The 144,179-nt window shown below is 40.5% G+C and overlaps 1 protein-coding gene across 1 annotated transcript; it reads right to left on the reverse strand.

The window, feature by feature from the left end:
• Positions 1-3,216: 3,216 nt before the first annotated feature.
• On the reverse strand, positions 3,217-108,750 carry LOC142741696 (retinal guanylyl cyclase 2-like). The gene is made up of 19 exons (XM_075851040.1): positions 108,006-108,750; positions 73,194-73,495; positions 71,869-72,223; positions 60,978-61,062; positions 58,757-58,853; positions 51,864-51,992; positions 48,515-48,595; positions 46,095-46,271; positions 45,431-45,587; positions 44,129-44,278; positions 43,206-43,354; positions 39,730-39,893; positions 36,861-37,053; positions 35,952-36,126; positions 35,730-35,828; positions 34,964-35,058; positions 34,085-34,170; positions 13,546-13,615; positions 3,217-3,357 (listed from the first exon to the last, which is right to left on the reverse strand). The coding sequence occupies exons 1-19, from the start codon at positions 108,748-108,750 to the stop codon at positions 3,217-3,219; spliced, it is 3,450 nt and encodes a 1,149-aa protein (XP_075707155.1).
• Between the last annotated feature and the right edge of the window lie 35,429 nt (positions 108,751-144,179).

A 144,179-nucleotide genomic window follows, 5' to 3' on the forward strand; every position in this document is an offset into this window, starting at 1 on the left:
TCCTACTTAACATGCTCCACTCTATTGGCCTCCAGGACGCGGCTCTCTCTTGGTTTTCCTCCTATCTCTCTGACCGCTCATTCAGTGTGTCATTTGCTGGTTCCACTTCTTCTCCTCTTCCCCTTGATATCGGGGTTCCTCAGGGATCAGTCCTAGGTCCGCTCCTCTTTTCTCTCTACACAGCTCCTATTGGACAAACCATCAGCAGATTTGGCTTCCAGTACCATCTCTACGCTGATGACACCCAATTATATACCTCTTCCCGTGACGTCACCCCTGCTCTAATACAGAACACCAGTGATTGTCTGTCCGCTGTCTCTACCATCATGTCCTCTCTCTATCTGAAACTGAATCTTTCTAAAACTGAGCACCTCGTGTTCCCACCATCTACTAACCTACCTAAACCTGATGTCTCCATCTCTGTGTGTGGCACTACCATCACTCCTAAGCAGCACGCCCGCTGTCTCTGCCATCACTCCTAAGCAGCACACTCGCTGTCTCTATCATAACTCCTAAGCAGCACGCCCGCTGTCTCTACCATCACTCCTAAGCAGCACGCCCGTAACTCCTAAGCAGTGCGCCCGCTGTCTCTATCATAACTCCTAAGCAGTGCGCCCGCTGTCTCTATCATAACTCCTAAGCAGTGCGCCCGCTGTCTCTACCATAACTCCTAAGCAGCACGCCCGCTGTCTCTGCCATCACTCCTAAGCAGCACGCCCGCTGTCTCGGGGTTATTTTTGACTCAGATCTTTCCTTTACTCCTCACATACAATCACTTTCACGCTCCTGTCATTTTCACCTCAAAAACATCTCCAGAATCCGCTCTTTTCTTACGGAGGAAACTGCCAAAACTCTCATTGTTGCTCTGATTCACTCTCGTCTTGACTACTGTAACTCATTACTAGTCGGTCTTCCCCTCACTAAACTCTCCCCTCTCCAATCTATCCTCAATGCAGCAGCCAGGCTCATCTTTATGACCAACCGCTACACCAACGCCTCTAATCTGTGCCAGTCACTGCACTGGGCCGCTACACCAACGCCTCTACCCTGTGCCAGTCACTGCACTGGTTGCCCATCCCCTTCCGAATAAAATTCAAACTTCTTACTCTCACCCACAAAGCTCTCCACAGTGCTGCACCTCCTTACATCTCCTCCCTCATCTCTGTCTACCACCCTACTCGGGCTCTACGTTCTGCCAACGACCTTAGATTAAAATCCTCCATAATCCGAACCTCCCACTCCCGTCTCCAGGATTTCTCTCGTGCTGCTCCGTCCTCTGGAATGCGCTACCCCAGACAATCAGATTAATTCCCAATATCCACAGTTTTAAACGTGCCCTGAAAACACATCTATTTAGACCGGCCTATAACATTCCCTAATCTGACTCCTTTCCATGGCCCTCCTTTTACATTAGTCATCAGAATAAGATTCCCTCACACTCCTTCTCTTCATGTCCGTCATACACGGATACTGGCTGGTGACCGGCTCATGCAGCTTTATGTTACCACCGCATGTGCATAAAAATGGCCGGACCATTGTACAGAACAAACACTGTTACACTTTGTGTCTCCATTATTTCCTCATAGATTGTAAGCTCTTGCGAGCAGGGTCCTCACTCCTCATAGATTGTAAGCTCTTGCGAGCAGGGTCCTCACTCCCCAGGTTTGAATTGTAAATGAACTTTGTCACTATGTAATGTCTGATATTGTTTGTTTCATGTTCCCTCTAAATTGTAAATTGCTGCGTAATATGTTGGCGCTATATAAATAAAGATTATTATTATTATTATTATTATTAAAGAGGGAAATATAAGAAAAATTGTTCTGTCCTCAAGGCCAAAATTGGCTGTGTCCTTAAGGGGTTAAAAGAGTTTTCCCACCCTAGACATTTATGGCACATCCACATCTTTCATGAAAACGGGAGTCCTCATCTGTTCCTCCTGGTGAGTCGGCCGTAGCGTCCAAACTGAGGATGAGTGGTGAGATGGTGGCACGTGTGCGTGGCTCTCTCTGTTCAAGTCAATGGCAGTTCCCCCGGGTTTATTAGGGGTAAATTATGAATAAACTACCAAATAAATGACATTTTACTCATTTCTATTTTTTTTATTCTTAATTCTGCATGATATATCCTCCAACACTTTATAAAAGACCTGTGGGCACATTCACATTTTTATATCTATTTTATCCATTTATCCATACTAACCCCAGTTCAAGGGAAGAACAACCCTCTATAAAGATATTAAGTGGAAGAAAGGCAAAATAAGTGGATTGTTTATTGCCGTTGGTTCTGAAGATAGATGAAAATGTATGTCCTGACTCCATTAATGATGATCACGTAGCCTTGTCTCTCCACAGATATAACTAACGTGGTCCCAGATAATAATTTAAATAGGGGCTAGGGAGAGAAAAGCACAGGGGAACTATAACCATGAATGCTACAGGGTACAGAGGCTCCACCCATGAACATAACTGGCTTACTGAGGCCCCACCCATGAACAATGCAAGGTACTGAGGCTCCACCCATGAAAACTCCAGGGTAGGGAGGCTCAACCCTTGAAGAGTACATAGTAGGGAAGCTCCACCATTGAAACCAGAAGAAGTTATGGAAGATAGCTACCAGTCCTGGGCTCAGATGGGAAGACGATGTACATAAAGCTGATGGATATGCTAACTGGTACAAGTATCATCCCAAGAATTTTCAGATGGACTCTCTTCATACCCTCTCATAATTCTCTATCCTATTGTTGCATCCGGCTGACAAATCACCACTGTGTGTTGCCACCAAGCCTGATGCCACATACCTTAATAATAATTTTTATCTCTCCTTTCTTCTCCACATTGGACACTTGTCTTTCCAGCTTCTATAATGGCCAGGCACCAGTTAGCTACTTCCTGTTTGTATCATGTGAGGCTCTTTTGTGATAGACAGGATTACTACCGGTGACCACAGCTACTGCGTCTACTACATGTATAGATAGTGTGGACACCAATACAGGACGTCATTGACATCTGAGGAGAAGAAGCCATTCGAACATGTAGAATGCAGGATTGGAGTGAAAATGGGAACGGGCAGCACAGCATTTTAGGGTATTTTACTGTTATTAGATTTCAGAAAGGTATTTTTGAAAGTGAAATTAGTCCTTAAATCCTTGGTCCAGTCACCTCTGTTTGTGAAATTTGCTGTAAGAAAGGCATTCAAAAAATGTGGATATGAAGTTTAGGAATTGACCACCACCACTTCCTTTGGCAAGGAGTTCCAAATGTGTTGTATTTCAACAGAATCAGCCAGAGGTGAAGTCGTAGTTGGGAATTCATATATTATTGAAATGTCCTGATTTATGTCATGTGGTCGGAGATTCTGGAAGAAAATCAAGAAAAAAATTCTTAACAAAAATAAAAGTCATCCCTCTGACTATGAAGAGAATTACCAAAGGGTTTCGGGTCTTTTTGAAGTCTGTGGAATTCTTAGATTATACATTTGTCATTCATCTGTGTGTCCAATATTTTGTCTCAGACAGGAAATGAGCTGGTTTTCCGGTCAATGTATCTCGGGTGCGTCCTCAGGGATAGGAAGAGCCTTGGACAATGTTGACAGATTTACACTCAGCTCATCAAAAATGTATATCTGATTTAGAGATGTATTTGCTTTTATGAGCTACGAAATCACGGTTGTGTTCACCTACGCGGGGCCCAGGCCTAGATCAGATAACTTGGAGAGTAATCTTATTAAGACGAGCGTTGTTAGGGTATGTTCACACTAGGGCGTCCGTAACGGCTGAAATTACGGGGATGTTTCAGCCTGAAAACATCCCCGTAATTTCAGCCGTAACGGCATGTGCAGGCGCTGCTATTCATTGGAGTCAATGAATAACGGCTCCAATTACGGCCAAAGAAGTGACAGGTCACTTCTTTGACGCGGGCGTCTATTTACGCGCCGTCATTTGACAGCGGCGCGTAAATATACGCCTCGTGTGAACAGACAAACGTCTGCCCATTGCTTTCAATGGGCAGATGTTTGTCAGCGCTATTGAGGCGCTATTTTCGGACGTAATTCGGGGCAAAAACGCCCGAATTACGTCCGTAAATAGGCCGTGTGAACATACCCTTAAAACTCAGGAGAAGATGGGTGCGAGGTAAAAATATATATGATACCAAATTGGCGCTGCTAGACAATAAGTAACCTAATAATAACTGTACTGTAACCATATGGCCTGATGAAGACGCATGTCCTTTGTCGAAACGCGTAGCCTTGTCATATTAAGTTCTAGTTATTATTACATCAGACTACTTATTGTCTAGCAGCGCCAATTTGGTGTCATATATATAATTTTACTTCGCACCCATATTCTCCTGTATCCCGTGGCAACAATTGTTCTACCAGTTTTTTGGACCCTGGCTGCAGCTTCACACGTGGATAACCAGCGTTGTGCCTGTGTCTGCACAACTCTCCTATTTCAGCATATTTGCTGTTCTCATCTTTTCCATTATTCCTGCTTGGGTAATCTGCACCATGTGGCACCGTGCTTTGTCTTTTTTTCTCTTTTAGTTGTTAAAACTCGTCCGAGTGCAGTTTGTGAAAAAATGACCATTTTGCATCAGTTTTTCCTTTGATTGCCTTCAGTTTCTCCGTTTTTTCCATCTAGATGGCATCAGTGTGCCATCTGTTTTTCACATCCGTGAAAAAACTGAAGATTGTCCTCAATTATCTCAACTCACATGACCACAGAAACACTATTTTCTATTACTTATGGCACATTGTGAGATTTTTCTCGTGCTTATTTTTGGCTTCTGACCATGTTTTTATTGAGGACCACACTGCTCTGGCTCTTCTTCCTGGTTCCACTTCTCAGATGTCTCCAGCCAACCATCCTTGAAAAACAGAACGAAACCGATGGCATCCGTGTGACGAACATTCTTTATGCAGACCCATCCATTAACTTCTATGAATCATTCATGCGGGAAAAACTGTGATTTTTTTTCTTTACGGACGCATGGTCTGTGAAAAAAAGCTGACGGTCTGTGAAAAAAAGCTGACGGTCTGTGAAAAAAAGCTGACGCCTGAATTGGCCTATTAACTATAATGGGTTAATGTTTAGTCCGGGTGCTATCCGTTCTACTTAAAGAAAGTACCCAGTGAAAATCATCTCTATAAATGAGCTCTAAAGCTTTTACTAAATCCCAATGGTGAACACCAATTGTTACCTAAATAAGAATAAATTTGCCGAAAATTGCAAGTGCCCCGATTGCCCTGTCTGATTCTCTGATATCTTCTAGGACTGTATCCAAGTTGGATAGAGTCTTAGAAGACATCAGAGAGTCAAAAAGGGCAATCGGGGCACTTGCAATTTCACCCCTAAAAGAAAAAAAATACCATACTCCCCTCCCCGTATCAACGCTTTCCTGCCGGCCTCCTGAGATAATGTTGGTGTGTCCCATGTGACTACTGCTGTTACGCGTTCCTGACGGCCTTCTAAGATAACGTAGTTTTGTCCAATGTGAACGCCGCAGCCTGTGATTGGTAGCAAGGGTCACATGGGACAAAACAACGTCATCTCAAGAGGCGGGTAGGGACGTTTCACTACAGGAGGTCAGGTGATTATGGTATTTTTTAATCTCCTCTACTCCCCTTTTCCTTTTTCTAATCTGTAATACGGCCATTTTGCCGATTTGTTTCGCCAAATCTGAAACTTTTGGGAAATTCTGACCCAATTTGATTAGTTTAGAATCGATTCGCTGTGAAAAAGCGACACCATCCAAGCGCAATACTTCTGTCAGTCAAGTAATTTTTTAGAATAAATTTTTTGAATAAATTAATTTATTGTATAAAAGAATAGATCATAATAAAATGCACATAAAAAGAGAGGGTTTCTTGAGATACAACGCGTTTTGGGGAAAGAGAACCCCTTTACCAAGTAAGCATGAGACAATATAGTGTATGGTGTAACTGACCTGTGTGTTAAATAAGTACTTGAAATTGGCGCCAGGGCCTCCCTGGGGGCATGGTTAAATTGTGCAACTTGATAATTTATGCAAGAAATTGGGAGAGATAAGGGGGTGGGGGGATATAATGGGCGCTATCGCGGCTCTTATGTGTGAGTGCTCAGCCGCTTTGTTTCTGTTCGTCTTTTTCTGGAAAGCCGATGTATCGGAGTACAGGCTCATAGACTTCCCATTGAGTCCGTACTCCGATACATTGATTTCCAGAAAAGGCCGAACCGAAACTAATTTGCTGAGCACTCACACGAGCACTTCAGCTGCTTCATTTTAGCGATTGGTGGGGTCTCAGTACTCGGACCCCCACCCATCAAAATTTCTGACATGTCACTATGACAAGTCAAAAGTTTGTCGAACGTTTAGTTACACTTTAATCCGGCTAAAATGGCGAGAAGAAGAGAAGTTGCGGGGAAGTGGACCGTCCGAGTGGCACTTGCAGAGTCATTTGCATAGGGCAATAAAGTTGTTTATCTGGACAAACAAGGTTTATAAAAGCAATTAAAATGTATGTGAGCACAAAGATTTACAAGAACTGCCAAGTGCTGGGACCAGCTTGGAAGGCAAATAGGACATGACCGATTCCCTTTAAGATAGAATATTGTGATATTATATCAGCACTGTGACTGGCACTCTTATATCAGCACTGCGACTGGCACTCATATCAGCACTGCGACTGGCACTCATATCAGCACTGCGGCTGGCACTCTTATATCAGCACTGTGGCTGGCACTCTTATATCAGCACTGCGACTGGCACTCATATCAGCACTGCGGCTGGCACTCTTATATCAGCACTGTGGCTGGCACTCTTATATCAGCACTGTGACTGGCACTCATATCAGCACTGCAGCTGGCACTCTTATATCAGCACTGTGACTGGCACTCTTATATTAGCACTGTGACTGGCACTCTTATATCAGCACTGTGGCTGGTACTCTTATCTCAGCACTGTGACTGGCACTCATATATCAGCACTGTGGCTGGCACTCTTATATCAGCACTGTGGCTGGCACTCTTATATCAGCACTGCGACTGGCACTCTTATGTTAGCACTGTGGCTGGCACTCTTATCTCAGCACTGTGGCTGGCACTCTTATATTAGCACTGTGACTGGCACTCTTATATTAGCACTGTGGCTGGCACTCTTATCTCAGCACTGTGACCGGCACCCATATATCAGCACTGCGGCTGGCACTCTTATATCAGCACTGCGACTGGCACTCATATCAGCACTGCGGCTGGCACTCTTATATCATGTAATGACCGGGGGGTAGGGAAACGGACAAGTGAGCCCTAATCTACCCGCCACTCTGTCCCTGCCTACTTGCAACGACCCGCCCTAGGCGACGGGGTACAACTGGGCGGCGGTCCCTGCACTCAGTAAGTGCACGACAAACACGACAAACATACAAGGGAATACAAGCAAGGGAAAGGGGCAGTTGCCCACGGCAACACCGTGAGCAACCAGAGTGGTGAACGAGCCGAGTCAAGCCAGGAGTGTGCGAGGTACCAAACGAAGAGCAGAAGAGTAGTCAGTAAGCCAGGGTCTGTATGGAGCAGGAACAAAATAGAAGGAGCTGTAGCTGGGCCAGGAACACACACGAAAAAGAATAACAAGCAAGGAGGAACAGGAAATGCAGGTATAAATAGACAGAGGGCGGGAGCTAGCTGAGTCTGGCCAGGCTGCGATAGGCTCTCCCACTCCTAAGCCTGCCAGCCTGAGTGGTGGAAGCTGGAGTCAGTCTCAGGGATGTAGATTCAGGTGCTGACTGATTAATTAAGGGAGTTAACCCCGAAGCTGTGCCTGGCAGATCCTTTACATATCAGCACTGCGACTGGCACTCTTATATCAGCACTGTGACTGACACTCTTATATTAGCACTGTGACTGGCACTCTTATATTAGCACTGTGGCTGGCACTCTTATCTCAGCACTGTGACCGGCACCCATATATCAGCACTGCGGCTGGCACTCTTATATCAGCACTGCGACTGGCACTCATATCAGCACTGCGGCTGGCACTCTTATATCAGCACTGCGACTGGCACTCTTATATTAGAACTGTGGCTGGCACTCTTATCTCAGCACTGTGACCGGCACTCTTATATCAGCACTGTGACCGGCACTCTTATATTAGAACTGTGGCTGGTACTCTTATCTCAGCACTGTGACTGGCACTCATATATCAGCACTGTGGCTGGCACTCTTATATCAGCACTGTGACTGGCACTCTTATCTCAGCACTGTGGCTGGCACTCTTATATCAGCACTGTGACTGGCACTCTTATCTCAGCACTGTGACTGACACTCTTATATCAGCACTGTCACTGGCACTCTTATATCAGCACTGTGACTGGCACTCTTATGTTAGCACTGTGGCTGGCACTCTTATCTCAGCACTGTGACTGGCACTCTTATATCAGCACTGTGACTGGCACTCTTATATCAGCACTGTGACTGCCACTCTTATATCAGCACTGCGACTGGCACTCTTATATCAGCACTGTGATAGATAAAGATATCTATCTATCTATCTATCTATCTATCTATCTATCTATCTATCTATCTATCTATCTATCTATCTATCTATCTATCTATAATCTATCTATCTATCTGTCTGTCTGTCTGTCTGTCTGTGTCTATCTATCTATCTATCTATCTATCTATCTATCTATCTATCTATCTATCTATCTATCTATCTATCTATCTATCTATCTATCTATCTATCTATCTATCTCATAAAAACAGGGGCCAGATGAAGAGGACACTTTCATGTTGCAAATAAATTATCGCTTTCATTTTAGGAACCCCTGTGATCATCTTGCCCAGAACAAATATTTTAGGAATAATATTTAAAATTTTGTTGAACAGACTGTAATGAAAATGTAATGGAACAACTCTGCCCACTGGTGGTGAATAGGTGAATAAGTTATTACAAGTTCAGACCTCAATGGAAGTCTCTGAATTTTCAGGCTCTTGAGCTTCCACGATGTCAAGTCATTAGAATTTCTATATTCAGCATTCTTAGATGTTTTCTGGTACTGGCCACCATGTTTCAGCTCCCCCTTATAGGGTTTGAGATGGACCTTCAGGGGACCTTTTTTCCAAGGTGTTTTAATTAGTCTCCTGCGACCAGTCTTTTTCTACAGATAACTTTTCTCTAGGACTACCAGTATAGTCTGTTCCATTTCTATTCTTTTGCATTTCCTTTCCCTGCATGATTTGCTTTACAATCTTGGACATAACAAACCTCAGTAAGAAAACAAACTATTGGTGGAGTGTAGTGGGCATGCTCTTTGACATGTGCAGAGGTCACTGTGCCAGGAGGGGGAGGAGGGAGAAGGAGCTGAAATGTCCCCATCACCTATTGTCAATGGTGAGATTCTGCATCATCTTCCTTCAACTTTATAATAGAGGTGTTACCTTCCATTGTAATCCCGCTCACTGACGATAATGAGATCATTGCTGCCCCTGCCCCTAATGTTAACAGCACAAGATGAAAAATGACAGTGTCAGCCTATTGTGAGGTCTCAGTGGCCATTGTGAATATTCTTCTTTTTTTTTTTTTTGATAGATAAAACAAAAACAACAGAATTTTTTATTTTTTATTTTTTTTTTTTAGGAAAAATTCCCTTTTAAAAATGTTGATAAAGCTTCATTTAATATGATTAAAAAGGAAAAATAATAGTTTGTTTATTTGTGGTCTAGGGGTCATTTTTCTTAAAATATTTTTATAAAAATATTAGTTTTTTTTTAACATTGGTCAAACAAAACATTTTACCAAACAATATTTATTTACAGAAATATATTTTACAAATCTAAAAATATTGCACTTATAAAAATGTATAGCATTATCTACAATCGATCTACATAACATTCAAATATACATTGTCTAATACTATATACCCCTTTATAACACGTGATAAAAACCCAGTGAGTCAGCAGATGGAGCCAGCTCTTACCCAATCAAATCATTTACACACAATTGTTGTTTTTAGCAAATTTTGGGAATTTCAGCAAAATACTTAGTAGCAAATTTAGTCAAAAACGAAATGACTGATTATTAACTTCCAATATATTTTCTTTACAAAGGCTAAAGATGGTCATAGGGGTAAAAATTTGAAAAGATAAATTATAATTTGGTTCATTTCATTTAAAGGGATTGTCCAGATTAGAAAACCCATTGTCATATACCCTATTAGGGAATTCTGAGTTAATAGAGGGGGGTCCCCTGTTCAGGATCCCCATCCCTTGACCAGAATGGAGAGCGGTTATAAAGAGCGTCTCTCTCTCTCTCTCTCTCTAGAGGACCTGTCCTGTATTACACACGCAACACATTGATATGAATGGACACTGTGTAATACTTCATTTCCCCTGTGGTGGCGCTGCAGAGAAATGAAATACGGTGATTTTTCCACCCAGATTACAGGTGATCACTAGGGGTTTCAGCAGGGAGACACTTTGTGGTCAGATTATAGTCAAGGGTCCGTTCTAACAATTACAGATTATCGAAAGTAGAGAACCCCTTTAACAATAACCAATCATTCCAACTATCAACCAACATGATTTTTAATAACAGAACATACTAAATAATAAATAATTGACTTAGAATCAACAACCAGAAGGGCTAATTTGCCTTAGAATGAAATATCATTAATTCCGGCCAAGACATTTATGAAAATGACTCAAAAAGGTTAAAAATCACCCAAAAATTTGTGCTTCAAAAAACGTTGCTACTAATCACTTCAGATTTTGGTAAATTTTGGTAAAGCCCTTTACTATGCCGTGTGTAGGGGGAAAAAAAACACGGCACGCCATGACCCGCTACGTCTCCCACTGTTGTGCTCTGTTTAGAACGGCAGGTAGTGATGTCATGTCATGACATGCCGGCGGCAAATCAAGGCGTATCCCTGAGCACGCAATCGGTTGCCATGTTCATGTGACGTTACCATGAGCATCACTACATGAAGCAGCAGGATGTGGCAGTGGCAGTGGTCTTTTTCAAGTCTGTAAGTATGTTTCAAAAATTTTATCTTTTTCTACACAGGGTCCAGTAAAGGGGTTTTCTGAAATTTACCCGAATCTCAGAAAAGCTCTTTAAATCTACAAAATTCTACAAACACATCTATTTTTGCATAGTATTAATAATATTTCAAAACATAAATTATTAAAGAGGATTTCTGCCCACAATCTAAAATTGGTAGTATCTTAGTAAATCAGAGGTCGCCAAAGATTGTCAAAAATGGTCACCACATCAAGACAAAACAATGGCAATATAGTAAAGTCACATAATAACCAAACGGCTCCATACAAGTTGTATGGAGCTAATAGACGGTTTCCATGGAAGTTTTTGGGCCCATACTGGACCTCCAGATACTTCCGACTCTATATGGAGCAAAAAAAAAAAATTTTTCTCAGATCCATAGGAGTCCCAGGGAAAAAAATCAAGTAATGTTCCATAGGATGCTGTATTACAGAGATATTCTCCCCTATAGGGGCACCACTGGGTGACAGATGGAGCGCTTACGGCTCCATAGTCCACATGTGCCGCCGTAAAGGCTCCATGTACCTGGTAAGAAAACCTCCAATTTACTAATATATGGGCAATTTTTGGGTGGACATCCTTTGTTTGTTATATCTTTGGCCCTGTTTTTTTTGTTTTTTTTTATTACAACTGAGGTAGCCATCCCATTATGCCCAAGTCCATGACTATCAAAGATTTTTCTGTAAAATTTAAAAAAAAGCTTCAATATATTGTATTTTATTTTCTAGAATTTCGAAACACATGGATATGCAGAAAAATTCGGTATATGGGGCTCCTTTATTTCTCAATGAATGAACTTATGTCCTTGTATACACCAATGAAGATATTAATAAGGCACAACAAGGAATATTAGAGATTTTAATATTGACTACTTCTGAAGTAAATCTCCTTCGATACCCTATTGTAGTACATTTTATTTGCTGATGGTACTTTTATTCATTTATTATAAATTTTTTCCTATATCTCCAATATACTATAGCGGAGCTGCCTATTGTAAAAGGACCCTTCTATCAAGAATCGGAGAAACCCTTTAACAAAACATAAAAACATCATATAACTGGATATATACAGACACTAATTCATTTTGATATGTGATAAAAAAAAAATCCACACAAATTATTCTTAAAGAGATATTTTCATATATAGTTCTAATAATTTAATTAATGTGACACTTTGAGTTCTGGTCCAAATTGGATATTTATGACTCGGATGCATTTTTGTAATATTAGTTTTCTATCTTTTTTTTATTTTTTTTTAAATAAAATGACACAATAGAGATATATATAACATTTACGTTATCCCTATCATCAAATAAACAACAGAACAGATCAATTAACCCATTAACAAACTCATTCATTCATTCATTCATTTATAGATAATAACTATTTGATCCTTTTTTAAATGTTACTATGCTGTTTGTTTTTATTTTTATTCATTTTTGTATTTTAGTTTATCAACTCCTTTAATAAAATAATTCTTTTTTTACCATAGATAAAATATATTTATTATTTTTAAAAAATGTCCAGCTATTTTGTTTTATAGTTATAAGGAATTTGCATATCCAACACAGAACAGATATAAGAATAGGTCATCAATATAAGTCCTGGAAAACCACTTTAAGAAAGTCATTTAAATGTAACATTTTAAATTAGAAAATTTGAAATAATATTTTTTTGAAATCAATTAATATAATAATTTAAAGATGCTTAATATTGATTTACTTTATCATAAGCAGCAGTGTATTTCTTATTCTTCATTTCTTCTTCATTATTCTCCTGTTGTCCGGCTCTCATACAAGTGCCATCATTAACTGAGCAATAAATAGTCAATTAATTCTCATTTTACTTCTCTACATTTTTAGATTATTATTATTTTTTAAACCATTCTTTCATTTCTATATAATATATTTATTATATATTATAATATACATGTTTTTTATTATTATTATTATTATTATTATTATGTTTTTGTATTGCATTTTTGTCTTATGTTGGAGTGTTAATGTTTTTTTTTTGTTAGAGTAAGAATTTTTCAGCCATATTGTCTGCAGTGGAATATGACTAGCCGAAAATTTTGCCGTAGACACATAATACTTACCTTAATTTTGCTGTAGCTAAGAAATTTCTACTCCAAAATGTCCTCCAAAAATATTATCACCTATCTTTTAACAAGACTTTTTTTAAGAGTCCACATTGCCTCCTTTACTGCTTTGAGCTTCGAATATAAATTGCAGCTTCAATATATGTTACTCCAGTCTATCATTATAATAGAACTCTCTACCTTACAACTACATCATCTGCCATGCTACCAAAAACATTCATTGCCCATTATGATCTCCTTCACCTCGGTCGATCACATTATGAAGATCTTCCAGTCTTTCTCTCTTGGGCTGAGAGTGCAATCAGAATAACCATGGAGCAGTGAAGTCCTCCAGACAATTCTAGGACAATCTGCCAAATTCCAGATGGAGGAATGTCGCCAAGTTCCAGTTATTCATCTGTATTCACACCGCCACGCTCCTCCTTTTTTGCCAAAATATTGTTTTAATTTCCTTGTTAATTATCTCCTGCCAGTCTTCCCTGTCAAAAAATTTAAAAAAATTATTTCAATGTCCTACTTGTATTTACCAGAGATGCATATGAACATTGGATAGTATAGAATGGTACAGTATATGATAGTATAGTATATTATTGTATAGCATAGATATGGATAGTATAATATAACTAGTATGGGATGGGGTATAAAAGAAATTCCCAACCGGGGTTTCGTGGATCCTTGGGCTTCTGTGAATACTCGACAGGAGGTCTGCAAGCTATATATTAAAATAGTGAGACACTTTTTTTCCATTTTAAAGAAAAATGCCAGTGCTAAAAGCTAACAGTGATTTATAGGTATTATTACTTGTTTTGAATTTTTTTTGTGTTTTGTAAAAACATATTTGTTAGGGGTTTCCCAGGGCTGGAAAGGTTGAGAAACACTGTGGTATAGTATGGGATAGTATTGTACAGGGTAGGTCTTGTAGTACTGTATAGCATATTATAACATTGTATAGTATAGTTACCTATAGGTGGCACTAGAGGGACAGTTTTCTTCCTTCTGCAGGGGAGCTATTTTTTATAGTATAATATAACATTGTACAATATAGGGTAGTATAGTATTTTATAACATAGCACAATATTGTATAGTATACTATAATCTATATTTTAGGATGGTATAGAATAGTGTAGTATAATATTGTCTAGTGTATTATAGTATAGTATAACATTGTATAGTATAGGATGATATAGGATAAAATACTGTAGTATAGAATAATTTAGTCCAGCATTGGATAGTATAGTAGGGGATAGTATAACATTGTATTTTCAAACATTATATAGGACAGCATAGTATATCATTGTATAGTATAGATTAACATATTATCACATGTATTGCATAATATAGCATAGCATGATAGCATGGTAAGGCACAGTATACTATAGTAAGGGATAGTATAGCAAAGGTTTGTATAATAGAGTATAGAGTACAAATAGTATAGTAAGGGATAGTATAGTACTGTATAGCATAGTAAGGAATAGTATAGTACTGTATAGCATAGTAAGGAATAGTATAGTACTGTATAGAATAGTAAGGAATAGTAGAGTACTGTATAGCATAGTAAGGAATAGTATAGTACTGTATAGAATAGTAAGGAATAGTATAGTACTGTATAGAATAGTAAGGAATAGTATAGTACTGTATAGAATAGTAAGGAATAGTATAGTACTGTATAGCATAGTAAGGAATAGTATAGTACTGTATAGCATAGTAAGGAATAGTATAGTACTGTATAGCATAGTAAGGAATAGTATAGTACTGTATAGAATAGTAGGGAATAGTATAGAACTGTGTAGAATAGTAAGGAATAGTATAGTACTGTAAAGAATAGTAAGGAATAGTATAGTACTGTAAGGAATAGTAAGGAATAGTATAGTACTGTAAGGAATAGTAAGGAATAGTATAGTACTGTATAGAATGGTAAGGAATAGTATAGTACTGTATAGAATGGTAAGGAATAGTATAGTACTGTATAGAATGGTAAGGAATAGTATAGCACTGTATAGAAAAGTAAGGAAAACTATAGTATGGTATAGAATAGTAAGGTAAAGTATAGTTAAGTAAGGAATAGTATAGTACTATATAGTATTGTACAGTATAAAATAGTAAACGGTAGTATAGTCGAGTAAGGGATAGTATTGTAATGTATAGCATAGTAAGGAATTATATAGAATAGTAAGGAATAGCATAGTATAGTACAGAAAAGTAAGGGATAGTATAGTAAAGAATAGTTAAGGATAGTATAGATTAGTAAGGAATAGTATAATATAGAATGATAAGGGATAGTATAGAATAGTAAGGGATTGTATAGTAAAGAATATTAAGGAATAGTATGAAATACAATAGTAAGGGATAGTATAGTATAGAATAGTAAGGGATTTTTATAGTATAGAATATTAAGGGATAGTATAGTATAGAATAGTAAGAAATAGTGCATTATAGAATAGTAAGGGATAGTATAGAATATTAAGGGGTAGTAAGGGATAGTATAGAAAAGGTTTGTATAGTAAAGTATAGAGTACAAATAGTATAGTAAGGGATAGTATAGCACTGCATAGAATAGTAAGGAATAGTATAGTACTGTATAGAATAGTAGGGAATAGTATAGTACTGTATAGCATAGTAAGGAATAGTATAGTACTGTATAGAATTGTAAGGAATAGTATAGTACTGTATAGAATCGTAAGGAATAGTATAGTACTGTATAGAATCGTAAGGAATAGTATAGAATATTAAGGGGATAGTAAGGGATAGTATAGAATATTAAGGGATAGTAAGGGATAGTATAGAATATTAAGGGATAGTTCAGTAAAGAATAGTAAGGGATAATATAGTATAGTAAAAAAAAGTAAGGGATAGTATAGAATTTTAAGGGATAGAATAGAATAGTAAGGGATAGTATAGTATAGTACAAAATAGTATAGTATAGAAAATTAAAGTATAGTATCGAATAGTAATGGATAATATAGTATAGAATAGTAATGGATAATATAGTATAGTATAGAATAGTAATGGATAATATAGTATAGTATAGTATAGTATAGTATAGTATAGAATAGTAATGGATAATATAGTATAGTATAGTAATGGATAATATAGTATAGTATAGAATAGTAATGGATAATATAGTATAGTATAGTATAGTATAGTATAGTATAGTATAGTATAGTATAGTATAGTATAGAATAGTAATGGATAATATAGTATAGTATAGTATAGAATAGTAATGGATAATATAGTATAGTATAGTATAGTATAGTATAGTATAGAATAGTAATGGATAATATAGTATAGTATAGAATAGTAATGGATAATATAGTATAGTATAGTATAGAATAGTAATGGATAATATAGTATAGTATAGTAATGGATAATATAGTATAGTATAGTATAGTATAGAATAGTAATGGATAATATAGTATAGTATAGAATAGTAATGGATAATATAGTATAGTATAGTATAGTATAGTATAGTATAGTATAGTATAGTATAGTATAGAATAGTAATGGATAATATAGTATAGTATAGTATAGAATAGTAATGGATAATATAGTATAGTATAGAATAGTAATGGATAATATAGTATAGTATAGAATAGTAATGGATAATATAGTATAGTATAGTATAGTATAGTATAGTATAGTATAGTATAGTATAGTAATGGATAATATAGTATAGTATAGTATAGTATAGTATAGTATAGTATAGTATAGTATAGAATAGTAATGGATAATATAGTATAGTATAGAATAGTAATGGATAATATAGTATAGTATAGAATAGAACAGAACAATACAGCATAGAATAGAATAGTAAGAGATAGTTCAGTATAGAATAGTAAGGGACAGTATAGTATGGTATAGTAACGGATAGTATTGCATCGTTTTCTGAGTACCTTAAAGCCTGAGACCTGTGACCACAGATAGTGGGATATACTTAGGACAGGTCATCAATGTGTGATTGTTGGGGGTCCCACCAGTGGAACCCCACAAGTGAGAAGTAAGAGGGGGTCCTTTTCATTTGTATCTGTGCACAGCAATTTGCCTATAACGTACATGCAGTGAATGGGGCTGAGCTGCAGTATCGGGCACTACTCATGTACGGACAAGCCACTGTGCATGGGTAATTTATTTTCCATATCCTATGGATAGGCCATCCATGTACTATACTATACAATATACATTGTTTACAGTAGTCCACACTTCCTACGTCCCAGATGCCAGGGGTCACAACCCAAGAAACTGAGTGCCATGACCATGCCTCCTGCAGCTCTACTATATGCAGAACCAAAAATTCCCTCGGAATTTAGTGAATACTTATAGTTATTGTTACTCATATGTCCATATTCAGCACAGTCAAAACGGGGGATTTAAAGGGCCAGTTCACCATTCTACCTTGCACCATTCACCATTCTGCCATTTTTGTATAGCAGCATGGGTGCCTGTTACACTGTCCTATGTTCTTGTTGATAGGGTTTGACTTGTTTAGACCTGGTCTTCGATAGGATTGTCTCGAAATTTAGGGCCCATTACTGTATAAGAGCCTTGACTTCACCAGAGGATCCATTGGTACTCTAGTGGGCCATTTGAATCCTGGTGCGTACTCAAAGGATGGTGACCAAGGGATTCAACTGGGAAAGGCCATACCCCTAAGATCGGTTTATGGTAGAAGAATGGGAGAATTTTTTTAGCTTCCATTCCTAAAAAATCCAGCACTAAATCAATTGGGGTCAAGAGGTCCCATATCATCTGAGTGTATAACAGTTATGCATGGTCCAAGCTGCAGGAGGCATGGTTATGGCACACAACTTGCTACCACAGTTGGAAAATTTGCAAATAGATTACAGAGTTTAACAACCAATCAGATTCTAGCTTGATAGTATTTTTAGGAAAAGGAATTTAAAGGGCCAGTTCACCATTCTGCCTAGTATCTTTTTGTATAGAACTCTATCTGCCTTTTTTTTATGTAGCATTCTGTCTTTGGTGATGAGGTTTGGCCTGTTTTGACCACATCTGTGACAGTGCTGTCTTTGGAGGACATTTGGGGCCTGATACTGTATTAGAACTTGGGCCCACCGAAGGATCCATTGGTACTCTGGTTGGCCATTTGATTACTGGAGGTTACCTTAAGGGTCACCAACTAGGGATTCAAATGGAAAAAGTCATACCTCTGGGATAAGGTTAGGAGGCGTGGTTATGGCACACAGGTGGAAACTATGCAAATATATTGCGGCTTATAAGAACCAATCAAATTCTAGCTGCCGTTTTATTAAGTCCAAAAGCCCCTTACCTCCCAAAAAAATGATAAAAATCTTGGAAATGACAATTTTTTTTCTACTGGTTCCTGTCTGAGATACATAAAAATGATATATATCATGCACACAGAACAACCAGACAACATGAGAGTTTTGCCTCTACCTCATCTCTACTTCTGTTTAGAAAGCAGCTTTTCCGCTTTTCTCCTTTTGAACTCTGCAATTTCATCCGCTGTTAAACCGTGGGCATTACACCTGCAGTAGATATATATATATATATATATATGCCATTAGTTATAGGTATGAAACAATGGTAACTCAAGGGTTAAACGTTTAACTAGAAACTTTATTATCACTTTACAAATCAATATCTGCAAAACTCGTTATTTGGTCGTAGAGAAAATTTGAAGCTCCTGGGCCCCAATGCAAAATCTGTAACGGGGGCCCCCTACCTACTACGTGTCATTAATAATACTGGTGTCTTATGTGTCCGACAGGCCATTGGACCCCCCATGCACCAGGGCCTGGGTGTTGCTGCTACGTTTGCGCCCACTATGATGGCAATGATTCAGGGCCGCTACCTTGAACTACAGGTATAGAAAACATATCCCTCCTCCAAAAAGACCATTTATGTAAGTTGGACTATTCCACTTGTAAGGGCATCATTAATTAAAATACTACTTTAGGGATCATTTCCACAAATGGGGCGTCAACACATCTCATACCCTGGGCACACAGAGATCCCAACTCCCTAGAACTATTGTTTTTCATTGCTTTTGTATTGCAGACCATTGCGGTCATATGTCAAGTGGTAGTGTCAAAAATGGTCTTAAGGGGTTGTCCATATTGAGTCCTCTGTCTATGCGGGTCAAACATCTTATTTTTTTTCTCACTGGTGGTTTAGTTGCTTGCTATCCAGTCTCTAGGGGCATATGATGGGTGCAACCGCTCTTTAACTGGCTATGGTGGCACAAAGACCCTAAGCTTCCCTTAGTGATTGGGCAGAACCCTCATGAAAGAGGGCACTGTGTGACAGCAGTGGAGCTCAGGATACAAGCCATGTCTCTAAGGAGTACCCACATGGTGCTCATATTTAGATAGCATACTGTATGATCACGGCTTTGATTCACCTCGCCCAATTCCAGCGTTGGGTGCTACCGGGCAGGCTCCGCATTCAGCCAACGGCTGCGCCTGGTGGATAGGCAACTGGGTGCTTCTTCGTCTTCTGCCGCAGCCCTGCTGGATCAGGCGCACGGCTCTCCTACTGTGGCTGTACGGCAGCGTCTAGTTGCTAAGTCAACCGGCACTCAAATTTGATATCAGGCCTGGCGGCCTATTAGGGGAATCGTCCTGCCATGCCTTGCCTGCTGATTGAGGTTCATACCCTGACCTGGCTTTGGTTGATTGTGCTACTGCACCTGGTCCTGACTCCTGATTGACCCTGATCCTGATCTCAGCCTTATTCCTGGGTATCACCTCTGCCTCACCCTTGGGATTGTTTGTCTGGTACCTGTTGGTCTACTCCTGGCTCTGACTATTAGTTCTATTTCTGACTACGCTTCCATCTCATCCATTGGCTTGTTGTATTCCTGACTGCTCTCCTGTTGATGACTTTTGGCTTGGTTCCTCTCTACGCAACTACTGCATCAGCGCTACTGCCGCCAATTCATGAAAATTCTGGGGACTGTGACTTGGGGATCCTCCTGCAGCAAAGTCCATATCTCCTTGAGGGGGTAAGTGGAGAAGACCAGGGGTTCCCTTAGACTTTGCACCCCAGTCGAGCTATTGGATTACAGCTCGGAGTATACACATCTCCAGTATGTGACCATAACAACAACAGTGGGTTTACTTTGATGTAACTTGTTTGAGTAGGGGATACGTGGTTTATGAACACTGCTATAGAATACTAGCGGTGCTGGTATTAACCCCTTCACTGCACAGTATGGTGGTAGTATTCAGTCATATGTCAGATTTATTCAGGTACTGTATGGAGGTTTTATTCAGGGACTGTATGGAGGTATTATTCAGTCATTGTATTGTGATATTATTATTATTTAGTGTATGGATGTATTAGTCACTATATGGTGGTATTATTTCATCATTGCCTTGTGGTATTATTTAGCCACTGTATGGCGGTATTATTCATCACTGTATGGTGGTATTATTTATCACTGTATGGTGGTATTATTCAGTCACAGTATGGTGGTATTATTCATCATTGATGGTGGTATTATTCAGTCACAGTATGGTGGTATTATTCCGTCACAGTATGGAGGTATTATTCAGTCACCGTATGGAGGTATTATTCAATCACGGTATGGTGGTGTTATCTAGTCATTGTATGGTGGTATTATTCAGTCACTGTATGGAGGTATTATTTAGTCCCTGTATGGAGGTATTATTCAGTCACAGTATGGTGGTAATATTCAGTCACTGTATGGTGGTATTATTCATCACTGTATGGTGGTATTATTCAGTCACAGTATGGTGGTATTATTCATCATTGATGGTGGTATTATTCAGTCACAGTATGGTGGTATTATTCCGTCACAGTATGGAGGTATTATTCAGTCACCGTATGGAGGTATTATTCAATCACGGTATGGTGGTGTTATCTAGTCATTGTATGGTGGTATTATTCAGTCACTGTATGGAGGTATTATTTAGTCCCTGTATGGAGGTATTATTCAGTCACTGTATGGTGGTATTATTCATCACTGTATGGCGGTATTATTCAGTCACAGTATGATGGTATTATTCATCATGTATGGTGGTATTATTCAGTCACAGTATGGTGGTATTATTTAGTCACCGTATGGAGGTATTATTCAGTCACTGTATGGTGGTGTTATCTAGTCACTGTATAGTGGTATTATTCAGTCACTGTATGGTGGTATTATTCATCACTGTATGGTGGTATTATTCAGTCACTGTATGGAGGTATTATTTAGTCCCTGTATGGAGGTATTATTCAGTCACAGTATGGTGGTATTATTCAGTCACTGTATGGTGGTATTATTCAGTCACTGTATGGCGGTATTGTTCATCACAGTATGGTGATATTATTCAGACACTGTATGGAGGTATTATTCAGTCACTGTATGGTGTCATTATTCAGTCACTGTATGGTGGTATTATTCAGTCACACTATGGTGATATTATTCAGTCACTGTATGGAGGTATTATTCAGTCAGTGTATGGTGGTATTATTCAGTCACTGTATGGAGGTATTATTTAGTCACTGTATGGAGGTATTATTCAGTCACTATATGGAGGTATTATTTAGTCACAGTATGGTGGTATTATTTAGTCACTGTATGGCTAGTATTATTCAGTCACTGTATGGGGTATTAGTTAGTCACTGTATGGTGGTATTATTTAGTCACAGTATGGTGGTATTATTAAGTCACTATGTGGTGGTATTATTCAGTCACAGTATGGTGGTATTATTTAGTCACTGTATGGAGGTATTATTCTGTCACAGTATGGTGGTATTATTCAGTCACTGTATGGTGGTATTATTCAGTCTCAGTATGGTGGTATTATTCAGTCACTGTACGGTGGTATTATTCAGTCTTAGTATGGTGATATTATTCAGTCACTGTATTGTGGTATTATTCAGTCACTGTATGGTGGTATTATTTATCACAGTATGGTGGCATTATTCATCACTGTATGGTGGCATTATTCAGTCACTGTATGGTGGTATTATTCAGTTACTGTATGGCGGTATTATTCATCACTGTATGGTGGTATTATTCAGTCACTGTATGGTGGTATAATTCATCACTGTATGGTGGTATTATTCAGTCACTGTATGGTGGCATTATTCATTACTGTGTGGTGGTATTATTCATCACTGTACGATGGTATTATTCATCACTGTATGGCGGTATTATTCAGTCACTGTATGGTGGTATTATTCAGTCACTGTATGGTGGTATTATTCAGTCACTGTATGGTGGTATTATTTATCACAGTATGGTGGCATTATTCATCACTGTATGGTGGTATTATTCAGTCACTGTACGGTGGTATTATTCAGTCACTGTACGGCGGTATTATTCAGTCACTGTATGGAGGTATTATTCATTACTGTATGGTGGCATTATTCATTACTGTATGGTGGTATTATTCAGTCACTGTATGGTGGTATTATTCAGTCACTGTACGGTGGTATTATTCAGTCACTGTATGGTGCTATTATTCAGTCACTGTATGGAGGTATTATTCAGTCACTATATGGTGGTATTATCAGTCACTGTATGGTGGTATTATTCAGTCACTGTATGGAGGTATTATTCAGTCACTGTATGGTGGTATTATTCAGTCACTGTATGGTGGTATTATTCATCATGTATGGTGGTATTATTTATTACTGTATGGTGGTATTATTTAGTCACTGTATGGTGGTATTATTCATTACTGTATGGTGGTATTATTCAGTCACTGTATTGAGGTATTATTCAGTCACTGTATGGTGGTATTATTCATTACTGTATGGTGGTATTATTCAGTCACTGTATGGTGGTATTATTCAATCACTGTATGGAGGTATTATTTAGTCCCTGTATGGAGGTATTATTCAGTCACAGTATGGTGGTATTATTCAGTCACTGTATGGTGGTATTATTCAGTCACTGTATGGTGGTATTATTCATCACTGTATGGCGGTATTATTCAGTCACAGTATGATGGTATTATTCATCATGTATGGTGGTATTATTCAGTCACAGTATGGTGGTATTATTTAGTCACCGTATGGAGGTATTATTCAATCACGGTATGGTGGTGTTATCTAGTCACTGTATAGTGGTATTATTCAGTCACTGTATGGTGGTATTATTCATCACTGTATGGTGGTATTATTCAGTCACTGTATGGAGGTATTATTTAGTCCCTGTATGGAGGTATTATTCAGTCACAGTATGGTGGTATTATTCAGTCACTGTATGGTGGTATTATTCAGTCACTGTATGGTGGTATTATTCAGTCACTGTATGGCGGTATTGTTCATCACAGTATGGTGATATTATTCAGACACTGTATGGAGGTATTATTCAGTCACTGTATGGTGTCATTATTCAGTCACTGTATGGTGGTATTATTCAGTCACACTATGGTGATATTATTCAGTCACTGAATGGAGGTGTTATTCAGTCACTGTATGGTGGTATTATTCAGTCACGGTATGGTGGTATTATTCAGTCATTGTATGGTGGTATTATTCAGTCACTGTATGGAGGTATTATTTAGTCACTGTATGGAGGTATTATTCAGTCACTATATGGAGGTATTATTTAGTCACAGTATGGTGGTATTATTTAGTCACTGTATGGCTAGTATTATTCAGTCACTGTATGGGGTATTAGTCACTGTATGGTGGTATTATTTAGTCACAGTATGGTGGTATTATTAAGTCACTATGTGGTGGTATTATTCAGTCACAGTATGGTGGTATTATTTAGTCACTGTATGGAGGTATTATTCTGTCACAGTATGGTGGTATTATTCAGTCACTGTATGGTGGTATTATTCAGTCTCAGTATGGTGGTATTATTCAGTCACTGTACGGTGGTATTATTCAGTCTTAGTATGGTGATATTATTCAGTCACTGTATTGTGGTATTATTCAGTCACTGTATGGTGGTATTATTTATCACAGTATGGTGGCATTATTCATCACTGTATGGTGGCATTATTCAGTCACTGTATGGTGGTATTATTCAGTTACGGTATGGCGGTATTATTCATCACTGTATGGTGGTATTATTCAGTCACTGTATGGTGGTATAATTCATCACTGTATGGTGGTATTATTCATCACTGTGTGGTGGTATTATTCAGTCACTGTATGGTGGCATTATTCATTACTGTGTGGTGGTATTATTCATCACTGTACGATGGTATTATTCATCACTGTATGGCGGTATTATTCAGTCACTGTACGGTGGTATTATTCAGTCACTGTATGGTGGTATTATTCAGTCACTGTATGGTGGTATTATTTATCACAGTATGGTGGCATTATTCATCACTGTATGGCGGTATTATTCAGTCACTGTACGGTGGTATTATTCAGTCACTGTACGGTGGTATTATTCAGTCACTGTACGGTGCTATTATTCAGTCACTGTATGGAGGTATTATTCAGTCACTATATGGTGGTATTATCAGTCACTGTATGGTGGTATTATTCAGTCACTGTATGGAGGTATTATTCAGTCACTGTATGGTGGTATTATTCAGTCACTGTATGGTGGTATTATTCATCATGTATGGTGGTATTATTCATTACTGTATGGTGGTATTATTTAGTCACTGTATGGTGGTATTATTCATTACTGTATGGTGGTATTATTCAGTCACTGTATGGAGGTATTATTCAGTCACTGTATGGTGGTATTATTCATTACTGTATGGTGGTATTATTCAGTCACTGTATGGTGGTATTATTCATTACTGTATGGTGGTATTATTCAGTCACTGTATGGAGGTATTATTCAGTCACTGTATGGAGGTATTATTCAGTCACTGTATGGTGGTATTATTCAGTCACTGTATAGTGGCATTATTCATTACTGTATGGTGGCATTATTCATTACTGTACGGTGGTATTATTCAGTCACTGTATGGTGGTATTATTCAGTCACTGTATGGTGGTATTATTCAGTCACAGTATGGTGGTATTATTCAGTCACTGTATGGTGGTATTATTCAGTCACTGTATGGAGGTATTATTGAGTCACTGTATGGGGGTATTATCAGTCACTGTATGGTGGTATTATTCAGTCACTGTATGGTGGTATTATTCAGTCACTGTATGGTGGTATTATTCATCATGTATGGTGGTATTATTCATTACTGTATGTTGGTATTATTCAGTCACTGTATGGTGGTATTATTCATCATGTATGGTGGTATTATTCATTACTGTATGTTGGTATTATTCAGTCACTGTATGGGGGTATTATCAGTCACTGTATGGTGGTATTATCAGTCAGTGTATGGTGGTATTATTCAGTCACTGTATGGTGGTATTATTCCTCATGTATGGTGGTATTATTCAGTCACTGTATGGTGGTATTATTCATCATGTATGGTGGTATTATTCAGTCACAGTATGGTGGTATTATTCAGTCACTGTATGGTGATATTATTCAGTCACTGTATGGTGGTATTATTCAGTCACTGTATGATGGTGTTATTCAGTCTCAGTATGGTGATATTATTCAGTCACTGTATGGTGGTATTATTCAGTCACTGTATGGTGGTATTATTCATCATGTATGGTGGTATTATTCATTACTGTATGTTGGTATTATTCAGTCACTGTATGGTGGTATTATTCATCATGTATGGTGGTATTATTCATTACTGTATGTTGGTATTATTCAGTCACTGTATGGGGGTATTATCAGTCACTGTATGGTGGTATTATCAGTCAGTGTATGGTGGTATTATTCAGTCACTGTATGGTGGTATTATTCCTCATGTATGGTGGTATTATTCAGTCACTGTATGGTGGTATTATTCATCATGTATGGTGGTATTATTCAGTCACTGTATGGTGATATTATTCAGTCACTGTATGGTGGTATTATTCAGTCACTGTATGATGGTGTTATTCAGTCTCAGTATGGTGATATTATTCAGTCACTGTATGGAGGTATTATTCAGTCACTGTATGGCAGTATTATTCAGTTACTGTATGGTGGTATTATTCAGTCACTTTATGGTGGTGTTATCCAGTCACTGTATGGTGGTATTATTCAGTCACTGTATGGAGGTATTATTCAGTCACTGTACGGTGGTATTATTCAGTCACTGTCTGGTGGCATTATTCCGTCACTGTATGGTGGTATTATCAATCACTGTATGGTGGTATTATTCAGTCACTGTATGGAGGTGTTATTCAGTCACTGTATGGAGGTATTATTCAGTCACTGTATGGTGGTATTATTCAGTCACTGTATGGAGGTATTATTCAGTCACTGTATGCTGGTATTATTCAGTCACTGTACGGTGGTATTATACAGTCTCTGTATGGTGGTATTATTCAGTCACTGTATGGTGGTATTATCAGTCACTGTATGGTGGTATTATTCAGTCACGGTATGGTGGTATTATTCAGTCACTGTATGGTGGTATTATTCAGTCACTGTATGGAGGTATTATTCAGTCTCTGTATGGAGGTATTATTCAGTCACTGTATGGTGGTATTATTCATCATGTATGGTGGTATTATTCATTACTGTATGTTGGTATTATTCAGTCACTGTATGGTGGTATTATTCATCATGTATGGTGGTATTATTCATTACTGTATGTTGGTATTATTCAGTCACTGTATGGGGGTATTATCAGTCACTGTATGGTGGTATTATCAGTCAGTGTATGGTGGTATTATTCAGTCACTGTATGGTGGTATTATTCCTCATGTATGGTGGTATTATTCAGTCACTGTATGGTGGTATTATTCATCATGTATGGTGGTATTATTCAGTCACAGTATGGTGGTATTATTCAGTCACTGTATGGTGATATTATTCAGTCACTGTATGGTGGTATTATTCAGTCACTGTATGATGGTATTATTCAGTCTCAGTATGGTGGTATTATTCAGTCACTGTATGGTGGTGTTATTCAGTCTCAGTATGGTGATATTATTCAGTCACTGTATGGAGGTATTATTCAGTCACTGTATGGCAGTATTATTCAGTTACTGTATGGTGGTATTATTCAGTCACTTTATGGTGGTGTTATCCAGTCACTGTATGGTGGTATTATTCAGTCACTGTATGGAGGTATTATTCAGTCACTGTATGGTGGTATTATTCAGTCACTGTCTGGTGGCATTATTCAGTCACTGTATGGTGGTATTATCAATCACTGTATGGTGGTATTATTCAGTCACTGTATGGAGGTGTTATTCAGTCACTGTATGGAGGTATTATTCAGTCACTGTATGGTGGTATTATTCAGTCACTGTATGGAGGTATTATTCAGTCACTGTATGCTGGTATTATTCAGTCACTGTACGGTGGTATTATACAGTCTCTGTATGGTGGTATTATTCAGTCACTGTATGGTGGTATTATCAGTCACTGTATGGTGGTATTATTCAGTCACGGTATGGTGGTATTATTCAGTCACTGTATGGTGGTATTATTCAGTCACTGTATGGAGGTATTATTCAGTCTCTGTATGGAGGTATTATACAGTCTCTGTATGGTGGTATTATTCAGTCACTGTATGGTGGTATTATTAAGTCACTGTATGGTGGTATTATTCAGTCTCTGTATGGTGGTATTATTCAGTCACTGTATGGTGGTATTATTCAGTCACGGTATAGTGGTGTTATTCAGTCACTGTATGGAGTTATTATTCAGTCTCTGTATGGTGGTATTACTCAGTCACTGTATGGTGGTATTATCCAGTCACTGTATGAAGGTATTATTCAGTCACTGTATGGTTGTTTTATTCAGTCTCTGTATGGAGGTATTATTCAGTCACAGTATGGTGGTATTATTCAGTCACTGTATGGCGGTATTATTCAGTCACTGTATGGTGGTATTATTCATCACTGTATGGAGGTATTATTCAGTCACTGTATGGTGGTATTATTCATCACTGTATGGTGGTATTATTAAGTCACTGTATGGTGGTATTATTCATCACTGTATGGTGGTATTATTCAGTCACTGTATGGAGTTATTATTCAGTCTCTGTATGGTGGTATTACTCAGTCACTGTATGGTGGTATTATCCAGTCACTGTATGAAGGTATTATTCAGTCACTGTATGGTTGTTTTATTCAGTCTCTGTATGGTGGTATTATTCAGTCACAGTATGGTGGTATTATTCAGTCACTGTATGGCGGTATTATTCAGTCACTGTATGGTGGTATTATTCATCACTGTATGGAGGTATTATTCAGTCACTGTATGGTGGTATTATTCATCACTGTATGGTGGTATTATTAAGTCACTGTATGGTGGTATTATTCATCACTGTATGGTGGTATTATTCAGTCACTGTATGGCGGTATTATTCATCACTGTATGGGGGTATTATTCAGTCACTGTATGGTGGTATTATTGATCACTGTATGGAGGTATTATTCATCACTGTATGGAGGTATTATTCAGTCACAGTATGGTGGTATTATTCAGTCACTGTATGGAGGTATTATTCATCACTGTATGGAGGTATTATTCAGTCACAGTATGGTGGTATTATTCAGTCACTGTATGGTGGTATTATTCATCACTGTATGGTGGTATTATTCATCACTGTATGGTGGTATTATTCAGTCACTGTATGGTGGTATTATTCATCACTGTATGGAGGTATTATTCAGTCACTGTATGGTGGTATTATTGATCACTGTATGGTTGTATTATTCAGTCACTGTATGGTGGTATTATTCAGTCACTGTATGGAGGTATTATTCAGTCACTGTATGAAGGTATTATCAATCACTGTATGGTGGTATTATTCAGTCACTGTATGGTGGTATTATTCATCACTGTATGGAGGTATTATTCAGTCACTGTATGGTGGTATTATTGATCACTGTATGGTTGTATTATTCAGTCACTGTATGATGATATTGTGTCCTTTATTAGCTAAACACTCTAGAATGTGCTTTATCGTGAAAAGTTAAAAAACAGCCAACACTGCAGAAAATAAACAGCAGGTTAATATTACCCAGGGGATCATTTTAGAAGACCACAGCTACACTGCTCCATTAAGCAACTCACGTTTTCCAAAACAGACTTGCAAAAAGTTTTACCTCAACTTTATCATTAATATTCAGCAGTTGCTCAGCCAGCAGCCCGTATATTATTATGATTCCACATTAACAATGAAATATTTGTCAGTTTATTTACATATCCGGCAGCTCCTTACAATTCCAGCTTTACTGAGCCATTTATTTTATTATGCTGATCGTTGTATTTATTTGCCCCGTAGTTCGTTGTTTTCTTTTTTTTTACATCTTTTCACTTGCAATTATCTGGTTAGAGCGAGGCAAGCAGTTTCCTTTGCTCGGAGATATTACGCTATTAAAGAGAATTTATTGTGTTCCATAAAAGCGATACCTCTGAGAAGCAGCCATGAATCAGAATACACGACATGTTTTTTTTATGACAGCCCGTAAGTGGTTCAGACATTTGCCTAAGAAGGTGTTTGAGATGCAAAACAAACTGCTGAATTCCCGCTTTCTAGAATATTGTAATTATTAACGTGGAAACAGGAATCACAATGGCGCAAATAAATAGGCAGGACAATTATTATTTTTTTTAAATAGTGGAATTTACTGAAATTGGTAGAATTTATTTTTTTAAAGGAGCCATGAAGCGGTTTTTGGTCAATAGATGAACGTAGTTGAAGGTGTCTATTGGGCTAGGGCTACACGGCGACCTTAGAGCACCTGTGAGCTGTAGTAAAATTGTGGCATTACCACGACACATCCTCAATGTTACCCCTATGGGAAACAAGGTCGCGGACAACCATTACTAAAAGTCCAACCAGGTCAGATTTTCTGTGATGCTCAGAAGGTCTAACGTAAGGAAACATTGAGGTTGTGTCGCAGTGATGCCACAATTTTACTGGGACTCGTGGGTAACCAAATTTTGTCATTTTTAGGAAAGAGTGGTTGGATCCAGCGCTGGCAGAGGTAAAAGGAATCTTTTTCCAAGTTTTATTCGTTCTTGATTAAAAGAGGGTATTCAATGGCGTATATAGTATATCTTGCAATGAAAAAAATGTGAAGGTAGGTAGCCTACGCGTTTCGGATGGTGTCTCCGTCCTTATTCATGGCTTAGAATGAATAAGGACTCATTCTCATTCTCATTCTCATTCTAAGCCATGAATAAGGACGGAGACACCATCCGAAACGCGTAGGCTACCTACCTTCACATTTTTTTCATTGCAAGATATACTATATACGCCATTGAATACCCTCTTTTAATCAAGAACGAATAAAACTTGGAAAAAGATTCCTTTTACCTCTGCCAGCGCTGGATCCAACCACTCTTTCCTAAAAATAGCAAGTTTTCCGTGTGCCACCACGAGGATCCGAGCGCCAGGATTACCAATTACAAAACACGCAAATTTCACAAGGTGAGCTGGATAAATACTCCCTATTTTTACAAATTTTGTCATGTAGCCCTAAATACAGAAGTGGCCTTAGGGTTGTGCTACTTCTGCAGTTTGTATTGGTGGTATTAACTCTGGCATTTCTACCTAAAGGGTTTATGGCATCAATATAAATGTCAATATATATTATAGAAAAATGGTAATTATCTGCTTGTAATAGCACCCCCTGGTGTTCAAATGTATGGGACTCTGCACGTCATTCTAGGGAATGTCAGAATGTCAGCTGTGCATGCACAATACAATACAGTTAAAGGAACAAGCACATTATTAAAGGTAATGTCTCGCTACTATTTTTTTTTTAAGGATTGATGTTAATGTAATTATTTCCAAATTGTTTAAAAAGTATTTTTTTACACATGTCAGAAAATATTATAAATTATATTATAATTATAATATTTCCATGTGCTGGCCACTAGAGGGAGAAGTTCCCACAATTGCAACAAGGTCACTCAGGCAAAGCAACCTCATTGACATCTGCTGCAAATTTGTGATGGACACACTCTTCTCCAGTGTCCTCACAAAACCCCCTCCCTTCTTCTGACTAGTGCCGGGCGGGGGAGGGGTTTGAATGTCTTCAAACCACCTACACTGTGCAGCGCTATTTTCTGAGCGACTGCAAAGTGATAGGGGTTTCTGCTCACAGCGGCCAGTGGCTACAGGGACACGGCGAAGAGAGAAGAAAAGCTCTGTATTGTATTGCCGGAAGCCACGGCCGGAAGTCGTCATCTTACTGTCCGGCAGCGGCTTCTGTTCCTCAGGAAAATGGTGCCGGCTTTCCCTTTAGTAACGAGCTTCTATGTTTTAGCAGTGTGAACTGCGCATGACACAGAGCATGCGCAGTTCACATTTAGACGGCACAAGCTTAGGAGATTGGAACGGCTCCCATTTGTATCTCCTTTTGTCTTGTATATGCCGTATAGCATCTGTGGATGTGTCGTGAATGGAATAAAAAATGGCAGCCCCCTAAGAAAAGAAAAAGTATTAATCAAAAATGTTTTGTTAGGGGAAAAAATAAATAAACTTGTTATTATATTTAAATATATAAGAACCAATAAAATAATAAAAAATAAATAAATCAGGACACCTTTCCTTTAAGGCTAGACATATGTCTTACTTCTACATCTCAGAGTACACAGACTTCAAGCAGTAAGGGTTAAAGCCATTAGATAACCTCCTCACCAGTCCGTGCTGCACTCCTCCTTATCAGGGACAGAGATAAGGACTATGGTTCAGCACAAGCAGTAAGCCATTAGATAACCTCCTCACCAGTCCGTGCTGCTCTCCTCCTTATCAGGGACAGAGATAAGGACTATGGTTCAGCACAGGCAGTAAGCCATTAGATTACCTCCTCACCAGTCCGTGCTGCTCTCCTCCTTATCAGGGACAGAGATAAGGACTATGGTTCAGCACAGACAGTAAGCTATTAGATAACCTCCTCACCAGTCCGTGCTGCTCTCCTCCTTATCAGGGACAGAGATAAGGACTATGGTTCAGCACAAGCAGTAAAGTGCTGATCTAATGGCTATTTTCCTCACTGCTTGCAGTCTGTATACCTCTTACTGCCCATGCTGGACTTTTTTTTCTCCCTGTTTCACTGATAAGAGCAGAAGCTGCACGTCTAACAGAGCTTTACGAGAATGACGTGCAGAGACCTATACAGTTGAACACTAGGGGGCGCTATTACAAGCAGATAATTACCATATTTTTGCGAGGAAACATTTATTTATTTTTAATAAAAATACTTTACAAAGTTACTCTAAAATGTGTATTGAGTTTATATACTGTATTGCCATTTCTATTGATGCCACAACCCCTTTAAACCCTTCAGAACAGAACCTATTTTGGGCTTTAGGACCATAGGAATGTTTCGCGTTTCTTCGTTGCTGCATTCAAAGAGCCATAACTTTTTCGTTTTCCGTCGACGTAGCTGTCTGAGTTTTTGTTTTTTGTGGAATACTGTAAATTATATTTTTTCAGTGGCAGCATTTTGGGATTCATACAACTTTTTGATTAACTTTTATTAACTCTTTCTTGCTAAATGGAAAAATACAGCAATTCTGCCATTGTTTGTTTTTTGCATAATAAATTTGGCGACATTGATAAATAACATGTTACTTTTATTCTATGAGTCGGTACAATTCCGGAGATACCAAATATGTATCTTTTTTTTATGTTTCACTACTTTTGCATAATAATAGCATATTTCATGATAAAAATGTTATTTATGTCGCCGCATTTTAATTTTTCCGTCAATGTACCCCTATGAGGGCTGTTTTTTTTTGCAGTCATATTTTGTAATAGAACCATTTTGATACATATAAAGTATTCATTAGCTTTTATTATTATACTTTTGGGCTAAGAAATACAAAAAAAAACAATATCCAGGTTGTTTTTTGTGTTGTTTTTTTTTATGCTGTTCCCAGTGCGGTTAAAATTATGTGATAAATTTATTGCATTTCCGATTGTGTATTTTTTCTTTTTGATTTACTATTATTTTTATTTTTTTAATGTGAAGACATTTTTTACTCCCACTAGGGGACATCACAATGGGATTCTTTGATCACTGATATAATACTTTGGTATACTCCGTAACAAACTGAGAGGCAATCTATTAGGCATCCAGCTATGTCAGGCCTGGGGGGCTTTTGCTAGGCTCCCGGGTGCCATAACAACCCATCGGCGCCCCGGGATCATATCAGCCCCCTTCCTCTGTCTAAACACCTAGATGCCACGGTCGCTATTGAGGCAGCATCTAAGAGGTTAAATGGATGGGATCGGAGGTAACTCTGATCTCGGTTGTTCCAGCAGAATCTCGGCTCAATATTACAGCCGCCACCCATTGCGGATGACGCAGACACAGCTCTTATATCTGCACCATCCAATGGATGTAACTGCCCATTTGTGGGAAGGCACCGCTAAAAAGACGTACAGTTACGTCCAAATGTGGGAAAGAGTTATGCATGGTGGTACAGTATATATTTTTGCAGTGTATGGTGGTGGCGGTGGCACTGTATAGTATTGTTATGTAGGCAACTGTATAGAACTGCTGTTTGGCCAACCTATGGCACTTGTATTTTGGCACTTTACTGTATGGCACTTATAATTAGGCACTTTATGGTTGTTGGCACACTATATGACAGGCACCAAATGAAAGGGGCACCACAAAAGGTACCACACAGGACACGGTCTAATGCAAGGTCGGCTCCGTCTGAATAACAGTTGTAGACTGAGCCCCTATAGTCTGACTGACACAAGCAAGATGCATGGGCATTTCTGGATTCCTACATTCTGATTGGCTGAGCATTTTATAGTGACTGGGGCTATCCCTTCCTCTTCCTCTTGGTCCGTGGCCCCGCTCTCTATGTTCCTGCCTTGCAAGCTACAGTCAATAACAACTTTAGTGTCTTCTCTTATATTGTTTGACAATTTTGGGTCATGGCCTCATTAGTGAATAGGGTCACTCATTTCTACGAGTCATATGGGAAGCTACAAGTATCAGATGCTGAAACCCCAGACCCAGAATAATATACGTACCCTGGCTTTACATCTGGTGGTTTTGGTAAAGGTTTGGTGAAACCATCTCTTCCTACTAACCAGTAAGTTTCTTCTATACCTTTTCCCTAAAGAAAAAAAATGGGTAGGAACACAAATATACATTTTATCTCCTTTACTATTATTCAGGTCAATTACTACAGATATAGTTGGTGCCAGCTGCACATTAAATACTTGTTTTGTGTCATCTAGTGGGCACCACTAGATGGCGTCATTATGTTGGTATGCTGCCATCTGTTGGTCACAATTGTGTAAAGTGCATGATGTATTTCAATAAATGGCTTTCATTTGCCTTTTTTAGAGGCATCACCTTAAAGCTCCTGGGCCCCAACACAAAATATGTATCAGTGCCCCTCACCTACCATGTGTCATGTATAATACTATTGTGTTCTGATGTGGTAAAGGTTCTCTTAAGCTCCTTCAGGCATCGGGTCCCAGGTGCGACTACTACATATGCACCGCCTATAGTTATGGCTCAGGTAGAAATGATGTATAGGACAGTAGTCACCGACAGTATAGAATATATATCTATTATAACAAATATATAGTTGAGTTTCCTGTCCAATATAATTGACACATTAAAAAGGCGAACAAAAATATTCTATACATCATCGGGGGAGGAGTACTGTAGAGATTGTACATGGCGCCAATCTGCCAATCCATATAATTTAATAAACATATTGCAAGCACATTTAATACATGTGCCTGATGAATCTTTATAGCAAGTGGATCTCAACTCTAGTCACGGGTCAACGAAACTCAAAGTGGGCGGAGTTTCGCTCACCTCGATTCGTAAATTAGCAGCGCAGATGATTAACCGGTACGGTATACATTGGGTACACAGCCAGCTCTCAATCTTACCTTTAATTCTGTTTTTCCTCTAACTTCTATTTTATAGTTCTCTTTTAGGGTACGCAGAGTGGCCACCGTGCTTTGGTTGACATGGATTCTGTAAGCTGTAAGGGCGAATGGTCATATATACAGATATTACCTGGTAAAAAATGGTTGCTCATGTTTTCAGGTCTGTTTAAAATAATATTTGAAAGTGTCTCCTAATGGTTGGTTCACCGGTGCAACACGGGCAAACCTAAGAAGAATAAACCACTAAACCACCCTAGTCCTTTAGGGATATTAGATATTAACCGCTCAGCCACTGTAGACCCCCGAAGATATTTCAGGAATACTATCACTAACCTCAAACCTCCCTATGTCAAAACGTGTAATGTATTGTCTGTAGAAAGTAGACAAAGTCAGTGTAATGGAGGGCGGAAGGGGAAAAAAGGGAATTTTCCTATCTCCGTAATTTGGGCACCAACACAATGGGAAACCCTTTTTTGAAAAATTTGCCCCGTAGCAGGACCGAGAGGTTACATTACATTAAGGGGATTTAAAAAAAATATTCTCACACAATATTGCTTGAAATTGTGAAGATTATAACATGTTTTTTTTATTAATTATGCCATGTGAGTTTTTCACGTTTTTTCAATTTCAACTTCAATAGGGCCAACTGTGTTTTTTCAACATGATATCATGAAAACTTCTATGTTAGTTCCTAGAGTTGAACCAGTCCAAGTTTTAATCCTTCCACCCGCCACATTTATCCCATTTGAGAGTTTTTGTGACTTACGCAGTCCTGTGGATTCCATACGTGAAGCTGTGTTCACCGTGTCTCCGAATAGACAGTAACGTGGCATAGTGAGGCCAACGACTCCGGCTACACACGGCCCTGGGTGAGAGGACAAAGACATTATACAATAATATGGAATGAAAAAGTTGTCTATTCATTTCCTTATTCTCTCCTGGATCGGTCCTTCACGCTTGTGATGTCAAACATTCGAGAATTCTATACCTGAGTGCAAACCTATCCTGATCCTGACTGGTACGTCCGGCATGTGTCTCATCTGGAAGGTGCCTACAGAGCAGAGGATGTCCAAAGACATGTTGGCAATTTCAGCTGCGTGCTTGTTCCCGTTCCTCTTGGGAAGTCCTGAGGCCACCATGTAGGCATCACCAATGGTCTCCACCTGCAAAGAGACAATGCATGTCGTCTTAATACTGTCCTCTTATTCTTGTGATACATGGAATCCTACAACAATGGAACAAATTGTATAAACCGCGAGGAGCGCATTTCACCAGACCATGTCATTGTATGTCCTTTCTTGGAGCACTTTTGGTAGGTACCAACCGCTACATACAAGGAACACCTTAAGAACCGACTGTTTTTGAAATGCTCTGACCCAGTCATCTAGACATCACAATTTTGCCCTTTTAACCCCTTCACGCAATATCACTACGTGATAAGGGTTAAGGGGAAGTATGGAGCGAGCACACAGGCGATCACTGGGGATTTCATGGTGATCAACTGAATGCCAGCAAATACTCCAATTAATTAATTAGTTTGTTTATTAAATATTTTACTTAGGGTAGGGACACATGTAGCGACCGCTGGGTTTTACCGTCTACGTGTGTCCCTACCCACGACATTTCAATTCCATCATTCTTTAATCTTTCTACAAGTCCATGCACAAGATCACATTCTTTCCTGTCTAGGAGAAACCTGTAGCACTGTTCATCCTGACCTTCCTTGTTCATGAATAAAATACTAGAACCTCATAACTACCAAATCTCCTGTGACATACCGGAAGCGCACTAGAAGAAAGCGGGAAAATGTAAGTCTGCAGGTTTATATTTCATTCAGGGTCTGTCGACAGCCGGGTATAGTAATGGCTGCCATTAGTGGTTGTTATCCTTCGCTTACCTTATATACGTCGTGATTTCCCAGAACGGCATCAAATAAAGTATAAAGGTCATTCAGAAGGTCGACCACCTCAATGGGTTCACTTAGCGCTGATATGGTGGTGAATCCAACAATATCACTGAAGTAGATCGTCACCTGGTCAAAATATTCGGGCTCAACTGTGGCTCCGGTTTTAAGAGCTTCAGCAACAGATCTGAAAGAAACCAACCGAAGGGTTAACCAAAAATACCAAGTGTGTATATATGTATATATAGGGGGCTCTTAAAGAGAAACTTTCCCCTTTTTTTTAATAAGATACCAGAAAAAGTACCCGGCGCTGCCCGGGTATAACGTGTCGGTCTGTCTGTTTGTGTGTTCATTGGATTTGTTCCAAGGGTGACCAGGAGACCAATCCATGCCCTCGTATTTTCTTGGTTTACGGGGAAATCGCTAGTAGCCCTATATACCCCGGCAGTTGCACACTGTTTATTTCAATTTTAACTTCCTAAATACCAAACAGCTAAACTGGTAGGAAATAAGTCATAAGATTGTGACAAAGCCTGTTGATTAACAACATTGGCAGTTTTATTACCAGTTGGCCATAGACCATGGTTGGATCATAATTGATAACAGCATCATTGCATGAAAGCCCACTCATTAGCACGCTAAACATCATGATGTGCTCATCAGCTTGCTGACTGGCCTGGGTTCGGTCAGGAGTCTCTGCGCTTCTGAGAGCCACCTGTCTGATGAGTTGCTGAGAAAGCCCGAATTTGCTGAGGAGTTTCAGCAGCTCGAGCAGCAGTATGACGCATTTGATCAGCTTGCAGTTGGGCAAGATGATTCTCTGCAGCTAGTAATGCAGCTTTCCTCTCGGCCATCAGTAATCTGATTTGTTGCTATGTGTAACCTCTCCCCTGTACCTTCCCATCTAGGGTTTTCTTGTCAAGTGCACTACCTTCTACTGCCAGATAAAAACATATTTACTATAAAAGTGAATGTCTGTATTCGCTTTTATAGTATTGGATCGTGATCATGTGATAATGGCTGTTAACAGAAACCCCATAGAGTTTTAATTCCTAGCCAAGCCTCTGAAATCTAGATTGATACATTTTACCTTCACTGATACATTGTAACAAACCATCTAGATCATCTTAAACACATTGCCACCCATCTCTCTCCTGACTTATATTCAAGGCTGAGAACTTTTATCTCCTCTGATACATTGTAACAAATCCTCAGCTGTGTGTGCAGTACATCTGGCCATGCAACTTAGGCTTCGTTCACATCTGCGCTAGGGTCCCGTTCCGACGTTCTGTTGGAGTTTTCCATCGGAACGGGACCTTGACTGACACAAACGGAAACCAAAGGCTTCCGTTTCCATCACCATTGATTTCAATTTGACGGAAAGCTCAGACGGGACCCTGGCGCAAATGTGAACGAAGCCTAAGGGTATGTAGACTTGTGGCTTTTACATAAAATATTTTCCTGTCATTTTAAGCAAAAAAAGCTGAAAAAATGCATCAAGAATCAGCATACTCTAAATTGCATAACCTACTAGTCCTGCTTACCCAGCTGAAGGTTTGTTACAATGTTTTAGTGTGGATAAGAGCTTTCAACTTGCAGTCCAAAACAGAGAGAGAGATTTGTGCTACTGATATGTTTAGCTTACAATGGATTCTCTACACTTGATATGAATGTAACGAAACCTCAGCTGTGAGAAGTATCAAGCGTGTGCAGGTATTCAACCTCTAGAGGTAAACAAGAATGTTCCAGTCACTGACAGCAAGCAGAGCTCTTGAAAATGGAGCGTAGCTGGAACATAAAGTATATTCGAACTTGATTAAGCTTTATAAAACCAGGAACACCTTTACTTATTGTCATTGTCACTTTAAAGTTGCTCGGCTTTTCTGGCAGAGCAGAGATTATTTCTTTATACTGAGTTTCCACTGCCGGAAGAAGCTGGAAATATGGATCTTATGGGTGCGTCTGATTGGCCAAGAAAATGGAGGATCAGGCGGCATACAGATGATTCATGAGCTTTTTCTATAGATGCCTTAAAGGGCATTTCCACCTAAAGAGGTCCTGCACTATATTGAAATGATGCCCCAATAGCTGGAATTGGGATGGGGTGCAACATTTTACAATACCCCTCAACCTACTTCTGTCTAGTGCAGTGGTGTACACAGAACATAAGGGGCCCCCCATAGCAAAAATTAAACTGGCCCCCCATTTATTGGCTGTTTTGCCACTGGGCCTTGTGGTTGTTACACCCTCCATGCTCTTTCCATGACTCTTGGGCCAATTTCCCAGACCCTTGTTTAATAACAATGCAGTTCCTCTGGAGAGGAGTGTCCTGCACTGGTACTTGCCCCCAATAGAAAAGAGAATTGGACCAACCAGAGCAGTGCCCCCTCTCACCAAGGGCCCCATAGCAGCTGACTCTGCGGCTCGTACACCCTTGGTCCAGTGGGACTTGGTAGGGATTGACTCGTCTACTGGAGACTTTTTGGACAAAATGTCCAGGACGTTTTCTTACCCAACCCCCTGCTTCCCCCCACAAGTTATTAGATCAGTGCACAAAGGCAGGAATATTAGATAGCCACACAGTGTCCCAATTCTACCCTCTGGGCTCCTCTCCATCATAGTGTAGGATCCCTTTAAAGGGGTCCTTCAACTTCTTTCGAAATGTCCTCTTAGGCATATAGTAGTAGCAGAATGGTGTCTCCAACTGACTGACCTGGGCAATGGGACCCTCAAGATCAGTTCATCATTGGGGGACACGGCTGCTGGACAAAGGTTGATCATAGTGGACAAACCCTTTAATGTGAGTCATCTGAGGTCTAATGGTAGGACCTTTCATGGCCACAACGGAGCGGTGTCTACTCACGGGGGTAGCATTTGGGAGAGAAGTTTTTCTGTTTTCTGTTTTTCAATCTCCAGCTCCTCAGTTCTCTCTCGGATCAAATCTTCTAAATTACTGGAGTATTGTTCCAGCATCCTCAGCATGGAGTCTATGATGTTGGTTTTCTTTCCTTTGTTGATAGTCTTAAACTAAAATTAAAAAAATAAAACAATTATTTACAGATCTTCATTACCAAGTAAGAACTATCTCGGCCAAGAAGAAGAAATGAACCACAAATCCCTTTAACACAGGAGTCATTGTACATTATACTGACACATTGGAGGAGATTTAACGCAGTGATTCAGAGGCAAAAACTTTTTGCATTTCATAATAAAATAAACCAGAAAGGTGATGATTAGCAAAGAGAGATGGGGCAAAGTCTTGCTTGGTCTCCATTGCAGAGAAGTGAAGGGGGATGATTTCTGCTGCAGCAAACGGCCTCCCAGCCAGAAACAAAGTATTTTTTTATTTGCTTGTTTTTGTTACTTTTTGTTATTTAGTGTCATGTTACATGTTAATGTTTATTACCTAAGGTCAATGATGATAAAAGGTGGGTAAATGACTTAAAGAGGCTCTGTCACCAGATTCTCAAATCCCTATCTCCTATTGCATGTGATCGGCGCTGCAATGTAGAGAACAGTAAAGTTTTTGTCTTTTTTTAAAACGTTCATTTTTGGCCAAGTTATGAGCTATTTTATATATATGCAAATGAGCTTTGAAATGGACAACTGGGCGTGTTTTTTTTTCGTATGTCCAACTGGGCGTGTATTGTGTTTTTAACTGGGCGTGTTTACTTGTTTTACTAACTGGGCATTGTGAATAGAAGTGTATGATGCTGACCAATCAGTGACCAATCAGCATCAAGCATCCTCTCCATTCATTTACACAGCAGAATCACGTTCTTATTAGAATGAGGTGCAGCCACATACACAGACATTAACGTTAATCAAGTGTCCTGATAATGAATACACATGACCTCCAGCCTGGACATCATGTGTATTCAGAATCCTGACACTTCTGAATCTTTTCTGTGAGATTCCAGCAAGCCACGCGTAATCTCGCGAGATTACGAGGTAAACAAGATTTTGTTTCCCTTGCTGGAATCTCACAGAAAAGATTGAGAAGTGTCAGGATTCTGAATACACATGACGTCCAGGCTGGAGGTCATGTGTATTCATTATCAGGACACTTGTGTATGTGGCTGCACATCGTTCTAGTAAGAACGTGATGCTGCTGTGTAAATGAATGGAGAGGAGTGCATGATGCTGACTGGTCACTGATTGGTCAGCATCATACACTTCTATTCACACGCCCAGTTGGACATACGAAAAAAAAACACGCCCAGTTGTCCATTTCAAAGCTCATTTGCATATATATAAAATAGCTCATAACTTGGCCAAAAATGAACGTTTTAAAAAAAACAAAAAACGTTACTGTTATCTACATTGCAGCGCCGATCACATGCTATAGGAGATAGGGATTTGAGAATCTGGTGACAGAGCCTCTTTAAAGTGAAAGGTCTATCCCATCACAGATCCCAAGAAACGTGGTGTATCCAAGTGTATCCAAACTTACAATTGAACTTGGGGACTATATTCCCACCTGAATAAGGACTGATCGTAATTTCTCCTGCTATAAAAGCAATTTGCTTACATAAATTATTGTTTCTCCCCTTTGGACAGTCCCTACTTGTTAGAAGGATCCCTTGACAAAAAGCTGATCACAAAGTGTCCCCCTTCTGGGACCCCCAGCAATCAGCTGTGATCTGTGGGGAAACCTGGCCATAGGTGTTCCGTTTCTCTGCAGCACCACCACAGGAGAAATGAAGTATTACACAATATCCATTCATATCATTGTGTTGTGTGTGTAATACAGGACAGGACAGGTCCTCCAGAGAGAGACGACCTATGTAACCGCTCTCCATTCTGGACAAGACATGATGATCCTGAACAGAGGACCCCCCTCTATTATCTCAGAATTCCCTAATAGGATGTATGACAATGGGTTTTCTAACATGGACAATCCCTTTAAATTGTATTAGGTTGCAGTACCACCTAAATGCCTGCAGATGGTGATATAAACCTATTTTATTGCTGTCTTGACACCTCCCAGCCTCTTGAATTCCAGAAATGATTAAAAAAAAATTTTTTCAATTCGCCTTGTGATTCGCTGACAAATCTTTTATTATAGAACTATATTCTGCCTTTACAAAATACCCCAAAATACAGATATGTGATACAACCCCATTGTCTTATCGGCAATAAAACCATAAAGAGATCCGAAATAAATAGGATTTTTTTTTTCAACTGAAAAAGATGCTGGATTTATATTTGGCAATGGCTGATTATAGAGCCAATGTGAATAAAAAAACAAATTAGGTTCTATACTGGTTAGAATGAATGATTTAAGTGACTATCCAGATACATTTTTTTTCTTTTTAAATATTGCAGTTTCACGCTTGCTGCTTTCTGTAGCTCACTTGTCAGCTTGACTTTGTAGACTGGGACACATTGAGCAGAGTCATCATATTATCATTAGTGGTCGGGGGATTTAATAACAGCTCTGTTGTACTGCTTGAAGCCTAGATAAGGCAGTTAAGTAACACTATGCACACACACACACACACACACACACACACACACACACACACACCTACACACACACACCTACACACACACACACACACACACACACACACACATACACATACACACACACACACACACACACACACATACACACACACATACACATAAGACTGTATGCAGCTCCCGTCTCACTTGGTTTCTGGGGGATGAAGCTGCCATAAAGCGCACACACCCCATACACATAATAAGTGTATAAGGAAGGGAAGTTTTTTTTAAATAAAAAAATATTAGTTACATTAACAAAAAAGAAAAAAACTCATTATTTCTCTTCTACAGACTGAAATCTAATTCATGAAATGAAAATTATAGACATGAGACATTTCCTTGAAGTATTTAGGCCCATCCTCCTCAGGAAACCACAAGAACACCTCCTCCTAAACACCATGAAAATCTTTGCCAGTGGATACCATGGCAATCAGTCAGTTGTTAGCGGGCACTTAGAGTTAGATCAAAGACTGGATTAATATGTTAGAGAAAAAGCTAAATGTAGAAAATACATAAAAACAATTTAAAAAATCCCAGTAATTTTTCCCATAATATCCTCTTTTCATCTCATATGGCATTCAAAACAGTGAGAAACTATTCGCCATTTTCCCTTTTTCTTTTAACACACCTTAGATAAGACCTGTCTCCAGCTGTAAGGCATCTGGTTGCTGCAGGAGATCTCCCCCGCTGCTCTGACTGCAATAGGAAACCAAGAACACTAAGCCCCACCCACTTTGTCAATCCCCCTCATCTGTCAGCCTTAATCTCTGCAGGATTTCTACAAGACGGTTCTATTTTTGCCGGACTAAAATTTCTTCTATCACCAACCTGATCAAAGATTTCATCAAACGTTGGTCTCCTTTCTGCTAATTCACTCCAACATTGTTTCATAAGCTGAATGCACTCAAGAGGGGCCTGGTCGGGGGCCACAGTTGGCCGACATAACGGAGGCGGCTTTTTCACCTTTCGGATGATTTCTAAAATATGTAAATAGTGAGTGTTACTAAATAATATAACATTTTTCTTTTCTCCATATTGTTTTCTTGACCCCTCCCCCCTCAATTAAATTAATGGACTAACGGCACAGTCCTTGTTAATTATGATAGAGCAGATATACCTGCATCGGAGGTGAACAAGCTAGTTAGTGTGTCGGCAGAAGCCTAACTTGAAGCTCCTGGCCCCCAATGCGAAATCTATAACAGGGCCCCCACCTACCATGTATAATTTATTTTACTGGGCTTTTGGGCCCCCTCAGGCTCCTGTGACTGCTACCTCTGCACCCTTTATAGCTACGAGCCTGTGTGCCGGTAGTGTGCCGGTAGTTGCCGGTAGTGTGCAGTAATATTGTTTTGCTGTAAAATGGTGGCTCGGCTTTTCTTTGCCCAGAACAAATTTCAGTTTGCTGCCCTAGCCATGTTTTTAAATACCCTGGCCAGAGTGACCTGTTGGAGCCCCCTTTGGCACCCAGCAACCAAAGCACATGCCCTGCCAGCCCACCATCACCTATCAATGCCCATGCATAAACACTGGTAACAATCCAACCTCTTAAATCCTTTTCTCGATTTTAGCAATGTGTGTAGAAATCTATGGCTGTAACTACAAGTGCTCCAATAGTGGTCACCTTCACAGGACATCATATGGTTGCTAGGTAACCTAAACATACACACCTTGTAAAATATAGGAGGAACTACAAAAAGAGATATAATAGATACTGCACCAGTACGTAATGTTGTATTGTATCAGAGCTTTACCCTGTGCTGAGAGTCCTGACATGCAGTATGGTGGACCCCGCACAACCACTTCTTGCAGTATGATAGCAAAGCTGAATACATCCCCCTTGAAGGTTCCTCTCCTGGCCAGGTTTTGATCTCGTAGCAGTTCTGGAGCCGTCCAAAATAATTCTGCATAAGAGAATCACATCACTCGTATTAGCAAACAATATAACCATCTCCTCATGGGAGGAGACATTTGCCAATTAGCTCCTCCCATGCAGAGCTAATAATTTCTGGTGTGTGGCTGTTAGAATGAACTACTCATAAGGAGGGATGAGCATGATTTAGTGATGACACTTGAGTCTAGTGCAGATGACATAATGGCGTCCTGGTGTCATCAGGGGATGCATACAGGTGGAAACCCCATAGCCAAAATCAGAATGGGGACTCTTTCTTTAACTGTGACATACCCCTATACACCAGCATACCTCGTAAAGAGTCCAGCACCTGTTCATGTACCCTTCCTTTTCCCTGTTGTAGAGAAGGATGCCATGAGCCTCAGGCTAGTTTCAGTTTCTTTAATTTAGCATTTATGGAAAAAGAGCACCCATAGGGTAGGGTTACGGGGAAATTATGAGCTTCTCATTCCATCCATGGTCCTATAGGAGATACATGGGCCGCCACTATGGTATTTGCATCCCTTGTCTTGTGCGATGAACTAACTATCGGGTCCCTAAATGTGAGATGAGCATAGGGTGCCCAGTGTTAATGGAGCCTTGTTACCAGGACAGGCCTCTTTAAATGAATGCTTCCTACTAATGCCTTAAATAAATATGTCACGCACCTCCTAAGGACCACTTGTCGTTCCCAAAAATAGTAATAGTTGGAGTATGGAAACTTTAAATTCCATAATTGCAATTTTAAAAAAATTAAGAAATTAAAAAAATTCTGGACCATCAGGTAACAGATCAAGGGAATATTGGGGTAAATGTAATAAACTGTATAATATTTAGACAACATAAATGTAGACCAATCATCTGTCTAGACATGTTTGACACTTTTCTCTTCCTTATACCAGCTCTTTGTTGACTTTGTCTTCGTTTGACACATATTGGCCCATTTTGTCACATTTTAAGCCCTGTCCCCCTTCCCGGCAGGCTGTGCCCCTTTCTAGACACATTTTAAAAGTGTCTAGTGAGGTGCAAACATTTGTTCATAAATTAGTTTAAAATGAAATGCGCCAAAATTCACAAAACGTTTGTCAAATTTTTCGTCACATGGCAAGCACAGACACGTAGTAAATCTGCCCCATTGTGTTATCCTATTCATCACTGATCTTACCGCCCGGTGGATGAGAGCAACGTGGAGCTTTCTGATTTTCCACAATTTCATTAAAACCATAATCGGTGATCTTCAGGACAAATCTACCATCGACCACGCAATTTCGTGACTTTAGACGTCCATGCTGAAAGTCTCTGTGGTGTAAATATCTCATTCCCTATAATAAAAGTTAAAAATAAAAAATTTGCAAAGGAAAAAAAAACCATGAAAAACAAAACTACCAAAGCCTTCCACCAGGGGGCTCCACTCAATAGCTAATATAGCAATGCAAATATTTGTCACAAAAGGCATATCATCGATATTGCTCAGACATTATAATGGGGACGTAGGTTGGGGGAAACCATTTGGAGTGGCAATATTCCTTAATTTAGTTAATGTTTTTGGAATATGACTTCAGCGGGACTAAATATTGAGAATAAAATACTTTATATCAGGACTTTCAAATATTCACCCCACATTTCTACTTATTAGCATATGTATGCTATATGGGATTCCTGACTAGTAGAATGCACAAACTACATAATACTAAAGTTTACAGTGGAAATGGGAGATCTCTATATTGCCACCTGGTGGACGTGGCTGGTATTGCACTTTCTCTTTTTTGCATTTGCAATTTTTTAACAACTCTTTAATCATTTTCTCACCGCATCTGCATCATATATACCTTAATTAAATCTAATAGTAATGAAGATTTGAACATCCAGTCCAATTTGACGTCTTCATTTCTCAGCAGATCCTCCAGACTTCCTCTAGAACAATGTTCAGTCACAATGGCAAAAATGCCACAGTCGGAAAAAAAGCCCAGGAACGGATTGACATTTTCATGCCTCAAATCCTTCATCTGCAAACAGAAAAGGGACCAGTCGATTATAAACAGGGCTGGCTTTACATTAGAGGATGCAATCTGTAGTGCTCCTAAGCCCCTCATATAGTGTTTAGTTATACAGTGTATAAATAACCATACCATACAGTACATAATTATAAGAACCATACGGTACGGTGCCCAAATAATAGTGCCATACATTAGTCAAACAGTTGCCTAAAAAATATTGCCATACAGTGCCGCCGCCACCGCTGTACGCTGCAAAGTCATATACCATACAGTACCTAAATAGTAGCGCCACACAGTGCAACAGTACATACCACCACACACTGCAAAAGTAATATACTATACAGTACCTAAATAGCAGCGCCACACAGTGCAACAGTAAATACCACCATACACTGCATCGTCATATACCATACAGTACCTAAATAGCAGTGCCGCACAGTGCCCCAGTAAATACCACCATACACTGCAAAAGTAATATTCTATACAGTACCTAAATAACAGCGCCACACAATGTCACAGTAAATACCTCCATACACTGCAAAGTCACATACTATACAGTACCTAAATAACAGCGCCACACAATGTCACAGTAAATAATACCATCAGGGTATGTTCACACGACGAGAGGCATTTACGTGTGAAAAGACAGACTGTTAACAGCTGCCTCGTTTCACACGTAAATGCTCCTCCTCGTAATTTACGAGGCGTCTGAGACGCTCGTAAATCTTGAGCTGTGCTTCATTGAGTTCAATGAAGAACAGCTCAAATTACGTGGCAAAGAAGTGCCCTGCATATAATGTATATAAGTGTCCTGCACTTCTTTGCCGAGGCAGTCCATTTACGCGTCGTCGTTTGACAGCTGTCAAACGACGACGCGTAAATTACAGGTCGTCTGCACAGTACGTCGGCAAACCCATTCAAATGAATGGGCAGATGTTTGCCGACGTATTGGAGCCCTATTTTCAGACATAAAACGAGGCATAATACGCCTCGTTTACGTCTGAAAATAGGTCGTGTGAACCCAGCCTTATACACTGCAAAAGTAAAATACTATACAATACCTATATAACAGCGCCACACAATGTCACAGTAAGTACCACCATACACTGCAGTCATATACCATGCAGTACCCTAATAACTGCGGCACAAAATGCAACATTAAATACCACCATACGCTGCAAAAGTAATATAATATACAGTACCTATATAACAGCGCCATACAGTGCCACAGTAAATAATACCACCATTCACTGCAAAAGTCATATAATATACAATACCTAAATAGCAGCGCCACACAATGTCACAGTAAATACGGCTATACACTGCAGTCATATACCATACAGTACCTAAATAGCAGCGCCGCACAGTGCCCCAGTAAATTCTAATATACACTGCAAAAGTAATATACTATACAGTACCTAAATAGCAGCGCCACACAGTGCAACAGTAAATACCACCATACACTGCAAAGTCATATACCATACAGTACCTATATAACAGCGCTACACAATGTCAAAGTAAATAATACCACCATACACTGCGAAAGTAATATACTATACAATACCTAAATAGCAGCGCCGCACAGTGCCCCAGTAAATACCACCATACACTGCAAAAGTCATATACCATACAGTACCTCTATAACAACGCCATACAGTGCCACAGTACATACCACCATACACTGCAGAAGTCATATACCATACAGTACCTATATAACAGCGCCATACAGTGCCCCAGTAAATACCACCATAAACTGCAGAAGTCATATACCATACAGTACCTATATAACAGCACCATACAGTGCCACAGTACATACCATCATACACTGCAAAGTCATATACCATACAGTACCTATATAACAGCGCCATACAGTGCCCCAGTAAATACCACCATAAACTGCAGAAGTCATATACCATACAGTACCTATATAACAGCACCATACAGTGCCACAGTACATACCACCATACACTGCAAACGTCAAATACCATACAGTACCTATATAACAGCGCCATACAGTGCCACAGTAAATACCATGATACAGTAACCAAATAACAAAGTCATCTAACAACAGTGCTGTACAGTGTCTACATAATTCTGCTATACAATTAATATCAAGATTTCTGGTGATCGTAAGATTTAGGTGCTAGACCTCTGGGGTGACACCTACAGTACCGGCCGCACACCCCTAAGGACGCACCTAACATGGATTTTGAATCCACAGCACTGAAATGATGGCCATATATTGCCCTCACCTTGCGCAGCGTGCTGGTCGTGCTCTGCCGCAGTTCGTGGTAGACGCCCGGCTCAAACTTCTTTAGCCAAACCCAGTCTCCCTGCAAAATAATATCACAGTCACTACAAATCAGATATTTATTAGAGGGAACTTCTCACCAGTAGTGACTCAGTGGTGGATTATAATATGGGGGGTTCTGGTGGCCGTCCTGGGCACGTGGCTACCTAAGTGTCCATGGCCACCCAACCCACCCATCATGTAATCTGCCACAATGGCGCCATTTTTAAAAAAAAATTATCCATTACCTATTGGGTTAATCCGACGATAATTCTTACCCTTAGTTTTGACGACACATTAACATTGTATTAATGTCTATAAAGCCTATAAATAATCATGGGTTGTCCAGGATTAGAAAAACATGACTGCTTTCTTCAAGAAATAGCGCCACACCTGTCCATGGGTTGCATCTGGTATTGCAGCTCATCCCCATTGAACTGAATGAGACTGAACTGCAATACCACACATAACCTGTTGACAGGTGAGGCGCTGTTTTTGGAAAAAAGTCATGTTTTTCTTTGTTGGGACAACCCCTTTAAGATCCCAAACATTGTAAGATAGTGAAATCTTCTTGTCCTGATTCAGTTCTGTTGTTTCTATAAAGCCACCGAATCCTGAGAACATAATAAATAATTGCGGCTAATTGGACGTATTTGACGGAGAATCCCCGCTGCTTCCTGAATGGCCCAGTGATATCAGTAAACGCTTCTTACAAACGTCTCCCGTCCTAGTCTTGTGGGGTTGGACCTCCCGCTGTTCTACGCGCTGCAGAGAACTCCACTCCTTTCTTTGTAGATGTGTCGGTATTATCAAGGTTTTCTATCGGGAGGAAACTTGCTTCTTTATATGAGGGACTTATTGGAGAAATACTAAGCATATCAAATTCTGAGAAAGTTCTGTCATTTATAATACGGTAAAGTTCCAATGGTCTGGAATTCCTGATAATCTGGCATCGGGCAATAATAGACCCCATGCCCCATCTTGGTACAGAGATTGGTGGGAGGTCTGGTCAGCCGCCATCTTTCCTGCACAATTCAATCTGAAGACCGAAGCAAAATTCGGGTAATAGGGAGGGCAAAAGGGGCAACTGCCTATGGGCCCCTACCACCTAGGGCCTGAGATGCCACATTTTCTTGCACTGCTAATTGGAAGAAATCCAGTGGCCAAATGTTCATGTTTATTGCCTAAGGGATAGGTGGCTGTTAGACACTACTGGCTCTGCTTATCTCTGGAAGAACAAAGGTCATGCTAAAATACAACTTTTTCTTCCCAGTGCAGACACTGAGGCTGCCCTCCGTACACAGATTGTGGGCGGATCGTGTCTACATAATTTGAATATGTATGGCCTGCTAGGGAGCAGGGTCCCCACATTTTTTTGGTCACTACCAACCTTCATCCAGCTGCGAGTATTAGGCAGTAGGAACCTGAAACGTTCCTCCATCCATACAGAACCTGTGCACGTCCCCTTTTAGTCACATCATAATCTTTGTAGCTATTAGGGTATGTTCACACGAGGTCATTACGTCCGTAATTGACGGACGTATTTCGGCCGCAAGTACCGGACCGAACACAGTGCAGGGAGCCGGGCTCCTAGCATCATAGTTATGTACGACGCTAGGAGTCCCTGCCTCTCCGTGGAACTACTGTCCCGTACTGAAAACATGATTACAGTACGGGACTGTTGTCCGGCAGCGAGGCAGGGACTCCTAGCATCGTACATAACTATGATGCTAGGAGCCCGGCTCCCTGCACTGTGTCGGTCCGGGACTTGCGGCCAAAATACGTCCGTCAATTACGGACGTAATGACCTCGTGTGAACATACCCTTATTGTACACACAGGACAGGTCATTAATAAGATCTAATCGGTTATATGTGATCATCCCATAAGAAATAGACTCTAGTGGCCAGTGATTGGCTCCAAAGCCACCTCCAAATTAGGATGTCTTCTGCTGAACCTTTGGGACCCAATATTGTGGGCTCACCGGAGGATGCTCTTCTACTTTGTGGACCAATACAAACCTAGTCCCAGTCATGCTGGAGTATCGGACTGTAACCTTAATACTTTCTAAAAAAAAAAAAACAATTCCTTTGAAGATTTTAATTCTGCCTCAGCCCGTTCACTTTAGGTCATTATTGCTGAAGGCCTTGTTGGCTGGTCACCCGGCACCCGATGATCTGGCGACAATGATGAGATTTCCTTATCCATGCTACTTGTTGTTGGATATTGTACTTGAAGGGGTTGTCCTTGTTGAATGGACCCTTTTTAGGTGTCCACTTCCCCAGATAATAAGCTAATAGGGAGGAAGGATCCTGCTGCTGGTACTCCGAACTGAAACCTATAGCGCCTTCTAATCAATGGGTGGTCCTTCTAATGTAGGTCCTAAGAATGGACGGGAAGAAAATATAATCTCACTGCCTGCCAAAGAGCTAAGACGGCTGTCATAAGACGGTGCTGCAGATAGCCCCAAGACTTGTCTTCAAATCCCACTGAGATGTTCTAATAGGGTTACGTCCTGATGTGCCTATTGAATTATAGATCGAGCGACTTGGAGCTCACACTCAGCAGTTAGGAGCACAGAGAAGTTTTACGTCATGACTTGTAGACTTGTCTAAAACCCTTATGATGTCTTCAGTGTAAAGAAACCTCAACAGGAATTCCTACGACCTCCATTTTGGCGCATTTTAAGCCACACCCCTTCCCAACTAAGCCACGCCCCTTCTCTAGACATTTTTGCAATGTGCAAAACATCTGTAGTTAAATTTATCTAAACGGAAATGCGCCAAATTTTGGTACATTTTTCAACAATTTTTAGAGGTTAACACAGTAGTAAATTTGCCCCTCTATGCACTTTGTGCATATGGGGCAGGACACGTGACTGCTATGGGGCCCATCATGGGAGGGGGCCCAGCGCTGAACTGCTGCCCCTGCTTGCTATGACACTATCATAGTGGCTAGCTGCACCAACCACTAGAGGGAGCTCGTTGCCGACAAATTTATACAGCTCCTATTTCACGAGCTCCCCCTAGTGGTGGCTTTAGGCAGCCAGAATTATATAATTTATCAAGTCAGAAAAGCAGAGCTCCTATATACTGATATGAGTAACATTAACTTTAATTAAAGCAGAGTGTTTTTGGCGGAGGTCTCTGTGGGGGTGGGGTCCATTATAAATATTTCTATGGGGTCAAATGATTTCTGTATATGCCTCTGATATCAGGCGCTCTTGATTTCATCCCTGGGGTCCAATACCTGCCTACATATTATGTATGGGACAGGGGCATGAAAATGCATTCTATTTTCTCGCCCGCTTACCTCGTACACAGCCACGCTGGAGTTCTCATGGTTGATGGTACTTTTCGTGGACAGTGAACGAGTCATGGATTTCATACTTTTGCAGTCGGAAACACTTTTGGTGTCACTTATATTGTCAATATTCAGCTTCTACAAATAAAAATAAAGTGAAATATTCAAGTCATTCTTTTTCATTTTCTGTATGTCCAATTTGCACTATAGGATATGCTGATGACGACTCAGTGGTTGTAAAGCAGCGTGGGGGGTCCTGAGTTCAAATCCAACCAAGGACAACATCTACATGAAGTTTTTCATTAATTTCTTATAATGTTTGAAATGAAGTCATAATTGGCTGTAATCCGCCAGTAGGAGTTGCGGACAGCCACACATTTCCCCTGCTGGTGAAATATAGTATTACATGGCAGCTATTCAAATGACGCCTGTACAACCTAATAGAACGGAAAGGAGGTTGTCTCACTACATTTAAATGGTTTGTACAGGGTTAGAAAAACATGGCTGCTTTTTCACAAAAATAGCGCCCCACCTATCCATGGGTTGTGTCTGGTATTGCAGCTCTTTGAACTGAAGAGATTAGGGCTGAGTTACAATACCACACATAACCTATGGACAGGTGGTCTACGATTTTGGGATGAAAGTAAAGATGACCCTTTGTTATGATTATAAAACAATTTATTATTATATAATTCTGCATTAGGATCCATTAGGACTGAATCCATTTCTCAGGGGTTCATACATCTCTACTTATGATACAAATACAGACATAATTCCCATCTAATGCGGGAGAACATCTGACAGTTTCATAATCTGCCTTCAATCTCTTTATGTAAATATCCGACAACCACACATGAAATGCTCTGCAGATGATTTTATTTGATGTTTGTATATTTTATCTTATACTTTATAATAACTTATAGTTTATCTTCTATAATGTTACTGTATGTCAGAATTGTCACTTTATTATAATACATAGAAGTTTGTAACACTATATATTTAAAAGAAAATGTAATAGGAGAAAGGGAGGAGAAAACGAAGACAAAGAATAAGAAGAAGAAGAAAGGAGAAGAAGATAAAGATGGTAGAGGACAAAGAGAGAAAAAATGGAAGAAAAAGATAAAGAAGGAGGGTGGAAAAAAACAATGAAAGAAGGAAAATGAAGAAGGCGAAAAAGAAGATGGAAGGAAAAAGGAGGGATGAAAATAAGAAGAGTAAGAAGGAGAAATAAAAATAGGGACGAAAAATAAGAAGATAAAAGCGGAAGAGATGGAGGGAGGAAAAAGAAGAAGGAGGGAGGAAAAAGAGCAAGAAGAAGTAGAAGGAGAAAGAGGAAAAAGAAGAAAAAGAAGGAGACATAGGTGGGGAGAAAAAAGAAGAAAAAGGTAAAGCAGAAGAAGGAGAAGGAGAAGAAGAAGAATGAGAAGGAGGAGGAGAAGAAAAAGAAGTAGAAGAGAAGAAAAAGAAGAAGAAAGGAGAAGAAAAGAACAAGATGACAGAGGACAATAAGAGAAAAAGAGGAAGAAAAGGAGGGTGGAAAAAGACAATGAAAGAAGGAAAAAGAAGAAGAAAGAGAAAATGAGAGTGAAAAGGAGGAAAATAAGAAGAGTAAGAAGGATAAATAAAAAGAGGGAGGAAAAATAAGAAGAAGATGAGGAGGAAGAAGAAGACGAAAGAGGAAGAGATGGAGGGAGGGAGGAAAAAGAAGACGGAATGAGGAAAAAGAACAAGAAGGAGGAGGAGGGAGAGGGGGGAAGGAACAGAAGAAGAGAAAGAAGTTTGGGAGAAAAAAAAAGAAGAAGAATGGGAATAAGAAGAAGATGATGATAGAGGACAAAGAAAAAAAATCAATTAAAGAAGGAAAAAGGAGGAGAAAAGGAAGATGGAAGGAAAAAGGAGGGAGGAAAATAAGAAGAGTAAGAAGGAGAAATAAAAAGAGGGAGGAAATATAAGAAGATGAGGAGGAAGGAGAAGATGAAGTAGGAAGAGAATGAGTCGTGGCGGATTATCATTAGGGCGGTTCGGGCGGCCGCCCGGGGCCCAAGGCTCCCGGGGGGCCCATGGCCGGCCGAACCACACATGATCACATGGCCCCCCTCATACCCGGTGTGGCGTCGCTAGCACCGGACGGGGCCCCGGTGCTAGCGTCAGCCACATTCACACATCAATGAAAAGTTACTATAGTAACTGGGGCCTATGTAATAAACTACACGGGCCCCTGTTACTATAGTAACTGACAGTACTTACCCCTCCTCTTCCTGGAGCGCATCAGAGGTTCTGACGTCACAGCGCTGTGCGCAGCGCATAACGTCACGATGCTATGCGCTGCGCACAGCATCCCGACACTTGGAGTGAGGACCTGCGGCCGAAGAGGAGGTAAGTTTAATGTTAGTGTCTTGCTGATGGGTTGGGGTCAGACACCTGGGACCCCCGCTAATCAGCTGTTTTGAAGGGGTTGCAGCCGCTCGTACGAGCGCTACTTCCAGTTGCGTAACTACCGCTGTAGCAGCCGTAGCGGCTGCTACTGGGCCCGCGGCATGAGGGGGCCCGTGTCGCCCGCCGGCACGGGGCCCCACCATGGCCGGAGGCTCCGCTAGCTGCCGCTATGGCTGCTACAACGCGACTCCACTGAACACTACTGCAGAGCAGGGAGGTATCTCCCCCCTCTGCCATTAAACGGGTTGTTCCTACATAAGACATGTATCCCCTATCCACAGGATAGGGGATACATGTGTGATCGCTGGCACTGATAGGGAGAACGGGGGACTGAAAGTCCCCTGAAGTTCTCCATCACAAGCCTCGGACTTCCGGGGTCTGTGTCGGCAGCTCCGTAGAAATGAATGGAGCGCCGGTCGCGCTTGTGCGATCACACATGTATGCCCTATCCTGTGGATAGGGGATGCATGTCTTTTGTAGGACACACTATAGGTCGGATTTTTTTGGGGGGTTGGGGCTGCATGGCATTACCTACAGGGGGGCTGTATAGCGTTACCTACAGGGGGGCTCTGTATGGCGTTACCTACAGGGGGGGCTGTATGGCACTATCTACAGGGGGGCTGTATGGCGTTACCTACAGGGGGGGCTGTATGGCGTTATCTAAAGAGGGGGCTGTATGGCGTTATCTACAGAGGGGGCTGTATGGCGTTATCTACAGAAGGGGCTGTATGGCGTTATCTACAGAGGGGGCTGTATGGCGTTATCTACAGAGGGGGCTGTATGGCGTTATCTACAGGGGGGGCTGTATGGCATTATCTACAGGGGGCTGTATGGCGTTATCTACAGGGGGCTGTATGGCGTTCACTATAGGGGGGGCTGTATGGCGTTATCTACAGGGGGGCTGTATGGCATTCTCTACAGTGGGGGCTGTATGGCGTTATCTACAGAGGGGGCTGTATGGCGTTACCTACAGAGGGGGTCTGTATGGCGTTACCTACAGAAGGGGGCTGTATGGCGTTACCTACAGAGGGGGCTGTATGGCGTTACCTACAGAGGGGGACTGTATGGCTTTATCTACAGGGGGGGCTGTATGGAGTTATCTACAGGGGGCTGTATGGCGTTATCTACAGGGGGGCTGTATGGCGTTATCTACAGGGGGCTGTACGGCGTTATCTACAGGGGGCTGTACGGCGTTATCTACAGGGGGGGGCTGTAAAAATGGCACTATCTACAAGGGGGGGTTGTGTGACACCCAGGGGAGGGGGGGGCCCCAGTCAAAAGTCTGCTATGTGGCCCAGTCTTTCCTAGTTACACCCCTGGCTACTTCCCCTTAATTCCGATCACTTTCTTACACTGAATCGCCGACACGGACGTGTCAGCGATTCACAGTGTGAGCAAGTGAGGGAAATGAGGAAGCAGCTCTCGTACGAGCGGCTGCAACCCCTTCAAAACAGCTGATTGGCGGGGGTCCCGGGTGTCTGACCCCAACCAATCAGCTATTGATGGCCTATACTGAGGATAGGCCATCAATGTTTAGGGACTGGACAGCCTTTAAAGCCTACCATGTGTTAGGCTTAGATACAGGGCTCCAGCTTATACTGCATAAGAATACTGTCTGCTGCACCCTGTATCTAAGCCCACATTAAGCTTAGATACAGGGTCCAACAAACAGTATCACACATGCACCTGGGCCCTGTATCTAGGGTCCTGTATCTAAGGCCCTGTTCACATCACCGCTGCCCTTCCGTTGAGGGGTTCCGTCTGGTTAACCCCTCAACGGAAAGCAAATGGAAACCTTAGCTTCCATTTGCATCACCATTGATCTAAATGGCGATGGAACCTTTGCTAAAGATTTCCGTTTGGGGGGATATTCATTTGTATATATAGGGGGCTGTGTGTAACGCTCTCTACGGGGGGATGTGTGATATCAACAGGGGGCTGTGTGTGGCACTATCTATGGAGGGGGTGTAATATCCACAGGGGCTGTGTGTGGCACTATGTACAGGGGGCTGTGTGTGGCGCTATCTATGGAGGGGGTGTAATATCTACAGGGGGCTGTGTGTGGCACTATGTACAGGGGGCTGTGTGTGGCACTATGTACAGGGGGCTGTGTGTGCCACTATGTACAGGGGGCTGTGTGTGCCACTATGTACAGGGGGGCTGTGTGTGGAGATATCTACAGTGGGGCTGTATCTGGTGCTATCTACAGGGGGGCTGTGTGTGTGGCGCAATGTACAGGGGGCTGTTTGTGCCACTATGTACAGGGGGCTGTGTGTGCCACTATGTACAGGGGGCTGTGTGTGGTGCTATCTATGGGGGGTGTAATATCTACAGGGGGCTGTGTGTGGCACTTTGTACAGGGGGCTGTGTGTATGTGGTGTTTTACAGTGTATGGTATTATTATATTCAGGTGCGCAGTGTTTGGTGCTATTATATTTAGGGGTACAGTATGTGGGATCATGATAACTTTATTTTCATTTATAAGTGTGGAAATGTTGGAAAAGTGAGGAGTCGAAGACATCTGAGTGGCAAATTCTGCAGAAATGAGTCATGGACGGGAGAAGTCGTCATGAGCGCTGGACCGGATGGAGAAGAAAAGAGGAAAAAAAACTACTAGAATCTGAGACGTCGTCACCTGTGAGTCACTAGATTTATAGAGAATTTGTCACCTCTCCTGACATTTTTATTATAGGAAATCCTTGTATTTCACAAAAAGTCTTTCTGCAGTCCGGGACTGATAGACAATTCCCCTTGTCAGGAGGATGTGTCCCAGGACAGTGTGATACTGTCAGTATGTAGGGACACAGCCCTGTGACAAGGGGAATCCGTAACACCCATTTGTTAATGCTTGCCCAAAAAGGTAGTGTTAAAAATAGTTAGGGCACGGCAGGGCGGCGGTGCGGAAGGGGGGCCCAAGTTTGGGTAACAGCCCAGGGCCCATCGTCTACTTAATCCGCCACTGAGAATGAGGAAAGAAATAGAAGGAGAGAGGAAAAAGAAGACGAAAAAGAAGGAGGAAGAGGAGACAGGAGGAAAGAGAAGAAGAGAAATAAGAAAACATAGATGGGGAGAAAAAAGAAAAATAAAAAAAAAGGATGTCCTATTTTTTGCAGAGCCTTTCTACGCCCCGGACACCTTCCTGTAAATATACAGGAAGGTGTCCGTGGTCAATAGAAATTAATGTAATTACAGATCAAAATTACGGCCGTGTGCATGGGGCCTAAGAGGGAGTAATAAAAAGAGGGAGGAAAAATAAGAAGAAGATGAGGAGAAGACAAAAGAGAAAGCCTAAGGATGGAGGAAAAATAAGAATAATAAAAAGAAGGAGGTAGAAGAGGAAGAAAAAAGAAGAGAGAAAGAGAAATAGGGAGGGAGAAAAAAGAAGAGGAGGAAGAAGAAGAAGAAAAGAAAAGAAAGAGAAGAAGAGGGACAAAAAGACAAAGAAGAGCATAAGGAGAAAGAAAATCTTGATGGATGGCAAGAAAGAAAATATGATGGAGGGCAGAAGCGGCAGCAGGGGGGGTTCCAGTTGCCATGAAACCCTCCTGTGACATGGGCCTTGGCACTCAATTGTATCCGCTTCCTTAGTTTCCCTTCCCCAGCATTCTTGTGATGCAGGCCTGGTCAGAAGAGACCAGGCCTGCATTGCTGGAAGATGACATGGGAACAGGGACAGGCGAGTGTGGCATTATCTAAAAGGGGCATTATCTACATAGGCACTGTGGCATTATCGACAGGGGGCACTGTGGCGCTATCTACATGGGCACTGTGTGTGACACTATCAAAATGGGCACTGTGGCACTATTTACAGGGGGCACTGAGTGTGGCACTATCTACACTGATTCTGACGCTCAGTAGTGGTCAACACATATCCACTAGCCTAGCCCCTTATACTAGAGCTTGTAATATAAAGGGCTCGGCTGGTGGATATGTGCAGACCACTACTCGTAGCGTTAAAACCAGAGGGTAGTGGGAGCTCTGCAAAAAATCCTTGGTTTATAAAGTACGCATTCGGAAACCCTCCTTTTTAAAAATCCTGCGTTTACCCCTGGAGGGGAAGGAAGAATCAGATGATAGAGGGAAATAAGTAAAAGAATTAGTAGATGAGAGAGAAGATGATTCAGGATAAGAAAAAGAAGAAGGAGGAAGATAAGATGATAAGTCCATGATGGAGGAGGAAGATAAGAAGAAGAGTAAGAAGAAAAAGAACGTGAAAGAGAAGTGGAAGGAGATGGAAAAGACTAAGATGATGATGGAGGTGAGAAAGAAGAAGAGTAAAAGATATAGAAAAAGAAGATGAAATTAGAGGGGAAAAAAAGGAAGGAAAATGATCAATGAGAAGAAGAAAGATGATGGAGAAGAGGAAGAAAATGAATGAGAGAAGCAAAAGATAAAGGAGAAGAAATAAGATGGACAAGGGAAATATGGAGAAACAGACAAAGACGACAAGACTTTCACCATCTTACCTTTACACTCAGCTTGGGGTTGATAAACGTCAGGTCATCCAGAGACAGTAGTATTTTGTTGGGTCCCTTCACCAGTTGTATCTGGAGGATGCTGTGTCTGGAATATTACAGGAATGTGGACAACATAGAACGTGTCTGTAATGACGGGGATAGGGAAACGGACAAGTGAGCCCTAATCTACCCGCCACTCTGTCCCTGCCTACTTGCAACGACCCGCCCTAGGCGACGGGGTACAACTGGGCGGCGGTCCCTATGCTCAGTAAGTGCACGAGACAAACAGACAAGGGAACACAAAGCAAAGGGAAAGGGGCAGTTGCCCACGGCAACACCGTGTGCAACAAGAGTGGTGAACGAGCCGAGTCAAACCAGGAGTGTACGAGGTACCAAACGCAGAGCAGGAGAGTAGTGAGTAAGCCAGGGTCAGTATGGAGCAGGATCAAATAGTAGAAGCTGTAGCTGGGCCAGGAAACCACACGAGAAGAATCACAAGCAAAGGAGGAACAGGAAAGGCAGGTATAAATAGACAGAGGGCGGGAGCTAGCTCCGTCTGGCCAGGCTGCGATAGGCTCTCCCACTCCTAAGCATGCCATCCTGAGTGGTGGAAGATGGAGTCAGTCTCAGAGACATAGACTCAGGTGCAGACTGATTACCTATGGGCGTAGACACAGAAGTTGTGCCTGGCAGATCCTTTACAGTGTCGTAGATATTGTCACCACGACCTATCAATCTTGACACATCTCAACCCATAGAATGCTGGTACTCTATTCTGTGTTCTATACTGTTCTATACTCTGTTCTATACTGTGCACCATTATAGCAACTTCTACTTCTAGATCAGTGCCTAGCAGAGTATAAAGCATTACATGGCCTCCACTGAAATCAATAGACGTCCATGGAACGCATTCAGGCTGGTGGTCCTCCAGAGCAACTAACTGTGGGACCTTCCTCCACTAAGACCAGGAAAGAAGCTAGGCTTTGTTTCACCCGTGGCAATGTTTTAGTTTGGGGCCCCTTCCCCTACAAAGTAATAGATACAAATTCCTGTATGGTGACGTCATCAACCAAACCATCAGGTTTTTATTACCGAGTGGTGGCCCAGCTCTCCTCCACTTGTTGCCAAAATAGTATGTATCCCCGATATAAAATTGTATTGTAAATTCATTCTGCTGGCGCCAGTGGAAACCCCCCCCCCCCCCACACACACAACCAGAATCTGGCTCACCAGTCCCCACTAGCTACACGCCTGGTTGACCCCATGTCGTAATAAGGCAGGATTGTCCAAGTAGGGTAGTGTATACAGTAGGAAATATGTACGTATATACTCCCATTGTCCATCATGATCAACGCATGACATCTATACTGTAGGACTATAATCCTAGTTCTGTGGCCAACACTCTGTCCCTAAGGTTTATTGACGAAACACATAAAAACCATAAACCAATCAACCTTACAACAAACACTGAAAATTCACTCTAATATCATGTTTTCAGGATTTGCAACAAGTTAAACAATGATCACAATTTTAATCCCAGAGATTATTTCATTGTGTCGTCAACCAAAGATGAGCAACCAGGTCAGAAGGACAGATACCTTGCATTAAAGGTGGATTTATAAGGCTGTAAAGACCAGGAAAATGAAAGAGACTGAATAAATACCAATACGGACTGACAACACGGACAACCATCAAAGGAGCATGCTACAATAAGAGTTTAATGGTGCACTGAAACTTATTGCTCTTCCTGCTTAAAGGGTATGTCCACCTTTGAAACCATTTTTTTGTATGGCACCAAGTCATCTAAAAATAATTGAGCCAAGTTTGCAAATAGACTTGGTAAAAAAGAAAAATCGCTTACCGTTTTGTGTATACAGCTCCTATGCAGAGCTATGTGTTTCCCTGGTTACAGACTACAAACAAACTCTGTGTAGTCTGATCCTGTCGTCATGTTTCTTTGTCTCCTCTACTTCTGTCTGTAGATTAGTAACTAGAAGGAGCAGAAGAAAGTGGAGTAACACATGACTGCAGGATCAGGTTTGTTTGTAGCTTTGAACTATGGAAAAACATAGGTCCGCATAAGAACTGTATACACAAAACGGTAGGCGATTTTTCTTAATCAAGACTATTTGCTTCATTTTTGTTCATTTTAGATGCATTGGAGCAAGAAAAAAGGTTGCAAAAGTATACACACCCTTTAAGCAAAGATGTAATGAAAATAAGTATTTACCTGATGAGATAAGAGACGGCGACGCCACATAATGCCAAGGCAAATACCAAGCCGAACACCAGGATGACAATAGATGGTTCAATACCTGAAATACACAATGAGTATTACTACTACAGGTCAGAAGAGTGATATAAATGACTCTATGAAAAACCCCTAAAACATGGGGAGTAAAGAAGAGCACAAAAATGTACCCCAATCCACAATGTATATGGAAGTCCGAAGAATTTTGTGGTTTCCCATAGAATCAACATAGTTCCATATTATGGTCTCTATCATCTACTATGGGGACAATATGGATCCATATTATGGTCTCTATCATCTACTATGGGGACAATATGGATCCATATTATGGTCTCTATCATCTACTATGGGGAAAATATGGATCCATATTATGGTCTCTATTGTAACGTCTATGGCCATGGTCCGTCGTTCGGTCGTTAACCTCGACGGCCGTGGCCATGGACATCTTACTTCGCTGCAGCGTTGTCCTCCTGTGAGGCGCCGACACTCACTTCTGGACTTCGAGTGTCTACGGCGCGCGCGTGCACAGCCTTAAAGGGCCAGTGCGCACATTTTTGCAGGAAGTCTGCAATCTAGCCCAGTATGCCCTGGGCTATAAAAAGGGCTCTGTCCTCTTGCTCTTTGCCAGAGCGTTGTTCGTTACCCATTGTTTGTCGTGCTTATGGTCTCCCAGTGTCTTCCAGTTTCCCAGTGTACCTTGCTCCTGTATCCCGTATCCTATTTCCGTGCTACTTAGTGCTATTGCTGTGCTGTGCTATTGCCGTGCTGTGCTACAGTCTACGCTTGATCTACTACGCCTCACCTGACGACTTCCCGCCGCCTGGTCCTGGACGTGCCTGCCTCGCTACTGCCTATGATTGCCTCAGGTACCCTCGCTGAACTAATTGAACTCTGTACTTACCTGTTTGGCCAGCTGCCATCCCGCTACGTGGCACGGCTCAGTGGGTCCACACCCTGCATCGTGACATCTATCATCTCTATCATCTCTATCATCTACTATGGGGACAATATGGATCCATGTTATGGTCTCTATCATCTACTATGGGGACAATATTGATCCATATTATGGTCTCTATCATCTCTATCATCTACTATGGGGACAATATGGATCCATATTATGGTCTCTATCATCTATATAATCTACTATAGGAACAATCTGGATCCATATTATGGTCTCTATCATCTACCACGGGGACAATATGGATCCATATTATGGTCTCTATCATCCCTATCATCTACTATGGGGACAATATGGATCCATATTATGGTCTCTATCATCTACTATGGGAACAATATGGATCCATGTTATGGTCTCTATCATCTACTATGGGGACCATATGGATCCATATTATGGTCTCTATCATCTACTATGGGGACAATATGGATCCATATTATGGTCTATCATCTCTATCATCTACTATGGGGACCATATGGATCCATATTATGGTCTCTATCATCTGCAATGGGAAAATATGGATCCATATTATGGTCTCTATCATCCCTATCATCTACTATTGGGACAATATGGATCCATATTATGGTCCCTATCATCTCTATCATCTATTATGGGGACAATATGGATCCATATTATAGACTCTGATGAACATATATCACAATTTTTTCCCATAGACATTAAAGCAGCTCTGTCAGCACATTATAAGTGGCCTATATTGTACATTATGTGATCGGCGCTGTAATGTAGATTAGAGAATTTTCTTTTTATTTAGAAAAACGATCATTTTTGATGGAGTTATGACCTATTTTAGCTTTATGCTAATGAGTTTCTGAATGGACAACTGGGCGCGTTTTACTATATGACCAAGTGGGCGTTGTACAGAGGAGTGTATGACGCTGACCAATCAGTGACCAATCAGTGACCAATCAGTGACCAATCAGCGTCATACACTTCTCTCCATTCATTTACTCTGCAGATAGTGATATATCTATATCGCTATGTGCAGTCACATAAACGCACTATAACGCTACTTATGTGTCATGACAATGAATATACATCACCTCCAGCCAGGACGTGATGTGTATTCATTCTCCTGACCACTTCTGTAGCGTCTCTGTGATTTACAGCACAGCGAGATCTCGCTGTGAATAACAGCTTACAGAGTAATCTCGCGAGACTATGCCTGCTATGCTCTAAATCACAGAGATGCTACAGAAGTGGTCAAGATTCACAATACACATCACGTCCAGGCTGGAGGTGATGTATATTCACTGTCAGGACACTGCCATAATGTTATTGTGTGTTTATGTGACTGCACATAGCGATATAGCTAGATCACTATGTGCTGTGTAAATGAATGGAGAGGAGTGTATGATGCTGATTGGTCACTGATTGGTCACTGATTGGTCAGCGTCATACACTTCTCTCCACAACGCCCACTTGGTCATATAGTAAAACATGCCCAGTTGTCCATTGAGAAACTCATTAGCATAAAGCTAATATAGGTCATAACTCAGTCAAAAATGATCGTTTTTTTTAAATAAAAACACTGCTGTAATCTACATTACCGCGCCGATCACATCATGTACAAGATAGGCCACTTATAATATGGTGACAGAGCCTCTTTAAATAAGTCCAAAATATGGATCTGTATTTTCCAACTCCATTGACTTCTATTAGGGTAAGTTCACACAGAGTGTTTTGACACGTTTTTTTACGCGGAAACTGCGTCGGAAAACGCGCCAAAAAATGGGTCAAAATGCCTCCCATTGATTTCAATGAGAGGCGGAGGCGTATTGGGCGTTTACATCTCTGACCTCCCATTGACATCAATGGGAGGCAGAGAAAGCGTATTTCGCCGCGTTCTTTACCTGCGGCGCTCAATGGCCGTGGGTGAAAAACGGCGCTAAAAACTGCGGGCAGGCAGATCAAAATCTGCCTCAAAATTCCAAACGGAATTTTGAGGCAGATTTTCTGCTCACAAAAAACTCAGTGTGAACGCAGCCTAAGTCTCCTATAGGGAGTTAGAGCAGTACTTTCATATCTCACGCTGCACAACCTTCAGTGACCCCAGGGGGGCGATACAGGAACTTTTCTACATGTTATCATCGCTCCTACCAATCAGAGAGGATCATGTGGTCACTTTTTCCCCTACTACTGACGTGAGTAGATGAGCAGTAACAGATCTAACCCCCCCCCCCCCCCCCAACCCCTGCTCCTAATCAGGACATTTGTTGACTCCATCACTCGAATGTTCACCGGCAACGGAGTCTCTGAGATTTTTGGTCCCTTCAGTTCTGGTGATTATTTGGAGATATATGCAGGTAAACGTAGATATAAGTGACGTGTGTGAACTCTGAACATCTTACACATTTATCTTTAGGGGTAGTTGTGAACCTCAGACTCGTTCGGGTCACACATTTAGTCACAAACATAACTTTTGATGCAGTTTTTTCAAAAAATTGCACTTTGACGCAAAATTGCATGAAGGCGCCCATGAGGGTAAACTGCTGGTTGTCATTTTCACATTGTGCCAGGTGTCTGCTCTTATAAAGTATATAGGTATCGGGGTTTTAATATATATTTTTTTATTTTAACCCTTCCCTCTGCCTGCATTCTGGACCCTAATGACCAAGCAATTTTTTTAGTTTTTCTATCATTCAAAGAGCTACAACTGTTTTTTGTTTTCACGTGGACACGGCTGTAACCGTAATTTAGCCATCGTTCTATGTATTTTACATTTACGCCGTTTACCGTGTGGCGTAAATCACATGCCACCTTTATTCCATGGGTCGGTACGATTACGGCGATACCAAATATGTCGATTTTTTTTAATGTTTTACGACTTTTACAGAATATAAACACTTTTGAACTAAAATCATTTTATTTTGCATCGGCGCTTTCCAAGAGCCGTAACTTTTTTATTTTTCCGTCAATGTCGCCACATATGGGGTTGTTTTTTACGCAACTTCATTGCTACCATTTTGGGTTACATGGGACTTATTGATTAACCTTTTATTTTTTGGGGGGGGGGGGTAGATTGGAAAACAATAGCAATTTTGCCGTTGTATTTTGCGTTGTTTTTTTTTTTACGGCGTTCAACTTGCAGTTTAAATAATGTGCTAAGTTTATTTTTTGGGTCATTACGATTGCGGGATACCATATATGTGTCGTTTTTATTTTATTTTTACGCTTTTACTAAATCAAACCATTTTTTAGAGGAAAAAAATGTTTTGTTTTTTTTTCTGTGTAGCTTTTAATATTTTTTATTTCACATCACTTATTTTTTCAGTCCCACCCGGGGACTTCACTGTGCGATTTTTAGATCGCAGATATAATGCTTTGGTATACTTCGTATAGTGTAAAACTGACAGGCAATCTATTAGGACGTGCCTTTGTTAGGCCCCCGGCTGCCATGGCAACCCATCAGATGCCCGTAATTGAATTTACGGGCCGCCGATGGGTGACAGAGGGAGCTTCCTCTCTCTGTAAACTACTCAGATGCAGCGGTCGCTAATGACCGCGGCATTTGAGGGGTTAAACGGTCGCGATCTAAGTAAACTTCGATCGCTACCGTTGGAGCAGGAGCCCAGCTGTCATCAGACAGCCGAACCCCCGTACCAGCCTGCATGGGACACCCGTGCAGCACGTTGATTAGGCCGCCGTGAAAATGGTTGTGCCCTAGAATGGAGTACCTTAATGACTGCCGTGAAAAGGCGTATCGGCGGTCATTAAGGGGTTAAAATGTAGTGTAAAAATTGTCCTGAACCTCCTAGTAACGAAACAGATATAGGATAAGTGTCTTCATGGTTTCAGACTACAAATAAACCCTGTGTAGTCTAAGGCCTGATTCAGACGAGCGTGTCCATTTTGCGTCCGCAAAAAACTGACCGTATTTAATGCATTTGATGGACAGCACGCGGACGTAGACAACGTTTGTCTGAACAAGGCCTAAGGCCTCATACCCACTTCAGTGAAATGCTTCATTTATTTTTTTAACGTATAGCACACTGACCCATTCATTTCTATGGGGCCACGCACACTTCCGTGTTTTTAACGGGACCCTGTGGCCGTTCCGACAAAAATAGAACAGTTCCTATTCCTGTCTGTTTTTTGCGGATCAGTCTCGGCCATTCTTTTTATTTGGTCCGTTAAAATAAGGGACTGCACGCGGTAGCCATCCGTGTGCAGTCCGTGTTTCGCGGATCCGTGGTTCACGGCCATATATTTGGCAACGGATGTGTTCTTGAGGCCTCACCCTGCAGTCAGATGTTTCTCTCTTCCATGTGCCTCTTTTTGTACTGTCTGTAGGATAATAAGAAGCAGGATAGAGGGAGTGGAGTAACACATGACTGCAGGATCAGACTACACAGGGCTTGTTTGTAGTCTGTAACCATGGAGACACAAAGGTCCTGGGCGAGATTGGGGGGGGTGCTGTTGGTTGGCATGGCAGCCTGGGGGCCTGATGAAGGCCCCAGGTCCACCATCTTTGTACTCCTGTGAAGCCCTGTCTGTCAGAATCACGATATACTGCAATACATTAGTAGATCTTGACACTAATAAAGAATTGAAACACAAAGTATATTAGAAATTTTCAGAACGTTTTATTGGGTTTATCCTAGTTATATGCCATAAAATTATAATAGGGGAAATACCCCTTTAAGCTTCATTTACATAAAACCCAAAAGTCCTTTAAATATCACAAAAATATTCCAAAAAACTGACATCATAGGACTGTACACAAAAAAAACAGGCAGTGACTAAAACCAAAAACGTCACACCAACTAATGTAAAGGCACAGAACTCCATTGAAGTAAATGGGGCAGAGCTCCATATACAACCTGTGGACAGGTGTGGCGCTGCTTTTGGAAGAAAGCAGCCGTGTCTTCTCATATTCGACAACCCCTTTGAATCTAAAAAGGTCTAAAAAAAATCAGACGTAAAAATTCCCCTAGTGTTTGTCCGTCTTCTAAACAGACTTGCAGAAAACACAGGCATTCATTTTCTCCTGATCTCTTCCATTGTTGGCAGGCATATGGAAGAGGGGGCGGGGCTTAGGAAATGGAGCGGAGCTTATCGTTACTGGTCTCCTATTTCAGACAGAGAAGTGGGGAAGGGCTCCTGCTGCAGCCATTTGCCTTACAGTCAGACAGAGGTTGTGAGAATTTTTCACAGTTTTTCACTGAATAGTTAGAAAATGATACTAAGGGAGGACTTTTATTTTTGCATCTTTTTGTAATAAATAGCTTTTTTCTATCATTATTACACACATAGTAATTCTTTTTTGCTATTTACAAATATTATGTATTTATTTCTGCTTCATTGAACGGATGGATGTTGGCGTGTCAGGCGAGAAACATCAGAGAACAAACACCCGGCAACCATTGATGGAGGAACACGAGCCGGTGGCGGCAGCGTTAAGGTCGGGGGATTCTTTCATGGCGTTCTCTGGGCCACTCATCCATGTGGACGGCTCTGAAGCGATTTGGGTATAAATCCATCGTTTTAGATCACGTCCCCCCCCATACATGCTGATTGTCTTCCCTGGGGCAGATAGAATCTTCCAGCAAGATAATGCGACATGTCACACGACTAGAAATGTCCGGCAGTGGTTGGAAGAGCACGACCAAGACCTCCAAGTACTTCCCCGGCCCCTAATTCTCCAGACTGGAACCCAACTGAGCCTCTGTGGGGCCTCGATAGTCTTGTTCGCTCTATGGATACTCCTCCGCGCACCCTCCAGTAAATGTGGGATGCTCTGCAGTCAGATGGGGCCAGATACCAGATACCACCGACTAGCAACTTATTGAGTCACTCCCGGGCCGTCTACTGCTGTCCGTGCTGCACACGTCGGTTACTCTGGATATCAGCTGCTGATCATAATAATGGGACTCCACTGTGTATTTTGGCTGTCATTGCCTGACATTTATTTTGCTCCTCGGTAGGATTAATGTGCTGGGACTAGTATTTTCTATTTTATGATGCGTCCCTCAAGAAGTCAGAAAAGACCTCCCTTTTTTTATAGATATTTTTAACACTACATATTTCCCCTTTAACTACAACTCCCATAAGAGCCCCCGTTTCAGGGGAAGCCATCCCTGATAACGTGACTGTCACAACTGGCGCTGAGATTGGTCTAGTGAGAGCCAGCAGCTTGCCCACATGATCAGTCTCCCGGTGATCACAATGGACCCATATAGGCTCCGGCTATGCCACTGTGTATGTGGTGACCAAGGGGGCAGAATCTGTAAATTACCATTTCTGCTTTGCCTCTTGGGTGTTCAGTAGGATTGCCACCTCTTTCAACCAAAAATACAGTCAAGGTTTCCACAGTTAATAAGAGGGTGTGGTTTTCGAGTCGTGGCTTCACATGGAGTGGGATTTACTACCAATGATTGGTTCACACGTGGAGTTTAGAGGTTATTAAAAAAATACATATATATTTTTTGGAATGTAATATGCATCCAAAGTGCGTGACTTCCCCCAAGTTGGCTTGTAATGACATAACACAGCCTAGGGTTTAGGGACCGGACTACCTGACTCTTCAGCACCGCGGCTACGCCCAAATGACTCTTCAAATGACTCTTCACAGATAATTTGCATACAGTGCACGCTGTATTATAAGTTGTTTTTCTAGGTTATGCTGCATCAGCCAGTATATACAGCAGAGCGGCATATTTAACCCCTTCCCGACACCCATCGTACATGTAATAAAAATAAAACGGTTAAGAGTCTCAGAATATAATGATTTTTTCACAAATTGTTTTTATTTTGTAAAAGTCGTAAAATATCTAAAAAAATATATACATTTGGTATCGCCGGAATCGTATTGACCTGCAGAATAAAATGAACATGCCGTTTTTACCGCTCGTTGAACTCCGTAAAAACGAAACAATAAAAATCAACTAAATTGCTTGTTTTTTTTATTATTCCACCCCCAAAATATATTTTTAAATGTTTGCCAGTACATTATATGGTGCCATTAAAAACTACAACTTGTCTAACAAAAAAAAAAAAAGCTCAAATACGGCTATGTCGCCGGAAAAATAAAAAGGTTATGGTTTTTAGGAGACGGGGAGGAAAAAAATAAAAAATGGCTATGGCGGAAAGGGGTTAAAAACGTATGCACATCAGATATTATGGCATGGTGGTGGTTAAGGGGATGGAAAGTCCTGACTAACTAAGGACCCCAGGCTTGCCCTGGCTATATACCTATTAGGCCTTATTCACACGAACGTGTCCGTGTGGCATCTGTATATGGTGCGTGGCTGCGTGATTTTCGCGCAGCCGGCATCATTATGACACTCTGTTTTTATGTGACGACACAGTAAAGAAGGGGGGGATTTTATGTTTCCCTTCTCTTCTTTACCATCTGTAGCGCGAATCGCGTGCGCCACCCTGAAGTGCGTCTGTGTGCCATGCGGGATTTGCACGCACCCATTGACTTCAATGGGTGCGTGCTGCGTGAAACACGGGCAAGTATAGGACATGTCGTGAGTTTTACGAAGCGTAAATACGCTGCGTGAAAATCAATGACAGTCTGAACGGCCCCATTCACTGTCATAGGCCCGTGCGACGCTCGTTCGTGTGAATAAGGCCTAAGACCTATATTTTTACTGATAGCATTAGATAAGCGATCAAAAGATCGCATAGTGAAGTCCCCTAGTAGGACTGAAAAAATAATCAATGTGAAATAACAATTATTAATAAAGGTACACAGAATAGAAAAGAAAAACATTTTTTTTTCATAAAAAGTGGTTTTATTTAGTAAAAGTGTAAAAGATAAATAAAAACCACATATATGGCATCGCCGCAATCGTAATGACCCAGAAAATAAAGTTACCATATTATTTAGGGTATGTTCACACGGCAGCGTCCGTAATGGCTGAAATTACGGGGCTGTTTTCAGGAGAAAACAGCTCCGTAATTTCAGCCGTAATGGCATGTTGAGGCGCTTTTTGCTGCGTCCATTACGGATGTTAAATGGAGCTGGTTTTCTATGGAGTCCATGGAAAACGGCTCCATTTACGTATGAAGAAGTGCCAGGCACTTCTTTGACGCGGGCGTCTTTTTTACACCCCGCCTTTTGACAGCGGCGCATAAAAAAAATGACCGTGTGCACAGAACATCGTAAGACCCAATCTAATGAATGGGCAGATGTTTGCCAATGCCAAACAGCCGCATTTTCGGACGTAAATCGAGGCGTAAAACGCCCGAGTTACGTCCGTAAATAAGCCGTGTGAACATACTTTTAAACTGCAAGGTGAACGCCATAAAAAAAACCTCAAAAAACAACGGCAAAATTGCTATTTTTTTCCAATCCCCCCAAAAAATAATAATTAAGGTTAATCAATAAGTTCCATGTACGCCAAAATGGTAACAATGAAGTCCCGCAAAAAACAAGCCCTCATATGGCGACATCGACGGAAAAATAAAAAAGTTACGGCTCTTGGAAAGCGGCGATGCAAAATAAAATTATTTTAGTTCAAAAGTGTTTTTATTCTGCAAAAGTCGTAAAACATAAAAAAAACTCTACATATTTGGTATTGTCATAATCGTACCGACCCATGGAATAAAGGTGGCATGTGATTTATGCCGCATGGTGACCGGTGTCAATTTAAAATGCATAGAACAATGGCTAAATTGCTTATTTTTTTATTTAAAAAGTTTATAAAAGTTAAAAAAAGTTACAAATTCTGTATACCCCAAAATGGTGCCATTGAAAAATACAACTCAAAACTCCCGCAAAAAACAAGCCCTCATACAGCCATGTCCACGTGAAAATAAAAAACGTTATAGCTCTTTGAATGTGACGATGTAAAAAATAAAAAAAATTGCTCGGTCATTAAAGGCCCCGAATACAGGCAGGGGGAAGGGGTTAAGAGAACTTTCTGTGTCATATAGATATAACGGAACTGATCAACTGCGAAATAATAAAAAGCAGAACAAAAATAAATTGTACTAAACTGAATGTCCAACTCCCCCCCCCCCCCCCATAGGTGTCAGCCACACGTGCCCTATAATGGCCCACAAAAAATGTCTAAAACACATAATAAATTTGGATTTTTTTCTTAGGAAATCTCCCCTTTTTGTATTACAATGACTGACAGTCTCTTCGCTCCACCATCCATTTCTTCCCTGAATTACTGGTAAATAAAGGGGTTTTCCCAGAACCATAAATTATCCACAGGATAGGTCATAATTTTGCGATCGCTGTGAGCCCCAAGATTGGGACCCGCATCATGAGAATGGGGGTCTTGAACCCTGAGTTCAGTGCTCGGCTGCTTCTATCATTCTCATAGACATTGAATGGAGTGCATGATCAACCGCCACTCCATTCAATGACCTCCTCACTGTGATTGAGCAGTGAAGAATAATGGGGGTTTCAGAACCCTATTTTCGTGATCGGTGGGGGTCCCAGCGGTGGGACTCCCAGCGATCAAAAAATTAGCACTCATCCTGTCGATCGGTCATAATTTATGATTGTGGCAAAGCCCCTTTAATATAGCCTCCTGGTAGTAATACCGGCTGGGCCAGTAGTTTACCGGGCAGGTGACAATCTTAGTGTTCAGTGGTCTCTACCAGAGGGGCACCAGACCCATGGGAAAATGTACTGCCGTAATTCTACAGTATTGCAGAGACACAGAGCTCTAGAATAAGGCTCCTTAATGACTGGCATAAAAAATTACTATAAAGAAACAAAAACATCATACTCTACCGCCCAACCGTCCTGTTTTTTGTGTAATTATCCCGCGAAACAGACCTCTAAGGGGGCAGAGATTAAGAAAATATGCCAAAAAGTGGGCATTTCTGGCAGTTTTTGTGAGCCTTTCTGGGCGAATCCGGACGGGGTTAACAATGTCCCGCAAATGGGAAATGTTTTGAGTTATGTAAACATCTATTAGAATGACTTACCTCCAATGCACAATGTGTCTGAATCAAACCAACAGCTGGAGTCTGCCGGAGGAGGAGTCCCACCCGGAAAACGTATGGTCTTCCCCAAGAAACGCACTAAATTAGAGGACATCTCCACCGAGTAGGTCGGGAAGAGCTGATTCATTTTACCATCAGTGTCCAAGACCACAAAGCTGCTGAGTCCATTGCCCTTTCCATCTGTGTAGAGCATGTTAGTAAATCCGGGGTAATCCAGGTTTTTGGTATATTCCACCAGGTTTGCTCCTGAGATCCAGGCCCCTTGTTTCCATGCGCTGCTCATTGCTTTGGCCAGTAAGTAGATGGAATTATAGATGGTTCCAAATAGAGGAGAAACCTGTGAAAAGGCAAAAAGTTTATTAATACTGGCCAATAATAACACAAGTTGTTATATGAGATTATTCTTCCAGAAATAGCGCCACCCTTGCCCAGTAGTGTACGGTAAATGAGTATATACACATTCTCTCTATCACTATGCGAGAGTGGGCGTGGTCTTCCTGGTGTGATCTCAGACCTGTGCTGTGTGCTCTGAGCCAATCAGATGTCTCTCCTCTGCTGCTCCTCCTCCCTTCTCCCCCTCATGCTGTTTCACTAAAACACTGAGTGAGAAACTGCAGCTGCATCCCCCTCCTCCCTGACTTATATTTACTGCATTACGACAAATAGGTTTAAGTGGATTAAGGAGGTTTCTGTATATTTCCATAGACCCTACAGGCAGAAAAATGGAAACGACAGGCTGCTGGACAGTGAGGAAGATGCCCCTTACCCCACATAAGCAATATTAAAAAGCTTTATTGATTCCCATATACTACTGATTTACGGAAAAAAAAAATTAACATAGGAGTCTATGGGTGACATAAGCCACTCGTCACAGGCATCTATTAAATATATACGTCATGGGCTTTTCATTACGTATACGTAAAACAGATACCATAAAAGCCTATGGATGACGGATGCCTGTGGTCCCTGGGGTTGAAAACCAAAGGATAGGCCATCAATGTTTTAGTCCCAGAAAAATCCTATAAGATCTGAATTGCAATAGTCCAGTTCGACATCCTAAGGATAGGCCATCAATGTTTTAGTCCTAGAAAATTCCTATAAGATCTGAATTGCAACAGTCCAGTTCTGAGTCCTTTCACATAAACAATTATAACTAGTATTTTTTTTAAATTGTTTCCCTCATCCCAAAAATGATAAATGGCCACTCCAAGGTGGATAAACTAATTGTTATTGGTATATGGACTTTTAAGCTTTAGCTTCATGATGACTTGTCCACTAGGTGGCATTGCAGCCTTCCTGTTACTTACTTGCTGTGGCTCCAGAGTCGTGTTTATTTCTCCCTTCTCCTTGAACTCGGCAAAGACTTCATAGAACGACTTTTCATCGTAGTCCATTGTGATCGTTAACACAGCATCATAGGCTTCCTGCAGTTTACTATTTCTATTAAAGATGGTGTACGAGTTGTTTTTATAGGGAAGACTGTAAAGTAAAGTGTCGTAGGGTACAAAGACATATCTTCCGTCTGTAAGTCCCATCTCATGTGCTTTTATTAGGAAGGTGGCTTGTTCTTCCCCTCCAACCAGTACAGAATGCATGCACATGATAATTACTAAAAAGAATAGAAAATATTAACAAAATAACAATCCTTGCCATGAAATGTTGACACGTATGTTGAGGACAAATCAATACAATGACACAAAATAGACAAATGTATGCACCAAATATTTCCCATATTTTCTAATACATTATGGAAACCCAATGGGGGAAATTTAGCAATAGATTTGTAGGATGAATAAATTTAAGAGATGGCAAAAAGGGTGCAAATGTATAAAAATGGCGCACGTGGCAAGTGTCTAGGCATGTTAAACATTGTTCTCCTTTCGTACATCTACACTAAAAAATGGCTTGTATCTAAAACACAAAATTAATCTGGTGTGTTATTTGCTTTGACTAAATTTGCAACAGAATTCTGTAAATCTCCGTCATTTCGTGTCATTTTGGAGCCCAAAAATTTAAATCACTGACTTGAATGCAGAAGTCAGCTCCTTGTTGCTCATAGGCATTGTAAAGGATTTGCCAGACACAGCTTCTGTGTCGACGCCCATGGGCAATCAGTCTGCACCTGCTCCTATGTCTGTGAGACTGACTCCATCTTCCACCACTCAGGATGGCAGGCTTAGGAGTGGGAGAGCCTATCACAGCCTGGCCAGACGGAGCTAGCTCCCACCCTTTGTCTATTTATACCTGCCTTTCCTTTTCCTCCTTTGCTTGTGATTCTGCTCTGCTTGTTTCCTGGCCTTTCTGCTACTGCTTGTACTACTCATCCTCTGCTTGTTATTGATCCTGGCTTTCTGACCACTCTCCTGCTCAGCGTTTTTGTACCTCGTTCACTTCAGGTTTGATTCGGCTCGTTCACTACTCTTGTTGCTTACGGTTACTCCGTGGGCAGCTACCCCATTTCCCTAGCTTCTTTGTACCCTTGTCTGTTTGTCTGTCTTGCACTTACTGAGCGTAGGGACCGTCGCCCAGTTGTACCCCGTCGCCTAGGGTTGTTGCAAGTAGGCAGGGACTGAGTGGCGGGTAGATTAGGGCTCACCTGTCTGTCTCCCTACCCTGTCATTACAGGCATGCTTCTACTTAACAGTACACCATGTGGTGAGGCTTGGTATTGCAAGAAAACTTTAGCAACTTGCTCAGTAGGACAGTTACATTTCTTTTGCGCCACCTCATAGCTGGATTACATAGGCACCAAAAATTGATGTTAAAAAATGTCACACGTCTGTAATAAATTTGGTACATTTTCTCTATTAACTGTCAAGATAGGCATAATCAAAAACACATAGTAAACTTGGCGCACTCCATTAAAGGGATTGTACAGGATTGGAATAAAAGGTCCAATTATTTCTTTACCCCAGAAATAGTGTCAATTTTCTTCATGGGTTGTGTCTGGTATTGCCGCTCATCCTCAATACATATACTTATATATACTACTAAATGGCAGATATGAATATGGTTATGGAAGGGTGGCTTCAAGATGTCCTGGAACATGGCCTCAGAGTTGTTGGTCTAGACTGAAGAGAAAGGATTGATCCACCGCTTGTGAAGGATATTAAAAGGAAACAACGTTCCAAGTTTATTTTCCAAAATTAAAATTATTTTCAAAGTGCATGGGGGTGGTAACAATAGCCTACGCGTTTCGGACAACGCTCTTGTCCTTATTCATGGCTCGTGTCTGATGCTAATGCAAACAATCAAGTTTATATCCAATTTGAAAGGAGATTAATTATGTTACACCTGAAATGGGGCAGGATTTTACAAGGACCAGGACATCATATGTACAAGGCAGGACAGATAAATGTGTAAATTCGAGAGAATTCGCCACATGCTTATTTCAACAATCTAGTTTTCCAGTTTAAGTTTCGCAAAATGCAGTCCAGCGGCTCAGTTGGCAGACACACATGTCAAGATTGGGCAGCCCCTTTTTAGATAGTGCCACAGTGCGCTCTGTAGATAATGCCACAGTGCCCTCTGTAGATAATGCCACAGTGTCCTCTGTAGATGCTGCCACAGTGCACTCTGTAGATAATGCCACAGTGACCTCTGTAGATAATGCCACACACTGCCCTCTGTAGATAATGCCACAGTGCCCTCTGTAGATAATGCCACACACTGCCCTCTGTAGATAATGCAACACACCCCTAGATAATGCCACAGTGTCCTCTGTAGATACTGCCACACACGCACTTGTAGAGGCTGCCACAGTGTTCCTATGTAGATGCTGCCACAGTGCCCTATGTAGATGCTGCCACAGTGCCCTCTGTAGATTCTGCCACAGTGCCCTCTGTAGATGCTGCCACAGTGCCCTCCGTAGATGCTAACACAGTGCCCTCTGTAGATGCTACCCCAGTGCCCTCCGTAGATGCTGCCAGTGCCCTCCGTAGATGCTGCCACAGTGCACTTTGCAGATGCTGCCACAGTGCCCTCCGCAGATGCTGTCACAGTGCCCTCCGCAGATGCTGCCACTTTGCCCTCCGCAGATGCTGTCACAGTGCCCTCTGCAGATGATGCTACAGTGCCCTCTGCAGACGCTGCCACAGTGCCCTCTGCAGATAATGCCACACACACCCCAAGTAGATAGCTCCATTGGGGCTCCCTCTAGGAGTGGAATCCCCAGTCAGAGCGTTGCCGACGCTTTAGCTGGGGACTCCTCTGCTGTTGGAGCCCCTGACGTCACTGTCCATACACTGTGACGTCAGGGGATCCTCCTGGACGGGAATGTGATATCAGGGGCCAACCCCAGAGCCGGTGTCCTGGAGCAGAGCACTAGTATAGGCCCGGCGCCGGAACTCTAGGGAAGCAACTGACACCAGTGTCCCTATATGGACAGTGATGTCAGGGGCTTGCCCAGATCTGGGGTCCCGGAGCAGAGCCACTTCTAGCACTCTGCCTGGGATTCCAGCTCTGCTCCTGACATGACTGTCCATATATGGACATAGATGTCAGGGGCAACCCCAGAGCTGGAGTCCAGGCAGAGCGCTAGGAGGCTCTTCCTGGGTCTCCAGCTGTGCTCCTGACATCACTGGGACTACTGCTCTGGGGAAGCCCCTGACATCACTGTCGATGTATGGACAGCGATGTCAGAGGCTTCCCCAGAGTCCCGGAGCAGAGCCTATACTAGCGCTCTGCCCGGGACTCCAGCTCTGGGGAAACCCGAGACATCGCTGTCCATATGTGGACAGCGATGTCAGGGGATTCCACAGATTCCCAGAGCAGAGCCTATACTAGCGCTCTGCACGGGAATCCGGCTCTGGGGAAGCCCCACACATCGCTGTCAATATGAGGACAGCGATGTTAGGGGATACCCCAGAGTCCCGGAGCTGAGCCTATACTAGCGCTCTTCATGGGACTCCAGCCCTGGGGAAGCCCCAGACATCGCTGTCAATATGAGGACAGCAATGTCAGGGGATTCCCCAGAGTCCCAGAGCGGAGCCTATACTAGCGATCTGCCCGGGACTCCAGCTCTGGGGAAGACCCAGACATCGCTGTCCATATATGGACAGCGATGTCAGGGAATTCCACAGAGTACCGGAGCAGAGCCGATACTAACGCCCTGCACGGGACTCCGGCTCTGGGGAAGCCCCAGACATCGCTGCCCATATGTGGACAGCGATGTCAGGGAATTCCACGGAGTCCCGGAGCAGAGCCTGTACTAGCGGCTCTGTGTCCCGCGGGCCACAGATGACTGCCCCAGGGTCCGCATGCTTGAGACCCCTGGTCTAGACTATCAGGTTAGGGTATGGATCATATTGGCATACCCATCTTCCAAAAAATTCAATAGCTAGGCTTCAATGGCCGTCACTGTTGGGTTTATCGTTTTTCAGCATGGCTACACATACAGTCAAATGTTGACGATGGAACATGTAAGGAACGATCAGATTTGAACATTGGTCAACCAAGTCTACCACCGATCCTACCCAATATCCCACACATATTGTATGCCCATACATAGTACCATTTTCGTCTGAGTACATTGGAATTTATGTTGCCCCCTATACCCGTTAAGAGGTGCCCTTGCTTACGCGGTCGGATTAAAGTTATCTCTGACCCTGGCCATTGAAGCAGCTGTTATTCAATCCGACTGTTTAACCCCTTAGATGCCTTGGCCATTATCGACAGCGGCACCAAAAGGATATTAACAAAGAGAGAAGTTTCCCTTGGTAATACGATGGGTAACAACATGATTATCCTCAGATATGAAGTAAATATCACATACAGAATCTACAAAATATGGCAATACACATTGGAGAAATGAAATTCTTACCTAGCAATGTGTGTGTGTGTGTGGGGGGGGGGGGGGTGATTATTTAACCATTTGTTAGTTGGGAATTTTAAACTATGTTTAAAATGTAAAAGGTGTGTATACTTTTGCAATCTTTTCTTAATTGCTTCAATACATTGAAAATAAAAATGAAGCAACTTTGCATTTTTACAAGTCTCCTCCTGTTTTGTGTACAGCTCCTATTCAGACCTATGTGTCTCCGTGGTTACAAACAATATATAGCCTGATTCTGCAGTCATGTGTTACTCTACTCCCTCTGTCCCCTCTTTTGCTCACCTACCAACAGTAGAAGAGAAGGTCGAGGGAGTGGAGTAACACATGACTGTATGATCTGACTACACAAAGTTTTTTTTGTAGTCTGTTACCATAGAGACACATAGCTCTGCTTAGGAGCCGTAGACACAAAATAGTAGGAGATTTTTAACCCCTTTTCGACATTGGATGTACATGTACGTCATAGTCAGAAGGGAGGTGTATGGAGTGGGCTCACGGGCTACACCGCAGATGCCAGCTGTATATTATTTTTTCAGGCGTAATTCGAGGAGTAAAATGCCCGAATTACATCTGAAAACAGTGCGTGTGAACATACCCTTAGATGACGCGGTCAGTAGCGACCATGGCATCTAAGCCATTAGACAGAGGGTGGACCCCTCTGTCAACCCATCAGCCCCCCCCATGCAATGCGATCATGTAGTGCTGACAGTTGTCATGGCAGTCTAGAGGTCTAATAAAGGCCACCAGGTCTGTTATCTTAGGGCCCCAATTAAGCCCTTCCAGAAGATGGGCTTAATAGAAGCCGGCAAAAAGCACTGTAGACAAGTATTGCAGTGTAGTATACCAGTGATCTAACGATCCCCAATGGCACTAAAAAAATAAATAATTACATTTGGTTAAACAAATTTTTGTGTAATATAGGGAAAAAATGTAAAAGTTAAATAAAATCCTTATCATGTTTTTCTCCAAAAGTAATTAAAAAAATAATTTAAAAAAACATAATTGGTATCGCCACATCCATAATTGTCCAAACTTTTACAATATATTATTTATTATACCACATGGTAAAAAAAAAAACAAGCAAAAATTACGCCAGAATTTCTGTATTTTAGTCACCGTACCTCCCAAAAAATTGGAATGAAAAGTGATCAAAAAGTCGTATGTACCCCAAAATTATAATAAACCTGCAGCTCACCCAATAAAATTCAAGCCCTTACACTGCATCGATGGAAAAATAAAAAGTTATTGGTTTTAGACTGTGGCGAGACATCACAAATTGTATTTTTTAACACATTGTTTTTATTTAAACAACCATGTATGTGCATGTGGACAGTGATTGCTGTGACTACCTGGAGCATGCTCACTACACTCTTTTTTTTTTTTTTTTTGTAATGGATGGTAATGGTCACCAGAATGTCTCCATTTGTCAACTGTTTCTTGATACATTCATATAAATGTTCTTAGATTTTTTTTATTTTCTTTCAATTTTTTTTTAAAATTGAATTGTGATTTTCCCTAGTGGGCCAAAAAAAAAAAATTACGTGAAATAAAGTTTATTCTAAAAATAAAAAGTATTGTGCCAAAGTGTTCATTTTTTTAAAATTCTATACATAATTGGTATCCCAATCGTAACTGTATAGTAGAGTTAACACCTGTTGTATACCGCCTGGTGCGCGACATAAAAAAGAATGACAAAAGCAATGGCAGAATTTTTTTTCCATCCACCCCACCAAAAAAAATAACAAAAGTTTTACTATATCCCCGCAAAATCGTGCCATACGACTCGTTTTGCAAAAAACAAACTCTTGTACAGCTACATGGATGGAAAAATAGAAATATTATGGCTCTCGGAATGCGTTGTCATAAATTTTTTTTTTCCATGAAATGTGCAATTGTTGTGCAAAAGTAGAAAAACATTAAAACTAAACCCATTTTGTAAGCCAATAATCGTACTAACCCATAGAATAAAGTTAACACGTTATTCATGCCGCACAATGCGCAAAGTAAATTTTTTGAAAAAATTATGCAATTGCTGCTTTTTTCCATTTTCCACAAAACTTTCAAGAAAAGTTAATCAATAAGTTTTATGTACAAATTGTGCAAAAATGGTGTCGTTGAAAAATACAACTCATACAGCTGCGTCAAAGGAAGAAATAAATAAAAAAATATGACATAAAAATGAGGCAGGAACAGAGCTCCAAATCCCATGTAGAAGCGTAGAGTAAAAAGATAACATTTGGGCTGCCTGCAGCCACCACTAGGGGGAGCTTAGGAGTTTACTACATAATAAGGGAAGTATGGAGCATGCTCGCGGGCTGAGCGTGCTCCATACTCGGCGGGTGACACCTCACTACAATGGGTGACGCCTCACTTTGATTCCGTCCGTTTAACACCTTAACCCCTTAATGACCAGCCTATTTTAGACCTTAATGACCAAGCTATTTTTTACGTTTTTTCCATCGTCGCATTCCAAGAGCTATCACTTTTATATTTTTGCGTCGACATAGCTGTATAAGGTCTTGTTTTTTGTGGGACAAGTTGTATTTTTTAATAGCACCATTTTGAGGTACATATTATTTATTGATTAACTTTTATTAACTTTTTTGGGGGGGAATAGAAAACAATCTGAAATTTCGCCACTCTTTTTTACGTCCTAAATCTACGCCGTTTACCGTGTGGTATAAATAACACAATAACTTTATTAAGCGGGTTGTTACGATTGCAGCGATACCAAATTTGTATAGTTTTTGTATGTTTTACTACTTTTACACAGTGAAAACGCTTTTTTTTCAAAATTATTTGTTTTTGTGTCTCCATATTTGAAGAGCCATAACGTTTTTATTTTTTCGCCGATGCGGTTGTGTGAGGGCTTTTTTTTGCGGGACGACTTGTAGCTTTTATTGGTACCATTTTGGAGTAGATGCGACTTTTTGATCACTTTTTAATCACATTTTTTTAAAGTCAGGATTCCCAGAAAACAGCAATTTTTCCGTCGTTTTTTATTTAATTTTTTACGGCGTTCACCGTGCGGGTTAAGTAATGTAATAGCTTTATAGCCGGGGTCGTTACGGACGCGGCGATACCAAATATGTGTAACTTTTTTACTTTATTTTAGTTTTTTAATACTAAAGCATTTTGTAAGGGGAAAAAGTGGGTTTTTCATTTTTTTTTTCACATTTTTTTAATTAACTTTATTAAACTTTTTTGTAACTTTTTGACTAGTCCCACTAGGGGACTTTAATATGCGATTCTCTGATCGCTATTATAATACACTGCAATACTTCTGTATTGCAGTGTATTACTGCCTGTCCGTTTAACACGGACAGGCATCTGCTAGGCCACGCCTGCGGCATGATCTAGCAGGCATTCACTCCAGGCAGACCTGGGGGCCTTTATTAGGCCCCTGGCTGCCATTAGACACTGACACTCGGTGATCTTATCGCCGGGTGTCGGTGGGAGAGAGAGGGAGCTCCCTCCCTCTCTCCAAAAACCACTCAGATGCGGCGCACGCTATTGAGCGCCGCATCTGAGGGGTTAAACGGGTGAGATCGATACTAATATCAATCTCGAGCAGGGACGCCCCCAGCCCTCAGCTACCTCTGGCAGGGAGAGCAGGGAGATTTACTTTATTCTGATGCAGTGCCGTAAAAAGGCTTATGCATCAGAATAAAACCCGTTAGTGGCCGCCGTGAAAAGGCGTATTGGCGGTCACTAACGGGTTAAATGCCGTGGTCAATCATGACCGCGGCATTTAAATTGTTAGAATCAGGGGGGCGCCCCCTCAAACACGCCATCGCACCCCCCCGCGGCACGATCGGCCGGTGACAATGGTTGTCATGGCAGCCTGGGGGCCTAATGAAGCCTGCCATCTTTGTACTCCTTTGAAGCTCTGCCTCCGGGACGGCTTCAAAGGAGACTCTCAGAATCACTATATACTGCAATACATTAGTACAGCAGTATATCATGCAAGCGATCCAACGATCGCTGCTTCAAATCCTCTAGGGGGACAAGGAGAAAACAGTTCAAGAAAGTTTTTTTTTATGTTCCAAAAAGTTATTAAAAGTTAAAAAAAACTTTTCCCATTTTTTCCTTAAATCAATATTAAAAAAATAAAAGTTAACATAACTGGTATCGCCGCAAAATGCCGTAAAAATATATATATATAAAACATGCAAATTGCTGGATTTTGGTCACCTTAGCGCTCCAAACAAATGAAATAAAAAGTGATCAAAAAGTCGCATATACCCCAAAATGGTATCGGTGAAAACTACAGCTCGCCCCGCAAAAATGAAACCCTCACATCCCTAAATTGACGGAAGAATAAATAATAATTTACGGCTCTCAGATTATGGCGACACAAATTTTTTTTTAGCAAATAGTTTATTTTTAAGTGGTAAAACATAAAACAAAACATATAAATTTGGTATCGGCGTAATCGTATCAACCTGTAGAATAAGGTGCACGTCGTTTTTACCGCCTGATGGGCGCCGTAAAAACAAAACCCCTCCAAAAAATTGCGTAATCGCTGTTATTTTCCCATTTCACCCCACAAATATTTTTTTTCAGCTTCCCAGTACATTATGCGGTACAATAAATGGTGCCATGAAAAACTACAACTTGTCCCGCAAAAAACAAGCCCTTCATACGGCTATAGAGACGGAAAAATAAAAAAATTATGGCTTTTGGAAAGCCGGGAGGAAAAAATTAAAATGAAAAAAACTCAAATTGGCCGTGTCTCCAAGGGGTTAACCTCTTCCCACCCTTTGCCGCATACATACGGCTCGGGGCAGTAAGGCCTTTACACCCTTGTGGAACTAATATATATTGTAAAAAATAATTCCAAAATTTTTTTTGAAGTGTAAAATAAAGATACAAGTAAAAATAACACAAAATTTGACATTTTAACAAAGATTTTTTACTAAAACAAAACATTTTACAAAATTGACCTGCACTATAAAAGTATAAGATTATTTATCACATATTATCCCATACGGTGAAAGGCGTGACATTTGTTTCAATTAAAAACAATGCCAGATTTGCTGTTTTAGTTCATCCTGCCTCCCAAAAAAACAAAATAAAAAGGGATGAAACAGTCGTATGTGCCCCAAAATGGTACCAAACATTAACTGATCCCTCACACAGCTCCGTCAACAGAAAAATGTAAAATGTCTAGCTCTCAGAATGTGGCGACATGAAAACATTTTTTTTTTTAAGTAATTTTTTGTGCAAAAGGAGTAAAACATAAAAATTTTATAAATTTGGCATCGCCTTAAACGTACTCAACATATCATTAATGGTGTGCAATAAACGCCACAAAATTGAAAACGTAAAAAAGAACAATAGTGGAATTGTTTTTGTTTTTTTAATACCCCCACAGAAGAAGTTAAAAGAAAGTTAATCAACAAGTTTTGTATTATATGATCCTGCAAAAAATCCTACAAAAAACAAGCCCTCATATGGTTATGGCTACAGAAAATGAATAAGTTGTGTCTTTCATAATGCGCCAAAAACACAGAAAAAGTTGCTTTGTCTTTAAGGCCCAAACTAGTCCGCCTTCTTAACCCCTTAACGACCGCCGTGTAGTGTTTTTACAGCGGCCGTTCAGGGTAGTTCTTCTGAAGCGGCACTTCAGATGAAGTTTTCCCGTACCAGGCGGAGTGCTCCTGAAGCCCAGGCTGACACTAAGGGCATGCCCACACGTGGCGGATTTCCTCCGCAACTGTCCGCATCAATGCCGCACAGAATCTGCGTTGCAGATTCTGCGGCGGATCTGCCCAAAATGTGCAGTAAATTGATGCGGACTAGCTGCTGCGGACTGCGGTAAAAGTGCTTCCCTTATGTAATGGCAGGGGGTAGGGAGACGGACAAGTGAGCCCTAATCTACCCGCCACTCTGTCCCTGCCTACTTGCAACGACCCGCCCTAGGCGACGGGGTACAACTGGGCGGCGGTCCCTGCGCTCAGTAAGTGCACGACAAACACGACAAACATACAAAGGAACACAAGCAAGGAAAAGGGGCAGTTGCCCACGGCAACACCGTGAGCAACCAGAGTGGTGAACGAGCCGAGTCAAGCCAGGAGTGTGCGAGGTACAAAACGAAAAGCAGAAGAGTAGTCGGTAAGCCAGGGTCTGTATGGAGCAGGATCAAAAATAGCAGGAGCTGTAGCTGGGCCAGGAAACCACAAGGAAAGAATCACAGGCACCGAGGGACAGGAAGTGCAGGCTTAAATAGACCGAGGGCGGGAGCTAGCTGAGTCTGGCCAGGTTACGATAGGCTCTCCCACTCCTAAGCCTGCCAGCCTGAATGGTGGAAGCAGGAGTCAGTCTCAGGGATGTATTCTCAGGTACTGACTGATTAGTTCTGGGAGTTAACCCTGAAGCTGTGCCTGGCAGATCCTTTACACCTTCTCTCTATCAGTGCAGGATAGAGAGCAGGGACAGCACTTTCCCTAGTGAAAGTAAAAGAATTTCATACTTACCGGCCGTTGTCTTGGTGACGCGTCCCTCTTTCGGCATCCAGCCCGACCTCCCTGGATGACGCGGCAGTCCATGTGACCGCTGCAGCCTGTGATTGGCTGCAGCCGTCACTTAGACTGAAACGTCATCCTGGGAAACCGGACTGGAGGAAGAAGCAGGGAGTTCTCGGTAAGTATGAACTTCTATTTTTTTGACAGGTTGCTGTATATTGGGATCGGTAGTCACTGTCCAGGGTGCAGAAACAGTTACTGCCGATCGCTTAACTCTTTCAGCACCCTGGACAGTGACTATTTACTGACGTCTCCTAGCAACGCTCCCGTAATTACGGGAGCCCCATTGACTTCCTCAGTCTGGCTGTAGACCTAGAAATACATAGGTCCAGCCAGAATGAAGAAATGTCATGTCAAAAAACCAATACGCTCCGCAGCACACATAACATGTGCATGACAGCTGCGGACTTCATTGCGGAATTTAGAATCTCCATTGAAGTCAATGGAGAACTTCCGCCATGAGTCCGCAACCAGTCCGCCACTGGTCCGCAACATCCATTGTATGCTGCGGACACCAAATTCCGCACCGCAGCCTATGCTCCGCAGCGGAATTTTCAGCCTCGTCTAAACGAAGCCTACTAAAAAGAAGTGGAAGGCAATGGAGAAACTGCCCTAACAGCCACTAGCAGTGGTCTCCGATCATACTTAACCCTTCAGATGCTGCGGTCAATAGGGACTGCCACATCTGAGTGTTTGTAGAAGGAGGGTGCTCCCTCTCTCACCCCAACGCATGGGGTGCCGATGGTTTTAATGGCAGCCGGGGGTCTAACAAAGGCTCCCAGGTCTGCCTATAGTGAATGCCTGTTAGGCCATGGCCTAACAGATGACTGTCAGTTTTACACTGACCGGTAGTAATACACTGCAATACAGAAGTATTGCAGTGTATTATAAAAGCGATCAAGAGGTCACATAGTGAAGTCCTTTAGTGGGACTAAAAAAAAATTTCATAAAGTTTGTAATAAATAAATAAAAGTCCCAAGTAAAAAAAAAACAATGCCGGAATTGCTGTTTTCTGTTCAGTCGGCCTTAAAAAAAAAAAAATGGATAAAAAGTGATCAAAAAGGCGCATGCACTCCAAAAAGGTACCAATAAAAACTACAAGTCGTCCTGCAAAACAAAAGCCCACATACAGCTGCATCAGAGGAAAAATAAAAAAGTTATGGCTCTTAAAATATGACGACGCAAAAACCAATAATTTAGAAAAAAAAATTGTAAAATTGTGTAAAATTAGTAAAACATAAAAAAACTATATAAATTTGGTATCGCCGCAATCGGAACGACCCGCTGAATAAAGTTATGTTATTTATACTACACGGTAAACGGCATAAACTTAAGTCACAAAAAAGAGTGGCAAAATTTCGGGTTTGTTTTCCTATTACCCTACCAAAAAAGTTAATAAAGGTTAATCAATAAATTCTATGTACCCCAAAATGGTCCTATTAATAAATACAACTTGTCCCGCAAAAACAAGACCTTATATGTCAACGCAAAAATAAAAAAGGTATAGCTTTTTTAATTGAATGTGATGATGGAAAAACTTGCTTGGTCATTAAAATGTAAAATATCTTCGGTATTAAGGGGTTACACCCAATAATAACTGTCTGCAGTAAGTTCCCCCTAGTAGTCGCTGCAGGCAGACAGAATTTTCGTTATGCTGCTTCCTAAGGGAATGTTCACACGCTTAACAAAAAACGGCTGAAATTACGGAGCTGTTTTCAAGGGAAAACTGCCCCTGATTTTCAGCCGTTTTTTAAGCAACTAGCGTTTTTTTGCTGCGTTTTTTACGGCCATTTTTTGAGCTGTTTTTCTATTGAGTCAATGAAAAACGGCTCAAGAAGTGACATGCACTTCTTTTTACAAGGCGTTTTTTTTATGCGGCCGTTTTGAAAAACGGCCGCGTAAAAATCGCCCCGTCGGAACAGAGCTCCGTATTTCCCATTGAAATCAATGGGCAGAGGTTTTCGAGGCGTTCTGCTTCCGATTTTCTAGCCGTTTTTCGGGCCGTTTATGACTCGAAAAACGGCCGAAAATAGCCCGTGTGAACATACCCTTAGATATAATAACCCAGTAATGAAGATGTTTGTCCTGATGTTCTTTATATACTATGATTTGTTATTATAACATATATTTTGTGTCTATATTGATTTATTGTAGGGCTATATTTGCTGTTAGTTAGATTTTCGGACAGGCACTTGATCTCTTCCTGACACATTTCTCACATATTTTTTTTCTGGCTGTACAGAATATTTACACATTGAATTTTTTTTAATCTATTTTTGTATATTTTTTATATATTTTCTTGATCCCACGGGAAACGCTTCTGTCAGATGTGTGAGAGATGCCGGCATTTACAGTCTGGTAGAAGAAAACAGATACATTTTCCTGCCAAAGGTTACGTTTTATTGCTTCAGTGTCCGAGATTTCAACATTTTATCAAAAGTTCACGGTGTCAATTTAACTAACACCAAAAAGACAAAAAAAATAATCTAGAAGGTCAGGTATAATGATCAGGGCCATCGTCATATGAAGGTCAGTTCATACATATGACCCGACTATTAGGCTGGGTTCACACGAGCATGTTCGGTCCGTAAAGGACGGAACGTATTTCGGCTGCAAGTCCCGGACCGAACACAGTGCAGGGAGCCGGGCTCCTAGCATCATAGTTATGTACGACGCTAGGAGTCCCTGCCTCGCTACGGGACAACTGTCCCGGACTGTAATAATGTTTTCAGTACGGGACAGTAGTTCCACGGAGAGGCAGGCTCCCTGCACTGTGTTCCGTCCGGGACTTGCGGCCGAAATACGTTCCGTCCTTTACGGACCGAACATGCTCGTGTGAATCCAGCCTTAGGCCCCATGCACACCGTATTTTTTATCCGTAATTACAGTTAATCTGCAGACTCATTCATTTCTATAGGCCACGGACACCTTTCCGTATATTTACGGATGTGTGGCCGGACTGTAGAAATGATCCACAAAATATAGAACATGTCCTATTCCTGTCCGCAATTGCAGAAGTCAATGGGTGTGTACAAAATTGCGGATGGATACGGATGTGCATCTGTAGTTGTCCGGAATTGCGGAAAAGTTGCTCTGCGACGGCTGTGCATTGCCCAAAAAAATGGCGCCTGAGCGATCATGTGACCTTTTCAAATTGTTGGAACATGTTGGTGACATAATTTGTAGCCTCCGTTTTTTTTTGCGGATCCATAAATACGGATGTACTGCGGACCGTATTTGCGGACAGCGTGCCAGATATATGAATGACCTGCGAATGACTTGCGGATAATTACGGATCTGTATTTGCGGACAGTAAAAAACACTGCGTCATGTGCATGAGCCTTAGGCTGTGTTCACATCACCGTTGCCCTTCCGTTGACGGGTTCCGTCTGAGGTTTCTGTCGGGTTAACGCCTCAATGGAAAGGCAAACGGAAACCTAAGCTCCCGTTTCCCTCACCATTGATATCAATGGTGACGGAAACATTGCTAAATGCTTCGACTGCGCTATTGATTCCGTCAAAACAATGGAACCCTGTCAGAATGGTGACAAACGGAAACCTTTAACAATGTTTCCGTCACTATTGATATTAGTGGTGAGGGAAATGGAAGCTTAGGTTTCCGTTTGCCTTTCTGTTGAGGGGTTAACCCGACGGAATCCCTCAATAGAAGGGCAACGGTGATCTGAACAGGCCCTTAGAGAGTGGCCCTAGTTTTGTTTCTGTTTCCCTCTCTTTAGTGAAACTGAAAATAAAAGGGAACCTATTATCACAACATTTTTTTAAGTCTAATTTGAGGTCTGAATTTATTTTGCGGTCTGTTCTGAGGGTCTAAACAAATTATGGGGTCTGGTCTGAGGTCTGAATTAATTTGGGCTTAGATCTGGGTTCTAATTAATTTTGGGATTTGGTATGGGGTCTGAATTTATTTTGGGGTCTGTCCTGGGGTGTGAATCAATAATGGGTTCTGGTCTGAGGTCTGGATTAATTTTTGGGTATCAATTTATTGTAGTGTCTGTCATACTATTTCTGTAAACTGCATATCGGTACTATTTTATATGTACAGCATAGCGGTAATATTTATATGTACAGCATAGTGGTATTATTTATGTGTATGGCATAGCGGTACTATTTATGTGTACAGCATAGCGGTGCTATTTATGTGTACAGCATAGCGGTGCTATTTATGTGTACAGCATAGCGGTGCTATTTATGTGTACAGCATAGCGGTATTATTTATGTGTATGGCATAGCGGTAATATTTATATGTACAGCATAGTGGTATTATTTATGTGTACAGCATAGCGGTGCTATTTATGTGTACAGCATAGCAGTATTATTCATGTGTACAGCATAGCGGTATTATTCATGTGTACAGCATAGCGGTATTATTTATGTGTACAGCATAGCGGTATTATTTATGTGTACAGCATAGCGGTATTATTTATGTGTATGGCATAGCGGTATTATTTATGTGTATGGCATAGCGGTACTATTTATGTGTACAGCATAGCGGTATTATTTATGTGTACAGCATAGCGGTACTATTTATGTGTATGGAATAGCGGTAATATTTATGTGTACGGCATAGCTGTATTATTTATGTGTACAGCATAGCGGTATTATTTATGTGTACGGCATAGCGGTATTATTTATGTGTACGGCATAGCGGTATTATTTATGTGTACGGCATAGCGTTATTATTTATGTGTACGGCATAGCGGTACTATTTATGTGTACGGCATAGCGGTATTATTTATGTGTACGGCATAGCGGTATTATTTATGTGTACAGCATAGCAGTATTATTTATGACTACGGCATAGCGGTACTATTTATGTTTAAAACATAGCGGTATTATTTATGACTACGGCATAGCGGTACTATTTATGTTTAAAACATAGCAGTATTAGTTATGTGTACGGCATATCAGTATTATTTATGTGTACAACATAGCGGTACTATTTATGTGTACAGCATAGTTACATAGTTACATAGTTACATAGTTAGTACGGCTGAAAAAAGACACATGTCCATCAAGTTCAACCAAGGGAAGGGAAAAGGGAAGGAAAAATTTCTACACATAGGAGCTAATATTTTTTTGTTCTAGGAAATTATCTAACCCTTTTTTAAAGCCATCTACTGTCCCTGCTGTGACCAGCTCCTGCGGTAGGCTATTCCATAAATTCACAGTTCTCACTGTAAAGAAGCCTTGTCGCCTCTGCAGCTTGAACCTTTTTTTCTCCAGACGGAGGGAGTGCCCCCTTGTTTTTTGAGGGGGTTTTACAAGGAACAGGATTTCACCATATTTTTTGTATGTGCCATTAATATATTTATATAGCGGTACTATTTATGTGTACAGCATAGTGGTGCTATTTATGTGTACAGCTTAGCGGTACTATTTACGTGTACAGCATAGCAGTATTATTTATGTGTACAGCTTAGCAGTACTATTTATGTGGACAGGATAGAGGTACTATTTCTGTGAACAGCATAGCGGTATTATTAATGTATACAGTAAAGGGGTTCTGTTTATGTGTACAGCATAGCGGTGCTATTTATGTGTACAGTAAAGAGGTTCTATTTATGTGTACAGCATAGTGGTGCTATTTATGTCTACAAAATAGTGCTACTATTAATGTGTACAGCATATCCGTACTGTTTATGTGTACAGCATAGCGGTACTATTTATGTGTACAGCATAGTGGTATTATTTATGTGTAGAGCATAGTGGTATTATTTATGTGTAGAGCATAGCGGTACTATTTATGTGTATGGAATAGCGGTAATATTTATGTGTACGGCATAGCGGTATTATTTATGTGTACAGCATAGCGGTATTATTTATGTGTACGGCATAGCGGTATTATTTATGTGTACGGCATAGCGGTATTATTTATGTGTACGGCATAGTGGTGCTATTTATGTCTACAAAATAGTGCTACTAATAATGTGTACAGCATATCCGTACTGTTTATGTGTACAGCATAGCGGTACTATTTATCTGTACAGCATAGTGGTATTATTTATGTGTACAGCATAGCGGTACTATTTATGTGTATAGCATAGCAGTACTATTTATGTGTACTGCATAGCGGTACTATTTATGTGTACAGCATAGCGGTACTATTTATGTGTATAGCATAGCGGTACTATTTATGTGTACAGCATAGTGGTATTATTTATGTGTACAGCATAGCGGTACTATTTATGTGTACAGCATAGCGGTACTATTTATGTGTACAGCATAGCGGTACTATTTATGTGTATACAGATCAGCAGCCATGTTAAGTTCTAAGTGTGTGTTGGCAGCTCTGTACTGAATCTTTGCCCCGAGTAAAGGACAGCCTAGCTACAGCTCTGGTTATACTTTATACGCTGAGCATTTTGAAGTACTTATAATTTAGGGTTCAACTTAGATTTATTTTATGGGGGTGGAATACATTGTGTACTATAAATATCAAGTTCATTTAATTGTACAAGTCATTATAATTATGAGGTTATTATATTTTTTATGTTTTATGAAGTTTTTGACTTTGGGATTTTTTTTTAAAGTTAACTTTATCAAATTTTGTTAACTTTTTTTTGTCCCAATAGGGGAGTTTTACTTTTGAGTTTAACCTTTTAAGCAGCCACGTGTTTCTAACCCTGAAGAACCCCCTTTAATTGTCTACAATGTGACAATTCAGACTAAAATACAAATATTGCATGAATTAAAGACCTATGTGTGACAGCATAGCGGTACTATTTATGTGTACGGCATATCGGTATTATTTATGTGTACAACATAGCGGTACTATTTATGTGTACAGCATAGCTGTACTATTTATGTGTACAGCATAGTGGTACTATTTATGTGTCCAGCTTAGCGGTACTATTTATGTGTACAGCATAGCAGTATTATTTATGTGTACAGCATAGCAGTATTATTTATGTGTACGGCATAGCGGTACTATTTATGTTTAAAACATAGCGGTATTATTTATGTGTACAACATAGCAGTATTATTTATGACTACGGCATATCGGTATTATTTATGTGTACAACATAGCGGTACTATTTATGTGTACAGCATAGCGGTACTATTTATGTGTACAGCATAGCGGTACTATTTATGTGTACAGCATAGCGGTACTATTTATGTGTACAGCATAGTGGTACTATTTATGTGTACAGCTTAGCGGTACTATTTATGTGTACAGCATAGCAGTACTATTTATGTGTACAGCATAGCAGTACTATTTATGTGTACAGCTTAGCAGTACTATTTATGTGGACAGGATAGAGGTACTATTTCTGTGAACAGCATAGCGGTATTATTAATGTATACAGTAAAGGGGTTCTGTTTATGTGTACAGCATAGCGGTGCTACTTATGTGTACAGCATAGTGGTGCTATTTATGTCTACAAAATAGTGCTACTATTAATGTGTACAGCATATCCGTACTGTTTATGTGTACAGCATAGCGGTACAATTTATGTGTACAGCATAGTGGTATTATTTATGTGTAGAGCATAGCGGTACTATTTATGTGAATAGCATAGCGGTACTATTTATGTGTACAGCATAGCGGTACTATTTATGTGTATAGCATAGCTGTACTATTTATGTGTACAGCATAGCGGTATTATTTATGTGTACAGCATAGTGGTATTATTTATGTGTACAGCATAGTGGTATTATTTATGTGTACGGCATAGTGGTATTATTTATGTGTACAGCATAGCGGTACTATTTATGTGTACAGCATAGTGGTATTATTTATGTGTACAGCATAGCGGTACTATTTATGTGTATAGCATAGCGGTACTATTTATGTGTACAGCATAGTGGTATTATTTATGTGTACAGCATAGCGGTACTATTTATGTGTACAGCATAGCGGTATTATTTATGTGTACAGCATAGTGGTACTATTTATGTGTACAGCTTAGCGGTACTATTTATGTGTACAGCATAGCAGTATTATTTATGTGTACAGCATAGCGGTATTATTTATGTGTACAGCATAGCAGTATTATTTATGTGTACAGCATAGCGGTATTATTTATGTGTACGGCATAGCGGTACTATTTATGTTTAAAACATAGCGGTATTATTTATGTGTACAACATAGCAGTATTATTTATGTGTACGGCATATCGGTATTATTTATGTGTACAACATAGCGGTACTATTTATGTGTACAGCATAGCGGTACTATTTATGTGTACAGCATAGCGGTACTATTTATGTGTACAGCATAGCGGTACTATTTATGTGTACAGCATAGCAGTACTATTTATGCGTACAGCATAGCAGTACTATTTATGTGTACAGCTTAGCAGTACTATTTATGTGGACAGGATAGAGGTACTATTTCTGTGAACAGCATAGCGGTATTATTAATGTATACAGTAAAGGGGTTCTGTTTATGTGTACAGCATAGCGGTGCTACTTATGTGTACAGCATAGTGGTGCTATTTATGTCTACAAAATAGTGCTACTATTAATGTGTACAGCATATCCGTACTGTTTATGTGTACAGCATAGTGGTACTATTTATGTGTACAGCATAGTGGTATTATTTATGTGTACAGCATAGCGGTACTATTTATGTGTATAGCATAGCGGTACTATTTATGTGTACAGCATAGCGGTACTATTTATGAGTACAGCATAGTGGTATTATTTATGTGTACAGCATAGCGGTACTATTTATGTGTACAGCATAGCGGTATTATTTATGTGTACAGCATAGTGGTACTATTTATGTGTACAGCTTAGCGGTACTATTTATGTGTACAGCATAGCAGTATTATTTATGTGTACAGCATAGCGGTATTATTTATGTGTATGGCATAGCGAAACTATTTATGTTTAAAACATAGCGGTATTATTTATGTGTACAACATAGCAGTATTATTTATGTGTACGGCATATCGGTATTATTTATGTGTACAACATAGCGGTACTATTTATGTGTACAGCATAGCGGTACTATTTATGTGTACAGCATAGCGGTACTATTTATGTGTACAGCATAGCGGTACTATTTATGTGTACAGCATAGTGGTACTATTTATGTGTACAGCTTAGCAGTACTATTTATGTGTACAGCATAGCAGTACTATTTATGTGTACAGCTTAGCAGTACTATTTATGTGGACAGGATAGAGGTACTATTTCTGTGAACAGCATAGCGGTATTATTAATGTATACAGTAAAGGGGTTCTGTTTATGTGTACAGCATAGCGGTGCTACTTATGTGTACAGCATAGTGGTGCTATTTATGTCTACAAAATAGTGCTAATATTAATGTGTACAGCATATCCGTACTGTTTATGTGTACAGCATAGCGGTACTATTTATGTGTACAGCATAGTGGTATTATTTATGTGTACAGCATAGCGGTACTATTTATGTGTATAGCATAGCGGTACTATTTATGTGTACAGCATAGCGGTACTATTTATGTGTATAGCATAGCTGTACTATTTATGTGTACAGCATAGCGGTATTATTTATGTGTACAGCATAGCGGTATTATTTATGTGTACAGCATAGTGGTATTATTTATGTGTACGGCATAGTGGTATTATTTATGTGTACAGCATAGCGGTACTATTTATGTGTACAGCATAGTGGTATTATTTATGTGTACAGCATAGCGGTACTATTTATGTGTATAGCATAGCGGTACTATTTATGTGTACAGCATAGTGGTATTATTTATGTGTACAGCATAGCGGTACTATTTATGTGTACAGCATAGCGGTATTATTTATGTGTACAGCATAGTGGTACTATTTATGTGTACAGCTTAGCGGTACTATTTATGTGTACAGCATAGCAGTATTATTTATGTGTACAGCATAGCGGTATTATTTATGTGTACGGCATAGCGGTACTATTTATGTTTAAAACATAGCGGTATTATTTATGTGTACAACATAGCAGTATTATTTATGTGTACGGCATATCGGTATTATTTATGTGTACAACATAGCGGTACTATTTATGTGTACAGCATAGCGGTACTATTTATGTGTACAGCATAGCGGTACTATTTATGTGTACAGCATAGTGGTACTATTTATGTGTACAGCTTAGCAGTACTATTTATGTGTACAGCATAGCAGTACTATTTATGTGTACAGCTTAGCAGTACTATTTATGTGGACAGGATAGAGGTACTATTTCTGTGAACAGCATAGCGGTATTATTAATGTATACAGTAAAGGGGTTCTGTTTATGTGTACAGCATAGCGGTGCTACTTATGTGTACAGCATAGTGGTGCTATTTATGTCTACAAAATAGTGCTACTATTAATGTGTACAGCATATCCGTACTGTTTATGTGTACAGCATAGCGGTACTATTTATGTGTACAGCATAGTGGTATTATTTATGTGTACAGCATAGCGGTACTATTTATGTGTATAGCATAGTGGTACTATTTATGTGTACAGCATAGCGGTACTATTTATGTGTATAGCATAGCTGTACTATTTATGTGTACAGCATGGTGGTATTATTTATGTGTACAGCATAGCGGTATTATTTATGTGTACAGCATAGTGGTATTATTTATGTGTACGGCATAGTGGTATTATTTATGTGTACAGCATAGCGGTACTATTTATCTGTACAGCATAGTGGTATTATTTATGTGTACAGCATAGCGGTACTATTTATGTGTATAGCATAGCGGTACTATTTATGTGTACAGCATAGTGGTATTATTTATGTGTACAGCATAGCGGTACTATTTATGTGTACAGCATAGCGGTATTATTTATGTGTACAGCATAGTGGTACTATTTATGTGTACAGCTTAGCAGTACTATTTATGTGTACAGCATAGCAGTATTATTTATGTGTACAGCATAGCGGTATTATTTATGTGTACGACATAGCGGTACTATTTATGTTTAAAACATAGCGGTATTATTTATGTGTACAACATAGCAGTATTATTTATGTGTACGGCATATCGGTATTATTTATGTGTACAACATAGCGGTACTATTTATGTGTACAGCATAGCGGTACTATTTATGTGTACAGCATAGCGGTACTATTTATGTGTACAGCATAGCGGTACTATTTATGTGTACAGCATAGTGGTACTATTTATGTGTACAGCTTAGCGGTACTATTTATGTGTACAGCATAGCAGTACTATTTATGTGTACAGCTTAGCAGTACTATTTATGTGGACAGGATAGAGGTACTATTTCTGTGAACAGCATAGCGGTATTATTAATGTATACAGTAAAGGGGTTCTGTTTATGTGTACAGCATAGCGGTGCTACTTATGTGTACAGCTTAGTGGTGCTATTTATGTCTACAAAATAGTGCTACTATTAATGTGTACAGCATATACGTACTGTTTATGTGTACAGCATAGCGGTACTATTTATGTGTACAGCATAGTGGTACTATTTATGTGTACAGCATAGTGGTATTATTTATGTGTACAGCATAGCGGTATTATTTATGTGTACAGCATAGTGGTATTATTTATGTGTACGGCATAGTGGTATTATTTATGTGTACAGCATAGCGGTACTATTTATCTGTACAGCATAGTGGTATTATTTATGTGTACAGCATAGCGGTACTATTAATGTGTACAGCATATCCGTACTGTTTATGTGTACAGCATAGCGGTACTATTTATGTGTACAGCATAGTGGTATTATTTATGTGTAGAGCATAGCGGTACTATTTATGTGTATAGCATAGCGGTACTATTTATGTGTACAGCATAGCGGTACTATTTATGTGTATAGCATAGCTGTACTATTTATGTGTACAGCATAGTGGTGTTATTTATGTGTACAGCATAGTGGTATTATATATGTGTACAGCATAGCGGTACTATTTATGTGTATAGCATAGTGGTACTATTTATGTGTACAGCATAGCGGTACTATTTATGTGTATAGCATAGCTGTACTATTTATGTGTACAGCATAGTTGTGTTATTTATGTGTACAGCATAGCGGTATTATTTATGTGTACAGCATAGTGGTATTATTTATGTGTACAGCATAGCGGTGCTATTTATGTGTACAGCATAGCGGTGCTATTTATGTGTACAGCATAGCGGTGCTATTTATGTGTACAGCATAGCGGTATTATTCATGTGTACAGCATAGCGGTAATATTTATATGTACAGCATAGTGGTAATAATTATATGTACAGCATAGTGGTATTATTTATGTGTACAGCATAGCGGTGCTATTTATGTGTACAGCATAGCGGTATTATTCATGTGTACAGCATAGCGGTATTATTCATGTGTACAGCATAGCGGTATTATTTATGTGTACAGCATAGCGGTATTATTTATGTGTACAGCATAGCGGTATTATTTATGTGTATGGCATAGCGGTATTATTTATGTGTATGGCATAGCGGTACTATTTATGTGTACAGCATAGCGGTATTATTTATGTGTACAGCATAGCGGTACTATTTATGTGTATGGAATAGCGGTAATTTTTATGTGTACGGCATAGCGGTATTATTTATGTGTACAGCATAGCGGTATTATTTATGTGTACGGCATAGCGGTATTATTTATGTGTACGGCATAGCGGTATTATTTATGTGTACGGCATAGCGTTATTATTTATGTGTACGGCATAGCGGTACTATTTATGTGTACGGCATAGCGGTACTATTTATGTGTACGGCATAGCGGTATTATTTATGTGTACAGCATAGCAGTATTATTTATGACTACGGCATAGCGGTACTATTTATGTTTAAAACATAGCGGTATTATTTATGACTACGGCATAGCGGTACTATTTATGTTTAAAACATAGCAGTATTAGTTATGTGTACGGCATATCGGTATTATTTATGTGTACAACATAGCGGTACTATTTATGTGTACAGCATAGCGGTACTATTTATGTGTACAGCATAGTGGTGCTATTTATGTGTACAGCTTAGCGGTACTATTTACGTGTACAGCATAGCAGTATTTTTTATGTGTACAGCTTAGCAGTACTATTTATGTGGACAGGATAGAGGTACTATTTCTGTGAACAGCATAGCGGTATTATTAATGTATACAGTAAAGGGGTTCTGTTTATGTGTACAGCATAGTGGTGCTATTTATGTCTACAAAATAGTGCTACTATTAATGTGTACAGCATATCCGTACTGTTTATGTGTACAGCATAGCGGTACTATTTATGTGTACAGCATAGTGGTATTATTTATGTGTAGAGCATAGTGGTATTATTTATGTGTAGAGCATAGCGGTACTATTTATGTGTATGGAATAGCGGTATTATTTATGTGTACGGCATAGCGGTATTATTTATGTGTACAGCATAGCGGTATTATTTATGTGTACGGCATAGCGGTATTATTTATGTGTACGGCATAGCGGTATTATTTATGTGTACGGCATAGTGGTGCTATTTATGTATACAAAATAGTGCTACTAATAATGTGTACAGCATATCCGTACTGTTTATGTGTACAGCATAGCGGTACTATTTATGTGTACAGCATAGTGGTATTATTTATGTGTACAGCATAGCGGTACTATTTATGTGTATAGCATAGCAGTACTATTTATGTGTACTGCATAGCGGTACTATTTATGTGTACAGCATAGCGGTACTATTTATGTGTATAGCATAGCGGTACTATTTATGTGTACAGCATAGTGGTATTATTTATGTGTACAGCATAGCGGTACTATTTATGTGTACAGCATAGCGGTACTATTTATGTGTACAGCATAGCGGTACTATTTATGTGTATACAGATCAGCAGCCATGTTAAGTTCTAGGTGTGTGTTGGCAGCTCTGTACTGAATCTTTGCCCCGAGTAAAGGACAGCCTAGCTACAGCTCTGGTTATACTTTATACGCTGAGCATTTTGAAGTACTTATAATTTAGGGTTCAACTTAGATTTATTTTATGGGGGTGGAATACATTGTGTACTATAAATATCAAGTTCATTTAATTGTACAAGTCATTATAATTATGAGGTTATTATATTTTTTATGTTTTATGAAGTTTTTGACTTTGGGATTTTTTTTTAAAGTTAACTTTATCAAATTTTATTAACTTTTTTTTGTCCCAATAGGGGAGTTTTACTTTTGAGTTTAACCTTTTAAGCAGCCACGTGTTTCTAACCCTGAAGAACCCCCTTTAATTGTCTACAATGTGACAATTCAGACTAAAATACAAATATTGCATGAATTAAAGACCTATGTGTGACAGCATAGCGGTATTATTTATGTGTATGGCATATCGGTATTATTTATGTGTACAACATAGCGGTACTATTTATGTGTACAGCATAGCGGTACTATTTATGTGTACAGCATAGTGGTACTATTTATGTGTCCAGCTTAGCGGTACTATTTATGTGTACAGCATAGCAGTATTATTTATGTGTACAGCATAGCGGTATTATTTATGTGTACGGCATAGCGGTATTATTTATGTGTACGGCATATCGGTATTATTTATGTGTACAACATAGCGGTACTATTTATGTGTACAGCATAGCGGTACTATTTATGTGTACAGTATAGCGGTACTATTTATGTGTACAGCATAGCGGTACTATTTATGTGTACAGCATAGTGGTACTATTTATGTGTACAGCTTAGCGGTACTATTTATGTGTACAGCATAGCAGTACTATTTATGTGTACAGCTTAGCAGTACTATTTATGTGGACAGGATAGAGGTACTATTTCTGTGAACAGCATAGCGGTATTATTAATGTATACAGTAAAGGGGTTCTGTTTATGTGTACAGCATAGCGGTGCTACTTATGTGTACAGCATAGTGGTGCTATTTATGTCTACAAAATAGTGCTACTATTAATGTGTACAGCATATCCGTACTGTTTATGTGTACAGCATAGCGGTACAATTTATGTGTACAGCATAGTGGTATTATTTATGTGTAGAGCATATCGGTACTATTTATGTGTATAGCATAGCGGTACTATTTATGTGTACAGCATAGCGGTACTATTTATGTGTATAGCATAGCTGTACTATTTATGTGTACAGCATAGCGGTATTATTTATGTGTACAGCATAGCGGTATTATTTATGTGTACAGCATAGTGGTATTATTTATGTGTACGGCATAGTGGTATTATTTATGTGTACAGCATAGCGGTACTATTTATGTGTACAGCATAGTGGTATTATTTATGTGTACAGCATAGCGGTACTATTTATGTGTATAGCATAGCGGTACTATTTATGTGTACAGCATAGTGGTATTATTTATGTGTACAGCATAGCGGTACTATTTATGTGTACAGCATAGCGGTATTATTTATGTGTACAGCATAGTGGTACTATTTATGTGTACAGCTTAGCTGTACTATTTATGTGTACAGCATAGCAGTATTATTTATGTGTACAGCATAGCGGTATTATTTATGTGTACGGCATAGCGGTACTATTTATGTTTAAAACATAGCGGTATTATTTATGTGTACAACATAGCAGTATTATTTATGTGTACGGCATATCGGTATTATTTATGTGTACAACATAGCGGTACTATTTATGTGTACAGCATAGCGGTACTATTTATGTGTACAGCATAGCGGTACTATTTATGTGTACAGCATAGCGGTACTATTTATGTGTACAGCATAGTGGTACTATTTATGTGTACAGCTTAGCAGTACTATTTATGTGTACAGCATAGCAGTACTATTTATGTGTACAGCTTAGCAGTACTATTTATGTGGACAGGATAGAGGTACTATTTCTGTGAACAGCATAGCGGTATTATTAATGTATACAGTAAAGGGGTTCTGTTTATGTGTACAGCATAGCGGGTTATGTGTACAGCATAGTGGTGCTATTTATGTCTACAAAATAGTGCTACTATTAATGTGTACAGCATATCCGTACTGTTTATGTGTACAGCATAGCGGTACTATTTATGTGTACAGCATAGTGGTATTATTTATGTGTACAGCATAGCGGTACTATTTATGTGTATAGCATAGTGGTACTATTTATGTGTACAGCATAGCTGTACTATTTATGTGTACAGCATAGTGGTATTATTTATGTGTACGGCATATCGGTATTATTTATGTGTACAACATAGCGGTACTATTTATGTGTACAGCATAGCGGTACTATTTATGTGTACAGCATAGCGGTACTATTTATGTGTACAGCATAGCGGTACTATTTATGTGTACAGCATAGTGGTACTATTTATGTGTACAGCTTAGCGGTACTATTTATGTGTACAGCATAGCAGTACTATTTATGTGTACAGCTTAGCAGTACTATTTATGTGGACAGGATAGAGGTACTATTTCTGTGAACAGCATAGCGGTATTATTAATGTATACAGTAAAGGGGTTCTGTTTATGTGTACAGCATAGCGGTGCTACTTATGTGTACAGCATAGTGGTGCTATTTATGTCTACAAAATAGTGCTACTATTAATGTGTACAGCATATACGTACTGTTTATGTGTACAGCATAGCGGTACTATTTATGTGTACAGCATAGTGGTACTATTTATGTGTACAGCATAGTGGTATTATTTATGTGTACAGCATAGCGGTATTATTTATGTGTACAGCATAGTGGTATTATTTATATGTACGGCATAGTGGTATTATTTATGTGTACAGCATAGCGGTACTATTTATCTGTACAGCATAGTGGTATTATTTATGTGTACAGCATAGCGGTACTATTTATGTGTATAGCATAGCGGTACTATTTATGTGTACAGCATAGTGGTATTATTTATGTGTACAGCATAGCGGTACTATTTATGTGTACAGCATAGCGGTATTATTTATGTGTACAGCATAGTGGTACTATTTATGTGTACAGCTTAGCGGTACTATTTATGTGTACAGCATAGCAGTATTATTTATGTGTACGACATAGCGGTACTATTTATGTTTAAAACATAGCGGTATTATTTATGTGTACAACATAGCAGTATTATTTATGTGTACGGCATATCGGTATTATTTATGTGTACAACATAGCGGTACTATTTATATGTACAGCATAGCGGTACTATTTATGTGTACAGCATAGCGGTACTATTTATGTGTACAGCATAGCGGTACTATTTATGTGTACAGCATAGTGGTACTATTTATGTGTACAGCTTAGCGGTACTATTTATGTGTACAGCATAGCAGTACTATTTATGTGTACAGCTTAGCAGTACTATTTATGTGGACAGGATAGAGGTACTATTTCTGTGAACAGCATAGCGGTATTATTAATGTATACAGTAAAGGGGTTCTGTTTATGTGTACAGCATAGCGGGTTATGTGTACAGCATAGTGGTGCTATTTATGTCTACAAAATAGTGCTACTATTAATGTGTACAGCATATCCGTACTGTTTATGTGTACAGCATAGCGGTACTATTTATGTGTACAGCATAGTGGTATTATTTATGTGTAGAGCATAGCGGTACTATTTATGTGTACAGCATAGCGGTACTATTTATGTGTATAGCATAGCTGTACTATTTATGTGTACAGCATAGTGGTGTTATTTATGTGTACAGCATAGTGGTATTATTTATGTGTACAGCATAGCGGTACTATTTATGTGTATAGCATAGTGGTACTATTTATGTGTACAGCATAGCGGTACTATTTATGTGTATAGCATAGCTGTACTATTTATGTGTATGGCATAGTGGTGTTATTTATGTGTACAGCATAGCGGTATTATTTATGTGTACAGCATAGTGGTATTATTTATGTGTACGGCATAGTGGTATTATTTATGTGTACAGCATAGCGGTACTATTTATGTGTACAGCATAGTGGTATTATTTATGTGTACAGCATAGCGGTACTATTTATGTGTACAGCATAGTGGTATTATTTATGTGTACAGCATAGCGGTACTATTTATGTGTATAGCATAGCAGTACTATTTATGTGTACTGCATAGCGGTACTATTTATGTGTACAGCATAGCGGTACTATTTATGTGTATAGCATAGCGGTACTATTTATGTGTACAGCATAGTGGTATTATTTATGTGTATAGCACAGCAGTACTATTTATGTGTACAGCATAGCGGTACTATTTATGTGTACAGCATAGCGGTATTATTTATGTGTACAGCATAGTGGTACTATTTATGTGTACAGCTTAGCAGTACTATTTATGTGTACAGCATAGCAGTATTATTTATGTGTACAGCATAGCGGTATTATTTATGTGTACGACATAGCGGTACTATTTATGTTTAAAACATAGCGGTATTATTTATGTGTACAACATAGCAGTATTATTTATGTGTACGGCATATCGGTATTATTTATGTGTACAACATAGCGGTACTATTTATGTGTACAGCATAGCGGTACTATTTATGTGTACAGCATAGCGGTACTATTTATGTGTACAGCATAGCGGTACTATTTATGTGTACAGCATAGTGGTACTATTTATGTGTACAGCTTAGCGGTACTATTTATGTGTACAGCATAGCAGTACTATTTATGTGTACAGCTTAGCAGTACTATTTATGTGGACAGGATAGAGGTACTATTTCTGTGAACAGCATAGCGGTATTATTAATGTATACAGTAAAGGGGTTCTGTTTATGTGTACAGCATAGCGGTGCTACTTATGTGTACAGCATAGTGGTGCTATTTATGTCTACAAAATAGTGCTACTATTAATGTGTACAGCATATACGTACTGTTTATGTGTACAGCATAGCGGTACTATTTATGTGTACAGCATAGTGGTACTATTTATGTGTACAGCTTAGCGGTACTATTTATGTGTACAGCATAGCAGTATTATTTATGTGTACAGCATAGCGGTATTATTTATGTGTACGGCATAGCGGTACTATTTATGTTTAAAACATAGCGGTATTATTTATGTGTACAACATAGCAGTATTATTTATGTGTACGGCATATCGGTATTATTTATGTGTACAACATAGCGGTACTATTTATGTGTACAGCATAGCGGTACTATTTATGTGTACAGCATAGCGGTACTATTTATGTGTACAGCATAGCGGTACTATTTATGTGTACAGCATAGTGGTACTATTTATGTGTACAGCTTAGCAGTACTATTTATGTGTACAGCATAGCAGTACTATTTATGTGTACAGCTTAGCAGTACTATTTATGTGGACAGGATAGAGGTACTATTTCTGTGAACAGCATAGCGGTATTATTAATGTATACAGTAAAGGGGTTCTGTTTATGTGTACAGCATAGCGGGTTATGTGTACAGCATAGTGGTGCTATTTATGTCTACAAAATAGTGCTACTATTAATGTGTACAGCATATCCGTACTGTTTATGTGTACAGCATAGCGGTACTATTTATGTGTACAGCATAGTGGTATTATTTATGTGTACAGCATAGCGGTACTATTTATGTGTATAGCATAGTGGTACTATTTATGTGTACAGCATAGCTGTACTATTTATGTGTACAGCATAGTGGTATTATTTATGTGTACGGCATATCGGTATTATTTATGTGTACAACATAGCGGTACTATTTATGTGTACAGCATAGCGGTACTATTTATGTGTACAGCATAGCGGTACTATTTATGTGTACAGCATAGCGGTACTATTTATGTGTACAGCATAGTGGTACTATTTATGTGTACAGCTTAGCGGTACTATTTATGTGTACAGCATAGCAGTACTATTTATGTGTACAGCTTAGCAGTACTATTTATGTGGACAGGATAGAGGTACTATTTCTGTGAACAGCATAGCGGTATTATTAATGTATACAGTAAAGGGGTTCTGTTTATGTGTACAGCATAGCGGTGCTACTTATGTGTACAGCATAGTGGTGCTATTTATGTCTACAAAATAGCCCTACTATTAATGTGTACAGCATATACGTACTGTTTATGTGTACAGCATAGCGGTACTATTTATGTGTACAGCATAGTGGTACTATTTATGTGTACAGCATAGTGGTATTATTTATGTGTACAGCATAGCGGTATTATTTATGTGTACAGCATAGTGGTATTATTTATGTGTACGGCATAGTGGTATTATTTATGTGTACAGCATAGCGGTACTATTTATCTGTACAGCATAGTGGTATTATTTATGTGTACAGCATAGCGGTACTATTTATGTGTATAGCATAGCGGTACTATTTGTGTGTACAGCATAGTGGTATTATTTATGTGTACAGCATAGCGGTACTATTTATGTGTACAGCATAGCGGTATTATTTATGTGTACAGCATAGTGGTACTATTTATGTGTACAGCTTAGCGGTACTATTTATGTGTACAGCATAGCAGTATTATTTATGTGTACAGCATAGCGGTATTATTTATGTGTACAACATAGCGGTACTATTTATGTTTAAAACATAGCGGTATTATTTATGTGTACAACATAGCAGTATTATTTATGTGTACGGCATATCGGTATTATTTATGTGTACAACATAGCGGTACTATTTATGTGTACAGCATAGCGGTACTATTTATGTGTACAGCATAGCGGTACTATTTATGTGTACAGCATAGCGGTACTATTTATGTGTACAGCATAGTGGTACTATTTATGTGTACAGCTTAGCGGTACTATTTATGTGTACAGCATAGCAGTACTATTTATGTGTACAGCTTAGCAGTACTATTTATGTGGACAGGATAGAGGTACTATTTCTGTGAACAGCATAGCGGTATTATTAATGTATACAGTAAAGGGGTTCTGTTTATGTGTACAGCATAGCGGTGCTACTTATGTGTACAGCATAGTGGTGCTATTTATGTCTACAAAATAGTGCTACTATTAATGTGTACAGCATATCCGTACTGTTTATGTGTACAGCATAGCGGTATTATTTATGTGTACAGCATAGTGGTATTATTTATGTGTAGAGCATAGCGGTACTATTTATGTGTATAGCATAGCGGTACTATTTATGTGTACAGCATAGCGGTACTATTTATGTGTATAGCATAGCTGTACTATTTATGTGTACAGCATAGTGGTGTTATTTATGTGTACAGCATAGTGGTATTATTTATGTGTACAGCATAGCGGTACTATTTATGTGTATAGCATAGTGGTACTATTTATGTGTACAGCATAGCGGTACTATTTATGTGTATAGCATAGCTGTACTATTTATGTGTACAGCATAGTGGTGTTATTTATGTGTACAGCATAGCGGTATTATTTATGTGTACAGCATAGTGGTATTATTTATGTGTACGGCATAGTGGTATTATTTATGTGTACAGCATAGCGGTACTATTTATGTGTACAGCATAGTGGTATTATTTATGTGTACAGCATAGCGGTACTATTTATGTGTACAGCATAGTGGTATTATTTATGTGTACAGCATAGCGGTACTATTTATGTGTATAGCATAGCAGTACTATTTATGTGTACTGCATAGCGGTACTATTTATGTGTACAGCATAGCGGTACTATTTATGTGTATAGCATAGCGCTACTATTTATGTGTACAGCATAGTGGTATTATTTATGTGTATAGCACAGCGGTACTATTTATGTGTATACAGATCAGCAGCCATGTTAAGTTCTAGGTGTGTGTTGGCAGCTCTGTACTGAATCTTTGCCCCGAGTAAAGGACAGCCTAGCTACAGCTCTGGTTATACTTTATACGCTGAGCATTTTGAAGTACTAATAATTTAGGGTTCAACTTAGATTTATTTTATGGGGGTGGAATACATTGTGTACTATAAATAACAAGTTCATTTATTTGTACAAGTCATTATAGTTATGAGGTTATTATATTTTTTATGTTTTATGACGTTTTTGACTTTGGGATTTTTTTTTTAAAGTTAACTTTATCAAACTTTATTAACTTTTTTTTGTCCCAATAGGGGAGTTTGACTTTTGAGTTTAACCTTTTAAGCAGCCATGTGTTTCTAACCCTGAAGAACCCCCTTTAATTGTCTACAATGTGACAATTCAGACTAAAATACAAATATTGCATGAATTAAAGACCTATGTGAGACTTCCTTCCAAAAACAGTGCCACACATGTCCATGGGTTATGTCTAGTATTGCAGCTCAATTCCACTGAACTAAATTGGACTGAGAGGCAATAAGGGTATGTTCACACGTAGTCAACAAAAACGTCTGAAAATCCAGAGCTGTTTTCAAGGGAAAACAGACCCTGCTTTTCAGACGTTTTTTTACCAACTCGCACTTTTCGAGGCGTTTTTCGCGCCGTTTTCGCGGCGTTTTTACGTCCGTTTTTGGAGCTGTTTTCATTGGAGTCTATGAGAAAACAGCTCCAAAAACGTCTGAAAGAAGTGTCCTGCACTTCTTTTGACGAGGCTGTATTTTTACGAGTCGTCGTTTGACAGCTGTCAAACGACGACGCGTAAATAACAGGTCGTCTGCACAGTACGTCGGCAAACCCATTCAAATGAATGGGCAGATGTTTGCCGACGTATTGGAGCCGTATTTTCAGACGTAAAACGAGGCATTATACGCCTCGCATACGTCTGAAATTTGGCCGTGTGAACATACCCTAACACAAAAAAAAAACGTGGACAGGTGTGGCACTGTTTTTTAAAGGAAGCAACCATTTTGCTGATTTCCTATTTTTGTTTTGTGTTTACCTCATTTAATCACTGTAGTCCTAAAGACGTATTCCTATTTTAGCCTCCATTCCTTTAAATAGAGAAAATGTGGTTCCTTTATAAGAAATAAGCAAAATTCAGCATTAGACGAATCCACCAACAACCCTCACTAATGTTGACTATTTTTACCATGGCCCTTCAGCTCGTTGTATTGTGAACAGTACATCTCCAGCAATGCAATACAACTGAGCATATGAGTCAACAGGATTTGAAAGCAGAAACCGTGGTGTGTCCCAGTCAGTAGCTTTGCTCGCTGAGCCATCAGGGATGTTGGACAGCTTTACTACTGAATCTAGTGTCCTCTTGAAATGTCTTGATTACCTTAATTACCTGAGTAGTTTCACCCTTTTGACTTTCTATATAAGCCTGGACTTTGCACTTCCTCCTTGCCAGTCTGGAGTCTAGTTCCTTTCCGCCTCTCTCCAAGCTGTGGCCACTGATCTGTGTATCAAACTTGAATTGCTTCCTGACCACGTCTCTGCTTTATGCTACAACCTGCTGCTTATCTGTGTACTGAACTTGGACTGTTTCTTGACCATGTCCCTGCCTCATGCAGCAACCTATTGCCGCTTATCTGTGTACTGAATGTGGAATGTTTCCTGACCACGTCTCTGCCTCAAGCTACAACCGATTGCGGCTTATCTGTGTACCGAACTTGGATTGTTTGGGGACCACGTCTCTGCCTCACCTGTTGCCACTTACCTGTGTACTGAGCCTGAACTTTTATTGACTACTCTTGCGATAACCATCCACTTGCCTGATTGTTTCAGTCACTGGACTCCGAATCTGCTAAAGATCTCGACAACAGGTAGTTGTGAGGTATAAGCCTCCCTACATTATTTCAACCTTTTCTAAATTAATTCACATTAAAGCCAAAATTCCACAGTCGTAACACACATTCTAGTGTCTCTGTTATAGCTCCAACACTCGGTCCTCTGCGGTTTCAGTGAACCGAACTTAGAGGACGATATGGTTCTATAATGGTCTAAGTTTAGTTCTACAGAATCATGGGAGGTCCGGGTGTTGGGACTGTAATGTGGACACTGAAATGCGGCCATGTTAAATCAGCCTTATATAATCTACTATAGTATTTCCTAGTTGTTCTTCTTACCTCGGAGTTCATGTGTTTCCTTTATAGCTTGCAATGTAGCATTGATACCTTTCTCTCCATTGCCCATATTAGTTATGATACCAATAGGAAGTCCATAATTTCTCAGAGCACTAGCTACTTTCCGAGCAGTGTCCACCCAAATATCCTCATTAGAAGACACCACCCCAATATGCGCCCATCTAAAATACTTCATAAAGTGAAACAAAACTCTTGTTGGCGTTGGCATGGTTCTGGCAAAGGTTGGAAAACTATTTTTATTATCCAGGTCATGGTTGACACAAGCCCATGAGAATATGGCTTTGTTCCAATTTTTGCCTAAAAGTGAGGCAGAATCACAGTATCCCGGGTTTTGTGGACCTATAAATGCTGAAGAAAGTTTGTCAAACCCTGCAAAGTCCACCAAAGCTTTTGAAGTTTCACAATTTTCATCCAAAATTTTGTAATCCAGTTTATGGGTCAATTCGAGAGTTGAGTCTTTGTTGATTTTGTTGACCGCCAATCGTGCAGCCAATTCTGGCAAGGCCTTAGAGAAGAGTGGGTCACATTTCCAAGGACCAACGATGCCCACTGTAAAGTTCACACTCTGCACGCCCAAAGGCTCCATGAGTAATCCTAGTACAAAGCACCAAGGAACCACATAGAATGGAAACGTTCTTGAAGGTCTTTGTGTTTGCAGCTGGTTGGGATCTTGTAGCCTTGATCTCTTCAACAAGAAGTCTCCAAGACTTGGGAAAAAATAAAACATTGTCTTATAGCTTGTTATAGTCAAGCTAAGGTCCTCCTTTGGCCATGAATCTACAACCACGATAGGTCCTAAGAAAAAAAGAAAACGTTTATTTTTGGAATTCAAAAACAATACGCAACAATCTTCAGTAGACACCAAAGCAAATGCTTGAAATGCCTGAAGCCCTTTAATGTTTAGCTCAATAAGACATCTAAGAGCTAATTCCAGCACTTTGGAAACGATTCATTCTTCTAGCTGAAAAATTATATTTCAATAATTTTCTAACATATCAGATATCAGATGTCAAGATTGCAATTTAATTCGCTTCAGGGGTTGAGAATACGAGTCAGGGTATTTATATTACAATATGTTTAGGAGTAGACAAGCAATTTATCATGGGAATTAAGAAGCATAATGGGACACACGGAGATTGCAAGGGGTTCTTCTAAGCTCCTGTAGAGTTCCTCTAATCAATCATGTATGTATCACTCAATAACACTTACGCTGTAGTATAAGCCATATAACATAGCTGGCAGCCAATTACCATGTGGTGAAAAGCTAAGGCTACAGGGTGACATTCAGGTGGTATCAGGGTTGGACTGGCTCATCAGATCCTCGTTAAAATCAAAGTAATATTGGACTCCTTTGGCAATTTGGAAATCTCTGAATCATGCCAAAGGGGCATGACACTTGGTAGAGCACTGTGACCCCCCACCCACCACCTGGTAGAGCAATGTGACCTCCCCCCCCGCTTGGTAGAGCACTGTGACACCCCCACCCCTTGGTAGAGCAATGTGACCCCCCCACCGCTTGGTAGAGCACTGTGACCTCCCCATTACTTGGTAGTGCACTGTTACCCCCAACACTTGGTAGAGCACTGTGACCTCCCACCACTTGTTAGAGCACTGTGACCCCCACCACTTGGTAGAGCACTGTGACCCCCACCACTTGGTAGAGCAATGTGACCCCCACCACTTGGTAGAGCAATATGACCCCCACCACTTGGTAGAGCACTGTGACCCCCACCACTTGGTAGAGCAATATGACCCCCACCACTTGGTAGAGCACTGTGACCCCCCCCCCAACACTTGGTAGAGCTATGTGACCCTCCACTACTTGGTAGAGCAATGTGACCCCCACCACTTGGTAGAGCAATGTGACCCCCACCACTTGGTAGAGCACTGTGACCCTCCACCACTTGATAGAGCAATGTGACTCCCACCACTTGGTAGAGCAATGTGACCACCACCACTTGGTAGAGCAATGTGACCCCCACCACTTGGTAGAGCACTGTGACCCCCACTACTTGGTAGAGCAATATGACCCCCACCAATTGGTAGAGCACTGTGACCCCCACCACTTGGTAGAGCAATATGACCCCCACCACTTGGTAGAGCACTGTGACCCTCCCCCACCACTTGGTAGAGCAATGTGACCCCCACCACCCACCACCTGGTAGAGCAATGTGACCTCCCCCCCCCCGCTTGGTAGAGCACTGTGACACCCCCACCCCTTGGTAGAGCAATGTGACCCTCCACCACTTGGTAGAGCAATGTGACCCCCACCACTTGGTAGAGCAATGTGACCACCACCACTTGGTAGAGCAATGTGACCCCAACCACTTGGTAGAGCAATGTGACCCCCACCACTTGGTAGAGCAATATGACCCCCACCACTTGGTAGAGCACTGTGACCCTCCCCCACCACTTGGTAGAGCAATGTGACCCCCACCACCTGGTAGAGCAATGTGACCCCCCCCCGCTTGTTAGAGCACTGTGACACCCCCCACCCCTTGGTAGAGCAATGTGACCCCCACCACTTGGTAGAGCAATGTGACCCCCACCACTTGGTAGAGCAATGTGACCCCCACCACTTGGTAGAGCAATGTGACAACCACCACTTGGTAGAGCAATGTGACCCCCACCACTTGGTAGAGCAATATGACCCCCACCAATTGGTAGAGCACTGTGACCCCCACCACTTGGTAGAGCAATATGACCCTCACCACTTGGTAGAGCACTGTGACCCCCCCCCCCACCGCTTGGTAGAGCAATGTGACTCCCACCACCCACCACTTGGTAGAGCAATGTGACCACCACCACTTGGTAGAGCAATGTGACCCCCACCACTTGGTAGAGCAATGTGACCCCCACCACTTGGTAGAGCAATATGACCCCCACCACTTGGTAGAGCACTGTGACCCTCCCCCACCACTTGGTAGAGCACTGTGACCCTCCCCCACCACTTGGTAGAGCAATGTGACCCCCATCACCCACCACTTGGTAGAGCACTGTGACCCTCCACCACTTGATAGAGCAATGTGACTCCCACCACTTGGTAGAGCAATGTGACCACCACCACTTGGTAGAGCAATGTGACCCCCACCACTTGGTAGAGCACTGTGACCCCCACCACTTGGTAGAGCAATATGACCCCCACCAATTGGTAGAGCACTGTGACCCCCACCACTTGGTAGAGCAATATGACCCCCACCACTTGGTAGAGCACTGTGACCCCCCCCCCACACCACTTGGTAGAGCAATGTGACTCCCACCACCCACCACCTGGTAGAGCAATGTGACCCCCACCACTTGGTAGAGCACTGTGACACCCCCACCTCTTGGTAGAGCAATGTGACCCTCCACCACTTGGTAGAGCAATGTGACCCCCACCACTTGGTAGAGCAATTTGACCCCCACCACTTGGTAGAGCACTGTGACCCCCCACCACTTGATAGAGCACTGTGACCCTCCACCACTTGATAGAGCAATGTGACCCCCTCAACTTGGTAGAGCAATGTGACCCCCACCACTTGGTAGAGCAATGTGACCCCCACCACTTGGTAGAGCAATGTGACCCCCACCACTAGGTAGAGCAATGTGACCCCCACCACTTGGTAGAGCACTGTGACCCCCACCCCTTGGTAGAGCAATGTGACCCCCACCACTTGGTGGAGCACTGTGACCCTCTATATTTAGTGGTCTATGGAGGGCCACGTCCAAATGCTATCCTATGATAGGTCTTGATGGTATATTAGAAGATACGTATCCTGTCTGGGACCCATTTAATAAATTAGTATTGAGGGTAAGGACTCACGTAGCGGACGCCGTACAGCCAAAGCGTGGCCACGATGTAACCGACATGTATTTTTGGCACAAAATTGCTGTTTCCGCGCAAAAATAACATTGCGTAGCGCGTTTTTTTGGCGACATTGTGGTTGCACTTCAGCCAATTGGCGGCCGCTACATGTGTCCTTACCCTTCGACAATTACTGAGATGTAAAGGGATTATAGAGATATTACAAGTTTGCAAGTGCCACGTGTTACATAGCTGGTGTTAAAAAATACAAGTTTATCAAGTTTAACTGGAGGGGGCACCAAATAAAAAAAGGAACGGTAATTAACCCTGGAAAGTGGAAGGAGCAAAACCCTAAGTCCGGTTTCCCAAATAGCGTAAACGCTGCAGATTTTCCGCAACGGGATTGTGTGTGGAAATTCCACAGCGTTTACAGTAGCAGCAAAGTGGATGAGATTTCGAAAATCTCCTGCCCATGCTGCGGAAAAAAACGCAGCGGAAACGTTAATAACTTGACCTGCGGTGCGCAATTTAATTCATGTCAATTTATGCTGCATTTTTCTTAATTTATTGTTCATTGAATTCAATGGAGATGCAAAACCCACAACAGAAAGCCAAGCGTTGCGACTTTTGCGTAGTAATCACAGCATTTTACGCCACAAAAATCGCAACGCCGGAAGAAAAAAAAATCATACTTACCCAGAACGCTCTCCTTCTTCCTGCAATCCGGCCTCCTGGGATGACGTTGCATTCCATGTGACCGCTGCAGCCAATCACAGGCTGCAGTGTCACATGGCCTGAAACGTCATCAAGTGAGGCCGGAGCGGACCTCAGAGGAAGGAGGGGGAAAGTAGGAACGGCTTTCCTCCGCAGCGGAATTTTCGTCTGAAATGTTTTGTCCTATGGTTGGACACACTGCGTGATTTTTACGGGGCGTTTCTGTCCAGTGGGAACCTGGCCTAATAAGGCCTTATCCAAGTTATCCTAAAAGGTGGGGGGAAAAATCTTAATTCTTTATATATAATTAATATTAAATATATGTTTGTTTTCTCCTTTCACAAGGAGCTAGTACGGGCGCTCGTTACTCCAATTGCTCGTTCACGTACATTTCCATCATGTCGGCAGCGCGTCTCCCTGTTTACACAACAAAATGTGCTGCCGACAACGATAATATTTTCGGCTGCATAAATGATCGGGAGCGTTTCCCAGATCATCTGCTGATCGTTGCTGTTTGCACAGGGCAGTGATCGGGAACGAGCATTCATATGAACGCTCATCGGTCCGATCATTGGCCGGGTAATAGGTACGTTGGAGTGGAGGGAAACTACAAATAGTGCCTCAATTGCCATCATGTAATACCTCATTTCCCCTGCGGTGGCGCTGCAGGGGAATTGAACACTTGCTGCCAGATTATCCTGCAGAAAAGGGCGTATATATCATAGAGGAAGCCCATCTGTCTGCTATCGGGCCCTTGGAGAGCGGGGGACCATCTCTGGTTGATCTCATCCCCTCTGCTACTAGGTGGTGAAAACCTGTGCAGGACTCCCCTCTCCAGAGGAACTAAATGGTTAACAAAAAAAGGGGGAGAAATTGACCCAAGGGTCATGGAAAAGGGCTTTTTGGTCCTGGGTGGCAATACTGGGCACCAAAATGTGGCCCCCTTTTATATGCCTGCAAATTCCAGCTGGTTGTTTGGGGTACCAGCAGTGGCATACCCTGTATTCTGCTTATTTTCAAGGGGCCCTCCTAACTAAAAGGGGTAACCCAAAGCGAAAAATATTTAAAATATTGTTGGATGGTTTGAAAGTTATTCTGACCCCTCTATGTAATCTAAAACAGTTACAGTACCACTCAAGTAGTACAGATGTAGCCATTTTTATCTTGACTTTTAACCCATTAAACACACAGAGGCAAGAAACTTTAACTTGACTTTTTCAATGACTTTTCAATGTCTTTTGCTGTGTGATATCACGCTGCAGCAAGTTATCAGAGTCAAGATAAAGATGGCTACATCTGTATATCTAGTTACTGTCAAAGTTAACATCCTCTCTTCCGGGAGCTCATTTTACCTTACTGGTGGTTATTTGCTTTTGGAATATCATCATTTTGCCCTTGTTGTAATGGAAGCCAACTTTCCATACACTTTGGTGCGGTTCTTGTTGGCTTTCAGCAGCCAATCGGAACAAGCAGAGCTGCAGTATAAAGCATGGGGGAGACAGGGCAGTAGCCAGAGCCTCTGATGAGACAAGAGATGGATCTCAGACTCCAACAGACAATGCAGCTGAGCTGGAGTCACTGAAGGGTACTACAACTGGACGACCACTTGGAACCTCTAAAAAGTCTATTCCGGGAGAGTCGCGGGCTGACGTAGGATATGTTACAGCTCAATTAAGTGAATGGATTATAATCGTCTTAATGCGCATCACTTTGTCAGCACAAGGATGAAGGATTTGTTTCACCGGCTACAATGAGAATACCAAATCCCTAATGTATACCACCTCAAGACTTAGAACAAGTCAGAGGACGGAGGACTCACTCATACGACTGATACCTCCAAAGACTAAGAGTCAACCTATAGGAATAGTGACCGATAAAATCTGCATAACTTAATAGATAAAAAAAGGGATCAGGAATAGTGACCGATAAAATCTGCATAACTTAATAGATAAAAAAAGGGATCAGCGGGACATAAGGACAAAGTCAACATAAAGGGACAATAAGAAGGAATCTCACAATGGAATAAGACAATACTGTAGGATATTGTAGACCCAGACCTACAATCGGCCCAGTATCCATAGCAGAGTTGCCAACAGTTCTGTTTTTGGCGGACGGTTCTGTGAACCAAAACACAAAAGAGGTGGGGCTTCTCCAAATTTGCATAAATATGGGCGTTTTTTTGCAATTTTGGGAGCGCTCTCAAGTGAAATCTGGGTGGGGCTTAACTGGAGAAACGGCTAGTTTACTACACAAATACTGTACTATATTAAGCTCCGCCTCCGTTATGCCCGAGAATGCCGCCAACATTAGCTAGAAACACTCATTTTAATACAAATAAGCATATGGTATGCCCCTTTTGTGGGAAAATTTGCTGGACAGTCCAATGAAAATAGGGACTGATGAGAATTATGTATAAAGGTTCTGGAGCTCCAAGCTCACTGTTTTCAGAGGTAATTTGGGCGTTTTACGCCTCGAATTACGCCAGAAAAAACGGCTCCATTACGCCTACAAACATCTGCCCATTTTACGTTGTTCTGTTCACACGAGGTGTAATTTTATGCGTCGCTGTCAAAAAACGGCGCATAAAAATACGCCCGCGTCAAAGAAGTGCATGTCAGTTCTTGGGACGTTTTTGGAGCCGTTTTTTATTGACGCCATTGAAAAACAGCTCCAATAACGTCCGTAAAATACACCGTGAAAAACATGAGTAGTTACAAAAACGTCTGAAAATCAGGAGCTGTTTTCAGGCGAAAACAGCTCGGTAATATCAGACGTATTTTGCTACTGCGTGTGAACATAATGAAAACCTTAAATTTTGTATCTCAGAAAATTTGAATATTATATAAGCCCAATCTCAAAAATAATTTTTAATACCGAAAATACTGAGAAGTCTGTCCAGTATCTGCCCTCAATAATTGGTCAGGGCTCCGACTCTGCATGAATTACTGCATCAATGCAGCGTGGCATGGAGGCGATCAGCCTGTGGCACTGCTGAGCTGTTATCAATGCGGCGTGGCATGGAGGCGATCAGCCTGTGGCACTGCTGAGGTGTTATCAATGGGGCGTGGCATGGAGGCGATCAGCCTGTGGCACTGCTGAGGTGTTATTAATGCGGTGTGGCATGGAGGTGATCAGCCTGTGGCACTGCTGAGGTGTTATCAATGCGGTGTGGCATGGAGGCGATCAGCCTGTGGCACTGCTGAGGTGTTATCAATGCGGCGTGGCATGGAGGCGATCAGCCTGTGGCACTGCTGAGGTGTTATCAATGGGGCGTGGCATGGAGGCGATCAGCCTGTGGCACTGCTGAGCTGTTATCAATGCGGTGTGGCATGGAGGCGATCAGCCTGTGGCACTGCTGAGGTGTTATCAATGCGGCATGGCATGGAGGCGATCAGCCTGTGGCACTGCTGAGGAGTTATCAATGTGGCGTGGCATGGAGGCGATCAGCTTGTGGCACTGCTGAGGTGGTATCAATGCGGCGTGGCATGGAGGCGATCGGCCTGTGGTACTGCTGAGGTGTTACCAATGCGGCGTGGCATGGGGGCGATTAGCCTGTGGCACTGCTGAGGTGTAATCAATGCGGCGTGGCATGGGGGCGATCAGCCTGTGGCACTGCTGAGGTGGTGTCAATGCGGCGTGGCATGGAGGCGATCAGCCTGTGGCACTGCTGAGGTGTTATGGAAGCCCAGGTTGCTTTGATAGTGGCCTTCAGCTCGTCTGCATTGTTCGGTCTGGGGTCTCTCATCTTCCTTGACAATACCCTATAGATTCTCTATGGGGTTTAGGTCGGTCAAGTTCGCTGGCCAATCAGGCGCAGTGATACTGTGGTTATTACACCAGGTATTGGTACTTTTGGCAGTGTGGGCAGGTGCCAAGTCCTGCTGGGAAATGAAATCCGCATCTCCATAAAGCTGTCAGCAGAGGAAGCATGAAGCGCTGGAAATGTCCTGGTAGACGCTGCGCTGACTCTGGACTTGATATAACACAGTGGACCAACACCAGCAGATGACACGGCCCCCAAACCATCACTGACTGCGGACACTTCACACTGGAGCGCAGGACACTTGGATTGAGCCACTCCACTCTTCCTCCAGACTCCGGGACCCCAAATGAAATACAAAATGTACTTTCCTCTGAGAACAGGACTGTGGACACTGACAACAGACCAGTCCTTGTAGAGGCTTAGGATGGGTTCACACGACCTATTTTCAGACGTAATGGAGGCGTTTTACGCCTCGAATTACGTCTGAAAAAACGGCTCCAATGCGTCGGCAAACATCTGCCCATTACTATAAATGGGCTTTACTGTGCCGACGACCTGTCATTTTACGCGTCGCTGTCAAAAGACAGCTCATAAAATTACAGCCTCGTCAAAAGAAGTGCAGGACACTACTTAGGACGTTTTTGGAGCCGTTTTCTCAAAGACTCAAATGAAAAACAGCTCCAAAAACGGCCGTAAAAACGCCGCAAAAACGCGGCGAAAATGAGTTGCTCAAAAAACGTCTGAAAATCAGGGGCTGTTTTCCCTTGAAAACAGCTCCGTAATTTCAGACGTAAATGCAGTTATCGTGTGCACATAGCCTTAGGAAACCTTTGCGGGTGTTTGGTGTTGATTCGTAGATTAGAGTGTAACCACGAGTCTACGATCTGCAACATTTACCCAATATTCACATTTTCTGAGACACTAAATTTTGGGTTTTCAATAACTGTTCCCATAATCATCAACATTAAAAGAAAAAAATGCTGGAAATAGATCGTTCTATGTAATGAATCTAAGGAATATATCACTTTTTGAATTACTGAAATAAATTAACTTTTTGATGATATTCTAATTCATTGAGAAGGACCAGTGTATATATATATATAAGATTAATAGAGAGATGGAGGGAAGAGAGAGTGGACTATATATATTTATTTACAAGTTGGGTGACCAAGTGACCAGCCATAACCTTCAGGATGGCTGATATTGGTTGCATCTTCCTCCACTAAATTATATAGTATCTATCTATCTATCTATCTATCTATCTATCTATCTATCTATCTATCTATCTATCTATCTATCTATCTATCTATCATCTATCTATCTATCTATCTATCTATCTATCTATCTATCTATCTATCTATCTATCTATCTATCTATCTATCTATCTATCTCATATCTATCTATCTATCTATCTATCTATCTATCTATCTATCTATCTATCTATCTATCTATCTATCTATCTATCTATCTATCTCCTATCTATCTATCTATCTATCTATCTATCTATCTATCTATCTATCTATCTATCTATCTATCTATCTATCTATCTATCTATCTATCTATCTATCTCTCTCATATCTATCTATCTATCTATCTATCTATCTATCTATCTATCTATCTATCTATCTATCTATCTATCTATCTATCTATCTATCTATCTATCTATCTATCTATCTATCTATCTATCTATCTCCTATCTATCTATCTATCTATCTATCTCATATCTATCTATCTATCTATCTATCTCATATCTATCTATCTATCTCATATCTATCTATCTATCTATCTATCTATCTATCTATCTATCTATCTATCTATCTATCTATCTATCTATCTATCTATCTATCTATCTATCTATCATCTATCTATCTATCTCATATCTATCTATCTATCTATCTATCTATCTATCTATCTATCTATCTCATATCTATCTATCTATCTATCTATCTATCTATCTCATATCTATCTATCTATCTATCTATCTATCTATCTATCTATCTATCTATCTATCTATCTATCTATCTATCTATCTATCTATCTATCTATCTATCTATCTATCTATCTATCTATCTATCATCTATCATCTATCTCATATCTATCTATCTATCTATCTATCTATCTATCTATCTATCTATCTATCTATCTATCTATCTATCTATCTATCTATCTATCTATCTATCTATCTATCTATCTATCTGTCTGTCTATCTATCTATCTATCTATCTATCTATCTATCTATCTATCTATCTATCTATCTATCTATCTATCTATCTATCTATCTATCTATCTATCTATCTATCTATCTCATATCTATCTATCTATCTATCTCTCTCATATCTATCTATCTATCTATCTATCTATCTATCTATCTATCTATCTATCTATCTATCTATCTATCTATCTATCTATCTATCTATCTATCTCATATCTATCTATCTATCTATCTATCTATCTCATATCTATCTATCTATCTATCTATCTATCTATCTATCTATCTATCTATCTATCTATCTATCTATCTCATATCTATCTATCTATCTATCTATCTATCTATCTATCTATCTATCTATCTATCTATCTATCTATCTATCTATCTATCTATCTATCTCTCTCATATCTATCTATCTATCTATCTCATATCTATCTATCTATCTATCTATCTATCTATCTATCTATCTATCTATCTATCTATCTATCTATCTATCTCTCTCATATCTATCTATCTATCTATCTATCTATCTATCTATCTATCTATCTATCTATCTATCTATCTATCTATCTATCTCATATCTATCTATCTATCTCTCTCATATCTATCTATCTATCTATCTATCTATCTATCTATCTATCTATCTATCTATCTATCTATCTATCTATCTATCTATCTATCTATCTATCTATCTATCTATCTCATATCTATCTATCTATCTATCTATCTATCTATCTATCTATCTATCTATCTATCTATCTATCTATCTATCTATCTATCTATCTATCTATCTATCTATCTATCTCATATCTATCTATCTATCTCTCTCATATCTATCTATCTATCTATCTATCTATCTATCTCATATCTATCTATCTATCTCTCTCATATCTATCTATCTATCTATCTATCTATCTATCTATCTATCTATCTATCTATCTATCATCTATCATCTATCTCATATCTATCTATCTATCTATCTATCTATCTATCTATCTATCTATCTATCTATCTATCTATCTATCTATCTATCTATCTATCTATCTATCTATCTATCTATCTATCTATCTATCTGTCTGTCTATCTATCTATCTATCTATCTATCTATCTATCTATCTATCTATCTATCTATCTATCTATCTATCTATCTCATATCTATCTATCTATCTATCTATCTCTCTCATATCTATCTATCTATCTATCTATCTATCTATCTATCTATCTATCTATCTATCTATCTATCTATCTATCTATCTATCTATCTATCTATCTATCTATCTATCTATCTATCTATCTATCTCATATCTATCTATCTATCTATCTATCTATCTATCTATCTCATATCTATCTATCTATCTATCTATCTATCTATCTATCTATCTATCTATCTCTCTCATATCTATCTATCTATCTATCTCATATCTATCTATCTATCTATCTATCTATCTATCTATCTATCTATCTATCTATCTATCTATCTCTCTCATATCTATCTATCTATCTATCTATCTATCTATCTATCTATCTATCTATCTATCTATCTATCTATCTATCTATCTATCTATCTATCTATCTATCTATCTATCTATCTCATATCTATCTATCTATCTCTCTCATATCTATCTATCTATCTATCTATCTATCTATCTATCTATCTATCTATCTATCTATCTATCTATCTATCTATCTATCTATCTATCTATCTATCTATCTATCTATCTATCTATCTATCTCATATCTATCTATCTATCTCTCTCATATCTATCTATCTATCTATCTATCTATCTATCTATCTATCTATCTATCTATCTATCTATCTATCTATCTATCTATCTATCTATCTATCTATCTATCTATCTATCTATCCATCCATCCATCCATCCATCTATCCCATGCGGCATAAATAACAAGTTGCCTTTATTCGATGAGTTGGTACAATTACGGCAATACCAAATATGTAACTTTTTTTTATGTTTTACTACTTTTGCGCAATAATAGCAAATTTCATATCTATCTATCATCTATCTATCTATCTCATATCTATCTATCTATCTATCTATCTATCTATCTATCTATCTATCTATCTATCTATCTATCTATCTATCTATCTATCTATCTATCTATCTATCTATCTATCTATCTATCTATCTATCTATCCATCCATCCATCCATCCATCTATCCCATGCGGCATAAATAACAAGTTGCCTTTATTCGATGAGTTGGTACAATTACGGCAATACCAAATATGTAACTTTTTTTTATGTTTTACTACTTTTGCGCAATAATAGCAAATTTCATGGAAAAAATAGTTTATTTCCCAGATCCAAAGCTTTTATATTGCTCTATCAATGATGTTGTCTGCAGGCTTTTTTTTTGTGGGGCGACTCACATTTTTTTAATCTATAGATAAACGTTATTATATTTCTTGGGGGGAGAAAAGGCAATTCCATTGTTGTTTTTTGGGAGGTATTTTATTACGATCACCGCGCCGTTCAAAAATTCACACAGGTACATCCAGATGGAAGGTATTAGAAATGTAAAAAAAAAACATTTTTTGTATGAGAGTAAATCATTGACTAAACTTGCAAGCCTAATGTTCTTCTGCACCTGCCCCCATGAAAAAACTTCCTGTCGTGTTCAGGTGCTTCAGTGCTTTCATAGGCACATTGTATGAATCCAAACCACCTTCCACATCAATATTGACACTCTCGGCGCCACGATAGGGGATTTTATTTCTCTTCTCGCTTTGGATCATATTGCCAACGGAACCTGTGTGGATCTCCGTACGTACCCCGGGCTGCAGCATTCCTCTACTCTATATACACGTCAGGGCGTTGTGCTCCGAGCACCACGTCTCCAGGTGAGCACAACTTTACTATTGTAATCACCATTCCAAAAATTCCCTGAGATGATGCACTATGTGCGCCGTGTATTTTTTGCTTTTTCCTAAACAATCAGAAATAAGTGGCTCAGCACTCACCCGAGTGCTTCTACAGCTCTGTTTTAGCGATCGGTGGGGATCACAGTGTTCGGACCCGCATCAATCACAACTTCTGACTCATCGCTATGACATGTCAAAAGTTTTTTAAAAGTTTATTTAACAATAGTGTCTGGTATAAATATGACGCATCCTCGGATGACCTGGCAATCCGACTAAAATTTTTAGCTTCAAATCACAAAATTTTAAATTTATTTTAACTCTTTAAGGACCGGCCTATTTTGTCCCTTAAAAGGGTTCTTTACTGTAGACAATCCTTACTTATTACAATGATCCCTTGACAATAAGCTGATCACAAAGTTTCCCCCTGCTGAGGCCCCCCAGTGATCAGCTGTGATCTGTGGGTAAATCTGTCAGTAATTGTTCTGTTTCCCTGCAGCGCCACCACAGGAGAAATTAAGTATTTCACAGAGTCCATTCATAATAATGTAATGTCTGTGTAATACAGGACAGGATGCGTCCTCCAGGGAGAGAAAGACGCCCTATGTAACCGCTTTTCTCTCTGAACAGGAGATGAGGATTCTGAACTGAGGACCCCCCTCTATTAATCATAAGAATATGTAGGAAAATGAGTTTTCGGACAACCCTTTAAGGACAAGCAATTTTTTCTTTTTCTCACCATCCCATTCCGTGAGCCATTAAGTTTCCATCTTTGTAGTTGTATGAGGGCATTTATTTTCAGGACCAGTTGTGTTTCTCAATGGCACCATTTTGGGGTCCATATAAGGGCCTGTTCACATCAGCGTTTGGTTTCCGTTGATCGGTTCCGTCGGACCTTTCCGTCAGGGAAACCCATCAACGGAAAGGCAAACGGAAACCATGTTTGCATTGCCATTTCAATAGTAATGCTTCCGTTGCAAATGGTTTCCGTTTGTCTCCGTTCTGAAAGGTTTCAGTCGATTACGCAATTGATTCCGCCAAAAAAACTGAAAACTTACGGAACAGAAACAAACGTAAACCATTTGCAACTGAAGCATTACCATTGAAATCAATGGTAATGTAAATGGAGCTATGGTTTCCGTTTGCCTTTCCGTTGATGGGTTCCCCTGACGGAAAGGTCCGATGGAACCCATCAACGGAAACTGAACGCTGATGGGAACACACCCTAACTTGTTGATTAGCTTTGATAACTTTTTTGAGTGGAATGAAAAAAAAAAACAGCAATTCCACTATTGTTTTTCACGTTTTTTTTTTCTTTTTCTTACACCATCTGATAAAAGTGATGTTATTTTTGTAGTATGGGTCTTTTTGATTGCGGTGATACCAATTGTGTTTTTTTTATGGTAAACTATTTCAAAATCAATTCTAACGTTTTTAATTAAAATGGGGGGATTTTTTCTTTTATAAAACTTCATTTAACATAATTAAAAAAAAAACATTTTGTCCCACCAGGGGTATCGAAGCGGTGATCATATGATCGCTTGTATAAGGCTTTGGAATACGTAATATTCTTAATCACAAGTTGCCTGTCAGTATTATGGACTTGGGGCCATTATTAAGATTTTGATTGCCATGATTCGCAGTCATGGATCGCCAGGCGCCGATGGGCTGACAGAGGAAGTCAGTAATATCTCCAATTCCGGCAGTTGCAGCAGGTCCGTGTATTACCTCTGAGGACACCTGCCAGCACTGTCCTATTACAATGCTGGACGTTAAGGGGGTAAATATTCCCTGACGAAACCAGGAGGCCTCGTTATTCTCATTGGCAGCATAACTATGTTTTTTTTAATTTTGTGAACATTCCCAGTTGGGTGATCACCAATTTGGTCATCATTAGAAGACCCACAGGGGTTGTCACCCAGATGTCCCCTAACAGACTTGTACAACTCCTGAAAACTTGTGTTTTTTGTAGTGTTTTTATATCTTTTTAGCCGTGTTTTTGGTGTGTTTTTTCTTTCTTTTTGTGCAGCCAGATGTTTTGGTTTGTAGTGTTTTTGTTGCTTTTTTATCGTGAGTGGATTTTTTCCGGTGTTTTTCCTCATAGACTTCTCTAGAGGACTTTAAAAAAGCATGTACAAAATGACATTAAATAAAAAAATGCCTTCGACCTTCCTCACACACAGAATTTTTCTGACAATTTTGAACTGCATCAAAAAACAGCTTTTAAAAACACAAGTGTTATTGTATTGTATTATAGGTAATATGCATGTTTTTTAGGCGTTTTTAGTGGCATTTTTTATTTGGTCTCATTTTATACATGCTTTTTTTTCTAGCCTTTTTGAAGTCCTATAGTCTCAATTCACACACAGTGATTTGCTGCGTTTTTTGTGGCATTTTTAATGTCGTTTTATGCGACTTTTTTATGCGTTTTTTTAGTGCGGCCAGATGTTACATTAAAGTATATAGAAAAATAATGAATGCACTAAACACAACTGCGTTTTGGTTTGTGTCATTTTTAGGCAATTTTGTGGTCATGCTCCGGGTATGGTGATTTTTCTGCTGTTTTTCCTCATAGGCTTCACTATAGGACCCCAAAACACCAGAAAAAAAAGCATGTACAAAATGACACCAAATAAAAAACGCCACCAAAAGGGCCACTAAAAATGCCTTGAGAAAGCATGTTACCTTTTAATAACACTAGCGTTTTTGAGAAGCATTTTTTTGATTGCCAGAAAAGTTCTGCGTGTGAATGAGGCCATAGAGAGGACAATGGGGAAAACGCCTAAAAGAACGCCATACCCAGAGCATGATACGTTTTTAAAATACGCCATTGATCACAAATTTTGCCACAAACCAAAACGCAGTTGTGTGTAGTGCATTTTTATATTTTACTACTGACTTTATTGTAATATCTAGGCGCACAAAAAAAAATGCACTACCACGAAAAACTGTTAGCAAAAGTCTTTAATGAAATATAAAACGCACTACGAACAATACTGTTGGTGCATTTTTGCGATCGGTAACTTTTTTTCTCAATCCGTTTTTCTTATAGGCTACTCTAAAAACACCGGTAATAGTGGATGTTACAAATGTATTGAATGGACAAAACACCACCAACAACGGTTGTTAAAAAAAAAACTACAATGAAAAATGCTTGAAATTCATGTCAAAAACAAAATGCAGAAAAAAATGTGCGTGACGGAGGCCGAGGGTCATAAATGTGGGCGGTGACAAGTTTCCTCCAAATTTAGCTGATTTAATAATATGAAATCTGTTGCTGTCACTAATCCACTGATTGTGTAACAATTTAGAGAGGAATTTGGAGCATCCGGTTTTATTTTGGTTTCTATTTTTATTTTAAAAAAAATCTTCTTTTGTTGTTATTTTTTTTCTTATTATATTTTGTCTTATGACTAATTATTTACTAATTATAGACACACACACACACACACACACACACACACACATACACACACACACACACACACACACACACAAACACACACACGCACACATATATATTATGCTTTGTTACTATATTATTATTATTATTATTATTATTATTATTATAGTTTATTATGAAGAATTATTAACTAATTAGGAATTAACTAACGCACCCACATACATTTATATATATTTTTCTTATTTATTTTTTTGTCTTTTTTTACATAATTATAGCTGCCAACATTAATATTTGAAAACTAATTTTAATGAGATGTAAATCAATAAAAATATAAAACATTTATTACAATTTTTTATTTTTTTTTGTTCATTTTAATTTCTGCATATTTGTATCTTGATCACCATAGGATAGGAGAACATAGTGATGCAAACCTCTCAACTAGTCACCTATATATGACCACCTCTTTCTGCATCTATACGTACATTATATAAGATCACTTTGGGTAATATTGAAGACCACACACAAGGGTTGGAAGAGATATTCACTTACCCTTTAAGAGCCCATCATAAACTTTGTAAGCAAGACATTATAGGTAGAGTGATGCCTCGTTTAACCCTTAGAATCCTCCAAGTTCAGAATTTCAGCACCACGGTCAGCTCCCTGCAATGTTCTCCAGATAGTCCTGTTGTGTCCACCTCTCATAGCCTCCCTATGGGGCCACTGTCCAGCGCAGGAAGCCCACTCCTTCCTCCAGTGCCCGGCATCCACCACCAGCTTTCTTCTTATCTCCTTGATCTTCAATTAAGAAGTCAGCAAATTCCATCTCAAGGGGCCACAGATCCAACCATGACCCAACATAATGTAGAAAGTAACATATCTCGTTATGGGAATCCTACTCTCAGACTGAACATTACTTCTAGGTTTCCACTTTTGGGGTCATGTCCATTATGCTCCTGATGGTTCCTCCTGGGGTCCTCAGCTTGGCAGACCCTCCTTAGTAATATGTTTTTGAAAAATTCCAAGTGGGTTCACAAGAAATAAGCTTTCCATGTATCTGGAGCAATTTTGCTAAGTGTGACCTCTGGGTCAGGCGCAGGGCATTACTTGGAGCTGTTGAGTGTGTGTGTGTTTAATCCCTGCTTTGTGCAGGAAGCCTCCTAAGAAGATTGCTGGTTTACTCTGTGTCTCACACCTCTTCTCTCCTGCATTGTAGCTGCTCTCCTGTTCTCTGCCTGTACTTGCACTTCATACTGTATATATGACATATTGTCTAGTAAGCAGCTGTGAAGCCTGTACTGGGTGCAGAGACATGTAATGAAGTGATCAGCTGCTGGACAGCAAATACAGTCTATTAAGCTACAAAGTAACTGGGATTATTGTTCTATTGTTACTATTATTACTATTATTTATTGTCATGGATATAGAGCAATGGTCTCCAACCTGTAGCTCTCCAGCTGTTGTGAAACTGCAACTCCCAGCATGCCCTAAGAGCTTTCACAGCAGTCTCTTTCCCCAAGTGTCAGATGCCATTTTTAGGGCCGGTTTTAAATAAAGTGGATTTTTGTTACTATTATATTATAATATTTGTATTCGTTTTATTCATGTACAGTAATATTTATTTTAGTACCTTATTTTATTCATAGTGTTAATTATTGTATTATTATATTTTTTTTAATTATATTATATTTATTTTTACTTTTATTGTACTGCAATATTTATTTTAGTATATTCTATTAATAATATTATTATTTATTGTATTATATAATTTTTATTATTTTTTGTATTTGATTTTCTGCAATTATTATGTTTGTTCCAATATTATTGTATTTATCTTTACTTTTATTCTTGTACTACAATATCTATTTTAGTATATTTAGTTATTAATATTATTATTTATTGTATTTTTATATCATTTTTGTTATTATTTTTTGTATTTTATTATTATTATTTTTATTAGAATATTATTGCATTTATTATTACTTTTATTCTTGTACTACAATACTTATGTTATAATATTTTCGTATTACTGATTTTACTATATTTATTGGCATATTGAGTTTTACTTTTATTATTGGATCACTGCAATAGTTATTTTAGTACATTTTATTATAAATTATTATTTAAATTTTTTTTTTTAAATTGTTACAATTTGATATTATTACGGTTATTTTACTGTAATATTGCTTTCAGTATGTTATTGTTTTAATATTATAATTATTTTCATTATAACTAGGCTTGACATATTCCATTCATAATGTTGTACAAATAATGCATTAACATCCCTGGGACTAAAGACACACACACACACACACACACACGCACATGCACACACACACACACGCACACGCACACGCAGACACACACGCACACGCACACACACGCACATGCACACGCACACGCACACGCAGACACACACGCACACGCACACACACACGCACACACACATACACACACACGCACACACACACACACACGCACACACGCACACACACACACACACACACACGCACACGCACACGCACACACACATACACATACACACACACACAGTCTCTCCATTGCTTTACTGTATTATTTATTTTAGCATTATATTATTATTATTATTATTATTATTACCTTGATAACAGCTGTATTAGTACCATTATAACTATTTATAACTTTTTTGTTTTTCTTCCCTTTTTCACTGTAGTACAGGCATGTTCCGTACAGAATACTGCATCGTAAAAAAAAAACATACACAAAACCTTGAAGTTACAGCTACCGGTAACATTTTCTAGATGGTGAATTAATGATTTTTGCCTTTCTGGAATGGGTTTTATGCATTTTTAAAAACCTAAACAAGTTATTGTAATATATTTGTTATTTTTTAGTAATTAAGTACACACTGTTATGTATGTCAAACATCCCTATGTAATAATATACACATATAATAATAATAATAATAATAATATATTTTTATTATTATTATTATTATTGTTATTATAATTATTTTTGTTATTTTTGTATTGTCATTTTTGTTTATTAGTATTATTATTATCATTGTTACTACTATTATTATTGTTGCTGTTTTTATTAATAATAATAATAATAATATTATAATTATTATTATATTGTTGTTATTATTATAATTTTTTTATTGTCATTGTTGTTTTTTTATTATTATTATTTTTTCTACTATTATTATTGTTGCTGTTTTATTATTAACCCCTTAGTGATCGGCCTATTTTCGGCCCTAATGACCAAGCTATTTTTTTTCGTTTTTCTATAGTCGCATTCAAAGAGCTATAACTTTTATTATTCTTCCGTCGACCCAGCTGTATGAGGACTAGTGTTTGCGGCATTAGTTGTACTTTGTAATGGCACCATTTTGGGGTACATATAATTTTTTTGATTAACTTTTATTAACTTTTTTGTCGGGGGAATAGAAAAAAAACCCTGAAATGCCACCATTGTTCTATGCGTTTTAAATTCACGCAGTTCACTGTGCGGCATAAATAACATGTTACCTTTATTCTATGGGTCGGTACGATTTACAACTTTTGCACAATAACAACTTTTGAACAAAAATTATTTGTTTTTGCATCGTTGCTTTCCAAAAGCCGTAATTTTTTTTATTTTTCCATCAATGTAGTGATTTTTTGGGCTTGTTTTTTGCGGGACGAGACATAGTTTTGATTGGTACTGTTTTGGGGTACGTGAGACTAATTGATTAACTTTTCTTATGACTTTTTTCGGGGGCAATGGAAAAACATTTCAATTTTGCCATATTTTTGGAGTTTTTTTTTTTTTACGGTATTCACTTTGTGGTTTAAATTACATATTAACTTTATTGTTTGGGTCATTACATATATGTGTAGTTTTATTTTATTTTTTTACACTTTTACTAAATAAAACCACTTTTTATGGAAAAAAAATAGTTTTATTTATTTTTTTTACTGTACTTTTTATTAATATTTTTTATTTCACATTTATGACTTATTTTATTAGTCCCACTAGGGGACTTTACTATGTGATCTTCAGATCGCTGCTATAATGCTTTGGTATAGTGTAAAACTGACGAGCAATCTATTAGGACGTTACTCCGGCTTAAATAGGCATATGCCCAAGGCAGACCTGGGGGCTTTTATCAGGCCCCCGGCTGCCATGACCCCCCATCGGAGGCCCGCAATTCCATTTGTGGGCTGCCGATGGGTGATAGAGGGAGCTCCCTCCCTCTGCAAATGGTTTAATTGCCACGGTCGGTATTGACCGCGCCATTTAACGGGTTAAACGGCTGCGATCTGAGTAAATTTCGATCGTGGCCGTTGGCGCAGGAGCCCGGCTGTCATCAGACAACTGAGCACCGGCTCCAGCCTGCACGGGACACCCATGCAGGACTAAGACTAGGCTGCTCCTTGCAGTAAATCATCTGAGGATTGGTCACCTGCATTCAACCCTTATCTGAGTCATTAGTACAGAGAAGCCGGGGGAGGACATGCTTAGGGCTTATTCAGACCAACGTTGAATATGTCCGTGTGAGGGCCATTAAAACAATGGACGCATGTAGGTCAATGGGCCGTGTGAAGGGTCCGGTGAAAAATAGAACATGTCCTACTTTCTTCCGTTTTCACGGATCCCTCCATAGACTTAAGTCCATGGGGATCCATGAAAACGGCATCCGCACAGGTGGTCAAGGCGGACGTGAAAAATGGCTGTTTTTCACGTCCGAGTTTCCCCACGTTCGTCTGAATAAGCCCTTATTGTGTCAGCGATGTTCGTACTGTATATTCAGTGAGTTACTATCTATTACCTCCTCGTTCTAGCTGAATAAACCAATATGCAGTTTCATACACAACAACCCCCTTTATAGCTGTAAGACTGGGTAATATGAGGGTCAGGGGACCCCTGCTCTTCCGGTAGAGGGGTGTGCGCCATAGACAAATCCATAGAATATGCCATAAATGTCTATGGCGGTGAAATAAGTCACGAGCTAAAAGGGTCCTGATGCGGCACAGGGGTATATATATATATTAGGCCAACATCTGCATTGAGGATTTTTTATTCTCGGTTATTTGTATGGGCCCAATTAGGGACATGGGCAGAGGGGAGGTCATTCTCTAAAGAACGATGTCGACTATATGACTCTGGTCACACCCAAAAATTTATATAGACCCCCAGACCCGACACCTGAAAGAAATACAGACCCCTGACCAGACTCTTTAGATACTCACCTTTCCTCATTTCTGTAGCTTACAGTCCTCTTTACTCATGGGTGGCGCCGCAGACAACCGAAACATATTTTTTTTGGGAGGGGGGGGGGGATAGAGAATTTATTTTTATTCCGCCATTGTTTTATACATTTCAAATTTACGCCATTCACTATGCGGCATAAAAAACATGTTGCGTTTATTTTATGAATCGGTACAATAAGGGTATGTTCACACAGTTCGGATATGTTCTGGGTGCCGCAGGGAATTCCGGACGAAAAACTGAAGCAAATAGTGATGCAGTCTATCGGACGGAATGTCCGCTGTGGCCTGTGATTGGCTGGACGAAGAAGCACAGAATTCTGGGTAAGTATAAGATTTTTTTTTTCCTGCTCTTTGTAGCAGGTTTTTCCTTCCCAGTGAATTCAAGTGGGAAAACCCGCAACATGAAAGCAGCGATTACGCAAAAACAATTGACATGCGGCGGATTTTAAAAAAACGCACTGCAGGTCGATTTCTGAGCGTTTTTTTCCCGCTTATCATTTACACAGCGTGTGGAGGAGATTTGTCCAAATGTCATCCGCTTGCTGCTACTGTATTAAGCTGACGATTTTCGTTGCGGAAAATTTGCAGTATTTACGCTATGTGTGAACTGACCCTTACAGCGATATTGCACATGTAAAGGTTTTACTATTTTTGCGCAATGTAAATAATTTTACGCAAAAATTATTTATTTGTGCATCGTCGAATTCCAAGAGAAGTAACTTTTGTACATTTTTATCTATTTTTTACACTTTTACAAAATAGAACCGCTTCTTTGCTCGTGCGAACACCATCACGTACGTGCACTTGGGGGTGCAGGAAGGGGTTAATAGAGTGCGCATCACTAATAGTCTGAACGTCAGCATTGTAACAGGCTCTGCCAAGAAGAACTAATTGAGCTGACTACCTACAGATATATACAGCTCCCATAGAGTTACATTGTAACATTCTGCTCCCTGCAGTCACCACTAGGGGGATCTCACTACATACAGATATATAAAACTCCCATAGAGTTACATGATAACATTTTCACTATCTGCAGTCACCACTAGGAAGAGCTCACTACCAACAGATATATACAGCTCCCATAGAGTTACATGATAACAGTATGCTGCCTGCAGTCACCACTAGGGGGAGCTCACTACATACAGATATATACAACTCCTATAGAGTTACATGATAAGATTCCAGCTCCCTGCGGTCACCACTAGGGGGAGCTCACTACATACAGATATATACAGCTCCCATAGAGTTACATGATAACATTCTGTCTGCCTGCAGTCACCACTAGGGGGAGCTCACTACATACAGATATATACAACTCCCATAGAGTTGCATGATAACATTCTGTCTGCCTGCAGTCACCACTAGAGGAAGCTCACTACATACAGATTTATACAACTCCCATAGAGTTACATGATAACATTCTGTCTGCCTGCAGTCACCACTAGAGGGAGCTCACTACATACAGATATATACAGCTCCCATAGAGTTACATGATAACATTCTCACTATCTGAAGTCACCACTAGAGAGAGTTCACTACATACAAAAATATACAGCTCCCGTAGAGTTACATGATAACATTCTGCTGCCTGCAGTCACCACTAGGGGGAGCTTATGAGCTTACTGCATACTGATCATATATTGCTCTCAATGATAACACATTATGCAGAGAGCTCCCTCTAGTGGTGTGTACAGGCAGACAACATTTTATCTTGAACTCTATGACTATGCAGCGGATTTGGAGCTCAGTATAAGACCTCATGCACACTTCCATCACCGTTTTCACGGCCATTTCTCACGCTTCCGTGTGTCCGTTATGGTATCCGTGTGGTTTCCGTGTGTACTCAGTGTCCGTTCCGTGTTTCCGTTTCAAACGAACGCTGTGCTTCCGTTTGGCTTCCGTGTGTCCGTTAAAAAAAACGGAAGGTATTGAACTTCATTTGAATTTGTCACATGTCCCATTCTGTGAACTTTGGCACGCCCTGTCGTTGCTAAGGCAACTAATCCATAAAAAACGGACGGCACACGGAAGCCTTTTTTCACGGACCCATTGACTTCTATGGGCCCCACGGTCACGGAGTCACTGACAAAAGTAGGACATGCTCTACTTTTGGCGGAACGGAACAACGGATCCGTGAAAATAACGGAAGTGCGCATGGGCCCATTGAAATCAATGGGTCAGGGTGCTATCAGTGAAAAAAACGGATAGCACCCTGAAGGAATAAACGGAAGTGGGCATGAGACCTAAGAAAAACGGAGCTCCCACCACTATAAAGACATATTAGGAAATTAGTCAGCAATGAATATGGAAGCTAAAATCTACCTGATGATAAAAGGTGGAGACTTCCTTTAAGGCTAGGGCTCCATGGCACGTTATGGTCACGTGACTGCTGTTGCAATTTTACAAAGACCAAGGTCACCACGGAGCTCTAATCTGATGTCTATGCTCTTCCCCAATCTCTATGTTGAGATGTTGTCATCTCTTGGTGCTTCCCTATAATTAATAACCAGAAGACTGGAGAGTGATCGCCAACATCTCCAGGTCGATCCTCGCACATGAAGACTTGTTAAGATGAGATTCCGCCTCCCTTGCACCTGTAGGCTCCCGATCTCCTAGGGCATAATTACTGATGATGACAAAATATAATTGTGAAGAAGAAAATTATGAGAACTCAGCACAATGACATCTCCTGGTTAGACCTGTTCCCCTCCCCCGCAGCCAGACACAACATGCCTCCGCTTTACTGAGCAATCTGTTATATAACGAGTCTTTGATTTAAGTTTTATTGTAACGATTTCTCATTTTAATGACTCGTTATAAATGGAGAAGATGGATAATGATCAGAAGCTAAAATGAGCATCAAAAAGAGTAAAATCCTTCCTGCTCCCTGGGTCACATGATGCAGATCAGTAGAAACTTTCATTAGTAATAAGGACAACAGGTCAATCTACTGCAGTGTCATAACTGGAGAGGCCGGAGGACCAAATTTAGGCTCCAGTGCAATTAAGCACAAACTTTTACTCCACTCTGTACACAATAAGTCGTTCACAAGGGTCCAGGAAGCTCAGATCTATAGTGCTGTTTGTAATAAAGCTCTGTTCTAGCTGTCCCTGTGTCTGCTGAGATCTAGAGTGCTGTTTGTACTGAAGCAATGTTCTAGCTGTTTCTGTGCCTGCTGGGATCTAGAGTGCTGTTTGTTCTGATTTACTAACTATCCCTGTGTCTGCTCAGATCTATATGGCTGTTTGCACTAAAGCGCTGTTCTAGCTGTTCCTCTGCCTGCTGAGATTTATGGTGCTGTGTGCACTGAAGCACCGTTCGAGATTCCCCTCTGCCTGCTGAGATCTATGGTGCTGTTTGCACTGAAGCACTGTTCGAGCTGCCCCTCTGCCTGCTGAGATCTATGGTGCTGTTTGCACTGAAGCACTAGCTGTTTCTATGCCTGCTCAGATCCATAGTACTGTTTTTACTAAAGCTCTGCTCTAGCTGTTCCACTCCCTGCTCAGATCTATAGTGCTGTTTGTACTGATTTACTAACTGTCCCTGTGTCTGCTGAGATCTAGAATGCTGTTTGTCCTGAAGCAATTTTCTAGCTGTTCCTGTACCTGCTCAGCTTTATAGTGCTGTTTGTACTGATTTACTAGCTGTTCCTGCTCAGATCTATAGTGCTGTTTGCACTGAAGCACTCTTCGAGCTGCCCCTCTGCCTGATGAGATCTATGGTGCTGTTTGCACTGAAGCACTGTTCAAGCTACCCATCTGCCTGCTGAAATCTATGGTGCTGTTTGCACTGAAGCACTAGCTGTTTCTGTGCCTGCTCAGATCTATAGTACTGTTTTTAGTAAAGCTCTGCTCTAGCTGTTCCTCTCCCTGCTCAGATCTATAGTGCTGTTTGTACTGATTTACTAGCTGTCCCTGTGTCTGCTGAGATCTAGAATGCTTTTTGTCCTGAAGCAATGTTCTAGCTGTTCCTGTACCTGCTCAGCTTTATAGTGCTGTTTGTACTGATTTACTAGCTGTTCCTGCTCAGATTTATAGTGCTGTTTATACTAAAGCTCTGTATTTTTCTCAGAACAAATGAATATTGTAACTTGGGGGACCACTGTTCCTCTTGATAGGGTTCTGTGCTCTGCTTTTCAGAGCCTCTGCTTTCCTTCACACAGCCATGGAGTTAAAAGATAAAACTCTGTCTACTTGCAGCCACCACTAGGGGGAGCTCACTGTATTTATCATTGAGTTCCATAGGGCATATGAATCTGTGTGCAGTGAGCTCCCCCTAGTGGTAGTTGCAAGCAGCCAGAATTTTCTCTCTATGGCTGTGGGAAGGGAAAGGATTGGGAATTTTGTAACAGAAAACCATCTCTTCGACTGCTAATGATGTATTATAAAATGTATCAGCACAGAATTCTAGAACTAAAATCAGTGTTTAAATGCCGATATTCATTTTAAAGGTATTTAGGAATCACTTATCAAAAATCCTTTTAGCGCTTATTTGGCTAAAATAATGGGGTCACCCACTCAGTCCTCCCATTTGGTTACTAAAGAATACAGCTCCTCCGAATGCAGCTCTTGCTCCTGAAACCGTCACCAACCATAAATAATAAACTGCTGGGACGTCCATTGATTTCAAAGGAAATATTATAACATCAACATTTTAACCCAGAATCAATCTACATTTTGAGGGTCAGGGGTGTAGCTATAGGGGGTGCAGCCCAGAAGTTGCCTGGAGGCCCCTTTGCCACATAAAAAGACACCAGTAATGTAAATGGCACATGGCAGGTCGGGGGCTGGTACAGACTGGTAATTTACACAGGGCAATTATCATCAACGAGCGCTCTACGAGCAATTCCGGACAGAAAAAAATGCAGCAATTCCGCTACGTGTGGACGAGCCCTTATGGGTTGTAGATGCTATAATGTGTGACAAGTCACCTAGCCAGAGGCGGTGCTAGCGGGGAGGGCAAGGGGGTTGTGGCTCCGGGCCCACTGAGACGGATTGGGCTGAGGTGTCATGTCCCGTTTCAACTGTATCTGCGTCCTCAGGATGCAGATACCGTTGAATCCAATGGTGGAGCAGGGAGGCGTCACTTCCCTGCTTCACCATTCACTGGGTAACACTGGCCGTGATCGCTTTGGCGCAGAAAGTCGCAATGCAGTGATGTCGTTACGCCTGTCTGAACTGAGACACTCATAGCACAGAGCGGAGGAGCAGAGGGATCTCGTCCACTCGTCTTGGGAACGGGGCTAGGTTATTTTGTTATTTTTTTATTAGGCACTATGGGGGCATTATGCTGGGCATGGGGGGCAACTATGGGAGCATTATACAGTGTGGGGGTCACTATGGGGGCATTATACCATATGGGGTTGCTATGGGGGCATTATACTGTATGAGGGGAGATATAGGGGCATTATACTGTATGGGGGCAGCTATGGGGGAATTATACCGTGTGAGGGGAGATATGGGGCACTATACTGTATGAGGGAAGCTAAGGGGGCATTATACTGTATGGGGGCAACTATGAGGGCATTATACTGTGTGAGGGCTGCTATGAGGGCATTATTTTGTGTGGGGGGCACTATGAGGTATTATACTGTGTGGGTGTTACTATGGGACATTATGCTGTGTGGGGTCCACTAAGGGGGGCATTATACTGTGTGGGGGTCACTAAGAGGGGCATTCTACTGTGAATGGAAGCTTACAGAAACAGAGTAGCACAACAAACGACGCTGTTTACGTAAGCCTGACCCCGCCGAATGCGTCTCTGTGGTTGTAAACATGTGTTGGGGGGCCCACTGGGTTTGGGCACACTCAGATGTTTCACTCCCCCCCCCCCCCTTGCAAAACCCCTAGCTTGGCCTCTGCACCTAGCGGATGACTCGGTAAGTTAGATGAAGCAGAGCCGATTTCGTGATTTGGCACAACTCGTAATATCATAATATGGTTTCTGTATTTCCCATAAGACTTCAAGTGAACCTACTACATTCCCATAAAAGAAGCAGACCAATGACAAATTCAGCTCTGCTACATCTGTATTGGCTTGAATTTTCAGCAGTAGATGCTGAATTAATGTAAGTTTAATCTAAATCACTATCACAATAAAACAGAATATAATGTATCCCACCCTGGCTTCCACTTACCTCTGAATGGTCGTCCTGTTATATTAGGGTCGTGTAATTATCATTCCAATCCTTTATAGGTCAGTTATAAATTATCGTAATCTGATAGTTCGCAGGTGAACAAGCGGCTTTTCTGTCCAAGATTGGCACTGACTGGCACCACCATGAGATGTTAGGTTTCTTTCTGTGCCAAGGGACTGGCATGAAGTCACATGTTCCAATTATTTTATGTAAAGAAACTTTCCTGCAGTTTAATCATTTATAATACCGGCGAGACTTAATGTTGCTGATGAGGAGTTTTCCTAGTCCTGAAAGCTAATGTTGAGTTGTAATTGGGAAGACAAAACTGGTGAATGTCGACCCTTAAACATCACTTTGTGTTTTATTTTAATCTAAACAGGTCCAGTCTTCTGTCTCTAATTGTCTGATTACAAAGCTCCAAACTCTCTGCATAGATACAGTTATATGACAAAATTCTGTCTGCCTGCAGTCACCACTAGAGGGAGCTCACTACATACAGTGTTAATGATGTATTTAATGTATAATCTCTAAGCTCCCTCTAGTGGTGGCTGCAGGAAGACAGAATTTTATCATGTAACTCTTGTCTATGTAGGGAATTTGTAACTCTGAATCAGCAAAATGGAGTTCCGACCGCTATAAAGGTTTCTTAAAAAATTAATCAGCACCGAATTACGAACCTAAGAATGACATGATGATAAAATGTGGACAAAGATGGACATTTTCGAAACATTTCCAATCATAAAGTGACATTTTACAGATATTGGGAGCGCACCCTAGAATGGAATTGCATGTGAATGTTTCCTCATTTTATATAGACATTGGGGGGGGGGGTCAGATGTGTTCGGACCCCTATGAGGTCCCAAAATTAAGTGACTGTGAAACCCCATAGAATGAGCAATCCCTTTGGTGTTTCGGTGAAATCGCCCAGAATCCCCCACACCATGATTTTGATGGCTCTGTATCATGAGAGATCACGAATGATGGAAACTTCTCAGCAGAGCCAAAGGAGTTAGGACACTACACCAAACAGCATGGACCCTGAGAATCAGAGGTGGTTTGGATATTTGGGAGCTGCACAAATGTGATTTTATATAGCCAGATCAAGAGCTACCATACATCTCCAGCATACAGCTGTACTCGGCTGATTCCGTCAGTCCCCTAGACTTTAAATGGAGCGTCAGTGCGCATACACGACCACAGTTCTATTCATGTCCAACTCCATGTGGTCGAGCAGTGAAGAGGAACACGGGGTTCGGGACTTTCCCTTCCTGCGATTGGTGGGGGTTCCAGTGGTGCGGCCCTTAGCGATCAGACAATTATAACCTATCCTGTGGACAGATGATAATTGTCAATTCTGGGAATACTCCTTTAATAGTAGAGCACAAAAATGGAAAAACATAAGCATTGCCTGATTGCATGTTGAAGACCCCAAAAAGACTAAAACAATAGAAAAAAAAAAGTTGAAAAAGTTTTTCAAAAAAACATAAAAGTAAATGCAAGTTTAAAAAAAAAAACTTTTGCCATTTTTCCCATAAAAAATAAACATAATTGATTTTGAAGGGCCGTAAAGTCTTAACTCTTAACGAGCAATATTTACGTTTTTCCATTGTCGTATTCAAAGATCTATAACTTTTTTATTTTTGCGTCGACATCGCTGTATAAGGACTTTTTTTTTGCGGGACAAGTTGTATTTTTTAATAGCACCATTTTGGGGTACATAGAATTTATTGATTAACTTTTTTAGTGGGGTACTGGAAAAAATATATAAATTTCGCCGTTTTTTTGCATCTTAATTTTACGCCGTTTACCGTGTGCTATAAAGAACGTAATAGCTTTATTCAGCGGGTCGTTACGATTGCGGCGATACCAAATTTATATGATTTTTATGTTTTACTACTTTTACACAGTAAAAACACTTTTTTTTCAAAATTATTTGCTTTTGTGTCGCCATAATTTAAGAGCCATAACGTGTTTATTTTTCCGCCGATGCGGTTGTATGAAGGCTTTTTTTTTGCGCCACGACTTGTAGTTTTTATTGGTACCATTTTGGAGCAGATGCGATGGTTTGATCACTTTTTATCAAATTCTTTTGAAGGCAGGAGAAACAGAAAACAGCAATTCTGGCAACGTTTTTTATTATATTATTTAACCGTGCGGGTTAAATAATGTCATCGTTTTATAATTGGGTTCATTACGGATGCGGCGATACCAAATATGCGTAACTTTTTACTTTTTTTCATAATAAAGTATTTCGTAACTGGAAAAAGTTTTTTTTTTAAATTTTTTACTTGGGACATTTATTTATTTATTTCAAACTTTATTTAACTTTTTTTTACCTTTTTTTTAGTCCCACTAGGGGACTTTACTGTACGATCTTTTGATCGCTATTATAATACACTGCAATACTTCTGTATTGCAGTATATTATTGCCTGTCACTGTGAGGGTATGTTCACACGCACTAATTACGGACGTAATTCGGGCGTTTTTGCCCCGAATGACATCCGAAAAATGCGCCTCAATAGCGTTGACAAACATCTGCCCATTGAAAGCAATGGGCAGACGTTTGTCTGTTCACACGAGGCGTATATTTACGCGTCGCTGTCAAATGACGGCGCGTAAATAGACGCCCGTGTCAAAGAAGTGACCTGTCACTTCTTGGGGCGTAATTGGAGCCGTTATTCATTGACTCCAATGAAAAGCAGCGCCAATTACGTCCGTAACTGACGCGGCGTTCAAGCGCCTGCACATGCCGTTACGGCTGAAATTACGGGGATGTTTCCTCCTGAACATACCCTAAAACTGACAGACACCTGTTAGGCCTAACAGGCAATTACTAATTGCAGACCTGGGGGCCTTTGTTAGGCCCCAGGCTGCCATAGAAACCATCGGCACCCCGCAATGAAAGCGTGGTGCCAGTGAGTTGAGAGAGGGAGCCACCTCCCTCTAAAATCTCTCAGATCTGGCACTCGCTAGTGAGCGCCACATCTGAGGGGTTAAATATGATCGGAGACCACTGATAGTGGTCTCCGATCGTTGCCCTGAAGCCTGAGGCGGTTACTAACAGCCTGAGCTTCAGCAGCACTACGCACGATGCAGGGAAAGTTCTTCTGAAGGGCCGACGTGAAAAGGCGGCGCTTCAGAAGAACTACCCTGAACGGCCGACGTAAAATGACTATACGCCGGTCGTTAAGGGGTTAATATATTACAGCTTTTTAATCAACAGGTTTGCGACGTAGGAAAAAAAAAATCACAATGTCAGAATTGCAGCTTTGTGGTCACCTCGCTTTCCCCAAATAATGGAATAAAAGTGATCAAAAAGTTGCATGTACCTTGAAATGGTACCAATGAAAACGACAGCTCGCCTGGCAAAATACCAGCCCTGAAACCGTTCCATCAATGGAAAAATGTAAAAAGGTATAAATCTCAGAATATGGTGACGTAAAAAAATGGTTTTTAACAAGTTGTTTCTATTTTGTGAAATAAATAAAACATTAAAAAACGATATAAATTTGTAACATTTCATTTTTACCGCACGATGAAGGGCGCAAAAACAAATTAATTGCATTTTTTTTTTCAATTCCACCTTGCAAATTTTTTTTGCATTTTTCTTAAAAAGTAACCCAATCCATTATGTGGTACATTAAATGGTGGCTTAAAAAAAATACAACGAAAAAGCTATGTCGAGGGAAAAATGAAAAAGTTACGGCTTTTGGAATGCAAAGATGAAAAATTAAAAATGAAAAAACCAAAATAACGGTCCTTTAGAGGGTTAAAGATTCTCTCCTCTCCATTGCGCTCTCAGCCATCTTCTCGAGGAAGCCACCAGCGATATTCTTCCAACAGTCCTGAAGAAGCTTCTAAATACGTTGAGGACTTGTCGGCTGCTTTTCCTTCACTCTCCGGTCTATCTTATCCCGTACCATCTCCATGGGGTTTAGTTCTGGTTGGAGGCCGTCCATTGTGCTCCTTCGTTGTCAGATAGTCCTTACACAACCCGGAGGTCATTGTCCTGTTGAAAACAAAATGACAGACTAAATAAACTCAAACCAAAAAAAATGTGTTGCTGCAGAATGCTGTGGTGGCCATGCCAGGCAAGTGTGCCAACCTGGCAGCAGCGTAGCACCCCTACACCCGTCATCCATGCTTCGTGGTGGGAACCACACATCCAGACATCATCCACACCTTCTTTTGTGTCTAATGGATATATGACGGCTGGAAAAAAAAATCTTATATTTTGGCTTAGGACCCTTTTCTATGACCCATTTACATCAGTGGCTTCTCTCTTAAGGACCTGGTCCGATCAACGTCCATCATGTAATACTGCATTTCGCCTGCAGTGGCCGCTGCAGGGTAAATGTATGGCTGGCCAAACAGCTGATCGCCGGGGTTTCAGATGCCGGATCCGCTGATTGCCAGTATAAATATATACTGTATATATATATATACATATGTTTCTATTCTGTATACATAAGGGAGCCTTGAACTTTTACAGGAGTGTAGCTATAGGGGGTACAGAGGTAGCAGTTGCACCTGGGCCATGGTGCCTGACGAGGCCCAAATGCACCTCTCCAGCATAAGAAGACATCAGTATTATAAACGGCACATGGTAGGTGGGGGGCCCTGGTACAGATTTTGCATTGGGGCTCAGGAGCTTCATGTTACTCTTCTGGCTTTGTACATATTTAACCATGTCCTGCCTCGCTTACTCTATTATAGGCAGGGGCATAGCTAGGGGGGGGGGCAAGCGGGGCATGTGCCCCGGGCGCAGCTTAGAGGGGGGCGCCAGCGCCACCTCCTCCTGCACTATAATTGTACCTGTGTCGCAAGGACACAGGTACAATTAGAAGCAATGAATGATCGGGCACGTTCCGTGCCCGGCCATTCAGCGCCTCTCCACGAATGAAGCGACTGGTACCTTTTGTACCAGTGACGCTTCCGTCGATGAAAGGCGCTGACTGACTGGCAGGGAAAGTCATCCTGCCCAGCCAATCAGCGCCTTTCATAGACGCCGCGTTAAACCCCCAGGAGACCTGCGCAGAAGAGAGCAGGTCTCCATGGCTGCCGGACGGCGTGGGAGCGGGAATAAGGGGAGTTTGAATTTTTTTTTTTTAATTGTAATAGGCGTGTGGCTGTATCTACACGGGGACTATATCTACAGGGCTGGGCTATATACAGGGGGACTATATCTACAGGGCTGGGCTATGTACAGGGGGACTATATCTGCTGGGCTATATACAGGGGGACTATATCGACAGGGGGACTATATACAGGGGGACTATATCTGCTGAGCTATATACAGGGGGACTATATCTGCTGGGCTATATACAGGGGGACTATATCTACAGGGAGGCTATATACAGGGGGACTATATCTGCTGGGCTATATACAGGGGGACTATATCTGCTGGGCTATATACAGGGGACTATATCTACAGGGGGGCTATATACAGGGGGACTATATCTACAGGGCTGGGCTATATACAGGGGGACTATATCTGCTGGGCTATATACAGGGGGACTATATCTACAGGGGGACTATATACAGGGGGACTATATCTGCTGAGCTATATACAGGGGGACTATATCTGCTGGGCTATATACAGGGGGACTATATCTACAGGGGGGCTATATACAGGGGGACTATATCTACAGGGCTGGGCTATATACAGGGGGACTATATCTACAGGGGGGCTATATACAGGGGGACTATATCTGCTGGGCTATATACAGGGGGACTATATCTGCTGGGCTATATACAGGGGGACTATATCTACAGGGGGGCTATATACAGGGGGACTATATCTGCTGAGCTATATACAGGGGGACTATATCTACAGGGGGGCTATATACAGGGGGACTATATCTACAGGGGGGCTATATACAGGGGGACTATATCTACAGGGGGGCTATATACTGGAGTGGGCTGTCTATAGAGCACCATATACAGGGGTGGGCTATATAGTATATAGCCCCCTGTAGATATAGCCCACCCCTGTATATGGTGCTCCATAGATAGCCCACCCCAGTATATAGTCGCCCTGTAGATATAGCCCCCTGTAGATATATTCCCCCTGTATATAGCCCCCCTGTGTATAGCCCACCCCTGTAGATATAGCCCCCCTGTGTATAGCCCACCCCTGTAGATATAGCCCCCCTGTGTATAGCCCAGCCCTGTAGATATGGTCCCCCTGTAGATATGGTCCCCCTGTAGATATAGCCCACCCCTGTATATAGTATCCCACAAATAGCTCCCCCTATAGTGCTCCACAGAAAGCCCACCCCTGTATATAGCCCCCTTGTACATATAGTCCACCCCTGTATATAGTGCTCCACAGATAGCCCACCCTTGTATATAGTATATACAGGGGTGGGCTATCTGTGGAGCACTATATACAGGGGTGGACTATCTAGTGGAGCACTATATACAGGGGTGGACTATATGTACAAGGGGGGGGCTATATACAGGGGTGGGCTATCTGTGAAACACTATATGTGGAGCACTATATACAGGGGTGGGCTATATCTACAGGGGGGCTACATACATGGTTGGGCTATCTGTAGAGCTCTATATACAGGGGTGGGCTATATCTACAGGGGGCTATATACAGGGGTGGGCTATCTGTAGAGCACTATAGGGGGAGTTATTTGTGGGACACCATATACAGGGGAGGTCTATATGGGGGCACTATCTACAGGGGGCTCTATGGCAGGCACTATCTACAGGGGGCTCTATGGCAGGCACTATCTACAGGGGGCACAGTGTGTGTGTGTGTGTGTGTGTGTGTGTGTGTGTGTGTGTGTGTGTGTGTGGGTGGGACACGGTGTATGGTGCTATTATAATTAGAGGTGCAGTGTATGGCACTATTATATTTAGAGGTGTAGTGTGTGGTATAATGATAACTTTATATTTATTTATAGGTGCAGAAATGTTGGAAAAGTGAGAAGCTGAAGACATCTGAGCGGAAAACTGCAGAAATGGATCGGGAGAAGTCATCATAGAGGTCTGGACCGGATGGAGAAAAAGAACTAGAATCTGACTTGTCACCGGTGAGTCACTTAATGTAAATGTTCACTCTGCCTCTAATCAGTACTGTAGTCGCTGTATGATCTGCAGCGAGATGATGGGTGGTGTGATTATGATAGGATTTATTTTTTGTGAAACGGCATCTCCCAGCATATCCTTATCATTGTTCGGGCCATGCTGGGAGCTGTAGTTTTACGCCGTACACACCTATACGGCAGGGGTTGCACTAAATTGAGCTGTATTTGTTCTGGGGCTGTATATATGTACTGAGCTTGGTTCTGGTGTTGTGTATAGAACTATATTGCTTGTGAAATGTACAAATAATTTTATGCTCGCGTTACATAAAAAGAAATGACACGTCGATTGGTAGAGAAAACAAACACGGCGAGGGGGAAGGAGATGTCGGGAAAGAGGTGGGGGGGGGGGGCGCCAAACTGAATCTTTGCCCCGGGTGCTGGAGAACCTAGCTACGCCTCTGTTATAGGATATTAACTCTCAGTTTATTCCCAGTTCTCAGGAGGAAACCCTTTCTATAGACAGTGCGGAGAGTGTCAGCCTTGGTGATCAGATTAGAGATGGTCTGCCAGATGTCAGATTCCCTCAATAAGCTCAGATTCCTCCTTTTACATGATCTTGGCCGGGGATGATTGTTTTTTCTCCTTAGGGCGATGAAAGGATAATGTTTCTTTAACCCTTCCTGGCTGGTTGGTGTGCAAAGGCTGAAAAACTAGGGCGATTGCCAGATGTCACTGGTCAAGGCAGCAAAGCTAGTTTACTGTAGTGTAATATGTGTTTAGGGTTTTTATGTGGACAGTGTGCACAGAACAGGGCAGGCGTACAGCTTTCCATCTGTAGGGTGTGCAGGAAGGTAAAGAGTCTGGCGTATGCACTTGAATGAACACAAGGGTTAATGATGATATCCTTGGTGGTCTAGGTGGCTTAGGGGTTACAAATTTTAATCTCTGATAGCTTGTGGAGGTGAAGGGGTTAAAGTGTACAAATGAGATAAC

The sequence above is a fragment of the Rhinoderma darwinii genome, chromosome 2 (assembly GCF_050947455.1).
Source record: "Rhinoderma darwinii isolate aRhiDar2 chromosome 2, aRhiDar2.hap1, whole genome shotgun sequence".
NCBI lineage: Eukaryota > Metazoa > Chordata > Amphibia > Anura > Rhinodermatidae > Rhinoderma > Rhinoderma darwinii.

Coding starts and splice junctions, on each gene's coding strand:
- LOC142741696 (XM_075851040.1), bottom strand. CDS start 108,750: ATGTTTTATTTTTTCCCAAGTCTTGGAGACTTCTTGTTGAAGAGATCA. Junction 51,993..58,756: donor ACCCCAAGCTGAGTGTAAAG/GTAAGATGGTGA, acceptor TTTTATTTGTAG/AAGCTGAATATTGACAATAT. Junction 44,279..45,430: donor TTGCTCTCATCCACCGGGCG/GTAAGATCAGTG, acceptor TCTCTTATGCAG/AATTATTTTGGACGGCTCCA.